Below are 127,661 nucleotides of genomic sequence, written 5' to 3' on the forward strand. Positions count from 1 at the left end.
TTTATGATGTGGATGTGGGTTTTTTTTTTTTTTTAAAGGAAAAAGCTGAGAAGCAGCACTGGGACCCAGGATTGCTCAGACCACCTTAAATCAGCCTCGCCGCCCTAGCTACTGTGGAAATTCCTTTCTCCGCGGTGGTTGGTTGGGCGCGCCAGCCAATCCGTCTGCCGCGCTCCCACATGGGTCCGTGACGTCACAATGGGCGCTGGCCAATGGAGACGAGAGATCCGGCAACCAATGGCAGAGGGTACTAAGATCGGCTGGGCCAATCGGAAGGCGGCGGAGAGCTCCCAGCGGGGCATGGAGAGTGCAGTTCCCCTCCCTAATAGGAGCTGAGACCCTCGTGGACGCCTGAACCTGGAGGGGTTGGAGGAGGGCGGGGGATCCGGCTCGGTTAGTATCAAAAAACAGGGAGCAGCGAGTCACCCCCTGAGCCTGGAGGGTCTCCCTGTAAAAAAAAACAAGAGCCTCTTGTCCAATGTACCACTTTGCAAAAGCGCAGCCAGCTGAGGGGGCCGACTAGCGCCTTTCGCCCTATTTCACAGATAGGTAAACTGAGGCAGAGACGTTAAGTCATTCCGGACGCCCCGGGAAGAACTGAGACTCTCACCCAAGCCCGGAGGCTCCCAAAACGGCAGGTCCGTTGGGGAGGGATGGGCCCATGCGTAGATGAGGGGAGGTGTGGTGCAGGTCCCGGTGCCTCAGTTTCCCCGAGAGCGAACGGGAGAGGACACTCGAGCAAGCATTCGAGAGACTACGATCCCCACAAGCTCCCGCGCGGAGCCCGCCCGGGTTGTCAATCAAAGTAACGTGGGTCCCTCTCCGGCCCGCGCTCCCCCGCCCGCCGCCTCTCTCCTGCCAGCTCCCGCTCCCTCCCCGCCGGCTCTGGGCCCGGCGCGGTATAATTACAGCCCATTGATCCGACCCGGGCCGGGAAAGCGGCTCCCTCGGGGAGGCCAAGCCTTTGGCTTCCGACATCGCCAACCTCTGCCTACCGCCCCTCTAGCCGAGATGCTGGGCCACCAGCCAGGCCTGTCCCCTCCTGCTGGCCATGGCTCGCGGGTGACCTCTGAGCCTCGGTTCCCGCCACAGTTGGCGTTAAGCTCCCCTCAGAAGAATTACATACAGGTTTCCTTCCACCCAGGAACATGGGGAGCCCTCCCGCCGTGTTCTCGAGCCCCCCACCTCCTCACGTGACCTGGAGACTCTTGAGGGCCTCTCTCTGGGCCACAGTTTTCTCACCTGTATAAGTGAGATGGTTACAGAAGACTTATTCATGTAACCAATGCTTTTTGCAGGCCCCAAGTGTGCAACCAGGGCTGGGCCATGCAGGAGGGGCTCCCAAGTTTGGGGAAGAGGGAGGAGTCCCAGGAGAGTGGTGGGGCTGGGACAGGGGGAGGGACCAAGGCTGGAGGTGGGGACAGGGACAGAGCCAGGAGGGAGGCGACTGTTTGGGAAGTTGGAAAGTCTTCCTAGATGTCACGTGAGGATGTTAAAGCTGGGGTTCTGCAGAATGCATAGGAGTTGCCTCATTTAAGCAGTGCCTTTATGTCACCCTAACCCAAAGTAGAAGACGAAAGATGGGCAACCTGAAACCCTTCCCTGGGACTGAGGAGCCTTGAGCTCTGACCCCTTGCCTTGCTGGGTGGACCTCTGAACATTCTGTGGCTGTGAAGTGGGGAGTGGACACACCCATGGCTATAATACCCCTCTGCCTACTTTCACCAGGGTCTGTAAGTGGCAACAGGCTCTGGCCAATGGCAGGAGGCACTAGGATAGGCTGAGGGCTCCAAACTCTAGCCAATCTGTGGGCAAGAACAGGGGAAAAAAGGAAGGGCTTTCAGGAGTCCAGGATGGACCTGGGTTCAGTGGGTATTCGCATCTTCAAATAAGTTCAGGCTATGAAGTACTTAAAATCATTCATAGTAAATGCTCAGAACGGGGTAGCCATTTGTACTCCGTTTATGCCCCAAGATCCCTTTCCCTCCCAGCCTCACTTCACACACCCCAGCTGGGCCAAGCACTCACTCTCCACTCCCCCCACATCTTTGATCACCCATTAAAATGAATCAAATCCCATCCTTCCCTCTGCTCAAGAATCTTCCATAGCTCCCCATCACCCTCAGAATAAAATCCAAACTCCCCATCTCTGTCTACACGATCTGATGCCCACCACCTTCCTAGTCTCACCTCCTCCCTCTCTCCTCTGCGCTCACTCCCCTCCACCACATGGGCCTAGTCCCTGTTCCTCCAACACACCAGGCATGGTCCTGCCTCAGGGCCTTTGCACAAGCTTGTTTCCTTTGCCTGGACCATGGCCAGCTCTTCTCTTCCTTCCAGTCTTGGATCAAACATCACAACCTTAAGAGGTCTGGCCAGGCCAGCTTGGCTGCAGTAGCCCCCAACCTCCCTACCTGGTCAGCCTCTCTTATTTCATTTCCTTCAGAAGCCTCATCACTCTCTGAACACTTACAATTGACTTGCTTATGTGCAAAACCCATTGCCAGCATATGTGTTGGGAAAATAAAGGGGTGAGCTTAGAGAGGGGCAGAGCCTCTCCCAGGTTACCCAACAAGCTGGGTAGGGCCCCAGGGCCCCTGACAACCTGCCTGGTACTCACCGAGCCTGCAAGAGTCCGCTGCAAGCCAAGGCCACCCTACCCACCGAAGGCTGGGTTCACATCCTCCCTTGGATGCTGTGTTGCTGTGATTCTGTAAAATGGGGGTAATGACAGAAGTTTCCTCATCTTGTGTCACAGGATCAAACAGCTTGACAGATGAGTCGGCTTCAGCTATTACTATGATGTCAAAGTGACCAGTGTGGGGAAGAGGGCTGGAACTGGCCCTCAAGCGTCTATCCCCCGTTTTTAAACTCCCAGGGTCTCTTGGTCAGTGCATCTCGCCAAGACCCCACACCACCTATGCCCCTTCCATCCCAAGTCCTGGCTTCACCCTCTGCACCCTCCCTTCTGGCATCTCTGTGAGCTTGGACTCCGTCTCTCCCCTGGTGGGGGGCAGGGAGGCCTCCTTGCTGGACCCCAGCCTTGCCCAGCCCCCAGGCACTGCACAGGTGTAGGTGGAACAGTGTGGCCCAATAGGAGTCTTACTCCCTGGCTTCTGGCTTGCAGTAAGACGTTTTATCCTCTCTGGGCCTCAATTTTCTCATCGGGAAAAGGGGGCTATCCTGGGTAACGTTCCCCATGGCAGGGGTTACTCCTAGGTTAGCTGCTTTATTCATTTGATCTTATGTCTGAGGCTCACAACCGCCCTTTACAGTAGGGGTTGGGAACCTGCAGTAGCCAGAGGCAGTCCTACCTCCAGCCTTCTGCACCCCCCCTCCAGGGGTCCCTCTGCCTGGAACACCCTCCCTGCCCTCCAGCCTTCTCCCCCAGGCAGGCCCCTTCTGTCAGCCAGGCCTGCGCTCAAATGTCATCTCCTCAGAGAGGCCTACTCGCATCTCCTGGCTTAAGTAGCCCCCAGTCATTCTCTGTCTCCTGGCCTTGCTGGATTTTTCCTCCCACAGCCCTTGACCGTTTTCTGAAATTATCTTACTTGCTGGTTTATTTGTTGTCTGTCTTCCCTACATGCTGTGGGGCAAGAGGGGCTCTGTCCTGGGTCCCAGGCCCCTACCACAGAGCCTGGCCACGCAGCAGGCGCCCGGTAAATTTCGGTTGCCCAGTTGCTGGAGGGTCTGGCTTTGGAGTGGGGTGGAGGAGAGGCGGCCAGGCCCAGAGACGCCTAGGGACCTGCCCAAGGTCACACAGCGCCGCGCTTGGTCTGTGGCTGCCCTTGGAGCCACCCTCCCAGGCCGGGTGTGGCCGAGTGCCAGGTGGCCCGCCCCCTCCTGCCCAGTCGCCGCCGCCAGGGACCCACCGTTAACCCCGCGGGCCGGCCCAGCGCGTCACCAAATAGGCGGGGTCAGGCCCAGCAGGGAACGGGGAGCGCGGGTACCGCCCCTCCCCGGGCTGGGATCTGGGAGGCAGAGAGGGGAGGGGAGGAGGAAACGGAGGGGACAAAGGGGGAGGAGGCGGAGGGGAGGGGGAGAGGGTGGAGGGGGAGAGGGTGAAAGGGGCGGAGGAGGAAGGGGCGGAGGGGCGGAGGGGCAGGGAGGGGGAGGAGGACGCGAGAGGGCGGAGGGTCAAGGGCGGGGGAGGGGCGGCCTTCCAGGCCTGGCAAGCGCCCAGCAACCGGGCCCAGCGGGGGGACGAGGTTTGTGGGGGGAGGGGGGAGCACGGGCGAGGTGGGCAGAGAGGCGCAGATGTCGGGGAGGGGGCACAGAGCGGGGACACGCGGGGAAAGTCGGAGGGAGAATCTAGAAAGACCTTGAAGGACAGAGGGAGGAATAGAAAAGAAAGAAGATGAAGACACAGGGAGATAGAGGCTCAGAGACGCCCAGAGGCGCGGGGCAGCAGAGACAGAGAAAGGCAGGTCCCAGGAGAGACCCACAGAGCGGAATGCTTGGTGGTGGGCAGAGGATGAGGGTGCACGCAGCTCCCCCCTACAGCGACTAAAGTCAGAAAACATCCAAATACCACGCGGCCTCCTCTTGAGGCCTTGCCTCCGTCTTCCCTCCATCCTGGCCCCCCTGAGTCCCCAAGGGATCTTGCTCCTCCTGGATCTGGGTGCGCCCCTCCTCTGCTCAAACACCTTCCATGGCTCCCTGTGTCCCCAGCTCTTCCACCTGGAGGGGAGCATCCTACAGGGCTGGCCTAGGCCCACCCATCTCACTGGCTTTCTGCCATTTTCCCACTTTCTCCCTCCGTATTTACAGAACACCTACTGTGCCCCAGGCACGATTCTAAGCCCAGAGGATTCAGGGGTGACCAAAAGAGACCGAATCCCTGTTGCTGCAGAACTCATCTTAGAGTGGGGAAAACACAGGACAAGGGAATATTTGTTGACCTAAGCTGTTTAAAGCGATCAATGCCGTGCAGATAAAGCAAGCAGGAGGTGGGGGTGGTAAGGAGTGCAGTGGCTTTGGGGACAGTGTGTTCCAGGCAGAGGGAGAGGCCCAGAGGTGGCACCAGGCTTGGTCACCCTCAGACACGAAAAGGAGCCCAATTAGAGTGAAGGCCCTGAGCAAGGGGAGAGGCCACAGCTCTGCCCACCTGCCACTGGGTCCAGAAGCTTCTCCTTCTCTTTTCAAAATGGCTAACATCAGGACCTGGCAGCTTGGAACTTCCTGTGTCAGAATCCAAGTTCCGTGGCTGGGTGCCCCTGGGGAAGTCACTTTGAGTCTCAAGCCTCAGTTTCCTTATCCATAAAATGGTTCTTCCTTCACCGGTCATCTTCAATAATTAATTGAGAGATGCCCTTGAAGCCTTGAGTCAAAGCCAGAGGATAACAGATGCTCAGCAAATCGCAGCTGTTTGTGATTTCTCTTATCCATATGATTTGCTCTGCCTTCCTGATTATTTCTGGTTTGGCCCAGCAGAGAGCAGGAGATTGGCTGCAGCCCTGCCTTCTTTTGTGACTTTGACAACTTCCTGCCCTTCGAAGGGCCTCGGTTTTCCTGTCTGCACAATGGGGAGAGTGTACGGTCATTCCAAGATCCCCGATTTCACTGTCACCGCAGCTCCTTTTTGATTCTCCTCCAAATCCAAGTTCAAGCCGCAAACACAGAGGCAGTTGACTCTGGGAGGAGGAAGACCACATCAATATTTCAGGCGGCAGATGTACCTGGCCCGCCTGGGTGGTGAATGTTTAATATGTCATGTCCTAGTCCTCACTGGCCTTCAGAGGACTTTTTTTCTCCCTGGCTGGGGAATCTGTTAGTCCTGGACACCTCTAGGAGGAGGAGGTGGGCCTGGCTCTAGGGGCTGGGCTGTGAGACTCCAGCACTGAGGACAGCGGGGACATCAGAGTGAGTCAGGGACCTGTACACCCTCCATGCACACAGATCCCTCCCTGGAAAGACCCCAGGAAACAGGGAGGGTGCTGGAAAGGGTACTCCCAGAAAGGGCGAGGGTCTGGGAGGGGGACTGGGGATGGGTGCACCCAGTCCCCTCTGCTCCTCTCCTTCAAGTCCTGTGCCCAAGGAGCTGGGGGCACAGCACTGGCTACCCCCTCATCCCCCGCCCCCTCCGGAGTTTCTCCGTCCCTCCCCACGATCTCCCTCCCTCCCCAAGTCCCCTTCACTCCCTTACTTCCCTCCTTCCCATCCCCACCCCCGTCCTCTGCTTTCCCTCCTCCCTCCTTTCCTTAACCCCCTCCCTTCCCTCTGGCCCTCCCTCCTCCCCCCGCCCTCCCCTCCGTTCTCTCCCCTCCCCCTCCTTTCTCTCCGTCCTCTATCTCCCCCTCCTCTTCTCCCCTCCCTTCCTCCCTCTTCTCCCCCTCCTCCCCTCCACTGTCTCCCACCGTCCCCTCCTCCCCATCCTCCCGCCTCATTAGGCGCGGCCGCGGAGCGGGGCCCATTAGCGGATCAATTAGCCGAGGTTGCCGGCGGCGCGGTCGTTAAGCGCGGGAGGCCGCGGCGGGGAGGAGGGCTCTGGAGACCGCACCTCCGCCCGCCCCAGCTTCCTGGCCGAGATCGGGCCCTCCCAGGACCTCCTGGTCACGCGCCCCGCTGCGGACTCCTCGGGGGACCTGGGGACCGAGCCCACCGGGCGGGATGAGGCTCCGAGGCCCAGAGAGACCCCAGGTCACAGACCTGTCCGTGGCTGGGCAGGCCCCTCCTTCTTAGGAGAAGACTCCTGAGGGGGACACTGTCAGCCTTGTGAGGCCCCCCACCCCAGCGCCCTTCATCTGCCAGCAACATCAGTAATAATAATAATAATATCAGCTGACGGCTGGTAAGCCCTTGCCAGCTTTCTGCTAATCCTCTGAACAGTTTCCCAGAAACAGATCAGACAAGTGACTTCACTGGCCTCACTCCCCCATCCCTTCTCGGCCTTGGTCTCTATCCACATACCTGCTGACACATGTTGTGTTTTCCTAATGCATCTGTCTACCCCAGCCACAAGGGCAGGGACGTATGTCTGTCCTGGTCCCTGCTGTGTTGCTGGGGCTGGGAGTGGGGGCTCAGTGAATGAATAAATAACTGTGCCAGGCTGTGATTGTAAATAATATGATCCATCTTCGTGACAACAGTGGGTTCTGTGGTTATACCCGTTTTACAGATAGGGAAACCAAGATCCAGAGTGGTGAAGCCACTTCCCTGGATCGCTCTGCTGTGAGAGGAAGAGCCAGGATTTAAACCCACCCTGGAGACTGCATGCCAGGAGCCATTGTGTGACATATTAATAACAGCTGCTGGTCCCTTTCCACTTGGAATTTGTGTAGGCCTCGGTCTGGGGAGTATCAAAGAATCTTGCTTTGGGGCCAAGTTCAGAGCGGCCTTCAGAAGTGATTGCTAGGAGTCTTAGTCTAATCTGTGGGATTAGAACGTGGGAGAGGGGGAAAAAAAAAACACTGTTCCAGGCAGAAGGAACAGCATGTGCAAAGTCCTCCAGGCAAGGAACAGCAAGATGTTTCAACCTGGCTGCAGGAGGAATGACGAGAGGTGTAGGTAGCAGGACCGGCCCTCAGGGTCCCCTGGGCCTAGAATTTATTCCAAGGATCAGGGAGGCCAAAGATAGTCTATTTTAAAGTAATTTTTTTTTAAATTGTGAAATAGGGGGAGGATATAGCATAGTGGTAGAGTGCATGCTTAGCATGCTTGAGGTCCTGGATTCAATCCTAAGTACTTCCATTAAAATAAATAAATAAAATAAGTAAGCCTAATTACCACCCCCCAAAAAGAAGATAATAAAGGATAATTAAAAAAAAAATAAAATTGTGAAATAGAACACATAAAAAAGTGTACAGGTTCTAAGTGAACAATTCAATGAATTGTCACAAAGTGAACACACTCATGTAATCAATCCCCAAGTTACCATTACCCTTAGAAGTTGCTTTTGTCCCTTCCTCAAAGATAACCCCATGACATCTGATACTATAAGTCACTGGGGCCTGTTTTTTTCTTTAGATAAATGGAATCACACAGCATGTACTGTTTTGTACCAGCTTCTTTTGTTCAGTGTTAGGTGTGCAAGACGCATGGTGTTGAGTGCAGTGGCCTCTCCCTTTTCCTGGCCGCATAATATTCCACAGGCAACTAACATCACAGCATATCCATCCTACCCTTGATGGACAGCTGGTGGTTTCCAGTTTGGGGCAATGATGACTAACTACAGCTGCTCTCAACACTTCAGTGGCATTTCTGTTGGATGGACCCAGCATCCAAATTCAGGGGAATTGCTGGGTACCAAACAGCCTTCTGAGGTGGATGTAACAATTTACACTCCCCAAGTGGCAGAGGTGAGTTCTGATTGTCAACACAAGGATGAATGTTAAGCAGGCAGTGACCCTGTCACACGGGCATTTTGGGAGGTGCTTTCACTGCAGTGGGGGAGGGGTGGGACCCAGTAGGAGAGTTACCCCTGTCCCCTCTTTGCCTCCTCTGTCATCATCCCTCCCTCTCTCACTCCATCCCTCCTTGTGCCCTTGGCTCCCACTGGATTGGGAAGGCAGGTGAGATGTCCTTGGACCTCCTTGGCGCTCCCAGCTCCTTGAGGGTGTGATTTCTATGCCACGCAGCTCTTGCATAGATCTTGCAAAGTTAGGATGGCAGCCCCCACTCCCCTCTCCATATCCTGAGTGGACAGCCTTAAGTTCTTGGCTCAAAGGCCAGGTGCACCAGGGAAATCACCTTTCCTTCTCGGTCCCCCAGGGGGTGGTCCATCTTGGATGCAGTGGGGTGAGAGCAGCCTCTAAGTGGTCCTTGGAGGGTTGAGGTCCGACTGGGGGTGTTTCTCTGATCTAGAAAAAGGGATCTGTGTATGTGCAGTGGGGGCGGATTCCAGTCTCAACATCCTGTCTCTAGGGTGAGGAATGTTCTTCAGGAGCCCCTTGGCTTGGGACTCAGAAACCAGCTCCACTTAACCAGCTCTGCGACCCCCTAGCTCTTCTGAGCCCCTCTGCCTGCCTGTCTAAACAGCTGGCTAGACCACAAGCACCTAGGCGGTGCTGTGTGACCAAGCACCTCAGCCTACCCTCTCTGGGCTATGAGTCAAGCTGGGGAGTCCCACTCCGCTAGGACTCTGAATACCCCCTCGTAACAGAGAAGGGGGCTCAGACTTGAAGGAAGCCCTCCTCCCCGCAGAAGGCAGACAGCTCGAGCAGCCCGCAACACAGAGGCAGGAACACGGCAACCAACCTTCTCACGTCTTTATTTGAAAGGCACAGCTAAGCCCACCCTCAATACAGCATTTTTACTTCTCTCTGTAGAGATCAAACGACTGAACACAACAAAAGCTGACAGTCTAAAAGGCTATATACAGACACAGGTGTGGGTGTTGCTTTTTTTTTTTTTAACATTTTTTTGTCTTTTTTTTTTTTTTTTAATATCCCTTTTCTTAAAAGACAAGCTAGTATACTGGAAAAAGGGGGAAAAATAAAATAAAAACCAAGACAACTTGAGTACCCTCATCTTTATTCGGGAAGGGGAGAAAGGGAATTCTGGGTCTCCGGCCCCACCCTGCTCCCCAGGCTAAGCGCGTTTTGTCCCGGCCCCTCTTTCATGGGCGAGGGGAGAGGACCAGGTGGGCGTGGGGACCAGCAGAGGGTGAGTGGGCAGAAGGGGGGACGCAGGACGCCCAGGGTGGCGGGAAGGGGCGGCTAGCGTTGTGTTTGCATGCAGTGCCGGGGTGGGAGGCCGGGTGTGCCAGGAGGGTCCCCGGCGGGCAGACTGTCAGTTACACGTGTGTGAATCGGGGAGGTGCGGGGTAGCGGGGTTGGACCTCATGAGGCTTTGCTCCCTTCTGACCTGGCCTCCCACTTGCGCCTCCAGGCCTCAGCTTGCCTCATCTGCGGTATGAGCAGGTATGCGCCCATTCCGGCTGCAGGGGAGGAGGAGGGAGGCCAGGAGTCCGGGTGTAGGAGGAAAGCCAGGGGGTGGCACACGTGCAGGGCGAGGGCCCCAGCAGGCAGCTACCATAAACATTACCAGCGTTTGGCCAATCCCGAGCTACGATGTGTCTTGCACTGAAAGTCCCTCTCTCCGTGTCTATCTCCCTTTGCCCACCCCCACCTCCCCACCCCCACAGCCCACTAATCGGACTTCTCGCCGTCATCCTCCTGGTGGGTGTCACCGTCATGCCCGTTCTTGTCTTCCTTGGAGAGGTGGGCCTGGGAGCCCAGCGCCGACAGCGAGAGGAGGCCGGTGCCTGCGCTGACCGCCGGCAGCGAAGGGGGCTGCAGCCCCACAGGCAGTGGGGTCAGGGGCAGGGCCAGAGCCTGCAGCTGGGACAGCTGGTGGGCTTGGAGCTGCTGCTGCAGGGGCAGAGGAAGGGGAGTGTCAGCCACCTCTGGCCCTCCCTTCCTCCCTCCACACCCGCCAAGATCCCGACATACTCGGATGATGGAGTTCAGCTCAGGAGCAGTGACCTGCTTAGCTCTCTCGATGGCTCCCAAGACCTGCTGCTGGTGCTGGAAGGGGGTGGGGTGGAGATGAGTAAAATGAGTCGCCCTGATCTTGTTGGGGGCTGTGGCACAGAGCCCAGCAGGAGCCACACACCCATCTGGGCTGTGGGAGCCCTCCCTCTCCAGGGCTTCCCAGCTGCCCCCCAACCCCGAAATCCCCTTCTTTCCAGTTACTTCCTTTCCCCAAGCCTTAGTCTATTCATCTAGAAAATGGGAGAAATGGAGATGCATAGAAGACCCCAAGGAGCTGGTACCATAATCTTGGGAAAAAGCCTGCAGGTGAGTCTGAGAAACCCCAGACCATGACCTATCCAATGCCACGTGCAATGTAACAGTGCAGTGTACAACCTGGCCAACCAGACAGGCAAGTCCTGGTCCTAAGAGCTCAGAGGCTGTGCTCTGAGATCGGCTCATTTAAGCACCTCTTCTTCCACAGCTGGGGAAGGCCCAGTGAATTCTCCTCTGGGCTGGGGTAGAAGTCTAGGTTCAGAGCAATCCCTGCCCCCATCCCCAGCCCTCCCTGAAAATCTGTCTCTCCTGCCATCAGATGCTAGAATCTGCCAAGTTCCTTTTTTTTTTTTTTTTTGCCTTGGCTACCAGGAAGCCTGTCATGAAAGGAAACCACAGTCTAGGTCTTCAGGGTTCCAGGAATCCCCTTCTTGGAGGCTTTCATGGTGTCCACCTGGAACTGTCCCTGGGCATCACTTGAAAGACCCCGAGATATGGGCAGGGATGGAGGAGGAAACGGTGAATTACCAACAGTAAATCTGGCAGAGAGGAGATGGGCCTTATGTGACCCAGACGTGTGTGTGTGTGTGTGTGTGTGGAGTGGGCCTCACACCAAAGGTCTTAGACGTCCAGGAGGCAGATGAGGAAGAGCTGGGTACCTGGTTCCCCCGGGGGTGTGAGTGCGTCTGCCTCTGTGGGCAGCTGTGTGTCCACTTGGGTGTCTGCGTGTCTGCATCATTCTGTTTGCACATCTGTGCTTCTGTGTGCACCTGTGTGTCTGTGTGTGTTGCACCTTGCAAGTCTGTGTCTGTCCATCTGCGTCTGTGAGGAGCGCCTTGCCATATATCCTCTTGTCCTGGGCCAGGAGTGGCCGGCAGGGCCCTGAAGATGAATCTCAGGAGGGTGAGAGGCAGAAGCAAGGCAGGGAACACAATTCTTGGTGCGTCTGCGTAGCTGACATTTTTACAGTGAAATGACTCACTCGGGCTGGGAATTCCACAGCAGGGTGAGGCCCCTCCCTTCACTGCCCTGCACCCCTGGGGTTTCTCCAGCCTGGGGAATTCTCCACAGGCTAGCTGGTGGCTGGGAGGTCCAGAGAGCGAAGGCGTGTGCCCCAAGGCACCCAGCACCAGATGCTGCAGTGGAGAGGGTGGGGGAAAGTTCAAAGTCCATCTCCCTCCTCCTCCCCGCAGCCCTGGGGGCTCCACTCACCTCTTGGGAAAGGTAGGGAAGGACCTGGGCACATATCCCATTCAGCCTCTTGACGATTTCAGCCTGGAACACGCAGACGTCTCAGCCCCGGGCGGGCTGCCGGGCAGGTGCAGACCAGCCCCAGGAGGCCCGGGGGTTCTGTCTAATCTAAGAGGGGGCCAGCTCGGCCCAGGGTCGGAGCAACTCATCAGGCCCATGGGCACCCAGTGGCAAAAGGGGCATCGGAGTCTGGTTCTCTGCCCTGCTGCTAAGGGCACAGTGTGGACGGAATCCAGGCCCAGCCACTTGGGGCCTGGTAGGTAGTGATGGCTCCAAGGGAGGGAGGGAGGGTGGGTGGGGGCAGCTGGCGTCGTTATCCCATGATACACCCGATTTTGGCTTCGTCAGGGCACAGATGGCAAGAGCGAGGCTGGAGGGCAAGGGGCAATCTGGGGGTCCCATGGTGTGTTGGCACAGGTCACCCTCCTCCCACCGTCACAAGGGGGAGACAATGGTAGGGGTGGCAGGTCCTAGAAAGTCTCTGCCCCCCCCCCTTAGGGAGATAAACCTCCCAGGGAGGCCTGAGAAAGAAAAGAGGGGGGCTTCAGAGGTAACAGGATACCAGCAAGGACTTGGTGCTCAGCCAAGGGGTGGGGCGGGCTCCTACCTGCCTGGGGGTGCTGAAGTGGGCGGGGGGGGGGGGAAGAGGAGTACCTGCTTGTGCATCTCAATGTTCAAGCCGTAGGACATCTCGTAGTACTGCGTGGGGGGAGACAGAGAGCGCGAAATGGGGGCGGGTGGGGGGGTTCCAGAGACAAAGAAGGGGGGGAGGAGGTGACAGAAAGACAAAGCGGGGAGACAGCAAGAGGCAGAGGAAGGGAGAAATGGAGAGACAGCAGGGAGAGGAGAGGAGGGAGGCAGGAGGGAGGGAGATGGAAGGGGGGAGACACCCGCACCAGGAGGGTTTGGGGGGGGGCCCAGGTGCCTGGTGGAGCCGCTGGGGAAGCCAGGGGAGCTTCAGGGCCCCAGAGGCAGCCTGGGTGCCCTGGTTTCTGGAATAATGATCGCCCTCCAACACACACACACATTCCAAGGCTCCTAATCTTTTATCTTTATGTGTCTTGTCTGCGGGTGGCCCTGGACTCCGGGGAAGTTTGCCTTCCTGGGTATAAATAATCGAGGATAAACAAACCCCGCTGGGCTGCTGGGTCTGGCTCTGGGGCCAGCAGTCCCCCTCCTCACGCCCCAGATCCGACCTGCCCCCTCCCCGGGGGGCTCTAAACCATCCCATGGCTCCGCATCACCCTTGGGAGGGTGGGTGGCGAGAGCCAAGTTCATTCCCAGGCCTTTGTGTGGTCTCCCCTTCTCTGCCCAGCAAGCTCCTACTCAATCTTCAAGACCCAGCTGTAATGCCCCATTCTCCATGCAGCCTTTTTCAAATGGGGAGCACCCCACTCTGGAGTCCCCCAGTCCTGGGTCCCTCTCTCTGCCCCAGCCCCATCCCCTCTCTCTGCCCTAGCCCCATCCCTCTGAGACCAGGGAGTCTGTGTCTGCCCCCATAGCCTGGGAGAACTGTGCTCTGGGCTGGACAAAGGTAGGGAGTTTGGATGCGTAAATCGCCACCTGGTGGGTATGAAACTGAGCAAGTGATTCTGGCAGGGTGCATGGGCAGGGTGTCAAATGTCAGGACAAAGAATGCAGTGCCAACCATCCCCACCTCCAAGAGTGTCAGCCTCCTGCCTGGGGAGGGGCCGCCAGGAGTCCTCCAAAGCTTGAGCGAGGAGGGGTTAAACCTGGGATGCCCAGACCCTGGGAGGGAGTGGAGAGATCCGCACTCCCCCACGTCAGTTCCTGGCTTTCACAGCGGCTGCCTCCTCTGCTGCCAAGGACAGCCGGGGGACCTGGCAGGCCCAGGCTGCAACCCGGTGGTTTGGCACCTCGGCCACTGCCTGGGCAGGCAGCCAGGCTAGCAGGGCGGACTCAGCCCAGCCCAGGGGCCTGCTGAATGGAGGGCAGACCTCGACTCCTCGCACCTCTCAGAGGAGGTGACCAGTGTTAGGGCTGTAGCTGCCAGTGCTGGAGGGAGGTCTGGGGTCCCCCATCCCTTCCCACTGGACCTGGGGGGTGGGGTGCTGGCTTACCATCACATAATGACGCTGCATCTCCGACTTCTCGCTGGCCAGCTTGTCACATTCTAGTTTCAGACTGAAGAAGAACAAGGAGGGGGGTGGTGGAGGCTGGGTTGAGATCCCTTCCTTGCGCAGGGGAGCCCCAAACTTTGGTGGGGGACAGACACTTCCTCCTCTATGGAAATAGGGCAGGGGGAGCCTCAGAGGCCCTAGTTAGACAGTGGGGATTATGGAACCAACCGCGCAGATCTAGGGGCAGAGAAAGCAATAAAAATAGTAATAAAAATAGCAGGAGTCGGAGCAAATGCCCTGACTGCCGGTCAGACCGGGAGCCCAAGGCACTTTTCCCTACCCTGACACCCGGCGAGGTCCGGCCTGTTAAGTCACTCTCCTTTCACGGAGGTTGCAGTGGAAGCCCAGAGAGGCTGAGTGAACTGGCTCAAGGTCACACAGCCAGGAAGCTGGCTTCAGAGGTCACGCTCTCAACCTCTGGGGAAACTCTCCAGCGTGGGAGGAATAGATAGCGCCAGAGAGGCTGCCAGGGCCGGGAGCTGGCTGGCAGGGATCTGGACCGGACTTACCAAGGAGTCTCCAGACCTTCTTGTGGGCCCTGACTTCCCTGGGAGGCGGGTGTAACTTGTCACCATTCGCTAATAGAAATCAGGACCCCCTTGCCTCTCTCAGCCTCCCCCGGCAAGGATGAGCTTCAGGCATGTCTCAAAGGCCTCCCTCAAAGGTTTCGGGGTGACAGGCAGAGAGCTGAGAGCACAAACTCAAGACAGGAAGACTGGGTTCAAAGTTCAGCCCTGCTTCTTTGATGCTGTGTGACTCTGGGCAAATCCCACTACCTCTCCAGGCCTCAGTCTCCAAGTCTGTTGGGTACCAACCTCCTGGGGTGGGGCGGTGAGGATGGAATGAATTAAAGACCAGAAACGCTCTTAATGCTGCTATACAGTCAGTACCCAATAAATGCTTCGTTGATCTCATGGTCACCCCAGGAGACCGGAGTTTCACGCCACCAGACTGACGGCGACGTGTGCACCTCAGTTCAGGGGTGAGCCACAGTTGGTTTTTCTAATTTTCTTTAAAAGTAGTGCACTTGTTGCCACCGATTAAAAAAAAAATCAGGCAATTTCTTTCCAAATTCTGCATTTCTGGTCCTTCCTGAGGGCCTGGCAGATACTGTATGAGCCACCAACATGACAGGACTGCCTCACTGTATAGCAGCAAGCCCAGCCCAGGGAGTGGAGACTCCAAAGCTCAGAGAGGGGTCTGGCCTACTCGAGGTCACACAGCGCTGTGGCAGCAATGGGACCCCCAGTCTCTGGAATCAGCTCAGCCCCCATGCTCACTGTGAACTGCGCTTGCACCAGGCAGGGAGGGGAGTACCTCCTGGAGAGGCTCAGAAAAGCCAGGGTTGCCAGGCAAAGCCCCTAAACCTTCCTCCTCACAGGACCAGAACAAAGTTCCTGGGCCTGTCCTTCAACCATCGGTGCCTCAGTTTCCTCATCCTTAAAATGGGCACAATGACAAGATGGCAGAGAAGATTAAACAAAAGCATGTATGTTCCCATGCATGAGAAGTACCCCCAAAGAAAAAGATATATAGCACCTTTTCCCATTTCTTCTTGGAGAAAACTCAGGATCCTTCAAAGGAGTGTGGGTAAATGGAGGTCCAGAGATGGCCTAAGACCTCACCAGTATTTATGGCTGTGGACCCCCTTCTGATTCCCAGGCAAAGCCCTCCCCCTGCCCAGCCATAGCAGAGCCTTGAGAATCTGCATCTTCAACCCAGAGACTGGGTACAAATCTGTTTTGCCACTTCCTTGCGGGGCAACCCCAGGAAATCCCTATCTTCTCTGGGCTTCAGTTTCTCTTAGTGTAAAATGAAGGTAATAGTAGTCCTTCCCCTTAAATCTGGCACGGGGCAAGCCCTTTAGAAATGTCAGGTTAAATTCTGGAGGGAAATCCACCAGGTGCCAGAAACCCTTTCTCCAAAGGCAGAGAGAGATACAGGCTGCAGGCGTTCTCCCAGGGGGCGGGGGTGAGCGGGGAGGTGGAAGGTCTACCCCCAGTTCCAGCTGCTGGGAGGTCTTTTATCCAGTGCAGACTGGGGTCAGGGTGGGGAGAAACCAGAGAGCTCTGAAACCAGACAGCTGAGTCTGTGCAAAGAATTCAAATTTCTGTGCCTCGGTTTTCTGATCTGTGAAATGGGACTGTCTTAAAGACTAAATGAATTCAGTATCTGTCAGTGCTTAAGGCAGGGCCTGCCATATGAGACACTCAGCACCTATGCTATTCCGAGTGTCGGTACGTAGCAGGGGCCACAACCTTCGCCCCAGGCCTCCGTCTTGCCATCTGAGCAGGGGGAGTCCCACCTTCTCCCTGGGCAGGGACTGCCAGCCCCCAGCTCACCTGTGGTACTGAGCCTGCAGCAGCTGAAACTCATCTTTGATGCGGTCGCAGGAGTCCGAGGTGGTGAATTTGAGTTGCTGGGGAAGGTGCGACGAGCCCTGTAGGGAGGGGGCGAGCGGGCTCAGGACCCCGCAGGGCCGCCGGCCACCTCCCTCCTGGGCGGTCCTGAGGCAGCAGCCGGCGCAGCTGCAGCGCCCCCCCTCCCGCCCCACTTCCCGGGCTGTGTTTACAGCCCCTGGCGCGGCCCCCGCCCTCGCTTCCTGCCCCCGCCTCTCCCCGTGAAGCCGAGGGGGTGGGTGCGCCCGGAGCTGCTCGTCCCCGCCACCCCTAGGCTGCGGGGGTGCGTTTGAAGGCCCGCCCTTGGTGGGGGGCAGGGTGCGCCCTCTACCGCGCTTCCAAAGCGCGGGGAGGGGTGGTATGTCTGAGCCCCCCAACTGCCTCGGGGAGGGGGGAGAACGCGTCCTAGAGAGCCCCCTCCCCAAGTTGGGGGGCCAGGCTTCCTTGCAAAGTCTCTTTAGGGGAGAGGCCTCTTTCAGCACCCGAAATCTTCCGGGGTCCCACCCCAGATTCCTAGCACTCTTCCTCCGGGCCGCGTTCTTCCGGGAGGGGTGCGCCTCGGGTCTCCCCCTACTCCCAGGCCCCGATAGCAGCCCCAGTGTTAGAGGTGCTTGGTGGAGCTCCCAGGGCGCCCCAGGCCAGAGGCCAAGGCCGCCGAGGCCCAGCCTAGCTTGGTGGGGGGAGCTCAGGGCCTAGGGGCTGTGCGGTTGGGGGTGTCTGAGCTGGGCGCTGAAGGGGACCTGGCCTGGGAGCTAGGGGGGCTCTGGGCCCGGAAGCTGGGAGGGGGACCAGGAGCTACGGGCATGGGAGGGAGCCCGGGAGCCGGCGGCGGTGGGGGTGGGGGGAGTAGCGCTGGGCCCAGAGCTGGAGGGACTGGGCCCAGGAGTTGGGGGAGGCGCCGAGCTGGGAGCCTGTGGGGGGATGGCCCGGCGAGGACCTGGGGCGAGGGGCGAGGGCTCGGACCTGGGGGGTGCCGGGCCCAGACCTGGGGGAGGGAATGGCCGGGCTGGGAACTGGGGGTGCCGGGTCAGGACCTAGGGGGACGCAGGGCCTGGAGGCGGGGAGATGGCCCGGCCGGGAACTGGGGGTGGGTGCCGGGCCCCGAAGCGGGGGGTGGGGTGCGCCGGGCCGGCGGGGCCCGCTTACCGAATGCCTGCTTTGTGGAAACATCATGTCAGTCGCGGCGGGGGGCGCGGGCTGCGCCCCGGCTGTGCGCCCCGGCTCGGGCTGCTCGGGGCGCCGGGCGGCCGCGCCTTTGTCCCGGCGCCGATCGGCAGCTCCCGGGGCCGCCGCCGCCGCCGCCTCCCGCGCCCGGCCTCGCCCGCTTCCTGCGCCCCCTCCCCGCGAGCCCGGCCCCGGCGCGCCCCGGGCCCCGCTTCCTGCGCGCCCGGCGCCCCTCCCCGCCCCTCCCCGCCGCCCGCCTCCCCGCACGCCCGGCCGCCGCTCCTATTGTCTAATGGCGGCGACGCCGGCAGTGGCCGCGGCCTCTGCTGCGCGGAGGCTCCGGCTCCACCTGCTGCTGCCGCCGCCGCCGCCGCTGCTGCTTCCCGGGCCCCGTGCGCGCCGCCGAAGGCGGGGGGGGGGCGCGCGCCCGGGGAGGCCCGTGGATCCCCACCCATCCGCCTCCCCCGGGCCGGCCGGCGCGGTGACCTTGGGCCCGGCGCGCCCCCGCCTCGTCGCGGCCCCTCCCGGCTGGGTGGCCCCAGCGGCGGCCTGGGCCTCGGTTTCCCCGTCTGTCAGAGCCAGGGGCCCAGCTGCCCCCATCTAAGCCGCCGGCGCTGTCATGGCGCGACCCGGACGCGTGCCAGGGACATGCTCCGTAACCTTGGCTCACTGGCTCTTCTCTGAGCCTCGGTTTCCTCTTCTGTACGAGGGCAGTGGTGATACCTCATGGGAACCGTACCTTCCACACACATTTATCGAGCGCCTACTGTGTGCTAGGCCCTGCTCCAGGACGTGGGGGTGGGAGGGGGTACAAAGTCCCGACCCTGGTGGAGATGACATGAGACGGAGACACAAATCTCTGAGCCAAGCCTCTGGCAAGTCAGATGGTGGTAACAGCTATGGAGAAAATAAAGCAGGAGGGAGGGTGGAGGAAGTGCGATTTTAAACAGAGAGAGGTCAGAGAGGGACTCCTGGGCCCTTAAGAGGACCTGAAGGTGAGAGAGGGAACCAGTAGGCTAGGGGGGGGTGGCTTATTCAAGGAGGCAGAAACAGCCAGTGCAAAGGCCCTGAGGCAGGACTGTGCCTGGCACCGGGTGGGGGTGGGGTGCTTGGGAGGAAAGGAGGGCAGGGAGGCTGGGCCAGTGGCTTCATGCGTTCACACAGGGGCCCTGCTCCCAGAAGAGCCTGCGCCTGGGTTAATGATCTGCTGTTGTGGTCTGGAAAGGCCTAATAATTTTTGAACAAGGGGCCTCTCAGTTTTGTTTTGCATTGGGCTCTGCAAATTCTTTAGCTGGTGACGGGGCCTCGCAGATGGCACAGGGCCTCGTGGGCTGTGGGGAGGACGTGGGCTTTTGCTGTGAGGGGTGGGAGCCCTGGAGGGCTGTGGGCAGAGGTGGGACGGGACTGACCTGGACTTTGATAGACACTCTCTCCTTGCCATGTAGAGCACAGGCCTCGAAGAAGCTGTTGAAATAATGCATGTTAAGCCCCAGCAAAGGCTAAATATACAGAGTCTTAATTATCACCATTATCATCACCTATGCATCTTGCCTTCCGGATGAGTGTAACTTCTTTGGGCCTTGGGTTTTCCCATATGTAAAATAAAGAATTAGGACCCTGGTCTCCTTTCCTGGGCAGATGCAGGGCCAGGACTAGGTTGAAGTGAATTAGCAAAATAAAAGCCCCTTCCACCAAAATACCCTTCAAGATAAAATAGTACTTTGACACAATATTTTTAAAAATAAAAGTTAAGGTCAAAAATTCACAATGAGGAAAATATTAAATAAGACCGCATCCAACAGGGCCACAGGTGAGCTCTGAGAATGCAGGGTCTCCGTGGTCCCAGTGCCGTAAGAGAAGAGGCACAGACTTTTAGAGAGCTTACTCTTCCTGATGGTTCTAGAATATGCAGACTCCACGAATCATATTGGAGTCCCCAGTTGGAAGGGGTAACAGAATTCTCAGGGCACCTGGGCAAAATGAAAATGGAAACCCTCTTATTCAAAACAGATCAGGGATTTCAAGATGGTGACAACCGAGCAGGAAACCAAGCATGGGGACCTTCCTTGAAGTGCAGGGTCCTGCAGGGCTGCCAAGTCACAGGCCCAGAAACCAGCCCTGCTCCCTATCCTCCCCGCCCCCGCCTCTTGGGGACCAGACACCGTTTCTCTTGGGAGGCCACCTGCCTCTGACCCTCATCTCGGCAGGCAGCTCCCAATATCAGGGCACTTGATGACTGCTTTAACAAACCCTAGACAGTACCGTGGGGCCAGGTCTGGGCCTTTCAGCATGTGGAGAAGCCAGAAGTCTGACCTGGACTATGAATAATAGTAAACCAACCCACTTGTATAAGTTTTTACTATGCACCAGTCTCTTTTTTAGCATTTTAACCCTAGAGACTTGGCCAAAATCACGTAGCTGGTGGGTGGCAACATCAGGATGTCAACCCAGGGCCTTGGGCCCTTGACTGCACTGCAGTACTGCCCCTCCAGGTGGGGCATGGAGACAAGGGCTGGTGGGAATACTTGCTGGAAAGGGCCAGGGGCCCAGGTGATGCAGGTGCCTGCATTCTGGGCTGAGGAGTTGGGATTGTACCTGGAGGGCACTAGGGAGCCATGAGAGGGTCTAGAGCAGGGCTTGTCAGTCTGTACTCCTGACATGCTGGCCTGGATCACTCTCTGTGGCGGGCCATCCTAGGAACTGTGGCATGTTGAGCAGTCTTCCTGGCCTCCACACACTCGATGCCAGGAGCACCTCCCAGTCCCGAGCATCCTCCGGGCAAAATCGCCCCCAGCTGAGAAGCCCTGGCTTAGAGCAGCAGAGAGACCACCAGGATGAATGGTAGAAGATTCTTGCCGGTAGTGGGAATGGATGAAGGCAAGGCGGGAGGCCAGTAGACCAGGGAGGAGGCCCAAACTAACGTTCGGGAGGGGCACAGGCTGGGCCGGGCCTGCTGTGCAGAGGAGCTCTTGGGGGCAGAAAGAACGGAGTGTCAGCAGGTGAGGGAAAGGCAGGGCAGAAGGCGGCAAGCTGGGAGGGAAGAAACTTAATGGCATAATTAACTTGGGGGGAACTGGAGCTTTTGAAGATCCTCCTGTCTGGGCAGCCGCCGCCCCACACCCCTCAGTCCCACCCATCCCCACCTCCTCTGGACCACATCCTGCTCCTTCCTCTCCCTGGGGTCCTCAGGGCCACATCTGGGGCCACGTTGGGGCGGGGATCTGTCTCCTGTCTCCAACAGTCTGAGACCAGCCTCGCAGCCTGCTTACAAATGAGGGCCCGGCCCAGCGGCCTCCCGGGCAGAGCCAGGCGCTGGCTGGCGCATGATGCATGGCGCTGCAGGGCCATTAATCAGAGGATGGGGCGGAAACAGGTGGCCGCCGAGCAGGCGCGGGACCTCCCTGTGGTCGGCCTGGAGGGGCTGGGGCCTCAGCTGTCCGGGTCTGGGTTCAAGCCCCTGGCCTGCCACAGCCGGGCTAGGTGACCTGGGGCAACGTGAGTTTACTGGTCTGCACCCTCACCACCCCGCACCCCACAGTGGAACTCATTCCCTCGGTGAATGTTTATTGCACCTACTGTGTGCCCAGCATGTGGAGGTATACAGCAGTGACCAAGGAGGCCAAAAATCTCTTCCCTTGCGGAGCAGAGGCTTTAAAAACTTGATTTAGGTCCTGCCCCTCCTCTGCCCACAGCCCTCCGGGACTCCCACCTCCCTCAAGGTAAAAATCCAAGTCCTCCCCATGGTCCACAAGGGTCTACACAACCTGCCGCGTACCATCCCTGCCCTCTCCTCCTCCCTCTCTCCCCCTGGCTCACTATCCTCCGGCCACATGGGTCTCCTCGCTTGGGGAACATGCCAGGCAGGGCCCTGTGTCCTGCCTCAGGGCCTTTGCACTGACTGTTCTTGCTGCCTAGAAAGTTCACCCTCAAATCCCAGTTTGGCTAAGTCCATTGTCTCCTTCCAGTCTTGGCTTAAATATCACCTTCTCAGTGAAGCCTTATCGTGGCTTCCCTGCGTAATTCTGGCAGGACTGGGACTAGGATGAAGGTACTTTCAAGTAAGATACTTTCTTAAGGTGTAAAATTTAAGGAGGCACCAAAAATCTCAGTCAACAAGATAGGTGCTATTTTAATGCAATCGATTTTTTATTGTGGTAAAATATACATAAAATGTATCATTAGAGACATTTAGCACATTCACAATGCTGTGCGATTCTCACTTCTACTTCCAAAACACCCCGTCACCCCAAAAAGAAGCCCCACCCCCCATTAGCAGTCACCCCTCCCCCAGCCCCTGGCAAGTGCCAACACACTTTCTGTCTCTGTGTAGACCTTTCATATAAACGGACTCACGTTCTCTGTGGTCTTTTGTGTCTGGCTTCTCATGGAGCATCAAAGTCTCAAGGCTGTGATGTATGTCGTGCTTCACTCCTTTTCGTGGCTGAGTAATGTTCCATTGTAAGGATGGACCACATTTTGTGCAGCCATTCATTCACCTGCTGATGGACACTTGGATCATTTCCACATTTTGGCCACTGTGAATAATACTGCCGGGACCATTCCTACGCAAGCATTCAGGTGGATGTGTTCTTCTATTTCCCTTGGGTGTATACCCAGAAATGGAATTCCTGGGTTGTAGTGTAATTCTGTGTTTAATCTTTGACGAATCACCAAGCTGTTTTCCACAGTGGCGGCACCATTTTACATTCCCAAACGTGATGCACAAAGTTCCAATTTCTCAACATCCTCAACACTTGTTGTTGTCCTATAAAAAAAAGTGTGTGTATATATAAAAAATATCCATTCTACTGGGTGTGAAATGGTATCTCGTGATTTTGATTTGCATAAGGCAATATTTGAACACATCAAAAATAACAAAAAAATTTCCATGATGAACAAAATGTCAAAATCCTAAATAAAAATGGGGCCCAGCCCTGCACTGGTGTACCCTGCCTTACTTGCTCTCCTCTTCCCAGCCCTGTGGCAGCTGCTCCCTGCAGTCCCCAGCCCGGTAACGTGGTCCACGTTTTCCTGACTACACGGGACTCATCACCATCTGGGCTGTGATGTCTTTATGTATTTATTGGTTGGCTTTCTCCCCATCTAGAGTGTCAACTCCAGGAGGGAGAGATTTCTGTCTGTCTTGGTCACAGCCGTGCCCTTAGCATATAGAACAGTGCCCGGCTCACTGTAAGTACTGAATGAGTGGTGAATGAATGTATTGTAAGGATCCACTGGGTTGCTGGGAGAACTAAATAAGACAGGACTCAGAAAGCATTTAGCATTCATGGCTGACACCTGACATCCTGGATGTACGGTTTCTAGCTTAATACAATCCTCTGATTGGCCAGGCTTGGGTCACATGATTACCCTGATTCAAGACTTATTGTCTGAATAGATGCTCTGATTGGCCAGATTTAGTTCACATACCTTTCCAAATCCACTCAGTGAGAAAATGAATGATTATTATATCATATTATATTTTCCCTTCTCCTACCTTCCTTTGTTTAACAAATGCCTCCTATTTGCCAGGCTGTTTGCCTTGGGAAAAGGATGGGGAGTAAACTGACATTAACCAGGCACTTATTATGTGCCCAGGTTGGCTTCTGATTTTCTTTTCTAGCACTACAGTACAAGGCACCTGGACATGGAAGGTCAGACCTACCTGAGGGCCTTTGCACTTGCTGTTCCCTCTGCCTAGAATGCTCTTCCTTAGCTTTTCCTATGGACTTAATCCTTCTTGTCAGCTTAAATAGCAGTTCCTCAGAGAGGCCTTCCCTGACCAGTCCAATGGGGAAAAAAACTCATTCTTTATTATATCACCTTGTTTTATTATTTAAAATAGCATTTCTCACTTGGAAATGATCATGTTTAATTGCTGTCTTCTTTATTATCTGTCAGCCTTGTGAAATTAAAGGTTCCCTGAGAGCCTGTCTTGTTCACTGCTGTGTCCCAGCACACAGCTTGCTCTGGCAAAGGATTGATACTCGGTACAAAAATCAGGTTGTGAAATGAGTGAGTGAGGTAGTAATTATTATCCCCATATTTCAGATAAGGAAACTGAGGCTCAGAAAGGGGCAATGATAGATTCTGCTATTTATGTATCTTTGGAATCCCTGCCTTTTCCTCCACCCCCAGAGCTATCACTCAACAAGAATGTTTGAAGACCTACTGTGTGCTTGACCCTGGTCTAGATGCTAGGGATACAGTGATCTACGTTGACCCCAACCTTACAATCTATCAGGGAAGCCAGATAGGAATTAAATATGCAAACAAATATGCTGCTATAATCTATCAATGATCACACAGGTCCCAGCTTCACATATGTACCCAGAATCCAATTGTTTCTCACCAACTAGAGTTACTAGCCTGATGCAAGTCAGCATCATTTTGCTCAGTGCAGTTGTCTCTCATTTTGTTTAGGATTTTTTTAGTGCAAGTGACAAAAACAAACGAACAAACGAAAAACTGAAATGGCTTAAGTGCATGGAATGGAACATCCAGAAAGTTAGAGCTGACTTCAGGCATGGCTTGATCCAGGGCCAGGGGTTCTGTGTCCCTCCACTCTCAGCTTTTCTGTGCTCTGTGTTGTCTTTATTCCTGGGACAGTTGTCTCCCATAGTGGCCAGCAGGCTCCCGCAGCTCTAGGCTTCCATCCTGACAGCTCAGCAACCCCAGCGGATTCCTTCTGCTTAATTACAGCCTAAGTCCTAGGGCTTATTCTCATTGGCCAGGCTCAGGTCATGTGACACCCTGATTTCCCTCATTGTGGCCTGAGTTGAATGCTTTGATTGGCCATTCTTGGGTCACATGGTTTTCCCTGTTTAAATTTTTTTAAAGGTGTGATTGACACATACCATTATATTAGTTGCAGGGGTACAACACAATGATTCGATATTTGTATACATGTGGAGATGTGGTCACCACAATAAAACTAGTTAACAATCTCACCATACACAGTTATAGAACACTTTTTTCTTGTGATGAGGACTTTTAAGATCTACTCCCTTAGCAACTTTCAAATCTGCAGCACGTCTTACTACCTGCAGTCCCATGCTGTACATTGCATCCCTACGACTTATTTAAGCTGGAAGTTTGTACCTTTTGCCCCTCCCCCCACTCAATCGTAAAGGCCTAGAGGGAAATGCTCTGATTGGTCAGAATAAGATCACATGACTGACTTCATTGCCTCCACGCCCGTGGCTGGGAGAAATGCTCTGATTGAGTCACGCGGCGCCATCAAAGTAAGTGGGTGGGGCCAGGTCCAGTAGAACTACCTGGAGGGAAGGTGAGGGGTAGATGCTCTGCCGTGGGAAACCACAGGCATCGGGGGCTCCGTGTGAAATGGGACACGGGGGCGGGGGCAGGCGGGAGACGGTGGACTGAAGGGCAAGATGCAGACTGGGGTTCAGATCCTTTATGGTGCAACTTCTGTGCAACCTCCAAGCCTTGATATTACTTCCTCATAAAATGGGAACCCTCTATTTTAAAAAACGGGGACTATGGCAAGAGAATGAAGGGAATGTAGGGGAGGGACATGATCACCGTTTCCATGACTTCTTCAGCCTCGCCCCCGCCCGTGCCACCCCGACCACCCTTGGACTGGTTGCTCAGCTCACCATCGGGTCCTGGGCTAGACCTTCCAAACCAATGTTTTAAAAAGATAGATGCTGTTATTATTACGAACCCGTTGTACAGTTGAGGACACCAGCTGAGCGAGGAGCAGCGACTCGTGCAGAGACTCGGAACCAGGACCTGGAGCAGCCAAGGCTGGAGCGCAGGCCCGTGGGACTCTCCGCTATCCGTCCCCCGCACCGTAATGCGGCCAGAGGGAGCTGGGTTTTTTACTTTAAGTTCACTTTTCCTATTGGCTTTTTATTTTGACATAATTTCAGGTTTACAGAAAAGTTGCAAAAATAGTACAAAGAACTCTCAGATGCCCTTCACCCAGATTCCCCAAGTGTGGCTTTTTTTTTTTTTTTTTAACCACGTTTGCTCCATCTCTCTCTTTCTCTCTCCTTTTAAAATTTTTAATCCATTTGCGATTTTATTGTGGGCATAATGCTACCTTAACCCCAAATTCTCAGCAGGTGGTATTTTCTATCAATAAGGACACTGTCTTGCAGAACCACAGTGTCATGGTCAAAAATGTGTGGTCGAGAGAATACTATTGACCCAGTATTTTTTACCTAGTTTGTGGTTGAGATTCAGATTTCACAGTTGCCCCAATACTGCCCTTTACAGCAAAAGGAAATCCTGGGCTGCAAAGTGTGTTGGAGTCTCATGTCTGTCAGGCTCCTTCCACCCGGAACAGTTCCCGGACTTGCCTTGTACTCAGGACATTGGCGGCTTTGAGGACTGCAGCCCAGCTGTCCTACACACTGCCCCTCAGTTTGTGTTTGTGTGGTGTCTCCTCTCAGTCACAGTCAGGCTGGCGCTTTTGGCAGGGATCTCCTGGGAGTGGCGCTGTGTTCTCCTTGGGGCGTTGTGTCGGGACGTGCATAAAGCCTGTCTGTGCCACCTCCGGTGATGTCAGCCGGGCCGTGGTGGTTGCTGTCTTCCCTTTCTAAGTTATGGGGACCTGGTGAGGACGTACTCGGGACCAGGTAAACATCCTGTCTCTCCTCAGGCTGTCGCTGATCCGCTTCGCTTTCTCACCTGAGTCATTATCACAGTGGTTGCCATGGGCAGTAATCCAAAATTATCTACTGAGATGCTCAAACTGTCCCCTATTCAGAAGCCCGTCTGAGGTGGCCCCTGTGTCATCTGACATGTCCCCACATTTCTCTGAGCACTTCCTTATTTTCTGGGCCTGCAAGATGTTCCAAGCTCGCCTTGTCCCTTCCCTGCTCCACGCTTGGCATCAGTCACCTCTCGGCAGAGCTTGGTTCCTGCTGATGGAGAATGGTATTTAGAAACCAAAATCTGGGTGCTGGGTGTGCTCAGACTAGTGGGACTTTGCTGCTCTCAGGCCCTTCCAGTGAGCAGAGCTGGAAAATACACACACAGACAGATTCATGTATTTACATTGAAAGCTGTCATCTGTCTGTCTGTCTATCTTTCCATCCATCCATCCATCCAGGTTAGGAACTGCGAGTTCACACTGATCCCTCCAATTCCATTCCATCACTCCAGGATTTATTCCTTCCCTCCTTCCATATTTTAACAATTCCCTTCTTCAGCAGGGTGAACCTGGCTCAGAGGGAGAGTTTTGAAAACAGAAATGAGGTCATGTCCTTCCTGTTCAAGACTGTCCCTGGGTTTCCTGATGCATTTTACTATATATATATAATTTTTTTTACAAAATGAAATGGTTTTATTGTAAAATTTTCAAAGGCAGAAAACTAACTGGAATATTTATCCTGTCCACTTCATTGTACCACGTATTTCAATTCCCTGTGAATGAAAAATAAAGAAATCTATAATTTTGAGCTTAAGGTTTTAAAAACATGGAACACATCACGAATCTGCGTGTCATCCTTGCATCGGGGCCATGCTAGCCTTCTCCGTGTTGTTCTAATCTTAGTACACACATTGCTGAAGTGAGCTCCCCGATGCATTTTCAGTGATACCCAAAGTCCCCTGGGGACCCACGAGGCCGTTCAGGACCTGCCTCACCCCTGCCCTGCCCTCACCTCCTCTCTCTCCCTCATTCACTCTGCTCCACGTGGACATCCTTGATGTTCCTGCAACGTGCCAGGCATGGCCCTGCCCCAGGGCCTTTGTGCGCACTGTTCTCTCTGCCTCAGAGGCACTTCCTCCAGGTCTCAGCTCAGCGTCGCCCTCAAACAGGCCACCTTGGACTTTCCTAGAAGAACCTGACCTCCCTTCACTCACACTTCTCTGTTTTTCTTTACAGCAACATCTCTGCCTTTACGTTTTCACTTCTGTGCCTGTTGTCTGCACCACAGCCTCAGCTCCACGAGGCAGGGGTTTAGCATCTTTAACTCCCTGCACAGAGCTGGTCACACAGCAGGTGCTCAGTAAGTCTTGGTCAACACGAAAATCCTCTTTCTCGGGATTAGGCCGCTCAGGCAAGTCAGGATGCAGCTTCAACAGGTGGGCTGTAACGAGACACCACAGCCCAGGAGGTTAGTAAACAACACACATTTATTCTTTGCAGTTCCAGAGGCTGGAAAGCCCCAGATCAAGGTCCCGGGCAGTTTGGCTGCTGGTGAGGGCCCTTTTCCTGGCCCGCAGACGGCCACCTTCTCCCTGTGTCTCACTTGGCCCTTCCTCCGTGTACACATGAGGACTCACCTCTCTCTCTCCCACTTTTTTTTTTAATCGAAGTTGAGTTGATTTACACTGTTGTGTTCATTTTTGGTGTACAGCATAGTGATTCAGTTATACACATATATTCTTTTCCATATTTTTTATTATAGGTTATTGCAAGTTATTAAATGTAGTTTTCTGTGTTGTTTAAACTTTCGTTTTTGAAATTCTTTTTTGGTTGTTGTTGTTGTTTTTGGGGGGAGTAATTAGGTTTATTTATATATTTAGTTATTAATTTTTATGGCGGTTCTATGGATTGAGTCCAGGGCCTTACGCTTGCTAGGCACAGTCTCTGCCACTGAGCTGTACCCTCCCCCGGCCATCTGATACGCAGAGTTTGTACCTGTTAATCCCAAACTCCTCCTTTATCCCTCCCCACCCCTTCCGCCTTTAGTAATGACAAGTTTGTTTTCTATGGCTGTGAGTCTCTCTCTCTCTTTTTTTCTTAGTGCTTTTTTTTTTTGCAGGGGTAATTAGGTTTATTTATTTTTAGAGGAGCTACTGGGGATTGAACCCAGCGCTCTGCCACTTGAGCTATACCCTCCCCTCTGTGAGTCTCTGTTTTGTCAATGCGTTCATTCGTACCATTATTTTTAGGTCCCACATACAGTGATATCATATGATACTTGTCTTTATCTGACTTACTTCACTTGGTGGGACCGTCTCTAGGCCCATCGGTGTTGCTGCAGATGGCATGTTTCTCCTCCTCTTCTTGCAAGGACACCGATCCTGTTGGATTAGGGCTCTGTTCTTATAACCTCATTTAACTGGAATTACCTCCTAAAGGTTCCATCTCCAAGCGCAATCACATTCGGGGGTCACAGCTTCCACACAGGAATTTGGGGGGACATAATTCAGTCCGCAGCACAGCTCCGCTGCGTTCTGCTCTGGCAGCCGGACGCAGCAGTGCCCCTGGGAGGTGAATGAGCAGGGCTGTCTGCGGTGCACGTCACATGTGCCGAGCCCTGGCACCAGGAGGGGACAGCAGGATGGCTCCTGGCAGAGGAGGCAGGTGCGTACCTGGTGGCCACTCTGATGCGGCTGTTCCCAACGAGGGGTGATTTCTGCCTCCAGGGGACATTTGGCAACATCGGGTGACATCTGTGGTTGTCACACTGGAAAGGCTCCTGGCATCGAGTGGGTGGGGGCTGGGGAGGCTGCTCCACACCCTCCCAGGGCCCGAGACATCCCCACAGAGGACTGTCCCCTAATGTTAGCAGTGCTGAGAGTGGGGGACCTGGCTCCTCTGATGAGAGCCAAATAGCAAACGGAGGGAAGAGGTTCTGGAGTTTTTCTAGGAAGATTTATAACAGTGGAACTGACCTTGGCAGGGGCTGAGTTTCCCCCCAAATGAAGGATGTGGGGGTTACCGGGGTGACCACTGGTCCGATTGGAGAAGACAGCTCGTGCAGAGGCCAGGAGAGGGGAGCACAACTGCTGAGACTGGGGAGCACGGAGGGGGCTGGCGGGGAGGGTGGTCCCCAAGGGCAGATCACCCAGGGCCCTGGGATCTGCATTCATTTGGAGGGTGCTGGGGCCACGCAAGGCTTTTGAGTATCGCGAGAGGGCATCACCATCTGGTATGGCTCTTGAAACCTCTGTCTGGCTGTTTCCAGGAGAGCAGGAAACAGGGCAGCCTTGGGACCCGGTGGGTCTCTTCCTGTATGAAAATGGTGAAATTTCTGTTTTACGTGGTGTTGGTATGCAGACAGGTACCCTGCATGCTGGATGCATGATGATATATTCGTGATTATTGGATTCATTGTTTTCTTCCCATTTTAAAGGAAATTAAAACAGTGGGCCCCTAAAAGCATCATGGACCCTGGGCACTGTGCACAGTGAAGACGTTGGTCCTGGAGGAGGAAGATTAGGGGAGCAGAGGGGAGTTGGGTGGGCGGAGGTGGGGTGGGGGCTGGACTTGAGCAAGACTCGGCAGGGTGGGTGTTGGCATGGATGGGGCTGGCGGGCCCGTCGTGGGAGTGAGCTGCTCTGGGAGACAGCGCTGGGGGTGGCTTCTGAGTTCACTTTTGGACATGCTGGCTTTGAGAACCCTGCGAAATGCCCACAGAAAAGTCAAGGGGGAACAGAATAGATTTACTGCACTTCATCGAAATGAATCAATTTTTTTTTAATTTTGGGGGAAGGTAATTAGGTTTATTTATTTTTTCATTTTTTTAAATGGAGGGACTGGGGATAGAAACTAGGACCTCGTGCGTGCTAAGCACGTGTTTACCACTGAGCTGCACCCTCTGCGCTGAAATGAACACCTTTCGTGCATTGAAGACCACCACCCAGAGAATGGGAAGAGCTCGTGGAGTGGGGGGAATCCTCGCAGACTCTGTATCTGATAAGGTTCCGTGATCCAGAACAGGTAAAGAACGCCGCTGGCGCAACAGCAAAGCAAAACACACCGCCTAGTGAAGTGCAGACAGAGGGTTTGAACAGACGCTTCTCCGAAGATGACACACAAATGGTCAAAAAACACAGAAAAAGATGCTCAACATCACCGACCATCAGGGACATGTAAATCGAAACCGCCATGAGACACCACCTCACACTCATAAGGATGGTTATTGTCAGAAGATGGAAAATTACACATCCTGGTGAGGATGTGAAGGACTTGGAAGCCTCGTGCATGATTGGTGGGAAAGCAAAATGGTGCAGCCGCGGTGGGAAATAGCCTGGAGGTTCCTCAAAAAGTTGAACATAGACTCAGCGTATGCCACTCCTCGGTCTAGACTCAAAAGAATTTAAAAAGCAAGGATTTAAACAGATATTTTTACACCAATGTTCATAAGAGTATTATTCACAGTACCCAGGAATAGAAGCAACTCTCCATCAACAGAGAAATAGATAAACCAGAGTTCACTGTCTTAACCAATTTTAAGTACACGATTCAGCGGCAGTAAGCCCATTCACACTGCTGTGCAACCACCCCCACCCCCCGTCTCCAGAACTGTCTCGTCTTCCCAAACTGAAACTCTGTCCCCACGCACTCCCCAGCCCCTCCCCCAGCCCCTGGCCCCACCGCCTACTTTCTGTCTCTGGATGTGACTCCTCTAGGTTCTCCTGTGAGTGGACTCAGAGTATTTGTCCTTCTGTGTCTGGCTTACTTCATGCAACATCTCTTAAATAAGCCCTGTCCCCATGAGTAGTCACCCCCCCCTCCCCAGCCCCTGACAATCAGGAGCCCTCTGTCTGCGGACTGGCCTGTTCTGGACGTCTCACATCCGTGGACTCACACACTGTGTCCTTCTGTGTCTGCTGCTCTCCCTGAGCACCGTGCTCTCAGGGTCCATCCCCGTGGTGGCGGGTGTCAGGGCTGCTCTCCTGGTCACAGCTGAGTGATGTTCCGGTGTGGAGGGACCACATTTTGTTCATGCGTTCATTCACTGATGAACATCTGGGGTGTTGCTACTTTTTGGCTCCTGTGTGTCTGTGAATAGTCATGTACAGGTTTTTGTGGAGACACCCATTTTCATTTCTCCTGGGTTGGTACCTGGGAGTGGAATTGCTGTGTCAGATGGAAACACCACGTTGAACTTTTGAAGGAACCACCAAACTGTTTTCCACGGCGACTGCTGTTTTCCATCCCCAGCAGCCATGTAGGAGGTTTCCGATCTCCCCACATCCTTGCCAGGACTGTTACAAGTGCTTGCAATTTTTGAACCCGACGTCAGTACCTCGCTCATCTCGCCCGAGTCCAGGCCAGCAGGGAGCCTGTTCTGTCTACACCTCGGAAACCCTGGGAGAGGAAAACAAACAAACGGGGGAAATGATGCTGCACGTGGCACAGGTCTCCGATGTGCTGGGAGCCGTTCTCAGCCTTCTCCACACCTTCATTTATTTGCTGGTGACCCATTTTGCAGATGGGGACAGTCGGGGCTCAGGGAGGGTGTGGCCCGGCAAGAGGTCACCCAGCCCAGCAGGGGCTGGGAACTCGGGCCTCTAGACCTTGTCACCCCCCACCCCGAGCCTGACAATGAACATGTTTTGTTTTTGTCAGTGCGCTCTGGTAGCACCCTTGGGAGCCTGGCGTTGGCAGGGCTGGGAGCCACTGTTGGGGTGTTTAAAGACCTTTAAAAGGTGTTCCCAGCATGTCCCTGGGCTGTGCGATAATTAGGTATGATGATCAGGAGGCCATCTCCAGCAAGCATGTCTCTGGGGACACCTGGGGACATTTGGGGACTGTGGGGGAGCAAGGATGTGTGGCTGCCCACCTGGCCTGCCCTCCAGAGGCCCCTGCTGCCTCTCTCGAGGTGCCTAAGGGCCAAGTGCCTGCGGCAGCTCTGCAGCCCGAGGACTGTGTGGCCCTGGACCATTGTCTGTCCCTCTCCGGGCCTCTGCATTCCCATCCTGTGTAGCAGGTGAGGGCCAAGTGCCAAGCCCGTGGGGCCCGCACCGCTGTCCTCGCGCCCTGGTGCCCCTGCCCCTCCCCCTCCCCCTAACCAGTCAGTGTCCCCTTCGCTGTGAGAGGCCAGGGTCGGCCAAGACCTCCTATCGCCAGAGCTGTCCCCGAGGGGGGCCCGGTGATCACTCCCACTTTACAGCTGAGGAAACAGAGGCCCAGCGCCCCCGAGGGTCTGAGAAACGGCCCCAGCCGGTGAGTGGGAGAGCCAGGATTTGAACCCCGACCCCCCCCCCCCCAGCCCGTGTTCCCGCCGCGCCGCTGCGCCGCTGCGCGGGCCACACTTGCAGAGTTTCGCGTCGACGCCGCGGGAAAAGAGGTGTCCGTCCCGGCGGGGGCCGCGCTGAGCCCTGGCCCGGCTCGGGGGCCTTCGGGGGGGGGGGGACTCGGGTTCGGTGGGGTCATGAGGGTGGGGCCCTCGGTGGGTGAGTGTCCCGCCGTCCCCGCCGGGGAGAGGGCCTGCGGGACCCTGACCGCGGCCTTGGGCTCGGCTCCGCCTCCCGGACCGTGAGGAAGTGCATGGCGGTTGTTCCAGGCACTCGGGCTGCGGTGTCCCGTCATGTGCCCCGCGCAGACAAGGGAGTAAGTCAAGGAATTGAGTCCCCAGAACAGTCCCAGGAAGAAGTGGGTATAGTTGACCCAGAGGCTCAGAGAGGGCAAGACACACTCCTGAGGTCACAGAGCCCGGAGTCGACAGAGACAAGATACGAACTCCAGTCTGGATGGTTCTCAGCCTCGCCTGGATCTCACCCCAAGTCAGTCTTGGGAGGCAGTGTAGCCTCCCAGTGAATAGACAGAAGTGGGTTCCAACCCTCACTCTGGCCTTCTACTTGCTGAGTGACTGGGACTAGGGCATGTCCTCTGTCTGCATCTCCGTTTCCTCATCTGCAAACAGGAATCCTAACAGCTCCAGAAAGCTGTGAGGATGGAATGAAATCAGGCATGCAGGTGTCCTAGCTGGCCGTTAGCTCAGAGTAAGAGCACTTGGTAAAAAAATTTTTTTAGTTTAAAATTTAAAAAAAATTAAAAAGAGCACTTGGGCAGCTGTCCTCTCTGAGCCTCAGTTCCTTCTATTAAACGAGCATAATGTCAGTGCCTGCCTGTATACGCTACCGAGGCAAAGACTTGAGTCGATAGGAGCAAAGTGCTCAGAACAAGGTCCGCTGTCAGTAAGCGCTTAATTTATAATAATTTAAAAAAAATGCTCATAAATGCAAACACATCCACCGCCGCGGAGACACACAACACCTACAGACACACACACGTGGGGTCCCTCCTGCCCAAGGATGAGTGGCTGTTTGCTCTGCCAACTGGACTGTCCACCTGGGTCCCCACAGAGCGCCCACGCCCACCTGCATTAAATGTAAATCAGTCAAAATGAAAGGAAATTTAAAAATTGGGCTCCTCTGTTGCACAGGCCACATCTCTGGGGTCCATTCGCCACTGCCGCCACCACCCTGGACAGGGAAGACTTAGAAGGTGCCCATCCTCTTTCACCACGGCAGGCCGTTCTGTGCAGAGCGTGGCTTTGAACGTCCTAGAGCAGTGGTTTTCAGCCTGGGGTGGTTCTGTCCCCAGGGGACAGTGGATGATGCCAGGGGACATCTGTGGTCATCATGCCTCGGGGCTCCTGGCTTCCAGTGGGTGGAGGCCGGGAAGCTGCTTCACACACCACCGGGCCCGGCCCCCCGCCCCCCAGGATGACCTGGCCCCACGTCAGCGGGGCTGGGGGGACCCTGGAGGAGGGCAGTAGGTCTCAAATGGGTCCCCAGACCAGGGCGGCAGCATCACCTGGGAGCTTGGTAGACATGCAAACTCTCCGGCCCCACCCCCAGCCAGGAATGCTGCTCACATCCAGGCACAGGACGGCTTGAATGTCCAGGGCGCCGAGCGGGAGGGACTGTGGACTAGAGCTGTGGGAGCCACTAACCATGCACGGTTCTACACGTTTACCCTGAAATTGATGTAATGAAATGAACTGGAAGATGCCTAACCTCGGATGCCCTGGTCACATCGCAGGGGCTCAGCGGCCACAAGCGGCTAGCATGCTGGACAGCACCGAGCTGGAATGCTGCCATTCTGGCAGAAAGTGCTGGTGGGCAGCGCCGCGTGGCGACCCTCCCCGAGGTCAGGCCAGGAGGGCACCGTGGGCTCCGCCCCCAACACGAGCGCCGAGGCCGCGGTTCCACGACCGTCCACAAGGGGGCAGCGTGTCCCCGGAGCCGGCGCCCCGCGCCGAGACCCAGCACGGAGCTGGCATCCCTCCTCTTGCACTGTCTTGGGGAGCGCGCCCGCCACCGGCCAGGCTCTGGGCTGGACACCGTGCTGCACACCGGTCTAGTCCAGTCTGCGCCTGGACATTGGTGCCGGTCATCCTCTGCGGGGCTGTCCTGGGCACTGTGAGGTGTGGCGCCCCCTCCCTGGCCCAGCCACTCGATGCCAGAAGCCCCCCAGACGTGACAACCACAGATGTCCCCGGACACGGCCCGGTTCCTCTGGTGGGGCAGAACTGCCCTGAGAGAGACCCCTCGGGTTAGGGGATTCTATGGACCCCCCAGGAGACTGTGTGCTCCACGACCCAATGACCCACTGAAGTTCTGGGATGTGGCGCACATTTCAATACACAGCTGAGTGGGAGGGAGGGGAGGTGCCTCACAGACGCTGGGGGGCGCCCTCGCTTACACCGTCGCAGCGTCGGGATTTATTCCGCTGTGTGGTGTGGGCAGGGATCGGATTTATTCCTTCCCCCAATAATTAACACAGGGTCCCTCCCTCTCTATGATATTTGGGGCCAGATCATCCTTGAGGGGGGTGGGTCCTGAGTGGCACCCCTGGTCCCACTCAGTCGATGCCAGAAGCCCCCCACAGTGTGACAACTCCCAATGTCCCCCGACATCACCCAGCGTCCTCAGGAATCACCCCCAGTCGTAACAACCAGAAATGTTACCAGCATTGCTGACAGTCCCTTGGTCGGGCAAAATTACCCCCAGCTGGGAATCACCATTCTAGTGACTCAACCCCTCACACATACTAATATTTAAATTATGAAATAATGGGGGAGGGTATAGCTCAATGGTACAGTGAGTGCTTAGCATGTGTGATGGTCCTGGGTTCAATCCCCACTATCTCCATTAAAAAATAATAGTAAAAAATTAAACTTTCCAAAAAAAACCCCAGAAAAATATTATGAAATAAGACGCAGTATATAAGTGGGGGTGTGGGGGGGAGGTGTTCTAACTTTTTTTGACCATGACATCTCCACCCAGTAGAAGTAAATGAATTCATAAAGAAAAATCAGTTTAAAATATTTACGCACACATGCTCAGGACACGAAGTTAAATCCATACCTCACCCCAATAAAAGTTGCACAAACTAAGTTCCCCTTGCCAAGCATGACACATTATGATATTTCCTCTTCTATATCATTGAAAATAAAAATGTGGGTCATGACCTCCTAAATTGACTTCTTGACGTACAGGTGGACAAAAGCAACGATTAAGACTATAGTCTGGGAAGGACCCAGACCAGGAACCCAGACCCTGAGGCCTGCTGACTGCAGGCGAGCTCACCTGTGCTGGGGCCTGAGCATGGAGAACAGCCAGCTGCTACTGTCACGACTGTGACACGCCTTGCAGGCACGATGGGCGTGGGAGGAGGCCAGGCGCAGAGAGCTAGCAGCCCGTCTGCACTTATGTGAAGTTCAAGAGCAGCCAGGTTAACCCAATTAAGACAGGGGCAAAGGACTTGAGGAGATTTTTCTCCAAAGATACACAGTAACCAAGTTGTGCATGAAAATGTGTCTAAGATCATCATCAGTTGTCAAAGAAATGCAAATCAAAACCACAGGGAGATACCACTTCACGCCCCACTGAGATGTCTACAAAGGTAAAAAAACCTCAGAAAGTAACAAGTGTTGGCGAGGATGTGGAGAAATCAAAACCTGTGCTCCGCTGGTGGGCATGGAAAATGGTGCAGCTGCAGCGGAAAACAGTGTGGCGTTTCCTCAAAAGGGTAAACAGAGAATCACTGTGTGACCCAGCAATTCCACTCCGAGGTTCACCCCCAGGATAACTGAACGCAGGGAGTCAAATGGGTATTTGTACACTTGTGTTCACAACAGCGTGATCCACGACAGCCAAAAGGCGGAAACACTCCGACAGATGATGGATAAACAAAATGTGGTCCAGCCATACAACAGAATACTACTCAGGCTTAAAAAGGAAGGAGATTCTGACATCTACTGCACCGTGGATGGACCCTGAGGACGTGCTGCTCAGTGAGAGAACCAGACACAGAAGGACAGATACGGTCTGATTCCATTCACACAAGGTCCTCAGAGGAGTCACATCCACAGAGACAGTATGTAGACGATGGGGCCGGGGCTGGGGGATGGGAGCGGGAGTCAGTGTTTCACGGGGACAGAGTTTCAGTTTGGGAAGATGAGGAAGCTCTGGAGACGGTGGTGGGGATGGCGGCACAACAGTGTGAGTGTGCTTAACGCCGCTGAGCTGTGCTCTCACAAGTGGTTCAGATGGTGAATTTTATGTCATGTGTGTTTTATCTACAACAACTAAAAAAAATTAAGTAAAAATGTGAAAAAAAAAAAAAAGAAAGCAACCTGGTTGTGTGGGGAAAGCAGAGCTGGACACAGACACCACGGTCCCACGCAGGGAGGGCTGGGGGAGCCGGGCGTGGTGGGGGACACGGACTTTGCCTGGACTCAGGCTCCCAGTAACACAGGACGCTGAGGTACCGGCGCATAGGACCGCCTTCTTCCTCAACACTATTTGTTATTTATCTGAAATTCCCGCTTGATTGCATGACCTGGGTTTTTACTTGCTAAACCTGGTGAGTCCCGCCGGGGCTGCCTCGTGCCCACTCTCCTGGGACCCCTTCTGGGCTTTGCTCTAAGAGGAGGAATCGGAACACCGTAGCGTCTGCTGCGTAAACGGGCTCAGGCGCCGAGACTGGAGGACGGCGCCCGGCTGGAAGGCGGCGCCCAGGCCTCGCGAGCTGCCCCTCGGCCGCGGCACGGCTGGCCGGCCCTGTCCCCGTGCGCGCGGCCGTCTACCCCCCACCTGCCAGCCGGGAGCCTTGCCGGGCTTTACTGCTGGGCACAGATAAGGGCTCATAAGGCAAAGGACACAGGAAGTTTCCAATAAAACTCAGAACCGAAAGCCTCTGCAGCCACACAGTTCAGGAGTTCCGAGTGCCACCAGGCTGGCTGGGGCAGGACGCTGGCCTGGGCCCAGGCCACCCCCTCAGCCTCGGTTTCCTTCTCTGAAGTTAGGGGCAGGGACATTTCCTTGAGGCATGCCTGGCGGCGTTGATTGCTCTGTGATGAGATATGAGTGTCCCGAAAGGGCAGTTTTGATTTTAATGTGGACTGTGGGAGAAGCAGATTTCACAATTGTTTTGGACAGGAGCAGACTCACAGACATAGAAAACAAAGTCGTGGTTGCCAGGGGGAGGGGGAAAGAGTGCGGTGGAGGCGTAAATCAGGAGTCCGGGACTTGCAGACACACACTGCTATACACAAAACAGATAAACAGCAAGGCCCCCCTGTGCAGCACACGGAGCTGCAGCCGCTACCCTGCAGTAACCCAGAATGGAAAGGAGTATGAAAAGGAACACACGTGTCCATGTAGAGCTGAATCGCCGTGCTGTGCACCAGAAGTTAACATCACACTGTAAACTGACGATAGTTCAATGAAAAAAAGTCAAAAAACAATTGTTCTGTGTTTCGATCTAGAGTGAGACAGGATGTACGTCGTCTCCTCTTGTTGTTCACGGCGGTTCTGTGCTATAAAGTCGCCTCGAACAATGGATTAGTGAACACCAGACAGCCGCTCCTGGAGATACACAGGGGCAGGTTCCTGAGAGCCTCTGCCCATGACATTTTTGTCCACCGATCAACACATAACCTTGTGTGATGTGATTTCTGTAAAGACACTGTATTTAATAAAAGTTGTGGATTCGTTCACAGCGAGCTTGCAGCCCACAGGGCTGTAACTCTTGCCTGAACGAAGCTCACCTAACACCGTACTTTCTCCGTGAGGCACATCGCGGCCGTCCCATGCTTGGGACACTTGACAGTCCCTCAGCTCTGTGCTTGGGGGGCATTTTAGATACAGAATCAGCCACCAAAAAACCAAAAGTGCAAAGAACATGGCACTCAAAAGACTGTGAAAAGGACACTGGTTTACAGTCCGAGCTGAAGGAAGGCAGGGCCTCACCTGGTTGCACCTGGAGTGAATGCGCTGGGTGACTTCAGCGTTTCACCACTCAGTCTGCAGATGACTAGAAATGCCATGCGGATTGATCTGGGCGGTACAAATAGATGTTAGTAAGTAGAATTTTCCAGTACAGAATCCTTGGGTAATGAAGATCTGCCATGTATACATTTATCTATTTCCATTTGTCTATGTCTCAGCTCTATCTGCCACGACGATCTCGAGACAGGGACACCCCAGGTGAGCACCTTGAGTACCCAGCTGTTGGCTTCTAAGTGCCACCAATATTTGGACATCTTGGGGCCTTGTGGACTCTGGAGAGATGGCCCCTCCCAAGACAGCTAATTCCTAGAGACAGCAAACAACTTGCCCATGAGTGTATCTTATGAAAACCAATCAATTCAAAGTTCATACCCCCAACTCTCTCCTTTGTGGGACTCTCATACTCAGAGCCACTGTCCCCCTTCCCTAACCACCCCAGGCCCAGGTGCCAGGCAGGTGGGGCCAGTCCCGAGGCTCCAGGCTCTGCTGAAGTTATCTGATGCAGCTTAAATCTGCACAGCGCGCCTGCCCTGCCTCACCCCTTCCACCCCGTGAAATCGTAACGAAGGCTCTTGTCCATGTTTCCCCATCCCTGCCTCCTGATCAGCCCCGGTGCTGCCCTGTGGGGCCCTGCAGGGCGTCCATGTCCCTGTTTCTAGGGATCTGTGAGGGTCAGCTTCCCCCTTTGTGACAGGCATTTCCATGCCTGTGTGTCTTAGCCAGCCTGATGAAAATAAATCCTGGGTATGTTTTAAAACAGACCTGGGGCTCACTGGAGAAACAGCCAATTCCCTGGCTGGAGGATGGAGAATCAAGGATGCATCTGAAGCATCTTTTTATACCAGAAAGTGGGGCAGTGCTCACAGAAGGGTGATGGGGGGCCTCTGTCAATAGGACACAGGAGCCAGCTTGAAGGGGCTCCCCAGGCAAGTCTGGGATAATTTGGGCTTGTTAAAAATGCAGCGTCCTGGGCCTGGCTCTTTGTGGAATCTAACCCAATGGGGCGAGGGCTGCGTCTCCCCTGTGAACCAGTGTTCCAGGAGTTTCTGATGCCTCAGATTGGTGACCCTGGTGGGGAGAAGCTGCGTGGGAGTGGGCGTGCAATGCCAGAGCCTGAAGCCCGGGGTGCAAGCTGTTTTGCCCTAACTTGGGAATAAGAAACTCAGTCTGCCCACAGGAAGAAGTAGTTTATAACTTTTTTTAAAAAAGAGAAAGTCTTGGCTCCACTATTTGCCTGAGGTCTTGGTGCGAGCTAGAATCAGTAAAATGCAAGACCTCATTCATGCATTCATTCATGCTTAGTATAATCTTTGATGCTTCTCTGTGACCAGCCACATTCCGGGCAGACCCTTAGAGCCTGATAAAGCCAGGTCCTTAGGCCTGACTATTGAATAGTCCCCAGTTTGGAGGCAACAGAGCTGGACACAGATGCTCTTAGCCCTATGGGGGCAGAAGTGGGGTCCTGAGGCTGAGGAAGCCCCAGGGAAGGAATGAAGTATTGGGCAAAGAAGATTGGCAAAGATTGTACAGAGGTGGTGGCATTTCAGTTGGGGCTTTGAGGGATGAATAGAAGTTGACCAGTTATGACTATAGGGAAACCCCCAGTCTGGAGGAGACAGGGTTGGCACAGATGCTCCTAGCCCTGTGCCATAGGGGCTAAGGATGCTCAGGAGCAGGGAATTGGGATCTGTGTGAAGAGGGGAGGTGGGGAAGGCTGCATGGTGAACTGAGGTGAACTGAGCTATTGGAAACCAGCAAAGAAGAGAGGGTGAAGAGTGTGTTCCAGGCAGATGCTACAGCTTATGTAAAAGCTCGGGAGTGTCTGCAGGGACGACAGCAAGTTCAGTCTATCTGGAAGGGACACAGCTAGGAGGGGAGTTTCTGGGGGGCTTCAGTATGATAATATTATTCTCAGGAGCCTGGCTGCGCAGGGCTGAGGCAGAGGGAGGGTCTGAGGCTAAGAGAACCTGGGGGAGGGGAATGAAGTTTCTGCCAGAGGGGGCTGGAGAAGGCTGTGTGGGAAGGGGGCATTTGAGCTGAGGTTTTGAAGGATAAGCAGGAGTTGACTAGTTCTGGCCCCTGAGCAGCCCTTAGTCTAGGGAGGAAGGTTGTGTAGACAGAGCTGGGACAAAGGGACTCAGGGGTGGGGGACCAGGGTGTGAGAGAGCCAGGACTCTGCCTGGAAGAATCGAGTCACTCATTCCTTCAGCGCCAACTTCCTGATACCTAGTCCTGAGCTGGGAGCTGGGGACAGAAAGATGACAAGACTCCAGTCTTTGTCCTGCAGGAATCCACCTGGGGGTGGATCTGGAAGTTTCCCCAGAAGGCCAGTTGAGGGAAGACAGGTGATCGTGAAATGGTTCTTGAGCTGACAACTGCCCCACTGGAATAGTAAATGATAATCGTCATGATCATTCTTGTGACCCCCAAACACCACTGTGGACTCTCCATTGTGTCCTAGGCCTTGTTTTAAGTACTTTGCATACATTAAACCCTCTGAGTTTGGTAACTATGATATCTCTGTTTTACAAAAAAGGAGGTGGAGAAAGGTTGAACCACAACCTCAAGGTCACAGCTCAGGGTCATGGAGCTGGCATTTGAGCCCAGAAATTGTGGGCGCAGAGTCCGGGCTATTGCTGAGCAGCCCATGTCTCACTACTCTTACATTCTCTGTCTGGGTCCATCCCTCTTACCACCAACCCGGGCCAGCACAGCCACTGTACCTTGTGGCCCTGGCTCCCAGCCTTAGCCCCAGTGGTCTGGTCTCCCTGAAGTAGCCACCAGAGGGCGCCTGTGAGCACCTGAGTCAGGCATCACCCTTTCTGTGCCCACAGCCCTCCAGGGCTCCCACCTCCCTAGGGGTAAAAGCCTGAGTCCTCCCTGAGGCTCACAGGGCCCTGCATGACCTGCCCCCATCCCCTCCCTGCCCTCCCCTCCTCCCTCTCTCCCCCTCGCCTACTCTGCTTCAGACACACAGACCTCCTGGCTGTTCCTCCAACACATCAGGCATGGTGCTGCCCCAGGGCCTTTGCATGCACTGTCTCTGCTGCCAGTAGATATATTGGTGTCTTGCTCATTTCCTCAGAGGGCCCTTCTCTAATTGCTGTATTTAAAATTCCACTCTCCTCCCAACCCCCCTACTCTGCTTTTCCCCCATTCTCTTTAGCACTTCTCCCATATAATACCCAATATATTTTATTTATTTATAATTGCATATTATCTGTCTATCCCCACTTAGAACGTTGGCCCCATGAGGGCAGGAATTTTTGTCTGCTTTTTCATTGCTGTGTCTCCAGCACCCAGAACCATGACATGCAGTAGGTGCTCAACAAATGTTTATTGATGAAAAAACTGGCTCTGTGTCCATTCAGCCCATTATAATGACAATCCTGAGCATTTATTGAATGCCTTCTGTGTGCCAGGCTATGTGGGAATTCTTTGCTATTTTTTTTTAATCATTGACATATTTTTCAATATAGTTCACAAATCATCAATATTAAAGTGTACAATTTATTGGTTTTAGCATATTTACTATACTGCTGTCACTACTAAGTCCAGAACATTCCATCACCCCAGAAAGAAACCCCATCCTCATTACCATTACCCCTGCTCCCCGTCCCCTAGCCCCTGACAACCAGGAATCCACTCTCTGCCACGTGGACTGGCCTGTTGTGGATGTTTCACATCCATGGAATCACACACTGTGTGTCCTGCGTCTGCGTCTCTCACTGAGCACTGTGCTCTCAGGGTCCGTCCACGTGGGAGCGGGTGTTAGTGCTTCTCTCCTTTTCGTGGCTGCGTAATATTCCCGTTTGGAGGGACCACATTTTGTGTATCTGTTCATCTGTTGATGGACATTTGGGTGGTTTGCAGTTATGAATAATGTTGCTGTAAACATTCATGTGCAAAGTTTTGTCTGATACCTGTTTTCAGTTCTTTTGGATAGATACCTAGGAGTGGAGTCGTTGGTGAAATGGTAGTTCTATGATTACCTTTTTGAGGAATCGCTGAACTGTTTTCCACCATGGCTGCGCCATTTTCCATCCCCCCCAGCCATGTGTGAGGGTGTCTATTTCTCCGCATCCTCACCCACACTTGTTCTTACCGGTCCTTTTGATGGCAGCCATCGTAGTGGATATGCAATGGTATCTCACTGTGCTTCAGATTTGCATTTCCCTAATGACTAATGATATTGAGCTTTTTAAAAAATCTATACAAACTAACAGTCCTGGGGTGTCTATTACGTGCAGAGCATTTTTTCATATGTTTATTGGTACCTGGAATTTCTTACCATCATCCCTGTTTTAACAGATGAAGAAATGGAGGCTCAGAGAGGGATGGCCATTTCCTGAAAGTCACACAGCCTGGGGAGGGGAAATATGTGCGGGATAAAAACCAGATAGTTTGACTCTTACCTGCTGGCTTAAAATGAGACTGCTGTGAGCATCCGTGCGCAAATCTTTGTATGGACGTATGTTTTCCTTTCTGTTGAGTAAATACCTGTGAATGGAATGACTAGATTCCCTGACAGGTGGATGTTTTTAAGAACTTTTTGAGAACACCCCACATTGCCTTCCACCGAGGCCGTCCTGTTTTGCACCCCCACCAGCTCTCTGGGCGAGAGTTTCAGTTGCTCCCTCTTTTCACCAACACTTAATATGCTCGGACTTTTTCATCTTAGCCAGTTCTGGTGAGTGGGGTCTCACTGCGGTTTCCCGGGCTTCCCCCTAACGTGCTTGTTGGCCAGCTGTATGTCTGTCTCGGTAAAGAGTAAAGGCTAATATTTACGGAGCTGGGCAACTGACGTTAACTGCATGCCTGTGGTAGACCAGGTCAGGTCTGAAACACCATGGCCCAGGCAGACCCAGGCCCCTCAGCCTCTGTCTTCCTTGAGTGCACCGTGTTTGAAAAATTGAAGGAGAAGAAAACAAATAACTACTGTCCGTGACGGCAAATGGGGCATTAAGGCAGAGTAAGGGCAGGGCCTCCCTCCGGCTCCTCTGACGCTGAGCGTCCACATGGCTTGGGATTTGCTTTACACGATGAGTACCCGGTTTTCAGTGCCGAGGCCTGGAAGGGTAGGGACGCGAGTGCTGTGGAATCTGCCCCCGATACCCCGGGCTGGTACTCTGGCCTCGGGTGCCTCTCCTCCCTGCGTGTCCCCAGCCTGGGCCCCACTCACCTTTGCTCCTGTTCACAGCTCTCGGCCAGGAAATGGCCTTGTTCCCCCTCGTAAAATCGAACCCCTCAGGGGATGGGAGGTCGACTTCCAAGGGTGAGGAGGCGGGGAGGCGGAGGAGACAGGACGGCGGGGCCCTCCAGCCAGCAGGGCGTGCAGCTCGGTGCACTTTGTCTCTCTGGGTCCCTGGGTGGAGAAGCCAAAGTCAGCAATTAGCCACCAGCTGGGCTCCGGGGCCAGTTCACTATCTCTCCGTGGAGCTCTGTACCCCAGCTTACCCACTGGGGGCCTTCTGCTCCCCGCCCAGCTCTGGCACCTAGTGGGCACTTAAGGAATGGCTGAGAATAAGACCCCCACTGCTGATTCAGCCCCCTCACTTCCTCCTCCCAGGGCCCAGGGCTGCCCCGGGAGTGGGTGTCACGGATGGGATGCACCATGTACTCGGGGGATGAAGGAATACACTGACTCTTCTCCCATCTTATTTGTTACCTGCCCTCAACTACAGTCCCAGCGTGGCCAGGCCCCTGTTTCAGTGTCCTTTTTAAGGTTTAAGCACTTATTAAGCACCTTCGATGTACTTTACAAGTTCCACCTCCTGGGTCACTTCTTGTTCTTCTTTTAAAAATATCCTTTTGGTGGAAGGAGTAATTAGGTTTATTAATTTATTTTTTTAATGGAAGTACTGGGAATTGAACCCAGGACCCCGCCGTGCCTGCTAGGCATGTGCCCCACTGCTGAACTACCCCCTCCCTCCTTATTCTTAGAGCTTTATAAAGGTCTACTTGACAGGCAATAAACTGTGGCTCTTGGGGGGAGGCCTGTTCTCCTCATGGCTTCTCCAGCAGGTAGGGTAGCCCAGACGTCTGCAAAGAGCTTGCTGTCAGAGCGAGCAAGAGGGAGCTCGAGCGCGAAGCCAAAGACGTCTTACAGCCAGTCCTCTGACTTGGCGTCTGCTGTGTTCTATTTGTTAGAAGCTGAATCACTAAATTCCACTCACATCCGAGGCCGGGCGCTGAGTTACACAAGGCTATGAAGGCCAGGAAACGGGGTTCCCTGGGGGCCATCCTGAAGTTTATCTACCACCATCCCGTAGTATTAGAGCATTTCGGCAAACATCAAGCTTCTACTGTGTGCTTTACAGGGACCTTCTTGGCTCTTTACGGTGGGCCTCTGAAAAACAGCCAAAACTGTGCGCGCTTTATAGATGGGGAAACTGGCCCAGGGAAGTTAAGGCACCCACTGACAGTCTACACCCGAGGAAGCGGGAAAAGGAAGGTTCCATCCTGAGGTTTAAGTCCCGCGTGGGGAGGCCAGTGGCGACAGGGAACAGATGCAGGAAAGGGAAGAAAGGGGCAACTTTTTTTTCTCCAGTGAAGGAGAATGAGCACCTAGGAGAGCCGGGTGCCTTCAGTGATTTCACAGACGCTAATTGAGCACCTACTGTGTGTGAGGCTGGGGTCTAGAGGCGGCAGTGATTGAGACAGAGACGCCCTCCAATCTGGTGGGGAGGGCACAGGTGGGTAAAAGAAGAACCAAGGTGACTTCGGGCCATGAAAAGGGCGATGGGGAGTCCAGCAGCGTGGAGATGGGTTGGCGGTGATGTTGGAAAGGTGATCAAGGAAGGCCTGGCCTGACTGCCTTCCCCCGAGGAGGGGACGTCGGAGCCAAAGCCACAGGGGGAAATGTTTTTGTTCTGTTCCCCTGGTGGTCAGTTCTTTGTTCAAGTGGATCTGTCTTCTGTTTGTGGGGGGGACCCCTAGGACTACGAGTCCAGCTGGGGTGAGCATGGAGACCCCCGAGAGGAGAGCCTCAGGGAACCAACCTTCCCTCAGTCCCAATCAGCAGAGGCTAGTCAGCAGAGACTTTGACCTTCCCCTCCCTCTTATCTCAAGATAGGTGAGCACAGTGTGTCAAGGTGCAGCTGGGCAGGTGTGTGATGGATCAGGGCAGGGCCAGGTGGGGACAGGGGTCGGGGTTCTGGCCAGGTCAGGGCTGGGAGAGGTGCCATCATCAGGGAACTGGGCGTAAGAGCCCCTCGGTTTCCCCGTGTGTGAAATTCAGGCTTCCGTCCTTTGTCCAACACTTGACACACAAGCACTGAGCACGTCCTGTGCGTGGAGGCCTCATCCTCTGCCTCTTTTCTGTAAGAGGCCGGAGAGAAAAGATTTCAGGGCTGCTGCAACCACTCACCTCTGCCGGCGCAGGGGGAAGGGGCATGGCTGTGCTCCCGTAAGTACTTCAAGCAGTACTTGGTATACAGTAGGCACTTCATTAATGCTTATTCCCTGCCTGGGATGCAGCAGGCACTGCACTAATGCCTGGTCCATGCCTAGTTTACAGGAGGCCTTCCACTAATGTTTGTCTCCTGCCTGGTATATACCAGGCACCGCATTAATGCTTGGTCCATGCCTGATATACAGCAGGTATGCCATTAATGTTCATTCCATGCCTGGCGTATAGCAGACTCTGCATTAATGCTAAGCCCAGGCCTGGTATACACGAGGCGTTCCATTAATGTTTGTCCCAAGAATGGATGAGAGGAAGGTTTGTTTCCGGTTAGGCAATGCCAGGGCTCCCCGGGAGGCCTTGAGGGCTGGTACCCCCGTGTCTCACCGGGCCGGGATAGCTCGGTCCTGCGACCTCAGCGCCCGAGAGGGCCGCCGAGGGCAGCGGGGCCGAACAGGGCCGAGCGCCGCCGAGCGCCGCCGAGTCGGCGGGCCGAGTCCGCCACATTCCCACAATCCCGGGCGGCCCCGCCCGGCTCCCGGCTGCGCGTCCCCCTTCCCACGTCGGCGCAACCTAACCTGCGGGCGCGCCCGCCCCGCCCCGCCCCGCCCGCGCGACGCCCCGCCCATCCCGGCCGCTAGTCCCGGCCGCTAGTCCCGCCCCCGCGGCGGGCGCGCGGGCCACCGCCCCCTTCTATTGGCCGCGCTGGCCGCCCGTCGGCGCTGTCTGCTCGCGGGTTAGGTTGTGAGGCGCTGTCGCTCGGTCTCGGCGGCTGCGGTTGGCGGCGGCGGCGGCAGCGGCGGCGGCGGCGCGGGCGGAGGGCAGCCGGGAGGGACTAGCGGCCGAGCGGGACCGGCGCTCGCAGGCGGCCGAGGCGGACCGCCGGCCCAGGGGCCGAGCGCCGAGGGCCAGGCGGGCGCGGCCGGGGCGGCTGCGGGCCAGGGCCGGGCCGGGCCGGGCCGGGCCGGGCCGGGGGGCGGCGGCGGGGGCGGCCGGCGGGCGGCCGGGGCCGGGACGATGACTCTGGAGTCCATGATGGCGTGTTGCCTGAGCGATGAGGTGAAGGAGTCCAAGCGGATCAACGCGGAGATCGAGAAGCAGCTGCGGCGGGACAAGCGCGACGCCCGGCGCGAGCTCAAGCTGCTGCTGCTCGGTGAGTGGGGCCGGGCCTGCGGGGTCCTGCGGGCCAGCGGTGCGCGTGCCGGCCGGGCCCTGTGTGCGGTCCACGGCCCGTGCCCGTGCTGTCCGCGGCGGGCTCAGCCCCCGCCTACCTGCGCTGTCCGCGGCGGGGGCCCCGGGCCGCGGGGTCAGCGCCGGCCTGTGCTGTCCACCTCTGGGCCACCCGATCCCGATCCCCGCAGGGTCAGCCCCAGCCTGTGCTGTCCAGATGGAGTCTCTGAAACCAGAGGGGCCCAACCCCTGCCTCCGCTGTCCACATCAGCGCCCCAGGATCTCAGGGTCGCCCGTGCCTGTGCTGTCCAGGGCAGGTCCCCAGTTCCCTGCAGGGCCAGCCCCTGCCTCTGCTTTCCAGATCAGGCCCCAGGATCAACCCCTGCCTCTGCTGCCTGATCCCTGTCGGGCCTGCTTCTGCTTCTGCTGTCCAGGTCAGGTCCCCAAACCCTCGAGGGTCTGCCCTCTGCCCTTTCTCCCTGGACGAGCCCCCTTCCTGCACAGGGCTGGCCCTCTGTTCCTGCCCCACCAGGTGTGCCCCCCTTGCTGCCCCCAGCACCTGTTCAGGGCCAGACCTTTGGGCCATAACCCACCAGGCGCTCCCCTCACTTCCTGAGATCCCTCTGGCCTCTTCCCACCAGGTGGAGCCCTGTCCCCCTCCAACCCCCATTCCCACAGGCGGGCCCTCCGCCTCTCTGCCGTCTGTGGGGAAAACCCATGCCCCTCTGCAGTGGAGTACACCCCGTCGGGGAGCAGACACCCTTTCCTCTCTCCTTGTGGCCCAGGGCGGGTGGAGCCCTGAGGAGCCTGGGCAGGTTTTCGAAACTGGCAGAATCATCGACTCTCCTCAGCCCCTTTCCTTACGTCTCAGTGGGAGCCCGGTCACCCGGGTCCTCCTCCCTTTCCTGGAGAAGATTCCTGTCCGAGTCTCTGTCTCCCCAAGGCACACCTGTTGCAGGGAGCGAGTCTGCCCAGCTGTCGGCAAAGTGTTGTCACCCCAAATAAGGGCTGTTAGAGGACTTACCTCTGCAGTCAAAGGCAAGCAGGTCGTTTACACAACAGAGGCCCTTGCCCTGCCTTCCCCGGAGCTCCACTGCATTCCTGAGCTTCGAGGAAGGGTGGAAATGCGGCTGTGACACCGTGGAGGGGGGTGTCCTGCCATAGAGAGGTGCACCCTCAGAATGGTGCTGGAGTTCGGAGGCACCGAGTCGGGTGGTGGGTCGGTGGCCTTCAGGAGGCCTCGGGTCTTGGTGAGACCCACCTTTGGGGACCCTCCTGGTCCTCCTTTGGATAAAATGCCTTCTCTATTTTTTTTCCCTAAGTGTGTCTCAGTCTAAAGGCTGTACAGTGGGCCATCTTTGCGGAAAAGACAGGCAGAGAGTAACCTTAGAGTTGGGAGGAAGCTTGCAGCGAGGTCCCGGGGCACTTGGGAAGACAGTGTGGCACGAGCTGTGTTTTGCCGGTAGAGGTAGACTTTATTTTCAGAGGGCGGGTTCGGAAGTTACTGGCGTGTTGATGTTATCAGACAGCCTTGCTTGGGGGCCGCGTGAGCCTCCGTACGCCCCCGCCGCCCGTCCTGAGCGCACTCAGGCTCCAGATTGATCTGGGGCTCAAGGACGCAGGTCAGTAGCCTGAGCTCCTGCAGCCTTGGTGTGTGTCTCCCTGGGCCTGGGCTGAGGAGCCTTGCAGGGAGTCAAAGTGTTTGGTCCCCACCGGTGGGCACAGGGTGTTGGCTGCAGGAGCACCTGTGTCTGCAGTCCCGCCCTTTCCCTGGGTGTGATCCCAGAGAGGCACCCAGTCCTCCCCACCGCTAGCTTGCAGGACAGGGAATTGTGCACCTGGCTCCGGAAGCTGTTAAGTCCTAGGCATGGGGGTGCAGATAGGAAAATGAGGACAACGTGAGGTCCAAGGTGAAGGTTTATGACAGCAGGAGGGCGGCTGTGAATGCCGAGCAGAGGTCCAGGGGACGTGCTGGAGGCTGGGGGAGGGTACTGAGTCGCCTCCCTGCCCCACCCTTTCGATGTTGGGAGCACCCCTGTCCCAACAAAGCACAGATGTCCCCAGACATGCCCAGTGTCCCCTAGGGGCAGAATCACCCCATTTGTGTTATCAGAATCAGCCCCGCCCCTTGGCAGTACGTGGTGTAAAACGTCTGTGGCCGAGCTGGTGTGTGAGCAGTATGGGCTATTTCACTCGATGCTTTGTGAATGCTTAAAAAGTGAGCATTTTTTTGTTGGTCCTTGGCGCTGGCCTGTGGCGGGGTGTGGGAGCAGCCAGCCGTCCCTGTAGCGGACACGCGGCAGTCCCGCCCGCTCAGCATCGCTCTTCCACTTTACAGAAGGGCCCGAAGCCCAGCTAGGAGCTCCTGGGGCCGGGGCCGGGGCCGGGCTGCTGGCTCTGCCTGCCGTGGTCTGTCCTGCTTCAGGTGCTGCCCTTGGCCCCACGTTTCTGAAACTCAGCGACAACCGCTGAGGAGGCTCCTTGTCTGTTCCTTAGGGCAGGTTTCCCGTTAAAACCCCGTTTCTGGAGGCTCAGTGTGCTGGCCAGGCTGAGCCTGAGCGGCTCCGGGATTTCTAAATAAAGCAGGGCGGTCAGTTCTGCAGGCTTCCTGTCCGGCCCGCGTCGGCCCCCAAGGGCAGTGAAAAGGCCCGGAATCCGGCCTGGGGTGTGGTGGCCCCGGCGGGAAGGGCGCGCCTCCCCGTGCTTTGAGGCGCGGAGTGGAGCATGGCCATGGCTCCTGGCAGTGGCCTTGCGCGTCCCCCGCAGACACTCCAGAGCAGGAAGCTCCGTGGGGCCTCTTCTCCCCCCTTTCGCGGCCCACCTGGGGTACGTCTTGGGTGCTTTAAAATTAAGTGGAATTTTGTGTTACCGAAGGGGTCTACTTTCTAGGGCGCTGTCTCTGGAGGTGCAGGAGCCCAGACTTGCCCTCAGAACTCCCCTCCATCGGTTTCCTGCGCCGGACGGGACTCTCCCTTCCCGTGCGGCCCCAGGGAACGACTCGGAGGAAGGACACGAGTGTTGCCGGGGCTGGGAGCGCAGCCTGGCCAGGTGTATCCCTGGGTTCCAGACTCCACGTGCAGAGATGCCTCTGGGCGGATTGGCTGACTTCACTGATCGCTGCTGAGACTTGAGGAAGCGCTTTGCCTGCGATGTTTAACCACAGAAGGTTTCACTTTCTGACTTTTGTGGCGGAGCCCTTCTCCCTGCAGCCCAGGGGCCTGTCTCGGTCACTGGTGCTGCTGGGCTGGGGGCCTGGGGCGGCTGCAGGGAGACCAGAGAGCAGAGTGGAGGAGCCCTGCGGGAGGGGTGAGAGCTCGCTTGTCCCTCCTTCACCCCGACAGCCTTGGGGGCAGAGTCCTGCCCTGGGTGGGCCGTTCTGGTCTGGGACTGAGCCAGATGGGTGTGGGGAACTGGGTGCTCTCAGGAGGAGCCGCTGTCTCTGGTCTTCCACAGAGCCCTCCACTCCCCTCAGGACAGTGAGCTGTGGGGCAGGTGTCCACAGATGGGACTGCGACGTCTCACAGGCTTCGGGGGCACCCATGCGCGGGTTTTTTTTTGGTGGAACTCCAGCTGCTGTCAAAACCGGGCCCCCAGGCCTCAGGCTTGCTGGCTGGGGGAATTTGTGCCAGCACTCGTAGGGGCCCCTCTGCCTCCCTTGTGGCCCTGGTCTCTGTCCTCTATGGGGCCTCTGGACGGTCGGTGCCCCTCGTTCCCTCTACCATTTCCCACCTCCAGTCTCAGCCACCCCGCCCATGGCCCAGCACAGAGCCCTGTGGGCCTCAGAGATGTTTGCCCAGTGACTTTGATTTGTTAATTGAACAAAGTTGCCCCAGGCAGATGGAATGGGGGTAACCAGGTGCCCCAGCTTTGGGTGGCCTCACATCTCACCTGGATGTGAGGCTTTGTATGGACAGAGACTCCGGGGGACAGCTTGCAGCTGCCGCCCTCCCAAGGCCCTCCTGTGAGCTGGCAAGTGGTGGGCTGTCTGTGAGGGCTCCCGTGTGAGCCACTGCCAGCAGTGGGGGGGGACCGCGGCTCCCCTGTCCGCAGCACTGTCTGGGGTCAGGGTGATGATGTCCGTGGGGTTCTTGGCACACAGTTGGTGCTCAGCAAAGCAGAAGGCGTTGTTGGCCCCGTCACCACCACTCTTCCCACTGGGGGCTTTGCCGGAGTCCGCGGCAAGCACACCAGGCTGGAGCTGGAGGGGCGGAGGGTTCTGTCCCTGAGTGCCTCCTGAGCCCGGGTTTTCTCTTTTGCAAAAGGACAGTCGTCAGACCGATGTTGGGTGATGGGAGGAGTGAGGGTGATGCAGTTCACACTAGGGAGAGCGTCTGCGCTGATGCTTCTTCTCTCGGTGTCGTCGGGGCTCCCTCTGCTATGAGCAGAACCCCCTTTTCCTGCCACCGGGCCCCCGGAACTTGGCCCTCAGAGCTCGGCCATCTGGTTCCCTATTATGATTCCAGCCTGGCTGGTGCGGGGCCTGGTGGGCGCACCCTTGGAAGGAGTGGCTCCCAGTGGGACCTGCCCGAAACCACCCTTCCTGCGCCATGGAGGTTTGCTCCCTACCGCTGGCTGGTCGGGCCTAGAATTGACAGGTCCGATCCCTCACCAAGGCCTGTGGGGTGGAGTTTGAACGGGAGGCGGGTCATCCTGTCTCTGCTCCATCGGCCCTCTCATCCAAGTCTCAATGGGTGGGCAGGGATCCTCCGTTCCCCAGGCCTAGCAACTGCCCAGACACCTGCAAGTGGGCCACACGGCAGGGTTGGGCGGGACTGGGGGCTCACACCGGGTCTCCCCAGCTCTAAGAGTCGGGCTTCAGGAGGGGCTGCAGTAGGACCCAGCACGTGGGGACAAAAGTGGGGCCTCGGAGTTACCCCAGGCGGTAAGGCTGGCCCTGCCGACTCACCTGCCGCAGGGCGGGGATCAGATGAAGGGGTATGTCCAGAGGGCCCTCTTGTCATCCGCTTGGTCTTCCTGGCCCTTGTCTGTGCAGGCGCCACTGGTGCGTTGTCCCCGAAGGCCCCATGGCTGGCCCGGGAGAGCTGTTCCCGTGCTCCTGCCTTCTCCCCGTTCTCTGGAGAGATGGACGTGTGTGAAGCCAGGAGACCCGAGTCTGTTAAGGTCTGGCAGGTACTGGCTGTGTGACCTCAGCAAATCTGCTTGACCTCTCTGTGCTTCACCTCCCTCACCTGTCCTGGGGGAGGTGGGGTGCTAGTTGTCCCCCTGAGTGAATGAATGATAGAACGAGCGGGAGCTGGGGGAGCATGTAATCGCCATCCTCGGCTGTGCGAGGGTTCTGCACTTTCTCTGTCTCCCAGTGTAAGGTCGGCCCCCGCTTTGATCTCGGACCTGTTAACACAGCTTGAGGCCTGTGTTGGATTTCTGGGCTGTGTTTCCAGGAGCCCAGATCCCCTCAGTGCTCTCCTCTGGGCCTCCTGTGGTCCTGGGGTTCTGGGTTCATTACCCACATCCTAAAGTCATGGGTGGCTGGATGGCAGCCCCAAACTCCAGCTTCGGAGTCCAGCACTAGGGTTCTCTTGCTGGGTGGCAGCTACCCGCCCCTGGGGCCGGGGATGCTGGGGCAGGTGTTTCTGTGCTGTGCACCTCGGGTCCCTCCAAGGTGCTGTCGACCAGCGCCATCCTCCCTGCCCCTCTTGTCTCCCCTGCGTGAGAGGTGGCTGCCCAGGGCGCCAGGGTTCAGACTTACTTCCTCCTGATTCGCTGTCCTAGATCCTGACGGGCCAGCGGAGGAGGGGCGGTGGCGCTCCCCTCACCCTGGGAGCCGTCTTCCTCTTTTACAGTTGGCTTGGCTGGGGCGGTGATGAGGCCACTGAGCCACCAGAGGGCTTCCTGCAGGCTCCCAGCCTGCTGTGTGTGACCCCTGCCAGGCCCCCAGGGGTGGGACCTCCCCACGTCTGGGCTGGACCCCCAGACCCCTAGGGCCCCCGTTCTTGAAGCAAGGACTGGGGATGCAGAGGACTCATGGGGGACACATGCTGGAGCCAGTCCTGGGGACCGGGGCCAAGTGCATTTGGTCCATTCAGGAAGAATTGGTGGGCAGCCACTGAAGGTTTTTGAGCTGAAGGGTGTGGGTGACCAGATCTTCGAGGGGGAACTGACTGAGGGCTGGGCAGGACGAGTGGGCGCTGGCCAGGACCCTGGGCATCGGTCACAGTTGTGGGACTGGATGGGCGGCCAGCTCCACATGGGCCCAGCCCAGAGGTCCAGGCAGACCTCGCACCCCGAGACTTCTTTGGGCGGGTGAACATTGGCCTGAGTGTGTCGGGGTCCCAGTGTCCCAGCACCCAGCATCGGGTGCTGGCAGCGTGTGGGCTGAGCTGGCCCTGGAGCTCGGCACCTGGAAAGGAAGCTAGGCTGCTCTGGCCAGCTCCATGGGCTCAGGGCCTGTCCCTCCCTCCTTCCCGGGCACAGTGATGGCAGAGTGCCTCCAGCCAGCTGGGCCTGCTGCTTCCAGGGCCGAGAGCCCACGGCCCCTGCCTCCTGCCTCCCACCTCCCGCCTCCCACCTCCCACGCTGCTGTTCTTGCCCTTGGAGCCTCCCGCGGGGCTGGTGCCTGTCGCTCAGTCGCTGTCAGCCCAGAGCGCAGGTGATACGAGACCCTCAGCACTGGACGGTGGTGCTCTTCTCGGGGGGCCTTGCCTCTCTGTGGCCGCCACCTCCACACCCTCTTTCTCTGTCCTTCTTGGCAAAGTGACATTGCCCGGGTGGGGTCACCGACCATCCCACGTCCCGGGCCTCGCTCGCTGTCCCCGGGGCATCCCTTTGGCTGCACTCTCCCCAGCTTCACTGACATAAATGCTGGGAGCAGGGGCACAATGTGAGGAGGAGTCGCGTGTGTGTTGTGGGACGTGCCCTGCGGGTGGGTCAGTCACCACCTTCGTCACCTCACTGTGCCTTCTGCATCTCTTGTACTCAGTCACATCCGCTGTTTTTGCAGTAGCCACTCTGCCCGCCTGCGTGGGATGCGCATATGGGACCGTGAGGCCCTGTCCAGGACCTCTGACATCTCCAGGGGCCAAGTCCCTCTTCCCGTCTCTTGGTTTTAGGGGGGTGTCCCAGGCCCAGCACATTGCCCCCTTCTCCGTCAGATGCACTCTGGTCGCTGCTTAGGGCTCCTCCGTGGACGCTCCCCGCCCGCTGTCCCTCCAGGGCCGCTGCTGTGTGCACGGGTGTGCATGTGAGACCCTTCGGGGCGCCTGCACTGCCTGTCCTCCACCTGTCATGGGGAGGGAAGCCGTCTTGGTCTCCCCACGCCCTTGTGCTCACGCGGCGTCCTTTCCCAGCAGTGCCCCGGCCTGAGAGGCCACCGTGTCCGCCTCGGCTGACCTGTGGGGCTGCAGGGGGTCGGGCTCTTGTGCCCACTGTTTAGTGTTTCCAGTGAGAGGCCCTTCCAAATGGGCCAAAAACGGGGGTTCTGACCCAGGCGATCCTGTCCCAGGGTACACTGGGTGGTGTGTCTGGGGACACCTGTGGTTGTCATGACTGGGGCCCCTGGCATCGAGTGGGTGGGGGCTGGGGAGGCTGCTCCACAGCCCGCAGCACCCAGGACGGCCCTGATGCCAGCAGTGCCGGGGGGCCCTGGGCCAGAGGACACAGTGCGGGACACAGTGAGGGATGCAGTGCTCCTGTGCTGGCCCTCCTCCCCCGCAGCGTGCAGCGAGGGAGCAGTGCGTGGCTCCCTCTGGGGAGACGTGGGCTCAGTGCCGGCTTCCCACTCCTCCTGCCTTGGAACTCGGTGGGGGGCTTGGTGGCAGCAGCGTCTGGCTCTGGTTGATGTTGTGGCAGGAGGAGGTGGGGGTGGTGTCGGGGTAGTTACCGCTTGGTGACAGAACCAAAGTCATGTTTATTCTTAAAAGGCCTGGAGGCCTTGAGAGAGGTCCTGGAAAGGGGGGCTGCAGCCAGGCCCCTGCTTTGTCCAGTCTGAGACTCAGCTCTCCCTGGGTAAGCTCAGGCCCGTGGCCAGTTACTCAGATGCTGGAGGAAGGCCTCCTGCTGGAGGACAGTGAGGTCAGTGCGGGGCACACAGACCAGGAGCTCGGGGTCAGGGAGGTGAGCTGCAGGCGCCTGAGAGAGACCCCACCCTGGCAGCAGTGACGGTTCCCAGTGCAGAGGGAGAGCTGCCTGCCAGTGCCAGGGGGCTTCCTGGAGCCCTGGCCACGGCACCATGGCAGTTGAGGGGGCCAGCGTCTCAGGCAGGGCACAGCTCAGGCATGTCTGGAGGTGGGTGGGTGCAGGCGACTCAGAGCCGGGGATTCGTGGGGAGCCTAGACATGAGGGTTGGAGTGAGTTTGGAAGGTTCTGAGTCCCCAAAAGGGGGCACCGGGGCTTCAGTCCATGGGTGAGCGGGGCCCGTGTTGGTTACTAAGCAGGGGTTTGAGGACGTATGTCCTTAGCACTTAGAAGTTCTCTCTTGCTGTGTAATAAAATCACGCCGTACTTTAGAAGCTGAAAATAGGGAACATCTGTCATCTCCCACGGATTCTGAGGGTCAGGAGTCTGGGTGGTTCTGGCTCAGGGTCTCACATGAGGCCACAGGGAAGCTGTCGGCCAGGTCTGCTTCATCTGAAGGCTTGACCGGGGCCAGAGGAGCCGCTTCCAGGGTGTCCCCTCACATGGCTTCTCCCCACGGGGTCCCCACAGCGCTGCCCCACCCCACTGCTGCCAGTGAGAGTCCCGGAGAGAGCAGGGGGCCCAGGGCCTCCAAGGGCCATCTCAGAGGGGGCGCTCCACCAGTGGTCAGATCCTGCTGGTCAGAGTGAGCCAGAGTCCAGCTCGCCTCCCTGTGGGGGGGGAGTCAGCCTCCACCCCTGGTTGTGAGGCGTGGCAGAGATTCGTGGACACGTTAAAGCCACGAAAACTGCTGTCCCCTTTTGAGGGGGTGAGTGAAAGTGGGGGGACAGGTTTGCTGTTCACGGGGTGACGAGGCTGTGAGAGGCTGAAGCAGGAGAGGCCCCAGGGCAGGGCTGGGGCTGGGCTGGGGCTGGGGAGGGACCGCAGGGCCAGGAGGAGGATGTGACGGCCGCTGGCCCCTTTCTGGGCGGTTTTCTTGCTGGCTCTGATCCTTCGATCCCAGGGGCAGCAGGGCCTCTGGGCGCCCCCTCTGAGGCCGGCCCAGCGTGCTGGCCTGAGCGAGGCTGCTGAGGGTGCTGCCCCTGGGTGGTGGGACTGGGAGGGCAGGGGAGGGGAGCAGGGAGCAGGGAGCACCCAGGGAGACCTCCTGCTTCTGCAGGGCCTCTGGGCAGATGGGGGAAGTGGGCCTCGGGGCTGTCTGAGTGCCGTGGTCCCAGGGCCAGGGGTGGCTTGAAGGGGGTGAGATACAGGCTCAGGGGCTAAGGAGAAAGCAGCTTTGGGGGGCCGTGGGGTGACGGCATGGTGCCCTGTGAAGCCCAGTGTGGCCTTTGACGCAGGCACCAAACCCGTGCCCCAGAGGGAAGCTGTTCCTCCTGGCAGTTGTGGACGAGGAGCAGGGCTCAGCGGGGCAGTGGTGCAGGAGGCGTAGAGGGCTGTGTGAGCGAGCCCTGTGGGAGCCCCGACCCACTTGTTGGGCTGGTGGCTGGTAGTGAAGGCATTTCCCTCATCGGGCCTCAGTTTCCCCAGCTGCGGCCCGGAGTTGAATTCAGACCCGGTGGTGCTGCAGCCGTTCCTCTCCTGCCCAGAGGGCAGGCGCTGGGGTGCCCACCTGCTCATCCCGCGGGCCCAGCGCCCGCCCACGTCCCCCTTACTCTCCCCCTGGCCTCGGTTCCTCTGCGGGGGGAGGCCAGGTGCTCGTCCTGGTCCCTGCCCCATCTCACTGGCCGGTTTGCAGGCACCGGCGAGAGCGGGAAGAGCACGTTCATCAAGCAGATGCGGATCATCCACGGGGCGGGCTACTCGGAGGAGGACAAGCGTGGCTTCACCAAGCTGGTGTACCAGAACATCTTCACCGCCATGCAGGCCATGATCCGGGCCATGGAGACCCTGAAGATCCTGTACAAGTACGAGCAGAACAAGGTGGGGCCTGGCCCGCAGGCGGGCTGTGTGCGCTCCGCCCCCGGCACCCTGCACGCGGGTCTGACCCTCTGTGACCCCGTGCGGGTGGCACTTCCTCCTGTTGTCTTTGTTGACAGCTCTATCGAGAACGTTTACAGACCAAGTCACCCATTTAAAGTGTGCGGTTCACCCGTGTTTAGCGTATTCTCAGAGCCATGCAACCATCACAGCTGTCTTAACTCCAAAACATTCTCATCTTGTCACCCCGAAAGAAACCCCATCCTCATTATCAGTTACCCCTGCCCCCCCCCCCCCCAGCCCCTGGCAGCCAGGAGCCCCCTCCCTGTGTCTGGGGACTGGCCTGTTCTGGACGTTTCACATCCAGGGACTCACACACTGTGTGTCCTTCTGTGTCTGCTTCTCTCCCTGAGCGTCGTGCTCTCAGGGCCTGGCCCCGTGGGGGTGCGTGTCAGGGCTGCCCTCCTTCCCACGGCCGAGTGACGGTCCCTTGTGTGGAGGGACGTGGTGCTGACCATCACCTGTTGAGGGATGCATGGTTGCTGGCACTTTCTGGCGCTTGCAGACACGCTGCTGTAACATTCCTGTGAAAGTTTTGTTTGCACACCCGTCCTCACTTCTGGCATGTGTCCAGGGTGGAGGTGTGTGGTCTGGTGTTAACTCCAGGTCTGCCCTCTGGAGGAGCCGCCTACCCGCTGTCCGAGCAGTGTTCCTGGGCCGGGCACTAGTAGGCTCCCGCTGGCAGCCTCCCTTGGCTTTGCTTTTGAGGTCTGTTTTCTGAGTCTTCTCATTCAACCCTAACAGTTTGCCTGGCACCCCTGACTGCATGGCCCAGTATAGTTTAAACTAATCCATTTACTTTGAGGCTTAAGAAGGCCAGTTAACCAGATATGGGCGACTTCCTCCCTTGAGCCCCGGTTCACGGGCGATCAGGGACCCTCCAGGGCCCGGCATTGGGCTGGGGGCCCTGCCGGCCTGGCCGGGGGACTCGCATGTGGGTCTTGCTGGAGCCTCTCGCCCTCTGGCCCCTGGTCTGTGTAACTGCTCCCCACGGAGGCCCGTCCAGAGCACAGGCCCCTTTGGGACCATGGACGCCCCACAGCATCTGGAACAGGGTGGGCGGACTGAGGACAGGCTCCGTAAGTGCAGTTTTATTGGCACAGGCCACGCCTACTCGTTCCCCCACCATCCTTGGCAGCTTTTGGTACAGTGGCAGGGGCATTGTGGCTGGAGAACAGATCTCTGGTCTCTGATGTACGTGCACCCACAGTCAGTGGGGTTTTCTGGGGCTCATGTCTGCTTGTCCAAGCCCAGAGTGAGAGGTGGGCAGGATGGGGGGCACAAAGCAGGGCCTGAAAGACACAGCCGTGGGGGGCGGGTGCTGGAGAGCATCACCGGGAGGGGCACATGTGGGTTCCAGAGCCAGGGTAGGGGTGTGTGTCCCCTCCCTAGTCCTTGAGCCGAGTGTGGCCGGTCACATGGCTGGAGCGCCCTGAGCACAGGCATGGGAAGTGGGCTGGAGGAGAGATGGGGTCTCCTGAGAGCCTTGTTATCCCAGTGTTGTGTTTGTGTGCATGTGCACGTCGGTGCACGTCAGGGTACGTGTGTGCATTGTTGAGCACGCATGGCGTGTGTGTATACGTGTGTGCACGCGTGCGTGGATCTCTGGGGCAGCATCTCAGCGTGGCTGGTGAGGAGCAGGTCCCCGAGTCTGTGTGTGGTTCAGGGTCTGTGTGGAGGCCTCATGCTGGAGGCATGATCGATGGTCCCACTGACCCTCGGCTCAGCCTCCTCTTCCCTGGTGGGTTCCTCTGGCTGTCAGCCCCGCTCCCTGGCCGCCCATGAGCCCCCAGACACTAGGCCTTCAGAGATCCTTAAGGTCCCAGGAGCTGGGTGCCTAGAAATCGGGGTGGGGACCAATCACCTCTTCTTAGGTCACAGCGGCTTCCTGGCCATGTCCTCATCTGTGACATGGGGCACGGGAGCTGCCGGCTGGTCTGTCCCTCTGTCCTGTTCATGGAGGCCACAGTCCCCTCTTTTGAGTCTCTGCCAGGACGCTTTTTAAAGAATGTGCTTGTCTACATATGTGGTTGTTTCCCATGCCGCCTGCTCCGCCACCTTCAAAAGCGAACCAGTGCCGCCCCTCCAGCACTGGGGCAGGCGGCCGGGGCCCCCTGGGGGCTGCCTCAGTCCAGGGTCTTGCTTTGGGGGCCTCACACGGGGGCCAGTCACTGCCAGTCGCCCTGGCTTCTCTCTAACACATGCTTGGGAGCCTGGAGTTGCCAGTGCTGAGTGTCCCCGGCGCCCCTCCTCCCCAGGCCAACGCACTCCTGATCCGGGAGGTGGATGTGGAGAAGGTGACGACGTTCGAGCACCGGTACGTCAGCGCCATCAAGACCCTGTGGAACGACCCCGGCATCCAGGAGTGCTACGACCGCCGGCGGGAGTACCAGCTCTCCGACTCCGCCAAGTAGTGAGTGGGCCAGGGTGGGGGGCCGGGCGGGCAGGGGCCCCGAGGAGCCCACGGAGAGGACGGGCCTGGTCAGTGGTGCTGTCTGCCCCTGGCTTGTTAGTGTGACCAGTGTGCAGGCATAACGTCCAGTTTCACTATGGAAGGCCAGGTGTTGGCTGGATTCTCTGTTCCACCCCTGCAGCTCTTCTGTGCATCTGAAACTGTTCTAAAATAATAGGTGTGTGTTTGAAAAGTCACCTCCAGCCACAGCCTCTTCTCAGAAACCCCCGCACTGGTTCCCGGGCTCCGTCTGGACACCCATCCTTGGGCAGGTCCAGTAGAGAGCCTCCCTCAGAGCTGGCTGGGGTTCTGTCCCAAGGCTTTCCCTGGCCAGGGCCTTGTCTGTCCCTGAAATGTCCTGTCCCGACGACTCAGGCTGCTTCAGCCCCTGCTAGCGAGGCCCCTCCTAGCCACTTGGCAGACAGGTAGTGCCGGGGGCCCCCCTTGCTGGCTGGCCTGAGCAGCCCGGTCCTGCTGTGTTGCAGCTACCTGACCGATGTGGACCGCATCGCCACCTCAGGCTACTTGCCCACCCAGCAGGACGTGCTGCGGGTCCGCGTGCCCACCACCGGCATCATTGAGTACCCCTTCGACCTGGAGAACATCATCTTCAGGTACCTGTGCTGGGGTACCTGTGCCGGAGCCCCGTGGCCGGTGGCGCCGCGAGGGGTCGTGGCCACTCCACAGGCTGGGCTGGTCAGGGGAGGCCTGGGGAGATGGCCTCGGATGAGGGGGCTGCTGGCATGTGTGGGGAGGGGTGGTCTGGGGTTCAGGCCAGAGCAAGGGTGCTCCGGGCCAGTGGAGGATGGAGGAGATCTCCCTTGGGGCCCAGTCCTGCTGGTCCCACAGCCAGGGTGGACTCAGGGCTGTCCCTGAGGACGGGCCCCGCCACTCTGTGAGGTCACAGCTCATCCAGAGCTGCCAAGCGGCAAGGCTAAGTGTGTGTCTCCTGGGGTAGCCGTAACAAATGACCACAGATGGAAACTTAGAACCACAGAAATGGGTCCTCTCCCGGCTCTGGAGGCCGGATGGTAGAGATCAAGGTGGTGGCAGGGCCAGGCTCTCATGGGGCGCAGTGGGGACTCAGCCCCGTGTCTTCCCAGCTTCTGGCAGGGCGGGCAGTCCTTGGCGTCCCTGGGCCTGTAGAAGCCTCACTCCATCTCTCTGTCCATTGTCATGTGGGCCCTCCCCATGTCTGTGTCCAGATTTCCCTGATACAGTGACACCATCGGTCAGTGGATTCAGGGCCCCCCACTCCAGTGTGGCCTCACCTTAATCAGAAGCATCTGCAGTGTCCCTACTCCCAAATCAGGCCTGTTTCCAGGTTCCAACTGGACTGAATTTGGGGGACACTGCTTGCCTGGCTCTCCAAGGGACAGCATCCGGGCGGGGGCCTGGCTCCAGCTGCGAGTCCCCCTCACACAGCTGCACGCAGTCCTGCTGTGCAGCTCCAGGGAGAGGCCCCAGAGGAGGTGCAACCCTCCAGATCTGCCCTGTGGGCTTGAAGCACCAGCCCCGGGGCCTTAGAGGAGTTTGTTGGGTTTGCCTTGAGGTGCACTCTGGCCTGAGACCCACCTCTGCCCCTGGGGACCCCCACTGCTCAGGCAGAAGCTTCCGGGAGAGAGGAGAGAGCCTCCCCTGCCCAGTCCCCTGCCCTCTCTCACCCGTCAGAGCTGTGTGTGCTTCCCTTGGGCCCTCAGAAGATATGGGCGTCACCCAGCAGGTGCCTGATGGTACATTTTTCTGGTGAGAGTTCAGCATTTTGGTTTCTTTTTCAATCAGATTCTTGATGGGGTCTGGGACCTCAGCACAGGCTGGGGCCATCACAAGCCTTCCTTCCCACCTCACATCTTGGGGTCCCCTCACATGGCCTCATGTTGGCCTCTGCACCTACTGGGCCCTCTGTCCGGGACGCCTATCCCCTCTCCCCCACCCCCAACCCCAACCCCATGTGTGCTCTCTGCCAGCTGTCCCAACTGTGGCGTGGCCCCCACCCCTCTGCCAGCTGCCCCTCACCCAGCTCCCTCCTTGTCTGGTGGTGCCCTCGTCTGGTTGTGAGTGTGCAGGCACTGAGCTTGTGCCCTGATCCGAGCTCACACAGCACTGAATGACGCCCCAAGCCTGGCCCCAAACAGGGGACCTCATGTGAAGACCTGACCTCAGGGCGCCTGGCCCGGCCCCGCTGCTGTTCCCCAGGTGGGCCACAGCCGCCGGTGGGGTCCTGGCCTCGGTCACCACCTGCCCAGCCCCTCAGTGACTCGGCAGGGCCGTCCGCTGGTGTTGCTGGAACCTCCTCTGTGAAGCCCTCAGGTGGATTCTCCTCTCCTGGCCCCTCGCGCCCATGTCTGTCCAGCCTCGTGGACCCCGCCTTCGTGGCCTGCCCTCCTCTCCCGCGGCTGCCTTTGTTTTAACAAGTCGTGTGTTTCCTTAGTATGGAAAGCGTGGGAAACTCACAAGTAGAGGAAGCTGACCAGCCATGGTTCTCAGGACGCCGTGTGCAGCGCCCGCCTTCCCGCCCCCTGTTGTCAGCATCCATGTTGGTTGGATGTCTCCAGCCAGACAGCTCACTCCCCTGCCACCCTGCCAGGGGCTGGGGCGGGCTCCGGCGTTCCATCGGCAGTGCCTGCTGCCCACCCGGGGGAGATGGGTTTCCAGATGCAGGTGTTCGTCCGAAGCTGCTGGTCCAGCCTGCGCCCTGCGTGCTCCGTGGGTAGCAGGTGGCCAGCACCCTGCCGGCATCATGGGCTGTGTTCTCCTGGCTCAGTGGTCTCAGGGGCTCTGCTGGCCCCGACAGAGAACGGGGTGGGGGCCCTAGCCTGTGCAGCCGAGCTGGCGGGGGGAGCCTGCTGGGGGTGGGGGCGGCCTGCAGACCCGCATGAGCCCTTGGCGCCCGCCCTGCAGGATGGTGGACGTGGGAGGACAGAGGTCAGAGCGAAGAAAGTGGATCCACTGCTTTGAGAACGTGACGTCCATCATGTTCCTCGTGGCCCTGAGCGAGTATGACCAGGTGCTGGTGGAGTCGGACAACGAGGTAGGCCTGGCGCTGAGCCCGGAGGGGCCCTTCCCCCGCCCTGCCCGGGCCCTGCCGCCAACCCTCACTTCTCCCCCTGCAGAACCGCATGGAGGAGAGCAAGGCGCTCTTCAGGACCATCGTCACCTACCCATGGTTCCAGAACTCGTCCGTCATCCTCTTCCTTAACAAGAAGGACCTGCTGGAGGACAAGATCCTCTACTCCCACCTGGTGGATTACTTCCCTGAGTTCGACGGTGAGCACCGCCCCCTACCCCGGCCTCCCGCCCTCTCCGCTACTCTGCTTGCCGCTGCCGGGAGATTCCAGGAGGGCATTTCCTGAGCCCACGTGGGGCCCACAGCTTCCCGGGCTCCTCCTCAAGCCTTGGATGGTGGGGAGACCTCCGTGTCCCCCGGGGAACAATGTCTGCGGTCACCGAACAAGCAGTGGGAGGGACATGTGGGACGCGCTGCTCCCAGTCCTAGTGAGCAGTGGGGCTGTGTCCAAGCCTGTCCCCTGCTTGCCCACGGCCTGAGCGAGGAGCTAGGCTGGGCTCAGTGGCCTGTAGGAGCGTGGCCCTGAGGATCTGGGGTGACCCGGGACCCCTCCTGTGCTGTCCCTGGAGCGGCCTGAGCTCCTGGCAGGAGGCAGAATGACCAAGCACAGACCCCCACCTGCGGCCTGCACCCCTTCTCCTCTGCGGAGCATCGGCCAGAGCTGCACTCCCTCCCGAGGCCCCCAGGGGTGCTCCTTCCTTCCCGCACCCACAGCCCCACAGGCTGGCAGGGGTTACAGGTGGGAGGCGGAAGGAGGGTCATAGACCCCCACAGACATCTCCACACAGGCGCCACCTGTGGACAGAACAGGGCGCCTGGCCCCTCTGAAGTCACAGTGATGAGGCTGGGTGGGCCGGAGCGTGGGCTCCTTCGGCCTCTCGGGCTGGAGTGGGTGGCGGGGCATGAGCAGGAGGCTCGCTGGGAGGGGCAGCAGGGCTGTGGGTGGACGGCTGAGCCGTGTGTGTGCGGACACGTGCCTGTGTCGGGTGGGTGGGGCGGACCGAGGCCGGGCCGGGCAGGAAGGGGGCAGCGGGAGTGTCGGACGTGGGCACCTCCAGCGAGCCCACCATGGGCCCGGAGCCGTTGGTGGGTGGAGGTGGGCGGGGGGTTGGAGGGTGCCGGGGCAGGACTGGGAGCAGAGGCCGGAGCGGGGCTGGAGCAAGTGGCAGGAAGCGCAGGGGTGCCCGGGGGGGGGGGGCTCCCCGGCCCTCATTCCGCCTCCCCCTCCCCCTCCCCCAGGCCCCCAGCGGGACGCTCAGGCGGCCCGGGAGTTCATCCTGAAGATGTTCGTGGACCTGAACCCAGACAGCGACAAGATCATCTACTCCCACTTCACGTGCGCCACTGACACCGAGAACATCCGCTTCGTCTTCGCCGCAGTCAAGGACACCATCCTGCAGCTCAACCTGAAGGAGTACAACCTGGTGTGAGCGGCCGCCCGCCCGCCGGGCTCTCCTGCGGACGGCTTTGCCTCACAGTCACGGGGGACGCGCCTTTCTTTCTAGACGCTCGCGCACCTTCTCGCCTCCTGTCAGTGGCAGAGGCCGCCTTTTTCTGGCCTTGACTTGTGGCTCGCTTTTTTCTATTAAAAAAAAAAAAAGGAAAAAGAAAAAACAGAACCAAGACGTTAAGAGGAGACCTCACGAGGCCAGTGGGGGCGCCGGCCCCAGGGCCTGCCAGGGAGGCCCCCTCCCTGGTGTGTCCTTGATCTCGGAAGGACGGCGTGGAGACGCAGAGACTGGGACTTTTCTTTCTTCCTTTTTTAAGTTATTGACATCCTCACCACTCTCACTGTTTCTGCTCACCGGACTCCAAGAAGTGGGGGTGGGTGGCGCCCCCCGCTGCCTGCCCTGGGAAGTGCCTAACCATTTTTATTTTGAGGACTCAAAATAAAACCAAGCCCCCAGGGCCCATCTCCCAGCCCTGCCTACAACGGGAGCCCTGGGGGCTGCGCAGTTCTCTGGGCTGGGCTGCCCGGCCCGGCCCCGCCCCCTGGGCCTGCTGCCCACGCAGGCTGGGGAGCCCCCTGGAGCCCGGGAGCAGGGAGGAGGCCCAGGAGTGGCTGTTTATTTTGTTCTATTTTGTAGCCAACTTGGAAACAGTGAGGTTGGGGTGGGGACTCTTCCAGAATATTCTCAGGTCTGCCCCAGAGAGGTAGAGCGGGAGGGAGGGTCGCACTGGTGGGTCTGTGGCCTCGAGCTCGGGCTCACTTCTGTGCCCGCCCGCGGGGAGGGCCACCCCGCACTGAGCCGTGGCGGGCCCTCAGCCATGGCCGCACTTGGAGGCGCCTCCCAGAGGGGCTGAAGGTGGGAAGCAGGGGGCGCTGGTTTCTGGGGAGGGGTGCTGTTTCACCCCTCCGTTTATCTGGGGGGGTGTGGACTGAGCACTGCGGTGGTTGGTTCTGTGTGGTTGGTGGTTTTGCACAAACGCGGGGTAAGTGGACGCCCGAGATGCCTTGCACCTGCCCAGCACGTCTGGCCCCTACAGGGCTGCACTCGGTACGCCTTCAACGTATACAAGGGAACAGCTCAAGACTCAGACCAGCCCCGTGCCAGCCCTGGCCCCACCGGGCTCTTAGGGCCCCGGGCGGGGGCTGCGTCCCTGTGGTTACCCTGCCTGCTGGGTGCGGGACGGGCGGGGCCCAGGCTTCCGAGCCTGTTCTCTGGCGTCTCCACCCCAGGGTCCCCTTCTGTGCCACGTGTCCGCTTGGGAGGGTTTGCCCCTGAATCCTGATGCGCGCCCTGGGGGCAGGTGGTGCCGCCGGCGGTGGGCCTCCCGAGGGCCCGGGCCACACAGGGGTGCGGTTGGGCTTCGAGGGCTGGCGTGAGCGTGTCGGGGGCCCCCAAAGTATTAACTTCCCGAGAGGGTCAGTGTGCCGAGACCCCAGGACAAACCTGGGGGCAGTGCCAAACCTCCCCGCCTGGGCCTGCTGGCCCAGCCCCTCCCTCACCCAGTGTGAGGTGAACTTCACCTCGGGGCGCTTCCCCCGAGTGCGGACCTCCCGGCCCCTCCCGCTGTGTCTGGTAGCCCAGCAGAACTGCCCTCCCAGTGCCAACGCCCCCGGCGGCCATGGGGGACCGTGCCTGCCGGCGGGGACCTCATCTGGTTGTACTTGTATATTATACAGTTCTGATTTCAGACGATTCCAACCTTAACCTATTTAAAAAAGAATATTATATAAAAATGCTGTTTTTAAACCTTTTGTCATTTGAAATGCATGTATTGTCCGTGCGGGCTGAGGGATGGGCGCTGTCAGCTCAGTGCTGACCTTCTGTGGCCAAAGCTGCCCACGTCCAGGCAGCGGGTCGGGGCCCTGACCCCTTAATCCAGAGATCCCTGATGGAAATTGACTTTTCATATCTTTCTCCTGAAATGAATTCTGTTTTAAATTGGAATAAATTTTGTTCCTAAACACTTGGTCCCCTCTGGCTTATTTCCTGCTGCTGGCTCGGGGTGGGGGGCAGCAGAGGGCTCCCGGAGGCCCCCGGGGTGGGGTCTGAGCTCACAGGAGCCACTGCAGGCCGCCTGGGGGTGCGCCTCCTGGGCTAGGCTGCCGCCACGCACCCGGGCCCCTGCTCTGACGTGTGCTTCGCTGGCTCGTGACCTGAAGTCGATGTGTCTGTGCTGTGGGCTGGGTGACGAGGGCAGGGGCCCGAGGTGGGGTGCCCTTGGGAAGGTGCACCCCGTCCCCGGCCCCATTTCTGTAAAGCGAGATGTTGGACCAGCAATCTCCCCGAAATCTCTTTTTTCCTTAAAAATTTATTTTTAAAGTGTAAGTACACACAACATACAATCTACCATCTTAACCATTTTTAACTGTACAATTCAGTGACGTTGCCTTCACTCACAATGCTGTGCGACTGTTTCTGTCGTGCACTGTCTTCTCCAAAACCCTTTCATCACCTCAGAAACTGTCCCATGAGACACTCACTCCCAGCCCCTCCCCCAGCCCCGGCCCCACCGTCTACTCTGTCGCTGTGGGTGTGACTCCTCCAGGGACCTCCTGTGAGTATCACGCCCTCAAGTTCCATCCACGCTGTAGCAGGTGCCCGAAGCGCCTTCCATCTGGCTGAGTGATACTCCACTGTGGATACTCCACATCTGTAGGCGGACACTTGGGTTGTTTTCACCTCTTGGCTCCTGTGAACCTGGGTGTGCAAATATCTCTTTGAGATTCTGCTTCCAATTCTACTGTGTACAGACCCAGCAGTGGAACTGCTGGGTCCCGTGGTGATTCAGTTTAACCGTTTGAGGAACCGCCAGACTGTTTTCCACGGTGTTGCCCCATTTCACATTCCCATCAGCCATGCACCAGCATCCCATTTCTCCACACCCCCCCACTCCAGTTTTATTTACTCACTCATCAGTGGGATGGAAATGCCTTGAAGGCCCTGTGTGGGCCAAGTGCGGTCCTAAGCGCTGCAGATAAGGAGGAGGGGGAGACACTCTATCACCATGACTCAGTCATGAAGAAATACTGAGCAGGGACGAGACATGAGAGCAGTAGTGGCCACTTCAGACAGGCTGTTCAGGAAAGGCCTTTCTGAGAAGGTGGCATATGAGTAGGATCCTGGAAGACGTGAAGGGAACAGGCCATGCCGTGATCTGAGGGAAAGGCTTTCCAGGCAGAGGAAACAGCCGGTGCGAACGCCCTGGGACAGGACCATGCCTGGCGTGTTGGAGGAACAGCAAGGAGGCCCGTGTGGCTGCAGCAGTGAGTGAGGGGGAGAGAGGGAAGAGGGGAGGGCACGGAGGGGACAGAGCAGGTAGTACAGGGCCTTGTGGACCGTGGGGAGCACTTACCCCAGGGAGGAGAGAGCCCTGGAGGGCTGTAGGCAGAAGAGGACGAGATTTGACTCAGGTGCTCGCAGGCGCCCTCTGGTGGCTGCTGCGGGGAGGACAGACTGTGGGGACGGGGGATCAGCGAGGAGGGAACTGTGAGGGTCCAGTCGGGAGACGCTGTGCTGATCCCAGGTAGAGGCATAGGAGGGGAGTGGGATTCCGGAGGTGGGTGTGGGGAGGGATCTCCCCCGACGCTGATGGCCCATCTGGCCGTCGTGCCCCCGGAGGCCGGCAGATGGCGCTCGCCCGCTCTCCGCCCGCCCGCCCACCTGCCCACCTTTGGCCGGAACGCGCATCCTTCAGTGGGGTCCTCTCCGCATCCTGGTTCCAGCAGGGAAACTCAGGCAGGGAGCGGCGCCCCGCTACCACGGCCTGTCTAGCCAGGAGGGCCCGGTGCAAAGTGAAAACGCAGGGCCTTTGTTACAAAATCAAGAGGCTTTCAAGACGGAAAATCTTCCGGGTCCCCTGCCCACGAAGCCGGCCCAGGGGGCCCGAGAGGGACACCTGGATGTTTCCTCCTTTTGGCTGAGGTGACTCGCACTGCTGTGAAAGTGAGTGCAAAGCACCCCCTGGAGACCCTGCTCTCCATCCTTTTGAATATATCCTCAGAAATGTAATCAAACACATGATTCATCAGTTAAAAGGGGGAGATGGGCCTTGTACCCCAGCCTTGGGCCACCCCTGGTGGGAGGCGGTCGTGACCTTGCGCGGCCAACCGCAGCGGCCAGTGCTCTCATCAGCTGAGGACTGCGAGGTACTCGGGAACTGTGTAAACATCCTATTCCTCACTAAACAGAAAGGACATTTTAGTATCAAAGAAACAGCAAGGAAATCGTCCTTTATGAATAAAGGAGAGACTTCTGGATTGAATGCATTTAGGTCTATGACACGCACCTGAACCAGTGGGGGAGTGTAAACCAGCACATGCGCTTTGGCAGAAGAGCGTTAATAGCTGGGAAATGCTTGTAACCCGGCAGCTCCACAACTGGCTGTTTATTTACAGACGCTCAGCCGTGTGGTCTCCAAAAAGGCACAGACCAAATGTGCACAGCCACCCTGCTTGTTACAGTCCCAAACTGAGATGGAACCAATGGCCCGTCAACTGTAGAACAGACGCATGACACAGCATGGTGACGACAGTTCAGAGCACTGTGTTGCACGTTTGAAAGCTGCTGAGAGGGTAGATCGCAAAAGCTCTCATCCCAAGGGAAAAAGGATCGCCGTGTGTGCTCATGTGTGTTAACGAGGCTCACTGAGGCGCTCATTTCACAACAGAGACAAACAGAGAACCATTATGTCCTACAGCTGAAACTCGTATGCTATGTACCAACGCTGTCTCAGTTTAAACAAACAGAATTAGAATGCCCATATGGGTGGTGGGACAGTCACCCAGTGGAATAGTGTAGGGCAGTGGGAATTAGTGAATTTCAACCGCATGCAACAATCTGATTTATGACACAGACAAAACACTGAGCAATAGGTAGAAACCAGAAAGACCAGAAATTGTCTTGTGCAACTGCATATTCACAGTGTTCAAAACTGGCAGAAACTGAACATGACTTTTAGGGTTGTTTAATCCGGTTGTAAATTTATAAAGAAAAGCAAGGAAGGCTGGAGGCACATTACATAGGAGGGTCATAAGAGAAATCAGTTCACCAAGAGGACATAAGAATCCTAATGTGTCTGCTCAAAATAGGTGAAGCAAAATGAGGCGACTAAACGGAGAAACAGATAAATCCACAATTACACTTCAGAGCTGCTACAGTCGGTAATCGGTAGAATGAGCAGACAGACTATTAGCAAGAAGAGGGATCTAAGCCCCATCATCAACCAGACTCACACAATACGGCGAAATGATTTTTGGCAAAGGTACAAAGGGAGTTCAACAGAGAAAGTTCAGTCTTTTTAACAGATGATGCCGGAACAACTGGGTATCTGTATGCAAAAATAAATAAATAAATAAATAAATAAATAAATAAATAAATAAATAAATAAATAAATAAATAAATAAATAAATTGAAAAACCCTCTACCTAAACAAAAATGAACTCAAGAAGGATCATAGATTTAAATGTAAAACAATAAAACTCCTAGAAGAAAACACTAGAGAACTTCTCTGCGGCCTTGGGTTTGGCAACGGGTTCTTAGATGCATCACCGAAAGCAGGGCCCATGAAGGAAAAAAAAAAGTGGTAAACTGAGCGTCGTCAAGATGAAACACAAAGGACACAGTTAAGAGGATGGAAAGCCAAACCTCAGGCTGGGGAAAAAATTTGCAAGCCACACACCTGAGAAATGACTTGTATCCAGACTGCATAAAAGGTTCTCCAAATGCAATAATCAGAAAGCAAACCCACTGAACCCTCCTGCACTGTTGGTGGGAATGCAGTTTGGTGAAGCCATTATGGAAAATATGGAGGCTCTTTAAAAAGCTAAAAACAGACTTCCCATATGATCCAGCAATCCCACTCCTGGGCATATATCTGGAAAAGAAAAAAACTCTAATTTGAAAAGATACACGCACCTCAGTGGTCACAGCAGCACTATTTCCAACAGCCAAGACATGGAAGCAACCTAAACGTCCATCAGCAGACGACTGGATAAAGAAGTTGTGGTATATTTATACAGTGGAATATTACTCAGCCCTAAAAAAGAATGAAATAATGCCATTTGCTGCAACATGGATGGACCTGGAGATCGTCATACTAAGTGAAGTAAGCCAGACAGAGACAGAAAAATACCATATGCTATCACTTATATGTGAAATCTAAAAAATAAAAGACACAAAATGAACTTATTTACAAAATAGAAACAGACACACAGACATAGAGAACAAACTTACAGTTACCAGAGGGGAAAGAGGGTGGGAATGGATAAATTGGGAGTTCAAGATTTGCAGATACTACTATATATAGACAAACAACAAGTTTCTACTGTATAGCACAGGAAACAATATTCAGTATCTTGTAGTCACCTACAATGAAAAAGAATCTGAGAAGGAATATATGCACGTAGACGGAAGACTGAAACAGTATTTTGCAGACCAGAAACTGACACAACATTGTAAACTGACTATACTTCAACTAAAAAATAAATAATAAATATAACTAAAGAAATGTGACAAAAAGAAAAAAGAAAACAAATGCACTGAAAGAAACGGCAAAATATTTGAACAAACACTTCCCCAAAGAAGAGACATGGATGGCAAAGATACTCAGCATCATTAGTTGACCAGAGAGACGTAGATTAACTGCACAGCGAGGTACCATTCCGTGCATCTTAGAATGGCTGAAATAAACGTGAAGGGAGCCAGTCTCAAAAGCTACATAATGTATGATTCCATTCATATGACATTCTCAGAAAGGTCCCCAAAACCACAGCAGTGAAGAGCAGGCCAGTAGTTTCCAGAGGTGAGGGCTGGGGTGAGCGTCTGGCTACCACGGAGTGCCTTCTTCAGGTGGCAGAACCACCTCTGTCAACTGTTCCAGCCGGAATTTACAGGACTGTGCATTTGTGAAAACTCAGAACCGTACAACAAAGGAAGCGTGTACCAAGCCACGTAAATTGAACAAATGAAAAACAAAATAAATCTTGTTGCCAAAAAGTACTCCCCAAACACAGAAATACCATAGAGGCCAGAGCAGTGCTGACTGCCCAGCAGAGGCGGGAGGGTGGGGGGCCCTGTGGGAAAGGGCAAGACTGATGATGCCCTTGGTCTCGGCCTGGGTGGACAGCTCGTGGGTGCTGGTTTCACAAGAACGTATTAGGTTGTGTGTTCACGTTTTACGCGTTTTCTGTGTGTGTGTGTGTGTGTGTGTGTTTAAATGCACACACACGCTCACCCTGTTATTCCTGAATGAACTAGTAAGCGACAGATGTCCTGGATGGCACCTGTTACGTGGAGAGGAAGCAGCTCGCTTGTCCGGAAACTGGAAAGGAGTTTGCTGTGAGGCTGGAGAAATTCACAGAGGCCAGGCCCTGGAGGAGGGGCAATCAAGGTGCTGGATTGTTTTTTTTTTTTCCCCTGAGGTCAGTGGGAGCCATGGAAGCTATTAGACCAGAGCCTGCCGCCCTGGCCCTGTGTGACACGCTGGGGGCCAGGTGTCAGTCGGGAAATGGATGGACAGCGGGTGGCCCTGGGCTCTCCAGGGCCTCGCTCTGCCATCCGCTCTCCAGTCTGTGACTCAGCCCGGCCTCCTGGTTTTGCCAAGTTGGTGAGCTCTGTTCTGCTGCCATCCGCCCAGCTCTGCCTGGCCCAGACCTATTTCTGCTTTTCATCACCTGCCCCAGGGTGGGAAGCCACCCAAGCCTCTGGTCCCAGCGAGCACCCTCCTCACAGCCATCCGGTGGGGGAGGCGGGATGTGGGTGGGCAGGCAGTGGTGCCGGCCCCAGTGACCCAGCAGGGCCCCTACGGAACTTCCCATCTGCCGTTCGTTATGAATCAACAGCAGAGAAAAACCGCATTGGTGTTGGCTGGGCGTGGGGGAGGGGAGCCTGTGGCAGCTGTGTGACCCCAGGCACCGCATGCACCCTCTCTGAGCCTCACTAATGCCATCTGTGAGGGGTCCAGAGGCCTCTGTGTATTTCTGAGGGGAGGGGTGTCCTGGAATCTTCGAGAACTTTCCAGAGCCTTCAAAGAGAGCTCTGCACCCAAACACAGCAAAGATCTGCTGGGCGGGGGCTATTCTGTCAGTCTGGGAAGCAGACACGAGTTCACTCTGTGTGTCCCCTCCTATGGCTAGGGTCCTGAGGGTGAGGGGCAGGGCAGGGTGGCCTCCTGACCTTGTGGGGGAGCGGGTTCGGCTCCCAGGGTCCCCTTATGCGTGGGTTGCTTGTCCGACTTCTGGTCCCAAATGCCGTCTGGACCCTCTGTTTCAAGCCACAAATGCGCCCTCTCGTCTCCCGTCCACCTTCCCGGCTTTGTTTTCCTCTCAGGATGTGTTGCCTTCTGAGGGCCTCAGACGTGTGTGTCCAATGTGTCTCCTTATCTGTCTAGAATGTTAGGCAGGGGGTTTGAGGATTTTGTCCTCTTGTTCCCCGCTGTGCCCAGAATGCCAGGCACACAGTAGGCGCTTGGTAAATATTTGCAGGAGTCCCAGAGCTGCCTGCTCCTCGGGTGGGAGAAGGCCCCCTGGGGAGGTGGCCGAGTGGCTGTGCAGCCAGGACCACGAGGAGCCCTGGGTGCTGTGTGTGGGACTCCCTGCACAGAGCCAGTGAAGACAGTGGGTGCTGCTTGGCCTTGACTGTTCAAAAAAACAAAAGGTCATTATTGATGTCCCGATGACTGCTTCTAATTGGCCCAGAGGAGGGGGAGCAGGGTGGGCCCCGGCCAGAGGCAGAGGCCGGGAGCTCGGGACCCACCCCTTCCCCAGAATGAGGAAGGAGGCCGGCGGAGCCCAGGCTGCAGACAGGCCGCCGGCCGCCGCGGGGCCTCGCCCGGTCCGCCGCCCCGCCCTCCCCGGGGGCGCGCACCGCGCCTCGGCGGCCACCGACCTGTCGGGCCGGGCCGGGCAGGTCTGGAGATGGGCGGGGAGCCCTGAGCCGGCGCCGTCCCTGCTGCTGCTGCTCCTGCTCCCGAGCAGGGCCGCCGGGCCACAGAGGCCGGCAAGCTGCGGGGTTCCTGGGGCTGGGACGCCCCCACGACGACGGCGGCCCTCGGGCCGGCTGCCGGGAGCCCTCCCCGGAGCGGGCCGGCCGGGTGCCCTCGGGGCGGGGGCCATGCGGGCTGGCGCCGCCCTCTGAGGCCCGCACCGAGGCCCGCACCGAGGCCCGCACCATGGCCCGCGCCCTGACCTGGAGCTGCTGCCGCTGGTGCCTGACCGAGGACGAGAAGACGGCGGCCCGGATCGACCAGGAGATCAACAAGATCCTCCTGGAGCAGAAGAAGCGGGACCGCGGGGAGCTGAAGCTGCTGCTGCTCGGTGAGTGCGGCCTGCCCACCCCCGCTCCTCCCGTCCCACAGCCTGCTAGCCCACTTTCTGGATGAGTAGACTGAGGCCCACTTCCTGGTCCCAAGGGGTGAGCTGTGGGCCTGCGCCCCAGCCCGGCCACCTCCCGGGGATCTGCAGGAGCAGAGGTGGCCCGGCCTGGTGGCTCGGCTCCTGTCCCGCCCGCCTGGCCCGCCCTACCGTGACTCCCACATCACAGGAAGGGACTGAGCTCAGGTCTGCATCTGCCCAGCCCTTGCCCCAACCCCAGCCCCTGCCTCGCCCACCGTCCCACCCCAGAGGGCCCGGGACCCTCCCATCCCTCTTGAGGGCTTGACCTGAGTTTGTTCTGGTGGTTTATCAGCACGAGTCCTGTCTGCGGAGCATTGCCCAGTGCCTCGGATCAATCCACTGATTGATTGTTTCATTCAATCACCCATTGATTCATTCATTTAGGATGTGCTGAGTGATTCCTTGGGGCAAAGTAGCAGAGGAGATGGACCGTGTCTCTGCCTCTGGCGACCCCAGCTTCTGTGGAGGGAGGCAGACGTTGAGCCCGTAAACTAAAAAGCAGATCAAATCATCTCTGCAGCAAGAACTGGGAGGAAAACAGGACACAGTCGGGGGAGGGGTACTCGGGGGCGGTGGATGGGAAGGTTGTGACCTCTGAGACCTCGCGTCTTGTCGCCCGCCTGTGCCCAGTCCCCCAGCCACCTTGTCCTGAGTTTGGCCCCACTGCCTAACCCCAGGGACGCTGGCTTTGGAGGGTCTCCGGGGACTGCCCCAGCCCTGGAAGGTCCCGGGTGTCCTGAAGTCCCATGTGCCGGTCCAGATGGCCCCAGGCCCATGGTCTGGGCCCCCGCCCTCTCTCTTCTCGAGCTCAGCGGGAGGGGGAGCCCTGCGAGGTGGAGCCAGGCCAGGGCGGGGGGCTCGGGCCCTCAACAAAGCCGTCGGAGCCTGGAAGGCTTTCACTGGGAATTTAATTTCTTTAAACTATTGAAGATGCTAATCTCTATTCACTTTCTGTGATGGGTAGGCTATTGTTAACTTAATCATGCATAGGACATGTTATTCGTATTTTTTTAAATAAATAGGGCTGTTTAGGGTATTTTTTCTCAAGTGAGCTTTGGTTATCGTTACTGTCCGAAGACCGTGTCGGTTTCTTCGGCACTGCCGAGTTTACGGACACAGAGCTGCCTGTAACGTTGCCTTCTCGTCCTCTCGTGTCTGTGGGATCCACAGTGATGTCCCCTCTTTATGCGCTGGCTCCGCCCCCTTTCTCTGACCCTTCCTGGCACATCTCAGGTTCCTGGAGCCGCACCTCAGGGCCTTTGCCACTCTCCCTGCCAAGGGCTCTCAGCATCCCCCAAGGCTTGATACAGCCGGCGGTCCCAGCTGGTCTCAGGTGACACTTGAGAGTGCCACCTCCTCAGAGAAGGCTTCCCTGAGTTCCCTGGCTGCAGAGTCAGCCCCGTCCTCCTTCCTCGGCCAGCTCTGCCTGCACAGCACTCACTCGCTGACTCTCTCTCAGGTGTTTCCTTGTCTGCCGCGCCAGTTACGCAGCAAGCAGGGGTTGCGTGCTTTGTAAGCGAATGAATGAATCCTGTTCCGGGGGTGATTTTCCCCAGAGCCGTGCCGTATCTCCCCCACACTCTCTGCCCATCGCGCAGCCAGCCCCGAGCCAGGAGGCCCCTCCTGGGTGGGGGAGGGGCGGGGTGGAGGTCGTCCACGGGCCCGGGTGCCCAGGGCCGCCCTGTGGACAGCCCTGTGGACCGTGGCTCGGCCACCCCTATCCCTGCACTGAGGGCCACTCCACACTTGCCCCCCTTCTTAAAAACAGGAATTGAATCCAAAAGTTATTTTTTTTCTGGGAGGTGGCTGATTCTTTTGAGGAAGAAGGCCAAGGGGCGGGGGAGGGGGGTCTGTCCCTGACAGGAAGCGGTCACCATGTGGAGAAGGGGGAAGAGTCAGAATAAAGCAATTCAGGGAGCCAGCTCTGTCCGTTCTACTTGAGGTAGGAACTACTCCTATCCCCAGGTAGGGAACCCAAAGCCCAGAGAGATGAAGCGGCTTGCCCAAGGTCACACAGCTAGGGTCAGAACCTAGAATTCCGATTCCGAAGTCCGTGTGCTTTGCCTGGTGAATGCACCTGGGGAGAGAAGTCACCGAGCTCTGATGACAGGTGAGGAAACTGAGGACCAGGGAGGCGGCAGGAGTGGTCTGGGGTCTACAGCCAATCTTGAGGCAGAGCTGGGCATGGAAGCTAAGCTGCCTGCTCTTTGGCTGCCCAGACATGGCTCTCTGTGCCCCCGTGGCTCTGTTTCCTGGGGCTGGATGGTAGGGCTGGGGCTGCCACCCCCCGTGGAAGGAGCCACACAGCATCTCGTGACGCCCAGGGCTTGGCATGGCTCCTGGCCTCTGGAGTTCCCACTTCCTCACCCTTCCCCAGGAGGAAGCAATCACTTCCCGTCTGGGCTATGAGGCTGTGCCAGGTGGGGACAGCTCTGCCCGCAGCCCCCAGCCCCAACTGCGGGGTTTCCCGAAGCAGACAGGGAGTAGGGGGGCAGACAGAGAGGTTCCTGAATCCTCGGAGGCCCCGGGAGAGTCATGGCCGCACAGGTGGAGTTTTTCAGATTTCAGGTGGTGACCCGTCATTCATGAGTCACGAAATCCATGTTTGGGGCGGTGACCAGGATTTTTTTTTTCCTTTAATGAAACAGAAGAGAAAAAAAAAAAATCAGTGCATCGCAACAAAATGAACTGTTGCTTGGTGAGAACTTTGCTTGATCTCCATCCTTGGATGGGGTCCACCCAGAGGGAGGTCACAAAATGCAGTCCCTTGCCGTAGGTCTCCACACCATCTCGGCAGCACCAGAGGAAACATCGAGCCTCCGAGGGTCCGTAGAGACCTCACATCGACTGATATCTTGATGAGACCTGACTCAGCCAACTGGCCACATCCTAGTTTGTTGGCGAAGGACCCATATGAGCTTGTGTTTACTCCTTTGCTAACTCCAATAGCTGTGTGACCGTGGGAAAGTCACTTCACCTCTCTGAGCCCCCACAGCTCCTCTGGGGATGGGAAAACAGTGGGAATCTTTGTGAGGACTGACCGAAGTCATGCACAGAGGACCTTGGCCCAGGGCTTGACAGATGCCAAGAGTTAAATCATGCTTGCATGACGACAGCCGCAGTGATGGTGATGATTCAGGCAGCGCGTGGGGGAACTTCCGGGTGATCATTTAAAACCCCGTGAGCTCTGGACTCAGACAGAACTGGGTTTGAGTCCCAGTTGGGTCACTCACCAGCTGCATGATGCAACCACTCTGGGACTCAGTCTCCCCACATGGAAAGGGGGGCCAAGGGCTGGTGTGTGTGGAGCCCCCAGCACGCTGGCGTCACTACCACCCGTGCCACCTCCAAATCGCAGACATGCCAGAGACGAGCCATCTCCCCAGATTTCTCAGGGGGAGGCGAGGCTGTGGGTTTGTCTCGCTGGCTGATATTTAGACGTTCCACGGCAGGGCTGTTCAGTGAGCTTATCCCAGGAACCCCGGGAGCTGGGACACACGCGGCTCCACACTGAGGAGTTTCAGATGGTGGCTCCGTGGGGGTGGGTTTTGTTTGTTTGTTTTAGGACGCTTTTTATTTTGGAAGCATTTTAGATGTACAGAGACGAGGCAGAGGCGGTACAGAGAGCTCGCGCCGACTCTCAGACACCTTCCTCTCGTGGTACGTCTTGCACGACCCGTGTGCTGGTCCCGGCTCAGATGTCCCCGCAGGAGCCCTGGCGCTCCGTTTCCGTGAGTGAAGCTCCAGACCTCAGGGTGCCCCGGTGTTCCCACTCAGGCCTTTTTCTGCTCCACGACCCATCAGCATCTCACACTGCGTTTCAGGGGCCCCCACCCTTTCTTAACTTCGTTTTGAAGCACTTTCAGAATTACAGAAACGTTGCGGCCAAGTTCTTCCACAAGCGTCAGCGTTTTACCACATGCCCTGTATCCCCCCTAAACAGATGTATAGGTTAGATACACACACACACGTGTGCTCTGTGAGTATATGTGTATATACTTTTTTTTTTAGTTTATTTTGGGGGGGATAATTTGGTTTATTTATTTAACTTTTTTTCTTTTAAGCGGAGGTGCTGGGGCTGGAGCCCGGGACCTCGTGCACGCTAAGTGCGTGCTCTCCCACTGAGCTCCACCCGCCCCCTTGTGCATACTTTTTAAAGATACAGTATTGTATTAGTTTCAGGTGGGCAGTGAAGTGATTCAGTTACACACACACGTACACAGATATGGAGATTCTTTTTCGTTATAGGTTATTATAAGACGTTAAAATACAGTTCCCTGTACCAGGCAGTAGGAGCTTGTTGTTTATCTATTTTGTATATAGTAGTGGGTATCTGTTAATCCCAAACTCCTAATTTATCCTCCCCGCACTTTCCCCTTGGGTAACCATAAGTTTGTTTTCTAGGTCTGTGGGTCTGTTTCTGTTTGTAAATAGGTTCTTTCGTGTCATTTTTTTAGATTCCACAGATACGTGATATTATATACTTGTCTTTCTCTGCCTGACTTACTTCACTTAGTATGATCATCTCCAGGTCCATCTATGTTGCAGCAAATGGCATGATTTCATTCTTTTTTTATGGCTAAGACTTATGATTTGCGTAAGTAAAGCTTATAATTTACACCATGGATAATCATACCCACAATTCATGTGCTGTGTATTTGCATATTTAACACATACATATTCATTTTTTTCTGAAACATTGGTGAGTAAAGTTGCGGCCCTGACATTTTTTTGCCCCTAAATAGTGGGGTTTGGTCCCCCTAAAAAACAAAGACCCCCCCCCCAGGATGGTGGTCCAGAGCCTGAGGCAGCCCTGTCACTGTCACGTCCCGCCAGCTTCCCCAGCATCCCCACGAATGTTCTTTAGGGAAAGAAAAAAGCGACTGTTTTTCTTGGACCTCCAGTGCAGACGTGCTGGGGGTGGAGGGACAGGGGCCCCCAGGGTGGTACCAGCAAGCACCTCTCTTCCCTCCACTCCCACATGCCCCCCACCTCCCTGCCACGCTCCCTCTCCTCCTGGTTCCTCCTTCTGGCCCCAGCCGGGCCACCCCTTCCTTTTTTGCTGCTGGTCCCAGCTCCTCCTACACCAGTCCCCCCTCCCGCCCCCGGAAAGAGCCCATGCAGGGTCGCGGGGAGCCGTCAGGGGGACGGGATGTTGGAGGAGCCCTCTGGCCCCGCACCTACTGCCAGGCTATCGTGCCCGGTTCACAGATAAGAAAACAGAGGCTCAGAGAGGGAGCTACTGGAGCTCAGACAGTAGGGAGCCCCGCCTTGCTCTTTCCGTTCCTGGCCTTGGGCTCTCGAAGGTTCGAGTGTTATTATCACGCCAGCGGACGTGCGACCCGGATGGTCCCACAGTGCCCTGCACTCAGAAGGGCCCTATGGTTTCATCCTACGCTGGGCCCTGTAAATTCTGTAGATGACCCTGCAAGGACCCCTCTCCTCACTATGGTCCGTCAACAGGTCGTGTGGATTCTGTCTCCCCAATGTCTTGTGCATATGATCCCTTCTCTCCAGCTCCACCCCGCTGCCTGGACCAGCGGGTCCCATGTGGCCCGGCACCGACATTCCGTCCTACCCGCAGCGGCCACCAGGGGGCGCCTGTGAGCACCTGAGTCAGGCCCCGCCCCTCCTCTGCCCACGCCCTCCAGGGCTCCACCTCCCTGGGGTCAAAGCCCACATCCTCCCCGCGGCCCACAAGGCCCTGCACCACCCAACCTGTCCCCTCCCTGCCCTCACCTCCTCCCTTTCTCCCCTCGCTAACTCTGCTCCAGACATACCAACTTCCGCAACATCCCTCCAACACACCGGGCACAGTCGTGCCCCAGGGCCTTTGAGCATGCTGTGCCCAACGCCTGGTATGCTTTTCCAGAGCAACCTTCCTAGCCTTCAGACCTCAACCCCAAAGTCACCTCCACCGAGAAGCATTCCGTGACACTTCGCTGTAGTAGCCACTTAACCACTCTTGACGTATCCACCTGTATTTCCGTCATCAAACTTTCTCTGCCTGGAATTATTATAGCAAATAATAATAATAATAATGGCAATTATAATTATGGCAAATAAGACTGTTGCTAGTAATAGTGAACCCTGACGCCGCCCAGGCATGCTCTCAGCCAGGGCTCCACGGACCTCCTGCAAAGGGCCGGGCGGGAAGCATCTCCGGCTTGGCAGGCCCGGGCCTCTCTGACCCTCAGCTCTCTGCTGCGGGCGCCAGCCCCAGACAACCTGCGCACAGACAGGCGCGGCCCTGTGCTGGTAAACCTTTACTAACGGGCCCGGAACCCCGAATTTCAGGTGCTTTTCCTATGTCACCGAATGGTGTTCTTTGGATTTCTCTCAGCCGTTAAAAAATGTAAAAACTATCACCATTGAAAATAGGTAACAACTGTAACAGTGGAAATTACTTGAAATGTAAAAACCACGCAAACGGTGAAAGCTCCCGGTCAGGCAAGAAGAGGCGGCTCCTCGGCGGCCGCGGTTGGCCGGCAGCCCTGCGGGCGCCCTGCGCTGAGCCGGTTTACCCCTCAGGCCCCCCGGCGGGCAGCGGTCCTGCGAACCGCGGTTTACGCGCGGGGGACCCCGAGGCGCAGAGCCGTGAAGGCGCTCGCCCAGCGTCTCCGCGGCGGGGCTGGAACCCCGGAGGGCGCGGGTGGCCGGGCCCCGCAGAGCTGAGCCGCCCGCGGCGTCTCCCCAGGCCCCGGCGAGAGCGGGAAGAGCACGTTCATCAAGCAGATGCGGATCATCCACGGGGCGGGCTACTCGGAGGAGGACCGCAAGAGCTTCCGGCCCCTCGTCTACCAGAACATCTTCGTGTCCATGCGGGCCATGATCGAGGCCATGGACAGGCTGCAGATCCCCTACAGCCGGCCGGAGAGCGAGGTGAGCCGCCCGGGGCCTCGCCACGTGTGTGCCGTGCCGGGAGGGGTCCCTTGGGTCTTCAGGGTTGGAGCCTATCCCCTCAGGTCCCCAGGTCCAAGCTGTGTCCCCTCGGACCCCCAGGGCAGAGCCATGTCCCCTTAGACCCCTGCATCCTTGTTAAGAACACCCCCCCTGGAGATTTCCTGGGATTCCCCCCACGTGTCCTCCGTGGACCCCCAGGGCGCAGATGACTCTCCCTTGGACCCCTTATGCCTGATTGGAATCCTGAGTCAGCACCTGCTTCCTTCTAGAAATATTGATAGGGTGGGCTGGTTACTGAGTCCTGCTCCGCCTGCTGGGGGGAGGGGCTGCTCTGCAGACCCTGGGTCACATCACTCTTCTTTATTTTTTATTTTGGGGGGAGTTAATTAAGCTTATTTATTTTCAGAGGAGGTACTGGGGATTGAACCCAGGACCTTGTGCATGCTAAGTGTATGCTGTGTCCCTTGAGCTATTCCCTTCCCCCACTCTTCTTTTATATTTGTATTTTATTGTGTTAAGAATGCCCAACATGAGTTCTACCCTCTTAGCAAATTTTAGCTGCAGGACACAGTGTAAGTAACTGCAGGTACAGTGATGCTGGGCTCTGGAATATGTTCCTCTGAACGGAAACTTTATTCATAGCAACCTGCCAAGTCACACCCCCTCCATTCTACTCTGTGTCCGTGAACTTGCCTGCTCCAGGTGCCTCATGTAAGTGGGGTCATACAGCATTTGTCCTTCTGTGACTGGCTGATTTCACTGAACATGCTGTCTGCAGGGTTCACATGGTCTCCTTTGCAGAATTTCCTTCTTTTTTAAGACTGAATAATATTCCATATATATGTGTATATGCATATGTGTATCTGTATCACCTTTTCTTTATCCATTCATCCATGGATGGACATCTAGGCTGTGTCCACATCTTGGCTACTGTAAATAACGCTACAGTGTGATGGGGGTTCAGATATGTCTTCAGTTCTTTGGAATAAATACCCAGCATGGAATGGCTGGATCAGAGGATAGTTCTATTTTTCATTTGGGGGGGAACCGCCTCACTGTTTTCCACAGTGGCTGTGCTATTTTGCATTCCCCCCAACAGTGTGTGGGGGTTCCAATTTCTCCACATCTTTTTTTTTTTTTAATGTAACAACCATCCTAACAGGTGTGAGGTTGTAGCACCTTTTTTAAAATTGGAAAGCTTCTGATCTGTGATTCTGAGCTGGTCCAAGGAGCTTGGAAGAGCGATTAGAGGCTGACGGTACCTACCTCATAGGGCTGATGTAAGAATGTGATAAATTGAAAGTTCCTAAAATCTCAAAACAATGTCTGGAACATTGTATCGACTCAGTAAGTGTTAGCAGGCGGTAGGATCCTTTAATCCTCACAATGACCCGTTTCAGTTGACATCATCCCGTTTTATAGGCAAGAAGAAGGAGGCTTTAAGAGGTTAAGTAATTGGCTTGAGATTCACAGCATAAACCAAAAACGAAAGATAAGCACCCACTCTCTTAACCACCACCTTGGATACGCTGCCTGCCCAGGAGGCCCCTTCCCGAAGTCACTACCCACCCAAGGGTAACCCTGCCCCATCCCCCGTTGCCTGTTTTTGAACTTTTCATCCATGGAATTACACAGAATGTACGCCGTATCTGGCTTCTGCTGCTCCGCAGTCTGTCTGTAACCCCTCCGTCTTTTGGGGGCAGAGTTGTGATTTGCTTGTTTCCACTGTAAGAGTATGCCACAGTGTATTTCTTTATCCAATCTAATTGTGTTGGACATTTGGGTCATTGGCAAATGTATTTATGAAAATACATGCGTTTCCATAGGGTATTGACCTAGAAGTAGATTTGGATCATAAGGGATGTTTATGATCCACGTTAGTCAGAGACACCAAAAGTGTTTTCCTATTAGTTGTAGCAATAGGAACCACACCCCCAGCAGCCACACAGGAGGAGTTCCAGTTGTTCCACGTCCTTGTCAGCCCTTGGTGCTGTCTCACTTCTTTTTAGCCATTTCGGTGGGTCCTTTGCGGGATCCCATTGTGGTTTTGATCTGCATTTCTCTGATTCACGATGAGGTTGCACATCTTTTCATATGTATTTTTTTGACACTTGGATATTCTCTTTTGTGAAGCAACTATTAACCTTGTGCCCAGTTTTTGGTTTGTTTTTGTTGTTTTTGCCTGTCTTAAAAAGTATTATCTGTCAGTTGTTTCCTTACTGATTTGTAGCAAATTCTTTGCACATTCTGAACATGAGGGCTTTATTAGCGGCATGTTTTGCAAATATTTTCTCCCCACCTGTACTTTGCAATTATCACTGTCGATGAATAGATGGTCTTAATTTTGATGAACTCCAATGTATTGATCTTTTCTGGCTAATTTTCCTTTTGTGGCCAGTTAAAGAAATGTCTTTCTACTGCAAAGTCTTGATGAAATTCTCTCTGACTCTTAGGAGCTTTATTGTTTCACACTTAGATTTATGTTCCACCTGGAATTGATTTTTGTGAAGGGTGTGAGGCAGGGATCAAGCCCTTATCTAGCTAGCTCGCTCGCTCGCTTTCTCTCTCTCTCTCTCTCTCTCTCTCCCTCCCTCCCTCCCTTCCTTCCTTCCTTTCCTACGTATATATTCAATCCTCCCAGCACCATTCGTTGAAAAGACCATCCTTCGCCCACCACACTACAGGTTCACCTTTCTGGTAATTCAGGTGTCCAAATGTGCCTGGATTGCTTACTGTTCCGTAGGTCTATGTATCTACCATTGAGTGAGTATAGCTTCACATCAGTGATTGTAGCTTCCTAGTATAGGATTGAAATCTGCTAGTGTAAATCCTTCTACTTTGTTCTTTTCCAGAATTGCCTTGGTTACTCCAGGTCCCTCACATTTCTCCATAAAGTTAGCAGTATTTTGTCAGTTTTCTCTCTCTCGCTCTCTCTCTCTCTCTCACACACACACACACACACACACCTTTCTGGGAGTTTGGTTAGGATTGTGTTGAATCTGTAGATCAGTTGGATAGAGTTGACAGCTTAAAAATATTGAGCCTTCCAATCCATGAACACGGACTACGCCTGCAGCCTGTTAGACCTTTGACGCTTCCCTCAGCAGTGCTCTGCACGTGTCAGTGTAGAGAGCCTTCACATCTATCGTTGCAGTTATTCCTAGGCATTTTGATATCTTTTGGTGCTACCATAAATGTGATTTAAATTTTTAAATTGTCCATTATTTAGGGGTTATTTTATGGACACATTTGCTTTTTGTGTATTTATTTTGCATTCAGAGACCTTGTTAAATTCATTTGTTTATTCTAGACTATTTTGGATTTTCTACATATAGTTGCGTCACCTGTGAATAACCACAGTGTAACTTAACCCCTTTCCAAATCTAATGCCTTCCATTTATTTTTCCTGTTTTATTGCATTGGCTGCGCCTTCTGCTGCCCCTCGGGCCTGGCGGGTGCACCCCGCACCCCCACCCCCGCCCTCTGGGGACCGAAAGATGCCTGAACGAAAGGGGTCGGGGACGCCTGGAGGGCAGCCCGCCCATCAGGCTGCTCTGACCCGCCCCAACCGTCCCTACCCAGCACCACGCCGACCTGGTCATGAGCCAGGACCCCTACAAAGTGACCACCTTCGAGAAGCGCTTCGCCGTGGCCATGCAGCGGCTGTGGAGCGACGCCGGCATCCGCGCCTGCTACGAGCGCCGGCGCGAGTTCCACCTGCTCGACTCAGCGGTGTAGTGAGTCCAGGGTCCGCGGGGACTGGCGCGGGGCCGGGTGCCGAGCAGCAGCCAGGGGAGACCCAGTCCCGGGGATGGGACCGGGCAGAGGGGCCCCAGGCTGGCCGGCTCCCGCCACGGGTGGAGGCGCCATGCTGTTGGGAACGGCTGGCTGTGGGTGTTCTTGCCCTGGGTGAGGTCCTTCCTGGGGTGGCTGCTCCCCTGAGTGGCACAGCTCCTGGGGTGGCACTGTGCCTGGAGTGGTATCATTCCCGGGGTGACGCTGTTTCTGGGGTGATGTCCCTGGGGTGACCCCGCTTCTGGGTTGATGGCACCTCTGGGGTGACTGTTCTAGGGTGACACCGTTTCTGGGGGACCTGTTCGTCACCGCACAGGGACGCTGTCCTGGGCGTGACATTGGGCATCTAGTGCTCGAGCCTGTCGCTGTCCTTGGGGCAGCGACGCACCTGGGATGACAGCTCTTCCAGGGTGACACCCCTCTCCAGTGAGACTGTTGGTGGGGTCATGCTGCTCCAAGAGTGAAGCTGCTTCTCCTCAATTCTCCCATGGCCTCAGGGTGGTGCTCCTGAGCCACCTGAGGACCCCAGAGATCTGGCCTCTCTGCGGGGGCTCTCCTGCCCCAGCAGGGTCCTCATGGGGCCCTGGGTGGGGGGTCTGAGAGGCAAAGGGAGGTTGCAAGGCTGGGACTGAGGGCTTCCGGCTTCACAGCTACCTGTCGAATCTGGAGCGCATCACAGAGGAGGGCTACATCCCCACAGCACAGGACGTGCTCCGCAGTCGCATGCCCACCACGGGCATCAATGAGTACTGCTTCTCCGTGCAGAAAACCAACCTGCGGTAAGCGCGTGTCGTGGTGGGTGGGGAAGGCTCCTTAGGAGGGGCAAAGGAGCTGGGGCACTGAAGGATGAGTAGGAGTTTCCTAGTCCCAGCCCCCAAGGGGCTGCCAGGCCGGAGGAGGCAAAGCTGGACATAGAGACCTCTTGCCCCCTATGTAGTCAAGATTGGGACCTGGAAAAGCCCAAACTGAGACCCCAGATCTCCAGGAGGGGAGGTTTTCCTGGTGCAAGGGATATTGGTACTAGGGCATTAAAGAATGAGTAGGAGTTCTCTAGTGCTGACCCTTGAGGGGGCCGTGGGAAGGAGGAGACAGAGACTAGGCGGTCAGGGCTGGACCAAAGGGATTGATTCAGGGCTGGGGAAGCTCAGAGGGTGATCCCTCTTGTGGTCGATGAGGGGATGAGTCTGGAGGTCACGAGTCCCAGGAGGAGGCAGGAGCCATGGTTCAGGCAGGAAGGACTGGGAAGGGTCAGGGCAGTGGTCATGGGGATGGAAATGAAGGGATGGTGCAAGAATTGTTTCTGGTGTAGAATGGGTGGGACTGGATGAGCGTGGGAATTAGAACAGGGAGTCAGAAGTGACTCCCTATGAGTTTCCTGTCAGGGTGATGGCGTAGATGGTGGAGCCACTGTGGAGGGAGTGGTGTGGGAAGTGTTAAATAAGAGGATGAAGTCATTTGGGGAAGGTTGGGTCTTGAGGGTCTGGGGCATCTGGGAGGTGGCTGGGTGCACACAGGCCTGAGCTGGAAGACAGAGATGCGCATGGCCGGTACAGCAAAGGATGGTCCAGGCAGAGCGATGGCCAGTGTCAAAGGCCAAGGAGAGGTCAGGAAGAATACAGTGGGAGAGGCAACTTCTGGGCCTGGCAGTTTGAGAATCTTCAGTCACCCTAGCAAGATGACGGCGGGGAGCTGTGGAGGGCGCAGGGGGAGGCCTGAGACCCTCCAGTGATCAGCCCACCCATGGTGCTTCTTTGTTTCCCTGAACACTGCCCCATCCTGTGCTGTTCTGGCCTGTGCAACAGTCCTTACTAGGACGATTCATGATATTTCTGTTTGCACTGGGCCTCCTCCACTGGATGGAGAGCCCCGCAGAGTTAGGGGCTGAGTCTGATTCTCCTGCTTCACTAGTGATGACCAGCTGTAGGTCAGAAGTTTGTCAATGTGAGTGGATGGACAGGTGGATTGGTGGATGGGCAGATGGACAGACCAATGGGTGGATGGTTGGGGGGGGTGTAGTGTGTAAATGTGTGAATGAATGAAGAGGTAGATAGATAGGGTGCATAGATGGGCGGCTAGATGGACCAAAAGGTGGTGGGTGGGTGAGTATGTGGATGGATGAATGAACAGATGGGTGGGTGAGTTGGTAAAAGCTTAGGAGTGAAAGCAGTGTTTGGGGAAGTTTGCAGGGAGGGCTGGGCTGAGGAGGGGGTTTTCAGGTGGGGGAACTTGAGTATGTTCTTAGGCCGAAGGTGAGGATGCAGAGGAAGCAGACTCTGAGCCGGGAAGCTGGCAAGCAGCGTTCCCCACTAGCACCTCGGCCTCCGGAGTGCCGCTCTCAGCCACAGCATCCCTTCCCCTTGGAGGCGGCGGCGGAGGCGGGAGGCCGGGAGAGGGCTGGGTTCCGGGAGCCAGGAGCCCCGTGTCACAGCAGGGCGCGTCTCTTCTTGCTCTGAGGCTTCTCTGGCACTTCCTGCAGCCGCCTGAGCGGTGGTCGCACCCCCAGGGAGATGACGTATGGTTTGTTATCGGCAGCGCACATTTCTGAGAAGAGAGGAGGGGCCCTCGCTGTGGTCCGTGGGGCGGAGGCGGGGCCCTGGCCCCGGCCACACAGCGTGGGGGTGGCCTTGTGCCCATTTATGTGGCTGCTGGACGCTCTTGTGGCCAGCCGGACACAGCTGATGAGGAAACTGAGTTCTGGGGATGTTCTGCAATTTCCCCTAGAGTCACCCGGCCAGAGCCAGGGCAGGCTGCAGAGATGTCCACCCTGCTCTCCTCCACCATGTGGGAGAAATCAGGCAGCCCAGCACAGTAGAAGCTCAGGAAAGTCCCCTCTCCTCCCTGTGCCTCAGTTTCTTCATCTGTAAAATGGGTATAACCATGATACGTGCCCCATGAAGGGGGATGTGCTATGATGCCCAAGGTGGCTGGCACCTACTCTTACTGCTGTTAATGTTGATCATGGCACACCTCAGCCGTGACTGGGGTCTGGGGTACTTCATTGTGGGGTCCTGATTAGGCCTGAGCTCTGAAGGGCGGTGGTTCCTGGTAGGATCGTGGATGTTGGGGGCCAGAAGTCAGAACGCAAGAAGTGGATCCACTGTTTCGAGAACGTGATCGCCCTCATCTACCTGGCCTCACTGAGTGAATATGACCAGTGTCTGGAGGAGAACAACCAAGAGGTGAGAGGCCACCCCCTCCAATCTCTCCCTGCCCCCACCTTGGCCCGAGGACCTGCAGCTGAGCTGGAAGCCCCACCACCACCTTAAGTGGGCTTCTGTGTGTCTGGCATGGCTTTGAGCTCCACCATCCACTCTGGTGGGCAGACCACTGACCCCCAACACACAGATCCACAAGCATTTGTGTAGGCGGGACCCTGGGCGTGCGCGCGCGCGCACACACACACAAGGTGGGACACTCGAACCCCAAGCCCCATCCCCCCCCCGCCACCCCCGAAGCACAGTGCGAACTGCCCTGGGCATATGGGTCACACTGTGGGGACAGGGATGTTGCCCTGCTTTTATTCAGAACTAACTCTTCTCCTTTGTGTGACCTCATCTCCTAATTAACACCCGGCGTGAAGGCCGGGCCCATTATCACCTCTGACATGTGTACTTTTCAGGGTTGAGCTCTCACCCAGACAGTGTCAGGGTCCAAGAGTCTGACGTTATAATTTCGACTTTAAGGCTGAATCAGACAGAATAAGTCTGAGGGCGCTCTGACACAGATCTGGCTCGAATCCAGCCATGTGAGATGTCCTAGTTTGCTAGGCCTGCTGTAACCAAGTACCACAATCTGGGAGGGGAACTGAAACAACAGAAGTTTTCGGAGGCCATAAGTTCAAGATCAAGGTGTCAGCAGGGCTGGTTCCTCCCAAGCCGGTGAAGGAGAATCTGTCCCCGGTTCTCTCAGCTTCTGGTGGCTGCTGGCAATCTTTGGTGTCCCTTGGCTTGGAGTCCCCAAGTGTCTACCCCATTTCTGCCTCCATCCTCACATGGCTGTCATTCTGGGTCCTAATTTCCCCTTTTTATAAGGACACTAGTCATTGGGCTTAGGGCCACCCTACTCCAGAGTGACCACTTCTTAACTAATTACATCTTCAAAGACCCTATTTCCAAAGAAGATCTCATTCTGAAGTTCCAGGTGTTCATGCATTTGAGGGGCACATTAGCCAAACTAGTACATTCTCTCCAAACCGTGTTGGGCATACACAGGCAGCTGGCCACAACCCCCCAGACCCGGCCGGGTGGGAACTGGGGAGGCTGAAGCTGCTGGATGCTGGGCTCACAGCCCCATCTCCATGGGGGGCGGGGAGGGCTCCTGTGCACCCAAGCTGGCCATCTGGATCAGTGACCTGTCTGTGTTCTCCAACCCAGAACCGAATGAAGGAGAGCCTGGCCCTGTTCGGCACGATCCTGGAACTGCCCTGGTTCAAAAGCACTTCCGTCATCCTCTTCCTCAACAAAACCGACATCCTGGAGGAGAAGATCCCCATCTCCCACCTGGCTACCTACTTCCCCAGTTTCCAGGGTGAGTGGTTCTAGAACCCGCGATACCCGTCCCTGCCCCAAAGCAGCTCCTCAGAGAGACACTGGTCCTGGCCCCACCCCAGCCCGGAGCCAGTGGATTTTCAGATGCAGTCAGACAGACCTCAGTTCCAGACCCATCTCCTTCCTCTGCCCAAGCTCTCTGAGTCTCAGCTCCCTCCTCTGTAGAATGGGGATAAAGTAACAGAAGCCGTCGTAGTTGATGCTGAAAACAGCAGAAAAAGTTTCCCTCACAATTCAGGAGACCAGAAGCCTGAACTCAAGGTGTCTGCAGGGCTGGTCCCTTCTGGAGGCTGCGAGGAAGGCTCTGTCCTGGGCCCTGTCCCAGCTGCTGGTGGTTGCCTGCAGTCCTCAGCATCCCTTGACCTGGAGATGAATCACTTCAGTCTTGGCCTCTGTAATCACACGGCCTGCTCTCTGTCTCTGATTGTCCCTCATTTTCTTATAAGGACACCAGTCATTGGATTAGGGCCCAACCGAACCTAGTATGACCTCATTTCAACTTAACCCATTACACAGACAAAAAAACCTATTTCCAAATAAGGTCCTATTCTGAGGTTCTGACTGGACATGGATTTGGGGGGACACGATTCACTGTAACACACAATCAACCATGGTAAATGAAACCCTTGGTGACATCACCTTGGGTGTGACCTCTGGCCTGTCAGAGCCCACGTGGCCAATCTCAGCCAATCTTACCCACAAGACTTGGGGGCTGGGTGACAGATGTCAACATCTTCCAGGATGGTGGCCTGGACACCCTCACTGCCTTCCCAGTGCCCTCCCTGGGCAGGACTGGGAGTGGGACTGTGGCTTGGAGAGTTTAGGAGCAGGGATAAAGTGGACAGACTTCAGAATAGTTTGTTTTCTTTCAGGTCAAAGGGACCCACATAAGTCGTCCTTTCTCTCAGCCACAGACACTGGGGCGCCCTTTGCTGACTTCTGACTCTCAGCCTTCCTCCTCTGTACTAAATAACATTCATGACAATAGTAATATACCCCAACAGCAAATACGTCCAATACTGCCGGAGGCATGCTCCGGTACAAGCGAGGACTTGTTTAATCCTCATTAAAAACCTTTGTGCAGTAGCATTCGTTCTTCTCAGCACTATAGAGACGGGGAAGCTGAGGCACAGAGTGGTACAGTCCTTTCCTAAAAGCCACACATTCAGTGAGTGGCAGAGACAGGATTCCACCCAGGTTGTCTGGAGTCGAAGCTGGCAGGCCTTCAGCACTCGGCTAACCTGCTTTTCTGAAAGACTGCTGGGTGCTCTCATGAAGTTTGCTGATCACTGAGCACAGAGCCCTCGGCGTGACTGTGTTGGATCACCACAGCTCTGGGAGGCCTGGGGCTGTTACGATCCTTACTTTACATATAAGGAAACTAAGGCTCACGGGGGTTAGTGGAGTAGCATGCCAGGTGACCCAACCAGTGAGCAGCAGAGCCAGGTCTTGGGCTCCAGAAGCCCTGAACTCACATCATATAAGTGAAGGCGAGATGGTGGAGGGGAATCCCACATGTGTCTCAACAGGGCGGCCATCCCTCGCCTTCTCTTGGCCTCGGTTTCCCCATTTGCACCTCTCCAGGATGCCTTTCTTTGCAGTTTCAGGCTTCCGTCCCCCCCCCCCCCCCCAGCTGCAAGCCCAGCAGAGAATGAGGGTCTCCCTAACACAGTTGGGCCCTAAGTCCCAGAGACCAGTCTCATTGGGCCGTTCCAGGTCATGTGACCCACCTGAGCCCATCCTTGAGGCTCCTACTGGCTGGGCCTGGGTCGTGTGACCCGCCAGAAAGGCAAAAGATGGCGGCGGCCTGCAGGAACCCTGGCGGGTGGCCCCTGGGGTCCCTGCAGCCCTTATGTTGCCCACATCGGGTAGAGAGAGGGTCTCCAGAGCCAGCGTCGGTCCCAGGAGGGAGGGTCTCCCGCCTGCCCCGCGTGCCCTGACTGCCCACCCCTGCCCCAGGCCCGAAGCAGGATGCGGAGGCAGCCAAGAGGTTCATCCTGGACATGTACGTCGGCATGTACGCCGGCTGCGTGGACGGCGCCGAGGGGAGCAGGAAGGGCCCGCGCTCCCGCCGCCTCTTCAGCCACTACACGTGCGCCACGGACACGCAGAACATCCGCAAGGTCTTCAAGGACGTGCGGGACTCGGTCCTGGCCCGCTACCTGGACGAGATCAACCTGCTGTGACCCAGACCCGCCGCCCGGGACTCGGACGCGCGCTTGGCAAGAGGGACCTGAGGGCGGGTGGGCGCTGAGCGGGCCGGCGCTCCGTGAGCCCGGGCGGCCCTTGTTGGCTCCAGCGCCGGGCCCAGGTGCCGGAAAGGCCACGACTGAGTCGGGGTGGAAGGTCGCCGCCACCTGCTTCTCTGCCCCTCACCAGGACAGCCTCTGAATCCTCCTTCCCTTGACTCAGTTTACCTCCTTGGTGAGGGAGCGCGATGGCCATTTGGGAGGCCAGGGTGCAAGAAAAGGTGAAAAAAGCAGGAAATCGAGGACTCGGGTGGGTGGGGCTCTCTCAGGACCCCCACTTCCAGGCATGTCCCCTGTTGGGCAGGGGTCTAGGACCGTTTGGGGGCCTGATGCGCCAACCCCGGGACCATGCTGATGGTCGAGGACTCTGTCGCCCCCTGGCGGACAGGAGTGGGCATCCCAGTCTGAGGTCTGGGCAGCTCAGGGACTTCCGTTTTTTCAGGAAGAGGCGCCCTGGGGCTTGGGGGGGGGGGACTGTCTCTTTCGGAGCCTCGTGGCTTGAAGTGTGTCCTGCCCCAGTCTGCAGACGAGGGAAACCGAGGCCCACGGGCGTCTCCCCTCCTTCCCAGGCCGGGGGCCGGGCGCGCTGCATCTTACAAGCTCTGTATTTATTCCCTCACCTTCTGCGGGGCCCTTTGCAGGGTGGACATTAAAGGAATGACATTCTGGAGACCTGCGATCTCTTAGGGGCATCCTATTTATCCCCTCTCCCCCTCACCCACCTGCATCCCCATGATCCTGTCTCAAGTCGCCTGTCCTGGGCAGGGTAGCAATATGGCGAAGGAAGGAAAAACTTCTGCTTGTTGTCCACCCACTTGTGCAGGGCAGGGTATCGAGCTGTGCAGGACTGCATGCACTTTGAGCCAGGAAGTGGAGTCCAGCCTCTCCCCCGGCCCCGGGGACCTTTGAGCCGACCCTGTGGGGCTCCTCACCCCAAACCCCAGCCTCAGCCACCACCCACCTCTGATGAAGATGCTGATGACTCCACTTACTCCAGATCCTGGTCTCCTGCCATCCTCAGGGCAGCCCCTGGTGGCACAGCCCCATCACCCCATCCTACAAATGAGGAAACTGAGGCACAGAGAAACAACAATTTGTCTAAGGCCACACACCTGGGAGGTGGCAGAGCCAAGATTCAATTATTCATTTAACACTTTTTTAACTTTAAAAAAAATAAACTTTATAGGATAGTCAGAGGTTTCAGAAAAATTGTGAATACAGGGAGTTGCCATATAAAACCACCCTTGACTTCCTGAATTAGTATCTTACACTAATATGGTACTTTTTTTTTAATAGTTAATGAACCAATGTCAACACATTATTACCTGAAGTCCATCCTCTCTTCAGATTTCCTCTCTTCCCCTGAATGTCCTTTTTCTGCTCCAGGACCCCACATGACGTTTAGTTATCACATCTCCTGAGGCTTCCCTGGGCTGTGATGGTTTCTCAGACTGTCCGGGTTTTGACGACCTTGACACTTTGGAGGATTTTGGGTCAGCTATCAGTTTACTCTCCCACGGCTGCTCTACCAAAGTGCCACCGATGGAGGGGCTTGAAAAAACCCACAAATGTAGTCTCTTACAGTTCTGGAGGCCAAGTGTGAGACTCAGGCGTCAGCAGCACCAAGTGCCCGCCGGAGGCTCTCGGGGAGGGCCCTTCCCTCCTCCTCCAGCTTCTGGGGCTCCCCGTGTCCCTTGGCTCGTGGCCGCATCCCCCCCAGTCTCTGCCTCTGTCTTCACGTGTGTGTGTCTGTGTCCAAATTTCCCTCTTCTTACAGAGATGCCAGTCATGCTGAATTGGGCCCCCCCAAATGACCTCATTCTAACTTGATTGTCCCTGCAGTGATCTATTTGCAAGGGAGGTCACATGCCCAGATGCCAGGCATTAGGACTTCAGCACATCTCCGAAGACGTGTTTTGTCAAATGTCCCTCGGTTGAGTTTGGCCTGATGTTTCTCTCATGACCAGACCAAGGTTGGGGTCTGAGGGAGGCAAAGAGCGTTTCATCGCATCCCAGCGGGGTGCAGCATGCCGGCAGCACGACTTCAGTGTTGCTGTCGCCCTTGGTCCCCTGGCTGAGTTAAGCACCCAACTCTTCTTAAACCCTTTGTGTCATAGAAGATATCGAACGCCTCAGAGCAGGGAGACCAGTCATTCAGACTCTCATGGGCCTGAGGCATTTTGCCTTCAGGGGCTCCTTTCTCCATCAGCTAATATTAAAAATGACTTTTTACTATTATGCCAGCAGAAGGGTGAAAATGAAATCCAGACTGAATTCATCAGTATATATTATGCTCATTTTATGCATTTTCCTCTTCAGGTCTTAAAGGGAAATTAAAATAAAAACATTTCATGGGCCCCTCACGGGGCTGTGCGCCCAGGCCAGGAGGATACATTGACTGAGAACCTTCTACGTAAACCCCAGCGCCTCTCAAGCGTTGACCCTTCCCACCTGCTTCACTCTCATCCCCCTCCCCCTGCCTCTCTTGCCACTTGGTTATTTCCGTGATCCCTGACGTCACACCATTTCATCCGCATCCTTCTGAAGCATGAAGACTCCCTTCTAAAAAGGATAACCATAACGCAACGTTATCCCATCTGAAAACATGAGCGATGATTCTTGAATATTAAGTATCTGGTCAGTGTTCAGACGTCCCTATGTACCTCGTAAACGTCTTTTCTAAAACTTCATTTTGTAATAATTTTGGATTTATGGAAAAGTTACAGCAAGAGTGCCCAGTTCCTGAACACCCTTCACCCAGCTTCCTCTGATGTGACTCTCCTAGGTAGCTAGGCTACCAGCCAGGTTATCGAAGCCGGGAAATTAAGACCAACTGTAATTCTATTATTGAACTTCTAGGCTTAGAACTTGGCCAGTTTGTCCTCCTGCCCCTTTTCTGGGCCAGGACTCCACATTGCACCTCCTGGCCTTTGTCTCCTCTCTCTGTGATGGTTCCTTGCCTTTTGTCTGTCATGACACGTTTAAAGAGTTCTGCCTGGTTATTTTGCAGACAGTCCCACAGTCTGGGCTTGTCTGATGTTTGCTCATGGTTTGATTAACGACATGTGTTTTGGGCCGGAATCCAGCAGGGTTCTCAGTGCATTACCGGGGTGGGTTGGTGATGCCAAAATGTCTCACCGCTGAGGATGAAATGTCATCTGTGTTCTCTTTTCTGCAGTTGGTTCAGTCGAGTCAGGACCCCAACAAAGCCCACACGTGGCACTTGGTTACTGTATCTCTTAAGTCTCTTTTTGTTTATAATCATCACCCAGCCTTTTTTCTCTGCCATTTATTTGTTGAGAGAGCAGGTCATTTGTCCGGTAGAGGTTCTTAGCTTCCTGATTGGGTGGGTTGCATCCCAGGTGTGTGGATTATTAATGCATTCCTCTGTCCCCTGTGATCCCTGGGGATCGATCTTCCTAGAAACATGCGTGGACTTCCTGGTGATGTGAGCTTCCACCAGCAGACACAGAATGTTTAGTCAGTTTCCTGTCTTTCTCTCCATGAGGCATGTAACAACACAACACGTGGTTCTCTCTCTGTCTCATTAAAATTGACTAGTGGGTTCAGGGGCCTTCAGTCTGATTCACCATTGTGAATTTCCCCACGCGCCTCGCTCCTAATGGTCTTAGTGGCCACTGATGATCGTTACCTAGAGACGTCACTAGGGATTGCAAAGACGGTGACTTACAATACTTTCATTTCTTCTGCGTTAATTGTCTGGAATTGTTGTTTTCTATTAAAAAAAAAAACAACCTTAGCTCACCAAGAAGAATTGAAAGCAGGGTCTCGAAGAGGTATTTGTACACTCATGTTCATGGCAGCATGATTCACAGTCGCCAAGACGTAGCAGCAACCCAAGTGTCCATCAAGAGGGGACGGACAAACAAACATGGTCCATCCATACAGCGGAGTAGTATTCAGCCTTAACGAGGAAGGAGATTCTGACACTCACTACAACATGGGTGAACCCTGAGGACACCATGCTCAGTGAAATAAGCCAGACACAGAAGGACAGATACTGTGTGACTCCATTCATGTGAGGTCCCTGGAGGAGTCAGATCCACAGAGACAGGAAGCAGACGGTGGGGCCGGGGCTGGGGGAGGGGCTGGGGAGTGAGGGTGTCCTGGGGACAGAGCTGCAGTTTGGGAAGATGAGAAAGTCCTGGAGACGGTGGTGAGGATGGTTGCACAGCACCGTGAATGTGCTTAATGCCACCGAGCTGTGCACTTAGACATGGTTAAAATGGTCATTTTATGCCGTATGTATTTTACCACAACTAAAAACAATTTTCGAAGTGGAGTATGATTTAAAACTCGCTCCCCCGTGGAGGCACTGGTTACCCAGCAGTAAGGGCTGCGCAGGGAAGAGAGTAAACGCTTGACTCTCGACTTTTATTTAGCCGTTCTCACAGTAGCGAGTTAGTTCCTCAGTGCCCACGAAAGATCACCAAAGAGAGTTTTTCTCTGTGTGTCGCTGTGAGCCCGTGGATGTAACGCCTGACGTGACTCCATCCTCCGCTCGTGGCAGGGCTTCTTCCCTTACGCCCACGTTGTTCCGTCTTTGGCCAGTGGAAACCCCCTCAATTTGGCACCTCAGTCCTTTTGACGTGACCCAGTGGCCTTCCGGGCTCATAGTTCTGGCAAAAGCCAGCTGCTTTCCCAGCCCAGGCCTGGCCCTGCCGCTTCTGCCAGGAGCCCTGCTTCCTTCTAACGGGAGGGTTATTCAGAGACCACACTCTGCCCACTAAATTAGGAAACCCACGTTTTCTTCCCTTACCTTTTACTTTGAAAATATCTTCAGACCTACAGAAGTTGCCAGATGATTACCACAAACTCCCACCTACCCTTCCTCTAGGTCAGGGGCCAGCACACTACCTGCTCTTGGCCTGTTTTTGTAAATAAAGTTTTGTTGGCACACGGCCACGTCCATTCATTTGCACATCAGTCCTGCCTTCGCTGGGACAGCAGAGTCAAGTGGCTGTGACAGAGCCTGTATGCCGCCCTCAGTGCCAAAAATATCCATGCCTTGGCCCTTTGCAGAAAAAGTCTGCAGACCCCTGAGCTAGATCGGCCCACGACTCACCCTTTGCCCTATGTATTTCTCTATAAAAGTATTTTAGATATTCCATAAAAATATACACATTTCCATTCTTTTTCTTAATTTTGCTAAATAATTTGAGAGTAAGTTGATGACATCATGTACCTTTACTCCAAAAAACCATGTAGTTCCTGCAAACACCTGTTATATAACCAGAGGGTGATGGTCAAATTCAGGGGATCAAACACAGATACAATAATTGTATCTAATGTCCAGTCCATGTGAAAATTTACCCAGTTGTCTCAATATTGTCTTTTATAGCGACCCCTCCACCTCCCCGGCCCCCTCCCCTTCCCCAAAGTTGTATCCAGTCAGGGGTCACTCACTGCACGGAGATTCACGCATCTCCACTCTGCTTTCTTCCGAGACAGCTTGAGGCTTGCTTTTTTTTTTTTTTTTTTTTCTGTCTCTTACTTCCTTTTATGACCTTGACTCTTTCGAAGAGACCAGGCCAATTATTCTGTGAGCTGTCCCTCAGCATGGTTCCCATGATCGGAGGCAGGCTGTCCACGTCTGGCAGGAGTGGCCTAGAAGCGGTGTGTCCCCTAGTGCCCCACACCAGGAGGCCCACGAGGCCCACCCTCCCCCGACTCTCAGTGTGCTCACTTGGGTGGCTTGGCTAAGATGCTGCTCTCCAGGTCTCTCAGGAAGTCACTTCCCCTCTGTAATTGAGAAGTCACCTGCAGGAAGGCACTCTGAGATTCTGTAAATGTCCTTCTCCCCATCAGACCTCCACCCAGTCACTTCAGCGTCCACCGACGGGCCTTGCTTGGGTCAGTTATTGCTGGGATGGCTGCTAAGTGCTGATTTTTCTAACTCTGCTATTGAGTCAATGACTGGGATCAGAATTGCTGGATCACACAGAAAAATCATTTCCCCCCTAATTGTTTCTTATTGTGGTAAAATACCCATAACATAAAAAGCACTTGAGTGTACATTTCAGAGGTAGGACTGAATACATTCATCAGGTCTGCAACCATCCCCACCATCCACCTGCAGAACTCTTTTCATCCCGTAAAATGGAAGCTCTGTCCTCAGTAAACACTAACTCTTCCCCTGGCACCCGCCACCCAACTTTCTGTCTGTATGACTTTGAGATCATTCATTTTTGATGTTCATTGTCCCAGGTTTGGCCAGCCTGTGTCTCTCTGATGGGTCCCCATCCTTCTTGGAGCCCTTCCTTACTCTCTGGTGCACTAAGGTGTTCCAGGCACTTCTTGTATTCCATCTGCCTACTCCTGGAATCAGACATTTCTCCCCAGAGCCCTGAACCCCCCTACTTTTTTTGAGGGGGTGATACTTAGAAACCAAGATCTGGGCACTCGATGTGCTCATTCCTATTGGGTTGTCTCAAGAACAAGACAACCCGATTTGGCTGTTTAAATCACAAGTACCTGCTGATGCTGACAATCTCATTCCGTCGCTGTGGGATTCTTTCCTGTATCCTGCCTTTTTCATCTTTGCAACTTCTTTCTCCCCCGAAGACCCGAATCCTAATAATACAAACACACTTGCTACTTCACTTAGTCCCACAATACACACGATAGTTTCAGAATCACTACACCCATGCCACTCCCAAAAACAAATGTACTGAATCAAGTTTAAAATTATTTTGCAGTTCCCTGTGTCTCTAGAGTGAGTACTGTGTCCAAAATTTGCATCATGTTTTTTTCCTATTTCTGTGTGGTTATGATTTTCATTTGAAATACAGTTCAGTTCATGTTTTCTATTTATATTCCATCTTAAAGCTTTTTTTCCCCTTCCATCTTTGTTGGTTTAATTTTTTGTTGAATATAGAAGGCATTAACAGTCTAAAAACCATACAAAGAGGAAGGCACTGGGGATTACACCCAGGACCTCAGGCATGCCAAGCACATGCTGTACCACTGAGCTACACCCCCTCCCTTCCCCGTTTTTTTTATTATACAAAAGATAACATACTACATATGTTTTGTATGTTTTGTACTTCCCCCTCAACTTAACAGTATGTCCTGGAACTCACTCCATCCCGTTCAGAGATCGCCCTCATTCTTTGTCAGGGCCGCATAATACTCCACCATGGGATGCAGCGTAATGCACCAGTCTCTCTCCTCTGTACAGACATCTGGGTTGCCTCTAATGTTTTGCATTTACAACCGACAATGGATAACCTTCTGGGTACTTAGACTTGTGTATTTTTGAGCTGTGTCTTCAGGACAAACTTTTAGAGAGGTGGGCAGCTCTTCTGAGGATGGCGATAATCGTAAAATTAAAGGTATAATGCACATACGACCTTTCACTCAGGCAGCAGGTAATTTATGTCAGGTCACTGTTGGACAGCTTGGCCTCCAAATTAGTCAAACTCTGCTCTCTCTTAGCATTTCACTCTTGTTCTGAATTTGCTCTCCTAGCCTGGGATCAGGGTTCAGTCCAGGGTCAGGACTCAGCCTAGGATCAGGGCTCAGCCCAGGGTCCAGGCTCAGAATACACAGTGTGCATCTCTGTCAATGTGCCCAGGTTCTGTGGTCCTCGGTGAGGCTGGGACTGGGGCCCGGTAGTCCTGCTGCACAGGGTGGTTCCCCACCTCCCCGCCCCCGCATCACACCCCAGCTGCCTGCACAGCCCCTCCTGCCGCAGCTTCTCCCTTCAGATCCGTTTCTGCTTGGTCACCTCCAGTGACAAGATGCTGTTGGCTCGCAGGGCAGCCCCTCCCTCCCAGCCTCCCTGTAGCTGTCCTGCTTCCAGTGAACCCAGGGAGGGGGTGCTGGTGCCTTCAGCCGCAGTATCCTGCCTGCCCGCCGTTTACGGGGGATAACAGAGCCCTCAGATACCTGCGCCTCCCTCTTCAGACACTGATCAGGGCCGTGCCGCCCGCCTCCCCCAACTCCCCAAGCATCACTCCACACGTTACCGGCCACTTCGTCTCCCCACGGAGGTGCCCGCACCTCGGTCCTCAGTCATCTCAGTGACTCAGGATGGCCGTGCAGTGGGGCTGGGGTGAGCTCCCCACTTCTCCTGTGAGCCTCTCGCCTCCAGAGGTGAGCTGCTGCCCTGGGTGGGGGTCCCGAGCAGCCATGCTCCCAGCAAGGCCGGCTCAGCGGCAGGAGATGCAACGGAAAACCCGGATGAGGGGGGTCGCGGCCCGGACACCCGCCGGAGCGTGGCCGCAGGTGGGGCGCTCCCCTCCCAGCTGCGTGTTCTTCCGCGGGACCCGGGGTGGCCGGTGCCGCCTCTCCAGGCCTCGGGTTCCCGCTCCGTGGAGCGGTTGGTCCTGGCCCTGCCGTGAGCGTAAAACAGGGCGCATCTGCACCATCGGCGAGGGAGCTGGTGGTGCTCCCGTGTGTGCGGTCACTTGCCACACACTTATTAATCACCTACTGTTTGCCAGGCGGGCTGGGAGCAGTCGGGGAGCCAGTGATGGAACCGCGGGTCTCAGCTCGTGGGGGCGGGGGAGATGTCCACGGGGAGCCTGCTTCCCCTTCTCTGGAGGGCCCCACCCGCAGTGGGCTTTCGAGGACCGGAAGGGGGCAGAGACGGGGTCGCGCCTCCAGTGCGGGGTGCGCCGCAGCGCCCTCCAGGAGCCGGTGGCAGCCGACCGTTGGGACGGGTGCCCCTCCCCGTGCCGGCCTCACCCCCACCCGGGGGGTACCTTGAACATAACAGGAAATTTCAAATAACAGGAAACCAAGAGCGGGCAGGCGAGTGGCTCCACCCTGCCTGGGGCGAGCCGCCCCGGGCCTCAGTCTGCCCCGGGGGACCGCCATGAACGCCACGGGGGCCCCGGCCGCGGCCCCCGAGTCCTGCCAGGAGCTGGCGGCCGGCGGCCACAGCCGGCTCCTCGTGCTGCACTACAACCACTCGGGCCGGCTGGCGGGCCGCGCCGGGCCGGACGACGGCGGCCTGGGGCTGCTGCGCGGGCTCTTCGTGGCCGTGAGCTGCCTGGTGGTGCTGGAGAACCTGCTGGTGCTGCTGGCCATCGTGAGCCGCATGCGCTCCCGGCGCTGGGTCTACTACTGCCTGGTCAACATCACGCTCAGCGACCTGCTCACGGGCGCCGCGTACCTGGCCAACGTCCTGCTCTCCGGGGCTCACACCTTCCGCCTGGCGCCCGCCCAGTGGTTCCTGCGCGAGGGCCTCCTCTTCATGGCGCTGGCCGCCTCCACCTTCAGCCTGCTCTTCACGGCCGGCGAGCGCTTCGCCACCATGGTGCGGCCGGTGGCCGAGAGCGGGGCCACCAAGACCGGCCGCGTGTGCAGCTTCATCGGGCTCTGCTGGCTGCTGGCCGCGCTGCTGGGCCTGCTGCCCCTGCTCGGCTGGAACTGCGTGTGCGCCTTCCAGCACTGCTCCAGCCTGCTGCCGCTCTACTCCAAGGGCTACATCCTCTTCTGCGTGGTCGTCTTCGCCTGCATCCTGGCCACCATCATGCTGCTCTACGGGGCCATCTTCCGGGTGGTGCGGGCCAACGGGCAGAAGGCCCCGCGCTCCCCAGCCCGCCGCAAGGCCCGCCGGCTGCTCAAGACGGTGCTCATGATCCTGGTGGCCTTCGTGGTGTGCTGGGGCCCCCTCTTCGGCCTGCTGCTGGCCGACATCTTTGGCTCCAACGTCTGGGCGCAGGAGTACCTGCGGGGCATGGACTGGATCCTGACGCTGGCTGTGCTCAACTCGGCCGTCAACCCGCTCATTTACTCCTTCCGCAGCCGGGAGGTGTGCCGGGCAGTGCTGGGCTTCCTCTGCTGTGCATGTCTCCGGCTGGGCCTGCGAGGGCCCGGGGACTGCCTGGCCCGGGCCGCCGAGGCCCACTCCGGGGCCTCCACCACGGACAGCTCGTTGAGGCCGAGGGACAGCTTTCGGGGCTCGCGGTCACACAGCTTCCGGATGCGGGAGCCCCTGTCCAGCATCTCCAGCGTGCGGAGCGTCTGAGACCATGGCTGGGGCGTTGGTCCGGCCATCCAGGGCATGCCCACGCAGGCCCTCCACTGCCGCTTGGGGAGCATGCAGGGATGCGGCAGGCGGGCCGCAGGGAGAGGAAGGAACAGGGCAGTGGGGGGACGAGCAGTGGTTCTCCTCGAAGCCTCCTGGGGCTGCTGATGCCCAGCGGGCTTCCCAAAGTCTCGTTGGAGCAGGAGGCAACTGCTCATTGGAACAGAGATCGCCTTGGAACGGGGACGAATGGGTTTGCTGTGTGCGCCGCCCCCACCCACCCCACCGTGTGGTTCTGGGGAAGCACCAGTCCCTCTCTGGGCCTCAGTGGGGCTCCCAGGCTGTGAGGGGGGATCTGAGGGGTGGATGTCCGAGCAACACGTAAGTTCAAAGGTGGGACGAGGTGTCTCAGCCTCCCCTTATTCACGTGTGCATCAGGGTGATGGTGTGAGGGCTGTGGGTCAGCTGGAGCTGTGCTGGGGCAGGCGAGGACCGTGAGTCTGTGCTGGGGGGGTGTGGTTGTGAGGGCACTGATGGAGTATGGGTGAGAGAAGGAGAGACTGAGGGCAGAACAAGTTGTGCCTGTAAGCTTGTGCCGGTGTGTCTGCGTGTGCACAGACATCCCGGCATGTGGCAGGCCTCTTGAGCATGTGCACACGTGTGTGTGACCGATCCACTCTGTTGAAGGTGTGTGTGAGAGTTTCCAGGCTGCTGGGAAAGTGAGGGCGGGGCGCCCAGTGACACTGACACCCTCGCCTTCTCGCTCACTTCCCCTTTCCCTGTCCTGTCTCTCATCTTGGGTCCTGGGTGGCCTCCTTCCCCCACCTATGGCCTCTGCATCTTTGGGGACACAGCCTGGGGGTCAGCAGAGGGGGCTAGCCTAGCCCTCTCAGCCTCAGGGACTCTCACCCACTCCTCTATAGAGTTCCCTTTAGCACTAACAGCCTTGACCTTCCCCATCTTTAAAATGGGCTGATAGCAGACGGAACACACCAGAGGAAGCTGTCAGTACACGCTCAGTGCTTTTGCCACAGTGCGTGGTGTCCATGTGTCTGACAAGACATTTGGCGATGGTGGAAATGTTTTACATCTGTGCTGCCCAGCCTGGGAACCCCACGTGGCTACTGAGCCCTTGATAAGCGTCCAGTGCTACTGAAAAACTGAACTTGGATTTTGTTTGCATTTAAACAGTCCGTGGGAGTGGCGGCAACAGTATGGGATAGCAGAGATGCGCCCTCTGCACACAGCTACGTCGGCGGGAAGACAGTTCTTCCTCTCCATCCTCCCAGCCAAGGCAGTGCCTGCAGGTCTTTCTGCCTCTGTCTTGCCAAGTTCCTGGGGCAGCATCCTGTCTGCCACCCTGGATGGGACAGCTCTGTTCTGAGCCTCCGTTTCTCCCCTGCAGGTTAGGGGATGCGGCGATGGGAAACCATCTTCTGTGCTGTTCAATAAAGCAGCCATTAGCCACATGTGGCTACTTAAAATTAATTAAAAAGAAATATAAAACTTCTGTTTCTCAGTGTATTCCTTGGAGCTGCTGTAACAAAGGATCACAGCCGGGGGAGGCGGGGGTGGAGGCTTGAACGAGAGAAATTTATCCTCTCGTTGTTCTGGAGACTGAAGTCTGAGGTCAGGTGCTTGCAGGGTTGGTTCCTTCCGAGGCCATGAGGTAGACTGCTGGGGGGCTGTCTCCTAGATTCTGGTGGTTTGCTTTGGCAAACTTTGGCATCTCTTGGTTTGTTGATGCATTGCTGTGATCTCTGCCACCATCTTCGCATGGGCTCTCCCTGCGTGCATGTCCGTGTCCAAATTTTCCCTTTTTATAAGGACACCAGTCCTGTTGGATTAGTGCCACCCTAGTCCAGGGTGACCTAATTAAATTCACCTGTAAAAATCATAGTTCCAAATAAGGCCCTATTCTGAGGCCCCGGGATTAGGAGTCCCAGGTATGAATTTTTGGGGAGACACCATTCAGCCTGTAACCCTGGGCCACACTAGCTACATTTCAAGTGCTCCATGGGACACGTGGCCTGTGGCTCCTGTTTGGGGTAGTGCAGACCTAGAACATCTCTGTCATCACAGAAGGTTCTGCTGGACAGCGCTGGAAAAAGCTCTAAGCCTGTATCAAGCGTGCAAGAAGTTGGGCTACTTCGCGCACTTCCCTGATTCCTGGTCCACGTGTTTATCTGGGACAGCAGCAGGCAGGGTGGGGCCTTGGTGGAATTTGGGGTGCATGGAGCCTGAGCTACCTTGAAGCTCTCAACCTGCATCCTGGGCCTGCCCATGTTCCCCTCTGCCTTGTGAGGTGTCACACTTTGCTTTGACTGAGCTGGACTATTTCTTGCACCCTCCTCTGGAGCCTTTGCACTTGTCTTTTTTGTTTCCACTCGAGTAGCCTGACTGGCACAAGCCCTGCTCATCCTTTGGGTCGCAACTTTAGCATCACCTCCTCCAGGAAGTCTCCCTGATTTCTCCCCCTCCCTAGCCCTCTTCCAGGCTCCCACAGCTGCCTGTGCATCCCCATCATAGCTCTGGCTGCCCCTGGCCACACACGCATCCTCTCCCCTGGACTTTGAGCTCCATGAAGGTGGAGATAGCAACCAAGTCAGGGTCATGGTGGTGTCCCCGGCACCCAGCACAGGGCCCAGCAGACAGTAGGTGCCCCATGGCCTGGAGCTCTGGGAGAACTGAACGCAGCAGCCTGCCTTTCACTGAGCCTCGGAAACCTCTTTCCCTCCTTATTCCCCACCCCTGCCCTCCTCCCTGGCTGTGGGGGAACCATCCCCAGAATCCTGACTTCTGCTCTTAGGTGGCCCAGGTGTCTGTCTCCCATTACTGTTCCCCAGCTCTGCAGGGGAAGCACCACGGGCTTCGGTTTCATCATCTGTAAAATTAGGATATTGATATCCCCTGTTCTTGTGGGATGTTGATAAGACAAGGAATATGAAGGCCTTAAACTATGATGTGTATTTTTTTTTAATTTACCAACTTGTCTATCCCTTGGTGGAGGCACTAGGGATTGAACCCAGGACCTTGTGCATTCCAGGCATGTGTTTTTACCATTGAGCTATACCCCCAACCCCCAAATGTGTATGTTTGTAAATGAATAATAACAGCAAAGTCTTGTATATCACTCAGTGGTATTCTAATCACCTTTGTATTAACTCATTTAATCCTTGCAAAACCTCCAGGAGGCGGATATCATCATTAACTCCATTTTAACAGATGGTGAAACTGAGGCCCAGAGAGGTTAGGTAACTTCCACAAAGTCACACAGCTGGAAAGAGGCAGAGCTGGGATACAAGCCCAGATGGTTGACTTCTTGATCCCTGCTTGTTACTGCCTCTTTGATGAATGAATGAATGAATGAATGAATGAATACCAGTCCCTTCCCTCCTTGGAAAACTCAGAACGAATGTTTCCTTTCATTTTGGGTTGCCCAAGGTTTCATCTCCACAAAATGGGACTAGTTGAACCTCCCCATTAAAAATATTTTTTTTCTAATGGAGGTACTGGGGATTGAACCCAGGACCTCATGCATACTAAGCAGGTGCTTTCCCATTGAGCTATACTCCTACCCCCTGAACCTCCCCATTTTACAGACAGAAAAACCAAGGCTCAGGAGAGGAGGTGGCATGTGCAGGCCGTAGGTCTAAGTCTCATTATCTGAGCCAAATTCAGGCCCCTTTCTAGGTCTGTCTCAGGGTGAATGTGTGTCTGTCCTGCCTGTTCATAGCCTGGCCTGGAAGAATGGGGGTTGATGATGAAGATCACGGTCCAGAATGCGTTCTCCTCCCACTCCCTGCCCTGCCAGGCCACTCCTGACTCCTCGTGCCCAGGACCTCCCTGGAGAGGCCTGGGGACAGCGGGAAGCAGGGGACACAGCTGCGAGGAATGGGCTGGCTCAGTCATTCACTTAACCGTTGTGTGTCAGGCTCTATTCTGGGTACTGGGGTTCCAGCTACAAACAACCTGGTGCCTGCCCACATAAAGATCACCATCTGGTGGGGGTGACAAACATCAAAAGAAGAAGTGCCCAGCATCATTTCAGTAAGGAGTCAGCCATGCAGAAAGCTAAGGAGGTGGGTGCTGCGGGGAGTGTTCCTCAAAACAGCAGAGGCACTAGCTCTGAGATTGCACAAGCTTGGTGCGTTCTTTTTTTTCTTTTCTTTTTTAATGGAGGTACTGGGGATTGAACTCAGGACCTCATGCATGCTAAGCATGCACTCTACCACTGAGCTCTACCCTCCCCCTGGTGCATTCTTATAATACTAACGCTTCTTGAGCACCTCAGGTGTGCCTCTTTCTTCCCAGGTCACTTCACGTGGATTATCTGATTGAGGAAGAGTGTTTGATTATTTATCATCATATTTCGCAGCTGAGGAAACTGAGGCTCAGAGAGGTGAAGCGACTTTCCTAGGATCACACAGCTGGGAAGAGGAGGAGCTGGAACTTGAACCTATGCTTTTAATCAGAACAACTGCCACCTCTCACTTGCCCCAATTCTTTAGGCAATGGAATCAGAGCTTGGGGCCAGGGCCATTGTGCTCTGCACCGTGTGGTCTCAGTCTTCCCATCTGTACGGAGGGTGTGAGTTAGTGATGCCCCTTAAAGCCCCGCCCCTGAAACAGTTGGGTTCTTAGGGGGAGCAGATTAGAAAATATAAATTGGAGACACCCAGTAAAATTTGAATTTCTGATGAACAATGAATAATTTTTTACTACGAGTAGGTCCTCAATATAAATAAGCATAAATATAAATAATTGTATCACCAGCTCCGGCACAACTCCAAGCTCCAGACTACAAGTCCCACAATCCATTGAGACATCCGTTTAGGAACCTATCATGATTTCTTTATTCCTTTTTCATTCATTTATCCAAAAATTGTATAAGCCACCCACTGTGTGCCAGGCCTTGTGTTAGGTTCTGGGGAATACACCAGTGCACAAAGCAGACACAAGTCTTTGCTCTCACGGAGTTTAACATGTACGTTCCTTGGGACTTTTAAGTGCTATCCGCCCCCCTCCTCCAACTTCTGCCAGGAAGACTTCAGCTCCCGTGACCCTTTGCGCTAGCCAAATGAGACTACAATTCCCAGGAGACCAGCGAACCAGGTCGGCCCCTCGCTTCCTCATTCCCAAGTGTCTTCCGGGTTACAAGGTCACGTTCTGCTCCCCGTCTCTCCCCTCCCCCCTTCTCCCACAGAGAAGAGTTTCAGTAAGTTCTGCGGCTAATAGTTTTTTCAAGTCCCCGTAGTCTCCGACTTGGAGTTTATGTGAATCTTCAGTGGTTTGAGCCAAATGGTCCAATACAGCTTAGTCCATCAAGAAGTAACAATGAACCTACAACTTTCAGGTGGCTCCGCGCGCGCGGGGAGACTACAACTCCCAGCAGGCAGCACGGCGGGCGGGCGGCCCTCGGCGGTGCCCGCAGGACCCCGGAGCGGGCACGGGCTGCCCAACGCGGCGCCCGCAGGACCCCGGCGCCTACCCATGCCGAGGTGAGTCCGCGGGAGCCGCTGCCGCTGCCGCTGCCGCTGCCGTCCCCGCCGCCGTCCCCGCCGCCCCCGCCGCCGTCCCGTCTCCGCTGCCGCCCCGCGCGGCCCAGCCGCCGGCCAGGATGCTGGAGGAAGCGGGCGAGGTGCTGGAGAACATGCTGAAGGCGTCGTGCCTTCCGCTTGGCTTCATCGTCTTCCTGCCCGCGGTGCTGCTGCTCGTGGCGCCACCGCTGCCCGCCGCCGACGCGGCGCACGAGTTCACCGTCTACCGCATGCAGCAGTACGACCTGCAGGGGCAGCCCTACGGTGCGTGGACCCGGGCCCCTGGCCTCCCCCCGGGGCCTGGTTTTCTCCCTGGGCTCCTGGCCTCCCCTCACCTGACCTTCCGCTCAGCCTTCCCCCTCCCTCCCCGGAGCCCCGGCCTACCTCGGCGGGCTGCCTTTCTCCCGTGGTTCGGTCTCTGCTCCCCAGGCCCCAGGCCCCACCACTCCTACCTGTCCAGCAGGAGTCCAGCCTGCGGACCTCACTTGGGCCGCAAGACCCTTTCAAGCCCCAGGCGTGTCTGAGCCTGGATACCTGGACCGACATTAGGCCCCCAGCTCTCTGCTCAGTGCCCCAGGGACCTGCCGCGCTGGCTCCCACGGCCCCCTGGCCTCCTCCCTGACAAGGGCTTCATGCTCCAGATCGCAGATTTCCCTCCCACTCCTCAGGCCAAGCTCCCCTTGCTCCTGGACTCTTGGGTCCCCTCTCTCTTCGATTCCCAGCTGGAACAAAGTTCCAACCTTTGGCCTACTTGGTTTGAAGTGGAGCCTCCCAGCTCGGTTCTGCCAGGCTGAGCGGCACAACCCTCCATGGCCCTGGGCACCCCGGTGCTCTTTGTCCAGTGCTCACATCTGCACCCACTCAGGGCTGCAGAAATCTGGTCAGTGGGCCCTATAACAAGGACCATCCCTCCTCAGGCTCTGCACCCTGAGCCGAATTCCTTAGCTAATTCCCCAGTCTGGGCTGTTGAAATCCCTTGGACCCCATGTGTTGTTCCGTCTTTTGGTGTGTACACCCCTCCGCAGGCTTCTTGGAAACCCCGCCACCCCACCCCCCACTCCTTCTCCCCAGGATTTCAGACCCGCTAGGCCTGCTTTCTTGTCTGTCCTGACCCCAGTACACAAGTCATTCTAAATTCCCTTTTCTTTTCCCTACCTTGCTGTATCTGGTGTTCCAGAATCTTCTGGCCTCTGGTTTACCTTCCAGCCTGCTGCCTCAGTTCCAGCAAGTCAAGGCTGCCCTCCCCATGAGGGAGCCCCCTCTGCAGTCCTCCTGGTCCCCTCACTGCTCAGCCCTGGCTTTCTTGGATTTGCTTGGCCTGAGCCCTTGGGACCCCCCTGCCACTGCCGGGCCCTTGCAGAGACCCAGTTTTTAGAGACGTGTCCCGACTTCCCCTCAGATTCCTCCTCACCCCAGAGTTACGTCGTTGTTTCTGTTTCGTGCCATGGTTGTCAACCCAGGGATCACTGAGTGATGACTTAGGGGTTGTCATGACTAGGGGGCTCCTGGCATTCAGTGGGGTGGGGGCAGGGCACACAAGGGGTGCGTCCCCCAGAGCCCAGGGCGACCCCCTACAGAGAAGGACCAGGCCGCAAATGTCAGCAGTGCTGAGAGGGAGACACTCACGGTCCCTGTAGTAATGGCTTTGACCCAGGCCCCTGCCTGTGGGGTGGGAGGCCAGGAGCTTGGGCACATTTTTTTACGTTGTTGGCATCTTCCTGGGGAGAGGGTCTTGACCAGTCATATGTGGCCTCTTGAGATGTGACTCATGAAACGGAGAAACGGGGTCTTGACCGAATTTTGGCATTTAATTCTAATACGCTCAAATAGCCACGTGTGACCAGCGGCTGCCATCCTGGTCTAGGGGATTCCGCCATCCCGGAGGCCCGCATCCTAGAACTCCAGATGGAGTCGCGAGTCCTTCCCTCACTCGATCACTCCTCTGTTTTGCCTGCCCCTCCCAGCATGGCTCCCGCCCCCTGGGCGGCTGTAGTCCCGCAGCCCGCAGCCCCTGGATCCCCCACTGCCTGCTCAGCACTAGCCTGCTTGCAGATGTGCCCCCCCGCCCCCACCCCACCCCCCACCCTTGCTCCAAACAGGTGCTTCAGACCAGCCCCTGATGGCAGAGCCGCCTCCTCGTTGACCTCCCTGCAGGTCCCCAGGCAGCCCCTCTCCTTTTTCCCTGCCCTCCACCCTCCTCTCCTCCTTCCTCTCGGCTGTCCTTTCCTCTTTCCATGAGTCCTTTGCCCAGATCCTGGATTCTTTCCTATTCCTTTTTCTGACCCCCCCCCCACCCCCTCGCCCCAATACACGCCCTCCTTCCCGGCCCTGTCTTTGTCACTCTTGGTGAGAAACCCAGACACCTCCTGGGCTTGGGTGTGAGCACAGGGGCCTGGCCGGGCGTCTACACCCCAATCTGGTCACACCAGGTGGTGTCCCCCATTGGTGGGGACAGGGGGTGCCCACTGCTGCCTGGGGAGGTACTCAGCACTGGGGAGGGTGGTTCGTGTTGAGGGGAGGCCCCTAGAGGGTCTGGGGTGATGCTTGTTCCCCGGAGGCCACGGGAAGGGAGCAGCCTTTGACAGCTGGTCTGCTGGGTCATTGCCGATTGCAGCATCCCGTGTCCCCAGTGTCACACATGCCCTAGGCTCCCGCCTCCTGGTGCAACCCTTGCTCTGGGTCTCCTTTCCCAACTTCCTGTCGCTCCTGTTGAGAAACCCAGAGGGGCGGGCTGCTGGGAAGGAGAGGCTGTGTTCTTTGAGCTGGGGTGTGACCTCCCCCCGCTTTCACAGTGCCCGCTGGTGCCTGTGCTGCGGTCAGCAACCCCCCTTGTGTCCGTTCTCGTACCCGCTGACACAGGGCCCTGGGAGTCAGGGGCATGGGCATCTGGCTGGGCAGGCTCCCGGGCTCCCTCCCCTGGCCCGGCTCTCCATCCTTGTTGTAAATAAAGTTGTATCTACACATGGTCACGCCCACCGTCGGTGCTTCCTGCTGCAAAGGACAAGTGCCACCCGCAAGAGGGGAGGATTGGCCCTGGGCCCTCGATAGAGAAGTTTGCAATGCCTATTCAGGTCTGGCCCCATTGCAGGAACCAGCGACTTCTATCCAGGTGTCCAGGGCCCGTCCCCACACAGGGGTGACCGAGGCTGCGCCAGCTTCAGCCTCACTCACTCCAGCAAAGACAGTCTCTGCCCTTGGGGTGTTCAGGGTTTGGAGGAAGTTGGCTCTCGCCCCCTCCTTCCCTTCTCTGGCCTCACCCCTTCCCTCTGGAAAGTGGGGTCACAGTAGGCTGTGTGTCCCTCTGTATCCCCACGCAAGGTGACACCTGAGAGGCTGTGAGCCCCTGGGAGGCTGCAGTGGGACAGATGGAGCTGGGGAGGTGCCTGCCCCGCATTCCTGGAGCTTCAAGGGCTCCTGAAGGTCTTTATGGCCCTCCCATGGTGGCCCTAAAGCAGAGGAGAGGCCAGAGGGGTGGGCAGAGGAATGGAGCCCCCAGCCTGGGCCACACGGCCATCTGTGCTCTGTGATCACTGGTCCCTGAGACCGCCTGCCCATTCCCACGTGGTGTGCAGTCCCTCTGTGTCCTGCTGGTCCCCTCCTGCGACCCACCCTCAGGATGAGCTGTAGGAAGCGGCCCTTCTCCCGGAGACATGTTCCTGGAAAGCAGAGATGGGGACCTTGCTCCTGGCCACGAGCCTCATCTCTGAGGACACAGGCGTCACTTTGCCTGCAGCCTCGACCTTCAGGCAGCAGGCTCACTCCCACGGGGAAGCAGACCCGTGTCTCTGTGCTGTTACTTTACTGCGTGGGTCTCAAACTGGAGCCCCTGAGGGCCACATCTGGCCCCCACATGGGAGACCAGGTGTCCATTCACCATGTCCTGGCTGGTGTGCATCAGAGCCCACTGGACCAGGAATTTCTGGGTGATGCTCGATTTCTCCCACAGTGAGTGAGGTCGCTACCCCTGGCACCCCCAGTCTAGTTAGGGTGTATATAGCAAGGAAACACTGGGCGGTGCTGGGGTTTCCAGGGAAATGGACAAGGCAGGGTTAGAGCTGTGGAGAGGAGGGGCCCCTGCCCTGATGGGGCAGGACGGAGACCACCAGCTCAGGTCAGCCAGGGCAGGAGTTTGGGTTTTCCCAGGGCCATGGGGACCCGGGGGCAGTCTTGTAGCCTGGGGGCTCCCTCTGCTGGCACTGAGACCCCTGCTTGGTGACTCGCCCTGGAGTGGATGCTGCTGGCTGTACAGGGGTCTCGACACTCTGGGCACAAGGCCCTGGGGGTTGGGTTTGGTCAGCTGGCACCTGCAGGGCCCTGCTTGCAGGGCACTGTGGGGGCCCGTGGGGCCGCGTCAGGGGAGCAGGGCCACCTGGGCTCCCTTCCTGGGGCTCCTGCTGATGTTCCTTCCTCGGCGGGTGGTCTGCGGGGAGCCTGGCCTCTCCCGGGCTGGGAGGAGGGCATGCCACGTCCCGTGGATCTCAGGAGTCACGGGAGCCACACTAGCTGGGCACAGCCAGCGCCCGCGCCTGGTGCCAGGGCAGTGCTGCTTTCTGCCGGGGTTGCGGGGAGCAGGGCTGAGCGTGGGGGGCGGTGCCAGCGCAGGGGCAGCAGGTCGAGCCCTGACTAGGAGTAGGGGGGTGGTCCAGGGAGAAGGGTCTTAGTTTTCATTGGGTTCTCCGAAGGCCCCTCAAGTCACCAGGGTTTGGGTGGGTGGCCAGGGTCCCCGCGCCCCTCTGAGGGAGCCCCTCCCCCGCAGGCACACGGAACGCGGTGCTCAACACGGAGGCGCGCACCATCGACGCGGACGTGCTGAGCCGCCGCTGCGTGCTCATGCGGCTGCTGGATTTCTCCTACGAGCGCTACCAGCGGGCCCTGCGCCAGTCGGCCGGCGCCGTGGTCATCATTCTGCCCCGGGCCATGGCCGCCGTGCCCCAGGACGTCATCCGGGTGAGCCCCGCCCCGCCACGCCACCTGGGTTTCGGGTGGGCTCTGGGACCTTGGGCGAGTCGCTTCCCCTCCCTGAGCCCCTCCCTGAGCGTTGTCTGGGGACATCTGTGGTTGTCACACTGGGTGGTCCCTGGCGTTGAGTGGGTGGGGCAGGGAGGCTGCTCCACAGCCCAGTGCAGAGGAGGACCCAGCCCCCTATCAGCAGTGCCGAGCAGGAGAGAGCTGCTTTGAACTTATGGGATCTGCTAGGGCCCCACAGGACACTACGGGTGGAGGTGCTCTTGCAGAGGAGCAGGGGTGAGGGGCCGGGGAGGCCCCTCAGTGCAGGGGGGTTCACGCCTACCGTCTCTGCAGGCCCCTACCAGCACCCACGGACCACTGAGGGTGTGATGGCCAGTGGGCGTGGGATCTGACCCCAGCCAGCCCTCCACACAGCCTGTTCTCCCAACCTGCTTCCTCCCCACCGGAACCATGAGCATCACCAGGCCTCGCCCATCCCTGCGTCCACGCCCGGGGTCCCCCTCTCCCAAGCCAGAAGTTCCCTGAATGTGTGTCTTTCTCACAGCAATTCATGGAGATTGAGCCCGAGATGCTGGCCATGGAAACCATTGTCCCTGTGTACTTCGCTGTGGAGGATGACGCCCTGCTGTCCATCTATGAGCAGACGCAGGCCGCGTCTGCCTCTCAGGGCTCTGCCTCGGCCGCCGAAGGTGGGCTCGGGCTGCGGGGGCGGGGGGAACCCGGGGGCTCCTGATCCACCAAGGCCACTCTGTGCAGATTTGGGAACACGCCTCAGCGTGAGGGCGTGGTATCAGTCCCTCTTCATTCGTGGTGGAGGCACCCCACACCTGCCATGTCACACCTGTGTGTTTTAGCCCCAGCCCCGCCCACCACCCATTCCCGTGCTGGAGACCTGCTGATTTGGAGGGACATATTTCCCATCTCCAGCCTCTGGATGGTTCGGGGAATGTACAGGCATCTGTGTGGTTTTCTGTGTTCCTTTTTCCTCCCAAGTAAATTCTTGGTGTCACTTGTCACTGGCTTGCTTACATAGGTCAGGGTGGGTCAGCGACACTCTGGGATAACACGGTTCCCCCTACCTGTGGGCTGGGGGACGCCGCAGTAGGCTTGGGGGCCAGGAGCTGTGTAGTTTGACCCGTCTCAGGAGTGGTGGGGAGTGGGCTGCTGTCAGAGTGAGCTGGCGAAAGTAGCCAAAGGAATGGGCTGAGAGGCTCAAATAGCGGGTTCAGGAAGAGGAAGTGAATCCTCAGAGCCCACGGGAGCAGGGAGGCAGGCAGGTTTGTCCAAGCAGTGGGCTCCAAGGGGTGGACTCGGACCAGTGCCTTGGGGAAACAGTATGTCCACATGTATTTGAGCTGTAAACGAAGGTTCATTTTTCCTAGCCAGGTTATTAGCTGTGGATGCTGGACTGGGGGTTGGCAAACCATGGCCTGCAGCTGCCTCTTGACGTAAATGAAGTTTTACTGGCGCACAGCCAGCATTTACATGTGGTTTACAGGGACTTTCATGCTGCAACAGCAGAGTTGAGTGGCTGTGACAGACCATCTGGCCCACAGAGCTGGAAATACCAACTGGCCCTTTACAGGAAAAGTTTGCCAACCCCTGGGCTAGATTCAAGTCTGGAGGACAGCCACCTGCACTGTGGCAACAGGAGAATGAGTTTTTGGAAAGACCTAGATTTCTAGTTAGAGCAGAAGGTGAGTAGAATCAGCTACCCAGTGGAATATTATGCAGCCCTCAAAATGACATCAGGGTAGAACTTTTAGTGGCATGGGAAAGTTTATTTCACCTCGGTTAGTGGAAGAAGCAAAATATAAAATCATAAATCTCAGTCACCGTGCTTAGCAATAGTATCTTTGTTTTGGAACACCTTAAGCTATAGAAGTCGCAAAGACAGCACACTTCCTGAGGGGCGCCCTCCTCCCAGCTCCCCCCAGGGGTGACCTCTTCCATGCCCCTTACGATTGTGGTTTTAAACGTGTAAAGAACGGGAGGGCTTGAGACAGGATAAGCTCACAGGCGTGAGAAAATGACACCCCCGGTGGGCTGCTCGCTCACACTGAGCAAGCCGTGTCTGCTTTCGGGGCTGCGCTGGAGCGTCGTGGACCACCAGGCGGGAAACTTCTGTTCTGAGGTCGTGGCTGAATTGATCCTTGGGAGGCCGGGCCAGAGGTCTTGTGTGCGCCTCTGTGATTTTAGAACGAGAGTGAGGGCCGCCCACACGCCCCTTAGCAGCCTGCGTGCAGGCGGGGTGACCACTCCACCAGCTCTCATCCTGGACGCCCGAGTTCTTCCCCGTGTCCAGTCCGTGTGTTCAGTTATGCTTTTGCTCAGACCGCACTCCTAGGACCTAGGGTGTAGGGGCAGCAAGGATGCGGCTCTGGGCCGGGAACCCCAGGCTTGGGCTGACCCTCCCTTCCCTGTCCTCAGTGCTGCTACACACCGCCACCGCCAACGGCTTCCAGATGGTCACCAGCGGGGTCCAGAGCAAGGCCGTGAGTGACTGGCTCATCACCAGCGTGGAGGTGAGTGCCCAGCAGGGCACATGGGGAGGGGGCTCCCAGACCTCAGCTCAGCCCGCTGTGTGAGGACCCTGGCCAGGGCGCCGGACCTGGAGCCTGCGGGGCTGTTCTGCGCTCCTCTAACCGCGCCCTTTCTCCTGGCAGCAGAGCTCAGCCTTTGAAGGGTGGGTCTGGTTCCCGGGCGGAAAAGTCTGGTTGGCACTGCAGCCCTGGGCCAAGTCTGGCCTCCGCTGGTCTCTGTAAATAAAGGTTTATCAGCGTGCAGCCCTGCCCATTGTCCGCACACGTCCACAGTGGGGCCGGCAGAGCCAAGGGCGCCGCCGCCGTCAGGCTTACACCCGTGTGTCTGCAGGGGCGGCTGGCTGGGCTGGGCGGAGAGGACCTGCCCACCGTCGTCGTCGTGGCGCACTACGATGCCTTCGGGGTGGCCCCGGTACGTGTGACCTCCCCTGCCCCAGGCAGACGCAGCTCTGCATCCTCTCTTGGGTCGCTGTGGATACCCTGCGGGGTGGGTGTCGTCCTGCAGCTTCACTCCCCCAAACGAGACGTGGCAGCGGGAGTGAGAGGCGGTCCCTGGGGGCTCGCGACACAGCCCTGGGCTCTCGCTGGGGTGTCACACAGGCGCCTTCATCCAAGACCCCAGGCTCCAGGAGAAGACCCCGTGTTTGCACGAACAGTGCAGGGACGGGAGCCTTGTCAGCGGGGTGGTGGGAGCTGGCCTGGGGAGCAGCCTTCCCGGCATGTGGCCTCAGGCCCCCAGTGCGAGCTCTTGTGTCCAGTCTCCTCCGGGCTGTGCTCCCTGAGTCCCCGGGACAGAGGTTCACGCCAGAGAACCAACGGCCAGCTGAACCAGAGTGGCGTGGGCGGGCCTGCAGCCTGGCCGGAGCCTGGCCATGCCGTCCTCGGGGGTGCTGGGACCAGCCAGGGTGCAGAGCTCGGCCCTGGACTGTCAGCCTTGAACTACGTTCTCTCCTGCTCATCATCCACACCACGGGGCCTTTCTGTGAAATTTCCTTAAATTTTTTTAGACATAATTCCCATGACAAAATTCATGCTTTTAAATCATGCAGTTCAGCATCTCATAATACATTCACCAAGTTGCGTAGACATAACCACTGTCTACTTCTGTAACGTTTATTCTATCACCCCCAAAATAAACCGTGCCCCTCCACTCACCCCGGCCCCTGACAGCCGGGAGCCCTCTCTGTGTCTGGACTGGCCTGCTGTGCACGTTTCACATCCGTGGCATCACACACCTACTCCTCTCACTGAGCACGGTATTGCCCCCTCCCCGCGAACTTCAGGGCCGTTACACATGTCAGTTTACACACTGACCATGGGAGGGCCCCGACGCGTGGGGACAGCCCAGCTTTCTCCTCCAAACACTGGTTGTTGCTCCCTCAGGAACATTGCCTTAGACTGTGGGCCTCAGACGTGTCGGGGGCTTTCATGTGTGGGGGTGGCCTGAGGCTGTAAGGAACCCCCCATCATAGGGGCACCAGGGTCCCGGGGCCGATGTCGAGGCTGGTGGCCGCATGGCCTGCCGGCCCCGGCTCCAGGCTGCGCACAGAGCCTCCCCGGGGCACGGGGCAGTCGTGAGGGAGGGGACCCGCGTGCCCTGGCACTGGGCCATCAGGCTGGGGTCTGAGCCGCGGTGGGGGGAGCAGTCCTAGCCACATGCTGGGCGACGGGGCCGGGTGGGGCCTAGGAGGCGCTGCGTGTGGATGTGGCGAGCGCCGGCCTCGTCTTGCCTGCCCGCAGTGGCTGTCGCATGGTGCGGACTCCAACGGGAGCGGCATCTCTGTGCTGCTGGAGCTCGCCCGGCTCTTCTCCAGGCTCTACACCTACAAGCGCACCCACGCTGCGTAAGTCACGGCCACCGGGGCCCGGGGTGCAAGGCTCGCTCACGCCAGGCGCTGCTTGGGCCTTGCGGCCCGGAGGCAGTGCCAACCCTGGGAATCACCTGTCTTTTGGTTGAGGGCTGATCAACCCTCTGGAATCCCACACCCCAGGCTGGGCTGGGAGTGCTTCCAGCTGCAAGTAACAGACACCCGGGAAACGGTCACTTAGACTGGAGACCCCCATCTCAGCCCAGGACCCAGCTGGTCACTCTCAGGGGTGCTTGTCTGCTTGGCCCGATGGCAGGGGCCCAGTGATGGTGCACATCTCCCCGGGAGTGACTCTGCCAAGCCACACACACAGCAGGCGTCCCATCCTGGAAACTGGAAGCGAGATTCAGGTGTTGGCAGGGCCACACACCCTCCCGAGTCTCTGGGGGAGGGTCTTTCATGCCTCTTCAACGTCTGCTGGCTTCCAGCTGTGACAGAGTTCCTTGGCTACACCTGCATGTGGTCTCTTCCTTGTGTGTCTCCTCCTATAAGGACCGCTGTGGCCCTGATGGGGTGGATGGGCGTGGGGCACAGGGTCCTGGTCCTTCACAGCATCTCTGGCCCATGGCTTCAGTTCTGCTCCAGGGAGGCAGTGCTGAGTTCCTGTCACCCTTTTTTTTTTAAATGGAGGTACTGGGGGTAGAACCCAGGACCTCGTGCACACTAAGCATGGGCTCCACCACTGAGCTGCTCACCTCCACCAGGCTTCTGCCACTTTTTATCTTCCGGGTCTGTTTCTGATCAGTCCACCTCGTCCCTCCTGGTCTCAAGGGCTCAGGGAAGCCTCTGGACCCATGCTTCTCACTCAAGGGGCGGCTTTGCCCCCAGGGGACACTGGGGGATGCCTGGGGACATTGTGGTGGTTATAACTGGGAGGTAGGGGGCTTTTTTGGCCTTGAGTGGGTGCACCCAGGGATGCTGCCCAGACCCCGCCATGCCCAGGGTGCCCCAGTGTCAGCAGGGCCAGGGTCGGGGAGACCACCTCCTTATCGGGGGCCTGGATTCTCGCCTGTCAGCGCTGACGCCCTGCTTCTCCCGCACCAGGTACAACCTCCTATTCTTTGCTTCCGGAGGAGGAAAGTTCAACTACCAGGGCACCAAGCGCTGGTTGGAAGACAACCTGGACCACACAGGTGAGGCCTTGGATGGTGGGGGGGCCCCGGGGAGGCGGGGCCTGGTTCCTGTCCTGCTTACCAGCCCTTGCTGCCCTCAGATTCCAGCCTGCTGCAGGACAACGTGGCCTTCGTCCTCTGCCTGGACACTGTGGGCCGGGGGAACAGCCTGCACCTGCATGTGTCCAAGCCACCCAGGGAGGGGACGCTGCAACACGCCTTCCTGCGGGAGCTCGAGACGGTAATGTCCTGGCCAGGCCCCTTTCACAGTAGGGGGCCCGGCTGGAACACCCGCCCCTCCATCACACGTTACCAGGACCTTTGCCAACCCTCGGGCCTCGAGTGAGCCTCAGGCGGGGTTCTCCCCGAGTTCCAGAGCAGAGGTTCAGGGAGGGACTTGGGGCTCCCCAGGCACGAGGGGCCACCTCCGCAGAGACTGGAGGGGCTGTCACCGGGCAGACCCTGACGGTGCCCCTCGCAGGTGGCCGCCCACCAGTTCCCGGAGGTGCGGTTTTCCATGGTGCACAAGAAGATCAACCTGGCGGAGGACATCCTGGCCTGGGAGCACGAGCGCTTCGCCATCCGCCGGCTACCTGCCTTCACCCTGTCCCACCTGGAGAGCCACCGTGATGGCCAGCGCAGCAGCATCATGGACGTGCGGTGAGCGCCACCCACCCCGGCCCTCCACTGAGACTGAGCCTCTGCGACTCCTGTCACCTGTGCCCACACCCAGGAACTGGACACATGTCCGCTGCAGGGGTGGTGAGAAGGTGGCCGCTGTTGGGGCAGGCATCCAGGAGGCTTCCTGGAGGAGGTGGTGCCAGACTGAAGGGCCTGAACCAGGAGAAGGCTGTTGCACGGCAGAGGGAGCCAAGAGCAAAGAAGAGTTGGGGGGAAGCAGGGGACTGGGATAACGGGCCAGACGCCCCCTCACCCTGCCTCCCCGGGCAGCCTGCATCTCATACCCACTCGGGTCGGGATGTGTTGCCTTCGAAGCTCCTCCTCAACGTTCTGTGTGTTGCTAGCAGTCCTTGGTGTCCCTGGCTTGTGGCCTCTCCCTGTGCTTGGCCTGAGTCCACATTCCCCTCTGCTTATGAGGACACCAGCCGTTGGACTTAGGGCCCCTGCTCCACTGTGACCTTATGACTAACCAGGTCTGCAGCGACCCTCCTTCCAAGTCGGGTCACAGCCCAGGTTCTAAGCGGGTGTGAATTTGGCGGGATACTGTACCCCCCCCAGAGGGTGTTCCAGCAGCTCCGCCCTGGACGGCCTGTGGAGGAGGGCGCTCTGACCCCTCCAAGTTCCAGAGGAGGAAACAGGCCCAGAGTCGTGTCTTCAGGACTGGGGTGCAGAGCAGCCCCAGGGAGGGCGAGGCCTGGCCTGGAGACCACCCGGCGGCGGGGGCGCCCGTCCCTGGTGGGGGCGGCTCCCGTCCTTGTTTTTATCACCAGATGCGTGATCGTTTTTGGTTTCTGGTGGTTATAGACGGTGCCGGTTCCAAATACGTATGTTTTACATCTGCCCTCCAAGGTCCCGGGTTGACTCTAAAACCCTGACCCGAAACACAAGGCTCATCGCAGAGGCCCTGACCCGCGTCATCTACAACCTGACGGAGAAGGTGAGCCTGCCCCCAACCTCCCGCCCACCCGCCCCCGCCCCGGCACCGGCACCGCAGCTCTGGGCTCAGGCCTGTGCCCTCCTCTCTCCGCAGGGCACCCCCCCGGACATGCCGGTCTTCACGGAGCAGATGGTAATGGGCAGGCCAGGTGGGGCGGGGCGGGGTGGGGCGGGGGGGCGAGGGCAGGGCCCCGAGACCATGGCCGCGTCCCCGCAGCAGATCCAGCAGGAGCAGCTGGACTCGGTGATGGACTGGCTCACCAACCAGCCCCGGGCCGCGCAGCTGGTGGACAAGGACAGCACGTTCCTCAGTACGCTGGAGCACTACCTGAGCCGCTACCTGAAGGAGGTGAAGCAGCACCACATCAAGGCTGACAAGCGGTGAGGCCCGGGCGCGCCCCGCCGGGGCCTGCTCGCCAGCCCGCAGGTCCTCTGGGGCCTCCCTGCCGGGGCCCAGGTTGAGCAGAGAGAAACGGGAAGGAACACGATGAGTGAGGGCTACAGGCGCCCCGTTCAACCCGAGTTCCAGGTGGACGGCCGATTGTCAACAGTAGAAGTCTGTCCCGGGCAGCGTTCGGGACGTACTTACCCCGAAAGCACGCTTCTTCTTTATCTGCAGTCCCCATGGAACCACAGTCCAGGGTTGTGTCTGGCAGCCCTGTACCCCCGCCCACCCTCTGGTCCATCTGTGCTCTGGGCCTCAGGTGACTCCTTCCCCAGGCCCCCTCCTGCCCTCGGGATGCTCTTCCTCACTGCAGGCCCCCTGGGTTTGGTCTTTTTTTTCTGTTTGATGCTCCCAGGCTCCCCAGTCGGGCCGAGTGGAGTGGGTGTCTGTGGCATCCACAGGCAGGAGGCCCCCACCCAGGCAGCTTCATGCTCCTCGCTGGCTCTCCCTCCACCTGTCTCCCAACTCATGGCTCTCTGAAGACACCCAGCTTTTAAACAGAAGAGGAAACTGAGGCTCAGAGTGGACCCATAGCTGTGGAGCTGGGATCTCTGATTTCTAGGGTGTGGTCGCTCTCCCTTTGTAGAAATGCTTCCTAGACCAGTAAAACTTCCAGTTACCACACTTCATTTTGAGAGAGTACATTTGACGCCCCCAAAGTCAACAGGAAAGGCATTTTTCAGAGTAAAGGACCGTAGTTCCTTCTGAGGGACAGTGTCAGCCTTGAGCAGACACACACACGGGGTGCCCCCTGCACTTCCGTGTTCCTGGGCTGGTGGTACCTGCGGGGAGCCTGGCTGTCTGGGTGCGCCCACTGAGAAAGCACTCTCTTCCAGGGACCCTGAGTTTGTCTTCTACGACCAGCTGAAACAGGTGATGAACGCCTACAGGTGAGGCTGAGTCCGGCCCAGGGGCTGGCTCCATGGGTACAGCGGGGGGCAGCTGATTGACTGACCCCGCCACCCCCACCCCCCACCTCGTCTCTCCGCAGGGTCAAGCCGGCCATCTTCGACCTGCTCCTGGCCGTCTGCATCAGCGCCTACCTCGGGATGGCCTACACGGCAGTCCAGGTGAGCGGAGGAGGGTCTTGGGGGAGGCGAGACGCCCGGGGAGGGTCCACTTGGCTAGCCAGTCCTTGCAGGAGACCCCACAGGCGGCCCTTGGGTGGGGCTGTCCCCGACCTCACCGGAGCCCTCCTACTGCCCCCAGCACTTCGACCTCCTGTACAAAAGCGTTCAGAGACTGCTGAAGGCCAAGACGCAGTGACCGCTGGCCGCCACCCTCCCCGCTCTTCCCCGCTCAGCGCCAGCAGGAGGCGGGGCCGCACCCCCTGGGCGCCTCAACCCTGAATTACAGAGCTTTTCTGTGTTGCTCTTGAGGATCTGGGGGCTGCTTTCTCATTTTTGTCCCTCAAGCTCCCTTGGGGGAGCGTCGGTGGCGGTCTGGGGCCAGGCCATGGACTTGGGGACAAGCACATGGACGAGCTCCCGGCTGCAGAGTTGGCCCCACGGCCCCCAGGGCGTGCAAACCACTCAAGGAAAGGAGGGGACAGTCCCAGTGCAGCCACGGCGTGACCCATGGCTGTGACGCTGACCGTGGACTGCAGGCCAAGTGGTCTGACCTTGATGCCGTCCCCACCCCTTCAGTGACTTGGATACCCCCTCCCTCCTGCCTGGAGACAGCACCTCCGCCTCTGGGTCTCGGTTCCAGCCCTTCCCTCCAAAGCCTTTTGCCCAAACCCCAGCCGGGCGGAGGCAGCCAACTCAGGGCGGCCTTGTGATGTGACCGCCCTGAAGACCCGGCAGCCTCCCTGCCTCCAGCCTCCCACCTCCCGGTCCGGCCCTCATGCTGCTCACCCTGCTTCTTGCCACCTCTGCCCCACGCCGCCCCGTGGGGCCCGCTCCTCCCCCAGCTGTCTCCTCCCTGCCTGGGCTCTCCACGCTCCGCCCCTCAGCCTGTCCCTGGGACGGGTGCCTGCAGAGTCCCCAGGGTGGGGAGGTGGCCCCTCTGCTCCTTTCTCTGGTCCTCAGTTTCCTTACCTGTAAGGAGGAGGATGTGTTTGGGGGGAGTGGGTGCCCCCACATCCCTGGAGGGATGTCCAGGTTGGGGGTCAAGAGAGGAGTGACTGCGGGCGCAGCTCTTCCCAGAACCCGGTGGGGGCAGGTCTGGGCCTGAGCCCCACAAACCAGGCACCTTGTGGGGCATGAGCCCCAAGCTGGGGAGGGGAGAGGTGGGTGGGACTGACCTCAGGGAGACCCACGTGTACCGATTCATTAGCAATATAATCAGTCAAGTGGCAAGTGCTGGGGCCCAGTGTCCGGGAGGAGGGACTCCCGGGCGGGCCTGGCACCTGCCTCCCCCGGCCACCAGAGAGGTCTCGCCCACCTTCCGGTCCTGAGGGGCCTGGAGGGGCAGGCAGCTGACTGGCTCGCTGCTCACTGGAGGGAACGGGCTCCCTGGGGCCGTGACTCCCAGCCGAGCTGATGGGGCCTGGGAGAGGGGCAGGCATGGGGGCTGCAGGTCCTCCTCTGCCTCCTCCCCCCTGTCCCCACTGGGTGGCTCGTCTCCTCCAGAGACTATTTACCGCGTGCCTGGCCACCTCTGGGGCGGACGCGGGGCCGGAGTCTGCGCATCCTCCCGCAGTGTGTGAGTGTGTGAGCCAGTGGGCGTGCTGGCGGGACCGTTCGGAGCGCAAGTCATTCCTCCCCTTCCCCAGGGCGGGTCAGGACCACTGATCGGTCAGAGTTCAGGCTGGTCATGGGGCGCAGCCGGATGATCAGAAATAAAGCCATATGAACGACAGCCTCCCGTGTCCTGTCGGGGGACTGGGGCCTCAGGGTTTGGTGAGCCCACCGGACGGTGCTTTGTGTTCCTGGGGGCCTGGGGGAGGGGGTGTCCTTCCCGCCCCCCTGCAAAGTGGGGCTGAAAACCAGTTCATGAGCTGATGGACAGTGGGGCAGTGGGACGTGGTCACACCACTGACTTGGTGCCTTAAGACAGCAGAAATGTGTTGTTCCCTTGCTCCGGAGGCCTGAGGTCCAAGATCAAGGCCAGGCTGGCTCGTCTGAGGCTGTGAGGGAGGAAGGCCCACGTCTCCCAGCCTTCGGCCTCCGCTGGTCCCCATCTCCATCTGTCCTCACTGGGCCATTCTCGTGTGTCCTGGCCTGTAAAGACACCAGTTGTTGGCTTTAGGGCTCATCCCACTCCAGGGCAGACCTCATGCCACCTCATTACATCTGCAAAGGCCCTGTTCCACATAAGGCCACGTTCTGAAATTCTGGACAGGGATTTGGGGGGACCCCATTCAACCCAGTGGGGAGTTGGGTGGGGCAGTGGCCGCATGAAGGCCACGCCCAGCCTCCCGGCCCACTGCCAGCCCCAGAGCAGGCTCTAGGGAGGGCCAGCCCAGGGCAGGTCCCCGGGTCCCCAGTCAGCACCGCTCTGGGGTCACGCGGTCAGAGGCCCTGGCTTCATGGGGCAGACCCCAGTTTGCAGTTTGCCCTCTTGGCTTCTACCTGGCCTGCCCGGTTCCCAGCCACCCGCAGGTGTCCTCTGAGTGCAGGTGTGTCAGGCTCTGCAATGCCAGGGCTCATCCCGGGCAGTCCCTGCCCTCGGGCGCTTGGGCTCTGGGTGGGGGAGGACACCAGCCACGAGGGAGGTGGGCAGTGCTGGGGGTGCAACCTGGAAGGGGGCTGCGAGAGCCTTTCCTTGAGGGATGTGGGAGCCCTGGAGGGCTGAAGGCAGAAGGCAGAAGGCAGGGCCTGACTTGGGCGCCCATGGCCACCGGAGGCCACTGCGGGGAGGACGGGCTATCGGGGTGAGGGCGGGAGCTGAGGGTGCAGGGTGCGGGGGACTGTACTGGTGGGGGCGCTTAGGAGGGGAAGAGTGCGCTGGGTTCTCCGAGCACTGAGGAGGGGCTAGAGGGGTGTTCATGGGACCTGGATGTGGGCTGGACCCCGAGGGGTGCTGCTTGGATTTCCTCAGCGATTCCTGTCCCCAGGTCAGGGCCACAGCCCCTCAGACCTTCCTCCCGTCCTAACCTCCGATCCCCCCGGAGGCTGGAAGGAGGCTCTGGCCCCAGCACAGCCTCGGGTAAAGCTCCCCACGTCTCGGGAAAAGCCCCTCTCATCTCGTTTGACATGGGCTAATGTCTCCTTTTCCACGAAACCTCGGGGCCGGCAGCCACCATCTACGTACAGAGCTTCCGCACCCCGTTCCCAGGCGTGGGGTGTGTGCACATGCATGTGCACGGAAGCTGGAAGCAAGATTTGCGTCTAAGAGCTGTTGAAACGTTTCTCTCTGTGGGCGCCATGGACGGGCTGCAGGGGTCGGGGGTACGTCTGCGCTGGTGATGCCGTCGCCAAGGCGAGAGGTGGCGTGTCACCTGAACACTCCCTGGCTCCCCTTTGCCACCCCTCTGTGCACCCCTCCTGTCCCCAGGCACCCGCTGACCACACCACTGTGGATCAGTCTCATCCAACTGTGGGGGCAGCAAGTATTTCCCCACCCCCTGCCCCACCACGTGCCAGGTACCATGCTGGGCTTGGGGACACAGTGCCAAAGAGAGACCCTGGGGCTGGCGGGCCACTAGGAATGATGGGTAATGAGTAAAAATAACCCCAGATGGGCAGTGAGGGTGCATTTGAGTCAAACTGGAGTGACAGGAAGGACTTAGCCATGTGGAAATCGGGGACCGTATTCCAGGCAGAGGGCTTGGCCTGTGCAAAGGCCCTGGGGCAGGACCTGGCCTGGAGTGTTGCAGGACCAGAGAGGACGCCTGGTGTGGCTGGAGCAGAGGGAGCGAGGCAGGGGGAGGGGGGGGGCACGAGGGTCCCCAGGACATTGGTGAGATGTTTGCATTCTGCTCTGCATGATGAGGAAAGGGGAGGGGTGGGCAGAGGAGAAGAGGGCTGTAGAGATATCACAGGCTCCCGGAGGACGGTTATGAAGGTGACCCCCGTCCCGTGGGCTCCCTCAGTGCCCTAGGTCCATCTGGGCAGCACCAACGATTTGGGCAAAGACGTCCTTTGGTTAGGGCACTGCATCCCCTACAGGGACCCCAAGGGAGTGGCATCTGGTGTCTAAGATCTCTTCCCAGGAGGTCTTTGTTTTAAGGCTACAAAATGCAGGCAAACGTCCTGTGAAGGCGCTTGGTCTCTCCCCTGCTGCACAGAGGCCTCACCCACTGTCCAGAACTTTCCTGTTCTTTAAACAGTGTTGACAGGCACGACGATGCGTTTGTGGACAGGTTTCGCAGTTGCTTTGTGTGTGGCCTCAACATCTCATACAGTCGGATCCTGCTGTCCTTCTCTTACGCTAGCTCTTGCTTGGGCGTCTTCCGCTCACATGCACCCGCTCCTTTTCCCTGCTGTGTAGTATTCTGTCCTCAGAAGGTACCACAGCTTACCCACCCGGTGCCCTGCTGATGGACACACCATCGCAAGCCCCTCTAGGCGCTTCTTGGAGCACCAGGAGGAGTGTGTTTAAGCAGGGGTCCGTGAACCATGGCCTGTGGCCAAGTCCGGCCCACGGTTTATCTTTGTAAATAAATCTTTATTGGCACACGGCCACGCCCCCCCAAATGTGTCTCGTCTACTGCAGCTTTCTCACTGCAGGGCCCACCAACCTCCAGTGCTTACCGTTCGGCTCTTTCCAGGGAAAGTCTGCAGCCCCAGTCTGCCCTCTGCTTTCTCTCCTTTCCATTGTGGGAAACCTTTGGCCGCTACCAGAGCAGAGTGGCTCTGTGGACCTTTTGCAGGGGACACATGTCCTTGGCTTCTTCAACATTTTATTGTCAGATCTGAGAGTCATCAATGATTGGAATCGCCCTTTGAGCTACAGAAGTTTCAGCGGAAATTGCTGGGGGAGTGGGTGGGCCAATACGGGAAGCATGGCTCCCAGGGGCTGGGAAAACGTCTCCATCTGTGGCCAGGACGCAAGGGTGTCCCACCCACGCCCAGCACCACCTGGGGACCAGAAGGGACACTGGTGCTTGAGGCTGGGGACCAGGCAGCTGGCTGTGGGGGTGATGCAGAGGCCACTGGCACAGGGCAGCTCCAGACCAGGCCCCCAGCCCCACTCACTGACCCCATCTCCCCGCAGTGCCACCTCCCTGCAAGCAGACAGCTTTCCGTTAAGATAAATTTATTTAAGTTTGTGTAATTATTTTGAGAAACCCTGTGCTGGTAGATAGACACTAAGCAAGTGCAAAGGCCCTGGGGCAAGTTTATGAAGCACGATCCAGAGAGCCAGGCAACCTGCCAGACACTTCCCAGCCCCGGATCCCTCGATAGGCTCTGTTCCCACCTTCACTGCCTTTTAAGTCTCAGCCCAAACCACGGACCTCCTGCCATGATGCCGACGTGGCCAGCTCTCCTCTGGCTAATAATAAATCAGAGAGTCGGCCTCAAGGGCTCCAAATGCTTTCAGGCGCACAGCCTCAGTTTTCTCTGTGTTGACCCGTCCCTGATACAGCTGAGGTGTGTCAGGGAATAAACTCCAGGGTGAGTATTGTTCAGGAGGCGGAATGCTGAATTTAAGCTCCCGGGGGTCAGACTCAAGCTAGACTGGGCTCTTCTACCCCAGGTGGAAGAAAGAGTCTGAGAAAAATGCATCTTTGACTCTCAGGAGAGCTGGCAGGGCTTCATTTTTATTCTATTAAATGGCTCTCCCGGCACATCAGAGGGCCACAGGGCTTCAAGCATCCTGCTCAGGTCTCCATGGAGACAGAGCCTGCCTCCTGCCTGGTTCCACCAGCCCAGCCTGGGGTTGAGCCGAGAACCAGGGGCTGAACAGGGCCAAGGGGTGGAATGCTCTAAGACCCCTCACCCGAGCTCCGTTCCTCAGCCAGTCTTGACATCCTGCTTCTGTCTGGGGGTGGGCAGGTAGCTGCCGGTAATAGTCATGACAGCCATTTGTTTATCACTAAAGACATCCCGGGGGCTGTGCTGACCGCACCCATGAGCTCACTGAATCCATGCCAAGGGCTTCGCCCTATTCACTCTTTAGTTTCACTTGGCAAATGAGGAAACCGAGGCTTGGCTGTCTAAAGTGTGGGGAAGACCGTGTGGGCTTATGGGAAGTGTGTGTACTCTGGATTCTGGCCACCTGGGTCCAAATCCCAGCACTCTCCCTGTGTGACCTTGCCCGAATGACTTGACCTCTTTGGGCCTCAGTTTCCCCCATTGTGAAGTGGATACAGGAACAGTACTTCCCTCTCACACTTGCTGTGAGGAATGGGCAGGGACCAGTGTGAGCTTGCCTAGGGAGCAAGGTTTAAGGGGCCACCAAAAACGCCATCATCAAGGTAAAGAATACTTTAATGCAGTAATTTTCAAAAACTAAAATTAATGCCAAAAAAAAAAAATCCACGGTGCACAAAATGTCAGCGTTTTAAATAGAACCAGAATGACTGAATTTTCCTTTGGTTCAGCATGGCACCATTACCGATCCCATCTTTGTTTTAAAATAAAAACAAAGAAAATAAATTAAAAATTAAAATAAAGGTCCCTAGGCTGCACCCAGTGGCTCAGTGTGATGCGCTCTTTGCTACAGCCACTGGTCTCCCTGTTCTTCCAACATGTCAGGTGGTTTCCTGCCTCAGGGGCTTTGCACATGCTGCTCCAGTCTCATCTTAGCTCAAAGGCCATCCTCTCTAAGCCTTCCCTGAATTTACCTCTTAAAGCCATCCCTCCACTTCTGTTTCCTTCATGGCTTTTATCACAATCTAAAATGTGTAGTTGATTTGTTTGTAGCCACCACAGGCATTTGTTATGTGGATTGAATGAGTTCATGAATGCCAAGCACTTAGCACAGAGCCTGGCATCTTGACAGAGCTATGTGGTTTATCCATAAACAGGTAAATATATAGCAAATTAGAATCAAATTAAATTAAAATGAGTATAACTTGCTATGAAGGGAAAAGGAAGCTTGGGCAAGGAGGTAATAGTGGCTGAACGATTGTAGATCAGGACTGTCCAGAGAGAGTAATGAGAGATGGAAGATGTGAACCATGCACCATTTGGTGGAAGGGCATTCCAGGCACAGCCCGAGCAAAGGCCCTGAGGCAAGACCGTGCCTCATGTACTGGAGAAACAATGAGGAGGTGTGTGTGGCTGGAGAAGAGTGAGGAGTGGGAGAGAAGGAGGAGGTGGCAGCAGGAAGGGGACAGGGGCAGGTTGTGCAGAACCTTGTAGGCTGTAAGGAGGACTCAGGCTTTAATTTGGGGACATCTTTGGAGAGCTCTAAGCAGGGGTGACATAAGTCCACAGAGCACTTGGCCCAAATGTGTTCATATCCTTCGAAATATTTTGAGCAGTATGTGCACATGGCAAGTGAGACAAAAGATGTTACTTCTGGTTGCTGTTGATGTAACACAATGATTGCTATTTCTGTTCAATAAGTTACAAGCTTAAAAGTGCTGAGCGCAGTGCCTAGCACACAGTATTCTCGAAGTGTTCTTTCTTGTTGCTG

The 127,661-nt window shown here is 56.9% G+C and overlaps 5 protein-coding genes, 2 long non-coding RNA genes and 1 other non-coding gene across 13 annotated transcripts; 4 read left to right on the forward strand and 4 right to left on the reverse strand.

The window, feature by feature from the left end:
- Positions 1 to 9,191: 9,191 nt before the first annotated feature.
- On the reverse strand, positions 9,192 to 17,799 carry TLE5 (TLE family member 5, transcriptional modulator). Its single transcript, XM_031436893.2, has 7 exons — positions 17,626 to 17,799; positions 16,423 to 16,520; positions 14,021 to 14,084; positions 12,594 to 12,638; positions 11,901 to 11,963; positions 10,392 to 10,466; positions 9,192 to 10,310 (listed from the first exon to the last, which is right to left on the reverse strand). Exons 1-7 carry the CDS (start codon positions 17,650 to 17,652, stop codon positions 10,089 to 10,091), a joined length of 594 nt encoding a protein of 197 aa, XP_031292753.2. The 5' UTR covers positions 17,653 to 17,799; the 3' UTR covers positions 9,192 to 10,088.
- A 9,287-nt stretch (positions 17,800 to 27,086) lies between these two features.
- LOC116148549 (U6 spliceosomal RNA) lies at positions 27,087 to 27,189 on the reverse strand. Its single transcript, XR_004132078.1, has one exon. It is a non-coding gene; the product is annotated as a U6 spliceosomal RNA (small nuclear RNA).
- Positions 27,190 to 42,190: 15,001 nt separating this feature from the next.
- LOC135319439 (uncharacterized) lies at positions 42,191 to 44,016 on the reverse strand. Its single transcript, XR_010378020.1, has 3 exons — positions 43,784 to 44,016; positions 43,017 to 43,086; positions 42,191 to 42,445 (listed from the first exon to the last, which is right to left on the reverse strand). It is a non-coding gene; the product is annotated as an uncharacterized LOC135319439 (long non-coding RNA).
- A 2,980-nt stretch (positions 44,017 to 46,996) lies between these two features.
- Positions 46,997 to 66,177, forward strand: GNA11 (G protein subunit alpha 11). Of its 2 annotated transcripts, none has more exons than XM_064479689.1 (7): positions 46,997 to 47,159; positions 57,003 to 57,187; positions 59,503 to 59,657; positions 60,182 to 60,310; positions 62,598 to 62,727; positions 62,810 to 62,963; positions 64,003 to 66,177. In XM_064479689.1, exons 1-7 carry the CDS (start codon positions 47,024 to 47,026, stop codon positions 64,191 to 64,193), a joined length of 1,080 nt encoding a protein of 359 aa, XP_064335759.1. In that variant the 5' UTR covers positions 46,997 to 47,023; the 3' UTR covers positions 64,194 to 66,177. The 2 variants fall into 2 exon arrangements, with proteins under 2 accessions (XP_064335759.1, XP_064335758.1); XM_064479688.1 differs by lacking the exon at positions 46,997 to 47,159 and adding an exon at positions 50,205 to 50,482.
- A 334-nt stretch (positions 66,178 to 66,511) lies between these two features.
- Positions 66,512 to 73,036, reverse strand: LOC105106040 (uncharacterized). Of its 3 annotated transcripts, XR_010378060.1 has the most exons (4): positions 70,128 to 73,036; positions 67,567 to 69,540; positions 67,124 to 67,182; positions 66,512 to 66,911 (listed from the first exon to the last, which is right to left on the reverse strand). It is a non-coding gene; the product is annotated as an uncharacterized LOC105106040 (long non-coding RNA). The 3 variants fall into 3 exon arrangements; XR_004131810.2 differs by having other exon boundaries at positions 66,512 to 69,540; positions 70,128 to 70,248; positions 72,387 to 73,036; XR_004131811.2 differs by having other exon boundaries at positions 67,124 to 69,540.
- A 344-nt stretch (positions 73,037 to 73,380) lies between these two features.
- Positions 73,381 to 91,767, forward strand: GNA15 (G protein subunit alpha 15). Of its 2 annotated transcripts, none has more exons than XM_031436896.2 (7): positions 73,381 to 73,525; positions 80,301 to 80,485; positions 84,089 to 84,243; positions 84,952 to 85,080; positions 87,351 to 87,480; positions 88,675 to 88,828; positions 90,808 to 91,767. In XM_031436896.2, exons 1-7 carry the CDS (start codon positions 73,381 to 73,383, stop codon positions 91,032 to 91,034), a joined length of 1,125 nt encoding a protein of 374 aa, XP_031292756.1. In that variant the 3' UTR covers positions 91,035 to 91,767. The 2 variants fall into 2 exon arrangements, with proteins under 2 accessions (XP_031292756.1, XP_064335768.1); XM_064479698.1 differs by lacking the exon at positions 90,808 to 91,767 and adding an exon at positions 89,721 to 90,473.
- A 7,096-nt stretch (positions 91,768 to 98,863) lies between these two features.
- S1PR4 (sphingosine-1-phosphate receptor 4) lies at positions 98,864 to 102,603 on the forward strand. The gene has a single exon (XM_031436895.2). It carries the CDS (start codon positions 99,940 to 99,942, stop codon positions 101,095 to 101,097), a length of 1,158 nt encoding a protein of 385 aa, XP_031292755.2. The 5' UTR covers positions 98,864 to 99,939; the 3' UTR covers positions 101,098 to 102,603.
- Positions 102,604 to 106,629: 4,026 nt separating this feature from the next.
- On the forward strand, positions 106,630 to 121,991 carry NCLN (nicalin). 2 transcript variants are annotated; one of them, XM_064479691.1, is made up of 15 exons: positions 106,630 to 106,900; positions 111,393 to 111,583; positions 112,149 to 112,293; positions 114,035 to 114,129; positions 114,479 to 114,559; positions 115,888 to 115,991; positions 117,060 to 117,148; positions 117,229 to 117,368; positions 117,609 to 117,787; positions 118,658 to 118,745; positions 118,839 to 118,877; positions 118,962 to 119,125; positions 120,026 to 120,079; positions 120,181 to 120,259; positions 120,399 to 121,991. In XM_064479691.1, the coding sequence occupies exons 1-15, from the start codon at positions 106,717 to 106,719 to the stop codon at positions 120,453 to 120,455; spliced, it is 1,689 nt and encodes a 562-aa protein (XP_064335761.1). In that variant the 5' UTR covers positions 106,630 to 106,716; the 3' UTR covers positions 120,456 to 121,991. The 2 variants fall into 2 exon arrangements, with proteins under 2 accessions (XP_064335761.1, XP_064335762.1); XM_064479692.1 differs by having other exon boundaries at positions 118,965 to 119,125.
- Positions 121,992 to 127,661: the final 5,670 nt, after the last annotated feature.

This window comes from Camelus dromedarius, chromosome 27 (genome assembly GCF_036321535.1).
Source record: "Camelus dromedarius isolate mCamDro1 chromosome 27, mCamDro1.pat, whole genome shotgun sequence".
NCBI classification, from domain to species: Eukaryota; Metazoa; Chordata; class Mammalia; order Artiodactyla; family Camelidae; genus Camelus; species Camelus dromedarius.

Bases quoted from the DNA above. Each gene is read 5' to 3' on its own strand.
- TLE5 (XM_031436893.2), bottom strand. From the start codon at position 17,652: ATGATGTTTCCACAAAGCAGGCATTCG. The intron at 12,639-14,020 runs GTAAGCCAGCAC...CCCCCCACGCAG, and splicing joins TGCAGCGTCATTATGTGATG to TACTACGAGATGTCCTACGG. The intron at 11,964-12,593 runs GTACTCCTCTTC...TGCGTGTTCCAG, and splicing joins ACATTGAGATGCACAAGCAG to GCTGAAATCGTCAAGAGGCT.
- GNA11 (XM_064479688.1), top strand. From the start codon at position 50,326: ATGTTTAACCACAGAAGGTTTCACTTTCTGACTTTTGTGGCGGAGCCC. The intron at 57,188-59,502 runs GTGGGGCCTGGC...CCTCCTCCCCAG, and splicing joins ACAAGTACGAGCAGAACAAG to GCCAACGCACTCCTGATCCG. The intron at 60,311-62,597 runs GTACCTGTGCTG...CCCGCCCTGCAG, and splicing joins CTGGAGAACATCATCTTCAG to GATGGTGGACGTGGGAGGAC.
- GNA15 (XM_031436896.2), top strand. From the start codon at position 73,381: ATGGCCCGCGCCCTGACCTGGAGCTGCTGCCGCTGGTGCCTGACCGAG. The intron at 73,526-80,300 runs GTGAGTGCGGCC...GCGTCTCCCCAG, and splicing joins GCTGAAGCTGCTGCTGCTCG to GCCCCGGCGAGAGCGGGAAG. The intron at 80,486-84,088 runs GTGAGCCGCCCG...GTCCCTACCCAG, and splicing joins ACAGCCGGCCGGAGAGCGAG to CACCACGCCGACCTGGTCAT.
- S1PR4 (XM_031436895.2), top strand. From the start codon at position 99,940: ATGAACGCCACGGGGGCCCCGGCCGCGGCCCCCGAGTCCTGCCAGGAG.
- NCLN (XM_064479691.1), top strand. From the start codon at position 106,717: ATGCTGGAGGAAGCGGGCGAGGTGCTGGAGAACATGCTGAAGGCGTCG. The intron at 112,294-114,034 runs GTGGGCTCGGGC...CCCTGTCCTCAG, and splicing joins CTCTGCCTCGGCCGCCGAAG to TGCTGCTACACACCGCCACC. The intron at 119,126-120,025 runs GTGAGGCCCGGG...ACTCTCTTCCAG, and splicing joins CACATCAAGGCTGACAAGCG to GGACCCTGAGTTTGTCTTCT.